Source organism: Saccostrea echinata, unplaced genomic scaffold (genome assembly GCF_033153115.1).
Source record: "Saccostrea echinata isolate AGI-Se365-2 ecotype Australia unplaced genomic scaffold, CSIRO_AGI_Sech_v1 ptg000033l, whole genome shotgun sequence".
NCBI classification, from domain to species: Eukaryota; Metazoa; Mollusca; class Bivalvia; order Ostreida; family Ostreidae; genus Saccostrea; species Saccostrea echinata.
Window position 1 is genome coordinate 9,191,864 of NW_026889782.1, and position 121,345 is coordinate 9,313,208.

At 32.4% G+C, this 121,345-nt stretch overlaps 6 protein-coding genes and 2 non-coding genes across 8 annotated transcripts; 6 read left to right on the plus strand and 2 right to left on the minus strand.

Moving 5' to 3' along the window:
- Positions 1-4,595: 4,595 nt before the first annotated feature.
- Positions 4,596-14,866, minus strand: LOC133198975 (uncharacterized). The gene is made up of 3 exons (XM_061334870.1): positions 14,797-14,866; positions 9,408-9,557; positions 4,596-7,596 (listed from the first exon to the last, which is right to left on the minus strand). Exons 2-3 carry the CDS (start codon positions 9,553-9,555, stop codon positions 4,661-4,663), a joined length of 3,084 nt encoding a protein of 1,027 aa, XP_061190854.1. The 5' UTR covers positions 9,556-9,557; positions 14,797-14,866; the 3' UTR covers positions 4,596-4,660.
- Positions 14,867-22,514: 7,648 nt separating this feature from the next.
- Positions 22,515-28,162, plus strand: LOC133198089 (uncharacterized). The gene is made up of 3 exons (XM_061334235.1): positions 22,515-22,541; positions 26,181-26,631; positions 26,892-28,162. Exons 1-3 carry the CDS (start codon positions 22,515-22,517, stop codon positions 28,160-28,162), a joined length of 1,749 nt encoding a protein of 582 aa, XP_061190219.1.
- A 7,242-nt stretch (positions 28,163-35,404) lies between these two features.
- LOC133198634 (peptidoglycan recognition protein 1-like) lies at positions 35,405-38,408 on the plus strand. Its single transcript, XM_061334678.1, has 5 exons — positions 35,405-35,636; positions 36,541-36,586; positions 36,769-36,987; positions 37,338-37,451; positions 38,164-38,408. The coding sequence occupies exons 1-5, from the start codon at positions 35,412-35,414 to the stop codon at positions 38,367-38,369; spliced, it is 810 nt and encodes a 269-aa protein (XP_061190662.1). The 5' UTR covers positions 35,405-35,411; the 3' UTR covers positions 38,370-38,408.
- Positions 38,409-39,815: 1,407 nt separating this feature from the next.
- On the plus strand, positions 39,816-42,029 carry LOC133198635 (peptidoglycan-recognition protein SC2-like). Its single transcript, XM_061334679.1, has 5 exons — positions 39,816-40,046; positions 40,202-40,247; positions 40,601-40,822; positions 41,124-41,237; positions 41,788-42,029. Exons 1-5 carry the CDS (start codon positions 39,816-39,818, stop codon positions 41,991-41,993), a joined length of 819 nt encoding a protein of 272 aa, XP_061190663.1. The 3' UTR covers positions 41,994-42,029.
- A 12,713-nt stretch (positions 42,030-54,742) lies between these two features.
- LOC133198637 (uncharacterized) lies at positions 54,743-56,199 on the plus strand. Its single transcript, XM_061334680.1, has 2 exons — positions 54,743-55,699; positions 56,155-56,199. The coding sequence occupies exon 1, from the start codon at positions 54,745-54,747 to the stop codon at positions 55,684-55,686; it is 942 nt and encodes a 313-aa protein (XP_061190664.1). The 5' UTR covers positions 54,743-54,744; the 3' UTR covers positions 55,687-55,699; positions 56,155-56,199.
- A 2,228-nt stretch (positions 56,200-58,427) lies between these two features.
- Positions 58,428-58,500, plus strand: Trnar-ucu (transfer RNA arginine (anticodon UCU)). Its single transcript has one exon. It is a non-coding gene; the product is annotated as a tRNA-Arg (tRNA).
- A 4,436-nt stretch (positions 58,501-62,936) lies between these two features.
- Positions 62,937-112,260, minus strand: LOC133198090 (pupal cuticle protein Edg-91-like). Its single transcript, XM_061334236.1, has 2 exons — positions 112,159-112,260; positions 62,937-63,276 (listed from the first exon to the last, which is right to left on the minus strand). The coding sequence occupies exons 1-2, from the start codon at positions 112,230-112,232 to the stop codon at positions 62,937-62,939; spliced, it is 414 nt and encodes a 137-aa protein (XP_061190220.1). The 5' UTR covers positions 112,233-112,260.
- Trnar-ucu (transfer RNA arginine (anticodon UCU)) lies at positions 72,990-73,062 on the plus strand. Its single transcript has one exon. It is a non-coding gene; the product is annotated as a tRNA-Arg (tRNA).
- Positions 112,261-121,345: the final 9,085 nt, after the last annotated feature.

A 121,345-nucleotide genomic window follows, 5' to 3' on the forward strand; every position in this document is an offset into this window, starting at 1 on the left:
AGTCATTATTTTTTTTTCACTATATACTTCACTGAAAAATGCCTTTTAAAAAACTATTGAAACGTTGTTTGTTGCTCATTTTTAATGAAAATATATGCAACATCATTGAATGCAGAATTTGTTACAGTTTGACCCACTAATGGCCATATATTGTATACAGCAGCCTTTGCAGTTGGTGAAATATTCTCGAAGGGACTTAAAACAAACAATCAACCAATTTGAAGGTTATACACATGTTTATCGGATCTAAGTCTGTTAAACTCATCTATAAATATGGTGTGTTGTAACCAATATTGAAAGTACATGAAAATCCAACGTTTCTACTCGTCAAGACATTAAAATTACCACTCGGGGAAACCAAGTATAAGCGTTTTAACAATAGAGGTTGTTATTGCAAAAGTGGTTAGAAGTGTAAATCGCTATTGAAATAATATCCACTATTGAAATAATTATTTCAGTAGTGAACGTTATTTCACTAATGGTTGCAACCTGTGTTCGGTTTTGAAATGCACTTTCAACCACTATTGAATGAAATATATGGAGATAACGAACAGTATTCAAGCTCAAAAGTCCATTAAACAATACAAAATAGTAGCAGAGCAAACAAGGACCTCCAAATCATCAGAGGTGGGATCAGATTCCATGGATGAGTGAGCCTTATTTCAATAATGGTTGCAACCTGTGTTTGATTTTGAAATGCACTTTCAACCGCTATTGAAATAATTATTTATTTCAATAGTGAACGTTATTTCAATAGTGGTTGCAACAATGGTGGCAGAGTTCTGTCACAAATGTCGGATAAATATGTCTACTTCTCAGATAATTATGTTGATTTGTCAGATAATTATGTCGACATGTCATTATATCTTTATTTTGACCCTTGTTAAAAAAAAAATCAACATAAAAATTTGTCCATGCCAATTTTGTGCCATCCAGTTGCAACATATTTTTTTCTGACAAGTCCACAATAGGACCTGACATTTGTCAAGTTGACAAATTATCTGACAAATCGACAATTATCTAACAAGTCAACAAGTTTCATACACTATAAAGTTTATAAAAGAAAAAATATCATCTATGACAGCAAGATTCCGAAGCATGCGCACTAATAGAACACTTTATATTTCCGGTGTTTTAACTTCACTTCCTCTCTCTCTCTCTGAACTGATAGAGAAAGAGAAAATAAATACAAAAATATTCTAGTTTCTTATAAAATTTTATTTTTTTGAGTAAGAATTGCACAAATGTAGAGTCTCATCGGACAGAAATCAACACGTTAATTTCTTACAGAACTTTTCTTTGGAATGAATGAATTTGTGGTTTGGAGCATAAGCTTACAAAATAAATATTTTTTTTTTTTTAAAATGTCATCAAAATCTTATTTTTCAGCATTAACTGCAAATGCCTATACATGTATATATGCTTACAAGTAAATGCAAATATCTTGTATAAATCTATTTTTAGTTTTTGAATTTCAATAAATACTTCGAAATACGGTCTGTATGAAAAATCAAGTATAAAATTTTGATTTCAATGGGTATACCCCAAAAATGTTTGAAATGATGTGATGAACAAATCTGCGCATCTCTATTAAAAAATGACTGTTTTGAACATCCTAATAAATGAACCTAAAGCTGATAATGATGAATGCATTGAAAATTAAGACAAGTTCTTGTGTATTAAGCACCTGCACTAAACATCGGTATAATCATACAAAATTATTCAGTAAATATTTTCAAAAAAATTACAAAAAATCAAATGTATAATGCCTGCGTATACACATTTTGAATTTTTTTAATTCCAAAACTGTAAGATGATATTAAAAAAGGGGAAAAAACTTTGCCAAAAGAAAAAAAACTAAACTAAAATCTACACTACTGACATCTAATCTACAAATTTATTAAAAACAAAACAAAAAAATCTTTGAGATTAAAAAAAAAAATAAATATGAGCATTTCAGAAGTAAGTTTTACGGTTAAGATACTACATGCATGTATAGTTTGCCAATCAAACATAAATATTTTTGAGACAGTTTACAAACTGAGAAAATATAGCATGATAAATCACCTTGTTGATATTAAATGTAAGAACATTTACTACTTAATTTACTTAATTATTTTAGCTAGATAACTATATGTCACCAAAAAAAAAAAAATCCCCCCAAAATATTGGAAAACTACCCATCCCCCTTTCTGTGAAAAAATATACTTAAAAAAGGCTTTATTCTTTTTTTCTAAAGTGAAATATTTGACCGTCCATTTTCAATGTGTACACTTTACACTCATTCAAATACATTCGGAACAATAAAATGTTTCAACCTTTGAGATCATAAAACGAATTACTAACTACAATATGAATATTTTGGTACAAAATATTATACATAGATACATTTTGATAAAAAAAAAATGCATATAAAACTCATTATGGAATGCAAAGGAAATGGCTAAACGTGGTTGATGAATGATGAATATGAAAAATGTGGTTCCGATTGGACGAAATCTTTACCCATTAATATTTTTACAAAGTCTAGACTGCGTACTTGGATTTATATTGAGATCAATTGATAAACGATGACACATGACACTCACTGGCTATTGGCACATATTCATTTGAGTCAGATTCAAAAAGAAGAGGGGCATAAAAATTTTAAAAAATAAATTTAAGCATTATAAATCAAATACATTATAAATCAAATACATATCATCAATTATTCAATCATCTCTGTATCACACTCAATTTATATATGAGAGTTGTTGAAAAATAAAAATATGCAATAAGCTTGGATATTTTAAGTTTTTTTTACCACTAAGACCACCTGTCAATTTCAAAATGGCAAAATGGATGTTCAAAAATATTTTTCAATTGCATTACAAGGTATATTTGCCTTTAAAAAGGGAGAAATTAAAAAAAAAATACAATTTTTATAAATGCAAATAAAAATTTGGTATTCAAAGGGCAAAATTTTATAATAATATATTTATAGCTTATATAAATCATTTCCAAAAATCTGCATGGACTGAAACTCCCACACTGTATGAACAGTTTAACACGGCTAGAGAACAAAAGGACAAAAAAATGTACTATCTCACAATGTTAAGTATTCATCACCTTCCCTTGCTTAATCAAGACAAAGTTTACAAAAAATTGGGGGGGGGGGGGAAGGGGACATTCACCATTAACAACTTCCTCACACTAAAATTAGCAATATTACTCAGCAGTTTAAAAACAACAAATGACAAACCATATACAACAAATACATGACACACTGCAGACAAACTATGGCAGGAAAAAAAAACATACCACCTGAGTAGTATAGGAAAAACATTTTCTTTTTACCTCCAAGATGAAGCTACACAAAAAGAGAGAGAGTCCCTTAAATATACATATATTATATAGTAAAAATCTTAAAAAATGTGTCTTAAAAATGATACAATTTCTTCCTTTATTGGCCAAAACTTCTATTTAAACCATGAAATATTGAGAAAAAAAAAATTAAAAATGAAAATTTTTGATGTTGTTTTACATATGGTGGTAAAATGTATAAACTATGAAAAGAGAAAAATGGCTATCATATGCAGAACAAAATGTGTGAATATGGCACACTCCTGACTAGGAAAAAAATTTTGGTTACAGTTATGGAAGTCATGCATCTTCCAACATGTCCAAGTGATTCTACTCTGAACACATTTGTAATTTTTCTTAAAAATTGTAGAGATAAAAAAAATTTGAAGATTGTGTAACTTGACACTTCCAATATGCTTGAGCTTTCAAAAGTGAAAGTAAAAGTAGCTGCAAACATTTACATACATGTACAACATGGGAAGAAAATACTTCAAATATAACACATACATAATTTTTTCCTCTAAATATTTCTACACATCTCACCTATAAACAATTTTTATAGGAATGTAAAGGCAAATATATTCTCCATTATGGCACACAGTGTTAAGAATAAAATATTGCTATAGTTCTGCTATTAAATATTTTTCTTTTAATAAAGAAAAGATGGTGTAAAAATCCTGAGTTTCAAAGCTTGCAAATGATTAATGAATGTGTGAAATAATTCAATGGAATGAACAGATTGATTTAAATCTTAACTACATACATTTTGACAATATGAAAGAATTGTCTTTGGAAGGCAATATGGCTGAACACACTTATACAATTTGCATATTAATAAGCATTTTGAGCAATGGCTGGTTTGTTTACAGGTAAAAATCAATGTTTTATTGAACACAGAATATTGAACAACCTACTTTTATAAATCTATTGGCAAAGTAATTGATAATCGCATTAAGATTTTTTCAAAAAAATTGTATAGATAATTCCTTAGTGGAAAAATAATAAAATGCAATTACATAAAATGCATGAACACGTCACTTAAACGAACCTGGCTGACCTGCAGTAGTAAGTAAAAATTAATAAATAATTATGTTTATCAGCTACATAATGGTGCACAGAGCAACAGCACAATAAAAATATTTGTCTATGTAATCCTAAATTTTGAGCAAACAATTTTCAATTGCTGAGGAGCAAAAAAAAAAACACTTTATTTTACCACAATGAAGTCCATGGGTCTGTTCGCCTCTACAGCAGTGTTGTGGAATCTTATATTCTGAGCAAGCAATTTTCAACTGCTGAGGGGTAAAAAAAAACAACACTATTTTTCCACACTTAAGTCCATGGGTCTATTCGTCTCTATGGTTGGGTTGAGGAATCCGCTCTGGGAAACAGGGGGAAACACCTGTGGCTGAGATGCCCGTGGGAACATGTTCATTGGATTTCCATATCCAAAGGTAGGGGGCAGCCCATTGGAAGTTGTAGCAGGAGTATTGTATTTGGCCCCCGTTGCATTTGGATATGTCTGATTTGCCATGGCGTTGGCAAACAATGCCATGTGCATGCCTTGTAGGTGTTGCATCTGTAGGAGATACATTTGCTGCATATCGGTAGGATTACTTGGCATCATGGAGGGCATGCTAGAAATCTGGTTGTCTGTAGCTGGTGCCTGACCATTGTTGATTGGAACACTTTCATTGTTCATCTCAACTTTCTTTCTCCTTCTTCTTCTCTTTTTGGGTTTTTCTTCTTTTTCTTCATGTTTTTCATCTTTGATTCTGTCAGGACTTAAAATGGCTGAAGGCGGGCTTGCTTGATCAGAAATTCCTACAGCTGAGTCAGATGACAAACTTGAGCAAGGTGATGAGGCAGACTTCAGGCTTGAATTCTTTGCACACATCTTTGAATCCTGGGAAACTTGGTCTGTGTCAGTTATTCGACCAACATCTAGAGAAATATCAAACTTCTCTGTTTTAAAACATGTACTTTTGATGTTATCTGGATTATATTTGGGGACATTCTGGCTTTCGTTTGTAATAAGCATATTATTTTTGCTTTGCATGGGATTTCCTGTGGAGTATTCCTGAGTGTTTGTATGAGACATTAGGTCCTTATTAACATCTTTTGCTGACTGGTCATCATAATGTGTTTCCATGGATTGAACACTTCCAGATTTTGAATGAACTTGAAGAAATTCATTGGTTGGCGTATGAGACCTTACTTCATTGTCACATTGACTAGATGCTGAAGATATGGGTGAATATTGAGGAGTTGATGAATATTCATGAGGAGGTGGAGTTTCTACAGAGATCTGACTCACATTAGATCTTGGCAGTGATATGGCTGAATCTGCTTGACTGACATTGGAGTCACTTCTCGGTCTCCCAACATTATCCATATTTCCACTATCAACGCTCGCAGATGACAAATTGGACGGACTTTGTATCTTGCAGAATAATTCTTCAATTTCTGCTGCAGATGGAATGCCTTTCTTTCCGTTCTTCAATTTGAGATCAACAGCTTTCCCGATTTCCTCTTCATGTTGTTTTTCAATGTGTTTATACAGGTGACTAGTTTGGGTAAATTCCCTGTGGCAAAACTTGCAAGTGTATGGCTTAGAAGTATTGTGCATGCGCATATGAATTGTTAAATGATGGCGATGAATGAAGGCTTTTTCACAAATATTACATTTGTATGGACGGATTCCCAAATGCATCTTCTTGTGCTGGCGAAGAACACAGGCTTTGCTGAAGGATTTTCCACAAACATCACAAGTATGAAGTTCATCCGCACTGTGAGTTTTTACATGTTTCTGAAGCTCTGCATTGTCTCTAAATGTCAGATTACAGACCCCACACTTGTATGTCCTCTCTCCTGTGTGAGAACCAATATGCATTTCCAAGTAAAAAACTTCGTTGAAGCTTCTTCCACAAATATGGCACTTGTACGACTTCCCGCTATGAACGCGGAGATGTCTTCTCAAGTTATTGTACTGGCTAAATTCTCGATCACACTCGTTACATTTATACGGCATGCTTCCAGTATGGGTGGTCCTCATGTGTCGCTGTAGTTCATAACTATCACTAAATTCAACCTTACAGATACCACAGCTACAGGATTTTTCATTATGGAGTTTCATATGGTTGTGAAAATTTCCAACTTGTGAAAATTTTCTACTGCAAACTTTACATTCATAAATCTCAACAACCTCACTCTTCTCATCTGATTGACTTTTATCATCTGATAAACTTCCCTTTCGTTCTACTTTCTGGTTTCGGCGGTTTGGTTTAGACTGGCGTGCTGTTTTAGGTTTCTCCGGCTTTGGAGACTCATGCCTTTTTGGTGACATCTTTGGGCTTGATACAGAATCAACTTTAGAAGGCAAAGGAGATGTTGGAATTGGATTTGCTTGTGGAATATAATTTGTAGGTTGACTTGAGGTCATTGGAGGCATGAACATCCCAGGGTTCATAAACATCATAGGGTGATGAGGAAAATTCATAGGCATGGCAAAGTTTCCATACATATTCATATTTATGGCTGGATACATTGACTGTTGGGTCCCTGGATTTGCTGGCACTGGTGGATAAGGCACCCTATTTTCTTGATGTGACATATTATATGCGCCACCAAACATGTGACCTGGTTGAATGGTATTCATCTGCTCAGGAGATGTATCAGTTTGGACATGTCCTGGAAACTTTGAAGTGGTGTACAGTAACTTAGACTTTTTTAATTTTTCCCGAATTTCATGATTTTCTTGGTCAATTTCCCTCTTGGCTCTGTTGATGATTTTCTCATACTCCTTTTCCAGCTCTTCCTCTTCTTTTTTCACCTCACCTTTTGTCTCAAAATAATCTTTCCTCTTCAACTTTTTATGTCTGTATGACATAAATTCCTCTACAGTTGAGGAATCATTGCTGGTGTTTTCTGGAGGTGGGGGTGAGGTGCTGATGACTAACCTATCTTCGTCTTCCTCATCATCGTCATCTTCATCATTACTCTGAAATCCATTCTCCAAATTCTTAACCCTACTCTCCTTGCCTTCCTGCGTACACTCCTGTGAAGCTTTCACAGCTTCTAAAATTTTGCGTTTCTTTGGATGGATTGCACTACCGTCATCCATGGGTCGTTGCCTCTTGCTCTGGTATTGGTTTAGCTCTGTCCTGAGTTCTTCGGTGTGATCACATACAATGTGTTGCTGTAAACTTAGCAAAGTCGAAAATTTTTCTTGGCAATGGCGACATCCATAGGATTCTGAAACACAAGGAAAACCTTGGTAAGAGATATGCATGGGAATGTGAAATATACATGATGTATTCCCCCCTTCTATATATATTTATATATATATATACTTGTGTTCCAACTATTGTGATTAGTTGATTAGTCCCCCCCCCCCCCCCCCCCGGCACAGTGGTTAGAGCATTTGCTTTGGAGTCCGGGGAGTAAGGAGTTGATCCTTTAGTTACATTGCAGGTTCAAATCCACTGTGACAGGGAGGTCAGTCTTTTGGATGAGACCATATAAACCGAAGTCCCATTGTCACAGTATGTATAGGTGCTGGCATGATAAAGATCTCTCACTGCTCAAAGGAATAAATTCATTTAGGTTATTTTGCTAATTTTTGATTTCAGTACAAAAAGTAACTCATTCTCATTATTTGGTCGATTTTCTGAAATGTGTAAATTTAATTAATTTTCTATCTTTAATAAGCAGCAGGTGATTCTATTGCATTGTGAGATATAGGAATTTTTACATACTCAAATTGACAATTGATCATAATTCAACAGTCTCATTTTGCTTTAATAACATGTATTAATTAATTCTCATATGATAAGAAAATCTATGTACATGTAAGGTTTGTTGCTGCTGTTGTTGTTTTTCTGTAATTCAATTTCTAATGATTTAACAACCAAGAGTTTATCAAATCTTAATTAATGCTGATTTCTTGTAAGGAATTATTGACTCGTACTTGCCATTTTTGCACATTAATCATCAAGAGCTATAAAAGTGAAATAAATGAGATTGCATGATTTAAAAAGAAATGTCCTATGAATCTTCCAAAAATCTTCCTCTAAAACATCCTGTCAGTCCACTTATTTAAAATGTTCAATGCCAAGGTTAAATCACAAAGGGATCTTAAATATATTCAGTAATTTGGACATTCACGCAGATCTGTTCGAGAAGAAAGAAGGTCTGGCATGTGCCTGATATGGGGGAAAGGCGAGGTTTGTCAAACTATGATGTATGTTAGACCTTGAGAATGTCAAATTTTTAAATCTTTGAAAACAAAATTATTTTTTCTGTGAATCTTAATATCCCTTTTTGAACTGTTTGCACTGTATCAAGGACATACATGTATACATATATGTCTATACCGGTATATAGAACAGTTACCCTACATTACAATTTATTTTAAACCAATATTCTATTGCCAAAAATTTTATATCGCTGTATATCACAATTTTCCCCCAAACTATCACAATAATATCATGATATTTTTACACACAATTTTTACAATAATTTTAAATGAATATCCATAATTCTTCCTATAAATATGCTGAAAAAACATAACTTCACTTTTTTTCAATTGTTATTTAATACATAATGTAAAGCATGTTTGGATGTTAGGATGCCGTTCATTTACCGTTTTCAACATTTTTTTTTTAACACTTCCTGCAATTATAATTTAAAAAGTTTGAACAAATAAATGAATAATTTCTGGAATTTATAACTATGTACTTAAATACTGGTATTTTATTCTCCGTATCATGATACATATCAAGCAATTAAAAATCACGATATACCGGTATACTAATAAAATCACACATCCCTACCATTCACGTCTTAAATGCTTTTTAAGTATGTTTTGATAAATTTTGATAGAAATTTTTTGACTGCATCACTAAACCTAAATTAATCCCATCCAGAAAAGAAGTATGTTTACTGTATATTTATAAATATTTCAAATAATGCTTGTCTTGTCATTTCTGGCTCAGCTGTTAACAGTTTAATAAAAATCTTTTGATATAAAGGCTTTCTGGAGTAGAAGCATTCTAAAAACATACCATTTTTACTGTTAGTTTCATTGCCCAGACTTCTCGTAAGGTTGTTTTCCGGAAGAGTTCTACCCTTGAGCTTGTCAATCATGTCTGTCACCATGGTTACTTCTTGTTTAAGCACGCCCATAGTCCCACCCAACACTGCATCCATCATCCCTGGAAATAGAAAAAAAAACATTGTTACTTTTCTTATATATCATGTGTATATTGGCACATTCTGCTGTTCTACTCCATTCTATTTATCATGAAATATTATCAAACTAAATGCAACACAATTTCCTTTGATATGAGTATTGAACTCTAGAATGCACAAAATAATGTTACAGTAAGAAAAAAAAATTACAAAATCAGATCAGGGGAAAGCATTATTTGCCAATATTTGGGGTTCATGATTTTCTATGAAATTTCTACAGGAAAGGGGCATAAGTCCTGCCAATTTAGTAGATTTTTTTTTTTACAGATGTTTAGATTCACTTCAAAGTCTATTTTTCATTTCCTTGCCTCATGTCAATTGATAAAGTTTCTGGGCAGAAATTATCAAAATTTAATATCTAGGTCAAATTTTGTGTCCAAATCTTTATCAGTATGTTTTCATTTATTATACAAGTCTTAGTATTGAATTTTACATACTATGATCAATGTATGCTAAATCTTAATTTAATGGAAATTTATTCATTTTTGTTCTGTTTTAAATGCTGTTTTCACTATCTTGTAAAGAAATGGTAATATTTTAAAACTATCAAAAAGTAACTATATGAAATATGACTAATATATACAGGTACTGTGAGCACTGAACTTGCAAAATGATACCCTACACTCTCATATCTCATCAGACCTGGGGTAATGGTAATGTGTAATGGTAATGCAGTGTACCCGGGTAATCATTACATTTTTTTAAAGTAATGGGATATAACGTGTAATGGATCCATCTTTCAATTAAAAGTAATTGTAATGTAATGTAATCTCATATGTTCATTTTTTGCTTTGGGAAACCCCAAATATCTGTCCAATCAGAACAAAAAATAGGTGATGCAAATTGACACTACGTAATAAAGATTCTGTTACAGTATCATTATATTTTATTCAGTGGTAAAAGAAGGAGTTGCAGATAAGAGATGGGTATCTCCAGTATCATAGAAAGAATGGCAGTGTCCTTGTTTTGCTAAGAGAAACACCAAATATCTGTCCAATCAGAATATAAAAAGGGTGCATAATGGCATTATGTATTAAATAATCTGTGAAAGTCTCACTGAAGTTTATTCAATGGTATAGAAGGAGTTGCAGATAAGAGATGGGTACCCCTAAATATTACAGAAAGAATGCCTTGTTTCTATGTTTTGCTATAACGGTAAACCCCAAATACATGTCTGATTAAAACATAAATTAAGAGATGCACAGTGGGGCTATGTAATGAAGATTCTGTAAAAGTCTCATTAAAATATTTTAGTAGTATAAGAGTTGTAGATAAGAGATGGGTATACCCGAAAGTTTTATAGGCTGAAGGAAGTACGGACAGAAGGACATACTACCCCTATATATCCCCCGCTTTTCAAACAGGTATAAATATCTATTTCAAATTACCCCTATATATCCCCCACTTTTCAAGCAGGGGTATAAATATCTATTTCAAATTTGATTATCTATGTTAAAAAATTTCCTATTAAACTGTATCATATAAGTAGAAATCAAATTACCCTTTCATGAAAAACAGGGATTTTCTTTTAAAGTCATTCCTGGCATGGTTTAATATTGATACTTTTTGTGACCATGTTACATGCAACATATATATGCTTCACTACTTGGATAGAAAAGAGAAAGTTGTGGAAATACTAGGAGAAGTTTTTAAATGTGAGGGTACACAAAGGAAAATGCTTTTTCATGTTCATAAAGATCATTCCGGTTATATTATCCTGTTAATATCTGCATGTAACATTGACAGAACAAGTAGAGAAAACTTTATTTTAAAAGAATTTCTGAAATAGAGAAATAGATGACAAATAAAGAGCAGTGATTCATTTTTAAAATGGTTATCATGGGTCCAAAGGACCCCTCTTAATGAAAATAATGAGTCCCATGCCAAAATCAATGCCTCCAAAACCAATGGTACGGCATATTATATACTACAGAGGAAATTCTGGTGAAATATAAAAGGGTATTGCACGAAAGCGCAAAAGTTTTATATCGTAGCTGTGAATGGTCTATACTTTGACTATTGAATTGGAAGTAAGAATACATGATTCTGTGGCATAATAATAATATATTGTAACTGTGCACCTTGTTTCTATTTTTAGATCATAAATACGATCTTCAATCGTCATACACAGAAACAGATCAGTAATGAGTTGTTCTATTATATGTAAATGAAGTAAAGAAAGTTTTTAATGAAAACTAGTCAGAGAGAAAAATTATCAAATTTTATAAATTTACTTTGCTTCTAAGGAAAAAATTAAAATACACAGGTTAATCTTAAATACAAAGGTATAGTATACTTTTCAGAAATGTTCCACAGTAGGCATAATTGAACTATGCTATCTTACTTCTAAATATTTTCTGATGTCTGCAATTTAACAGTGAATTGTGATATACCTGTAAACAGTTATAATCACTCATGCATATCGCTTAGCATGTTGAAAATATGCAATGGGTCAGTATATGGAAACAATCTAAAATAAAAAAATTTATTGCCTCCATTTGAATACACATTAATTGAAATAATGTGTCCTGAGCAAAATTTGTGCATAATTTACGCAGGACGCAGACCAAAATGAATCACTGAAAGAGTACACATTTTTTAAAAGTTGAGAGTACGTTGTTTTTTGATAAATATATCTCCTATTAAGATTTTTAATGAACTGAAGACGATTTGATGTCAATTCTAAAATATTGTCCATCTTACATGCTCCGAATTCATTAATTTCCTCTGCTTAAAAATGATAAATTCTGGTTAAAAATTGAAATATGATATATCATGTGTACACAGTTTTTTTTTTTTTTTTATCCAAATTCGAATGGCTACTATTATTTTATTTTTTTTCCTTGTAATGTCACACTTTAAGTTAATTGCATTAGAAAATTCTTACCATATTTAAATGTAATATGTATTTAAATGTTATATGTATCTTCAATCCGGAAAATTTTCATATCTAAAAGGGGAATTTTTGACATGTTTACCGTTTACCGGTAGTTAAGACATCATTGATAAATCCCTGATTAACTACCTAACTTAGATTGTACCACCACAAAATCTTGTTATTGTTAATTGATGACTTAAAATTCATTGATACTTCACCATTTTCACATAACAAAGAGCATTTCCTTCTAAAATCTCCCCCTCTAGTATTCAGTGTATTATGTTACATAAGGCAAAGAAAGCCTTTGTTTACATTGCTAATTGCCAAGACCTGAAAGTCTTTGTTTACAATAATAATTGCCAGACCTCTTTGCAGAAAAGTAAAGTACAAAAACCCCATATCCTCTATTAGGTAAAATTACATAACCCCCAAAATCAGTGGTACTACAAAATCAAGCCATGATGATGAAATACTCAAGTACACAAAGAGAATAGGGGAAAAGTGTTAATAAGCTTTAAGACATGTGTGTGTATACATGTGTTAGCAAATACAAGCAGGTGCTCCCTAGAAAAAGAAAAAAAGCACAGCTACATGCCTGAGCTGTGTGTTAAATACATTAATTGATGCAGCTCAATACATTGGTCTTTGTGAATGTATTGAACAACAACAATAGGTTTAATCAACAAGGGGGCCCCAGGCTGGGTACACACAATAGGGGGCCTAGTCTCTTTGTTTGTATGGAGATAATTGTTGTGTTGTTGTTTTTCTTTTTTTCTTGGGATTATTCTGAGTCAAAGGATTACAATAAGATTATCCCATTCTATGAAGGTTTTGAGTCATTCTGTGTATACTTGTTGGATTTGCTTGTTATATAATATGTTGACTTTTTTAATTGATAATTTTCCTTGTAGCTGTTTTTCGGAATTTTCAATTCAAACTGTAAAAAAAAAAATTGGGGTCAATTTTCGTTCACTTATATTTTTTGGACACATACAAGATAGTACAAGACAGTAATATATCTATTTCAAAGTGTAAAATTAAGAAAATAGTTTTTTTTTATAGTTAATACTGTCATTGTTATAAAATTAGTATAAACACCGGAAAACTAATTGGGTGATATTTTTCTCTCATATGCATTATTTATATAATAAAGAAATATTAACATGACTAACCCCATGCGAAATAACACCTTACTATTTTGTTTTTTGAGGGGAAAAATGTAACAGGTGCATGTACCCTAGCTTTCCCCATCATTCATATAATTAATATTAATGTATCAAAGAGAGCTTTAAAATATGTCACAGTTAGATATTGGTCCTGGGGTGTACATTAAGCACAGCATCAGGATTTTGATTAATGTATTCACCCTTTGAACATAAAACACCTGGGGTAAACATGACAAGAACATGTATCAGTCAGTATACTTGTGTACTTGATGCCTTTCTTAATCTGTTAAATAATACACAAAAGTAATAAAAAAATTTCATAATGACATGCAACTCTATTCTAAACCCCAACCATTACCAATATAATTTTTTTTTATATAATGATACTATATAACTGCTACCAAGTCACTTAGACAATGAGCATCAACTCATTTTTTCAAAAGTACTGCTGGTACATGTATTGCACTGCTTTGTCAATTGAGTATTTCCCAAAAAATAGTCCAACACTAGAAATAGAATTTTTCTAAGAAGAACTGTTTTCAGCAAATGTGTGGTTTTGTTGTGTATTAATAAAAAAAAATGTTTTAAGACTTTCTTTTAAGGAAAAGTTTAAATTGTCTTTGTGTATTCAATTCATTTGAAAAACCCACATAAAAAGGTTTAACTCAAAGTAAAATAAAAAATGTATATAATTGTAAATTCTCAGGTAACTTAATCAACTGTGCTGTAACTAGACTGAACACGCTGGATGAGTTTCAGTCTTTGTACCTTGACGTGGGGGTCCTTTGTTTATTTCTAGATCATCGACCTTTGTTCAACGATTACGATACACAAAACCGCAGATAATGGCCACGTCAATTAAAATAAAAATTCTCAAGAAAGCTAACTTCTAAAAATAAATAATGCATATAGGAATAGGAAGAGTCATCAATGACGCATCTATATAATCAATTTTTGTTTGTAACTAGTACACAAAATGCAGCCATGTGATTCACCTGAGCCTAGGAGAAATGTTTACATTCGATGACGCGTTGATCTCATTTATGGGACATACTCGGCATACTCTCCACAGAAAACAAATGTAGCTTAACAAACATGTGCAGTGAAAAGTTTTCCTAAATTTATGCTGCTTAGATTGAAAAATAAAAACCGATTTACCTGTCCGAAATCCTTCTGTTGTTCAGTACCGAAAGCCATTCTTCTTTCTTTTTTCCCTCCGTCAGCGTCAACCGTATGCTTGAAAAATGATATCAGTCAATGGTTCAATAAGCGCTTTGGGGAATAGGATTTTTCTTTGTGAACGATAAAGGAAAACCGACCAATCATTTTCAGTGTTGCATGTCAGCGGCGGGATAATTAAGTGGCACGGATCTAACGGGCTAAAAGGCTCTTTGTTGATCTATGAAACGATATTGTTTAACTTACTGTATATGATAAAAACCTTTTTAAGATATGGAGATAAGTTTGTTGAATATACGACGCTTTTAATAAATCAAAAAAAAAAAAAAAAAAAAAAAAAAAAAAAAATGGTAGCAATATTCAATTCGTTTATTGACCAATTAAGGGCCCTCATGGGACAAAAAGAAAGTACATTGTTAAAATGTATATAATGATTATGATCATACACACGAAATACAATATACATATACATAAGAGATATACATAACACAATATTTTCAAAGTGTTTTTAGAGCTAGATATTTTTTCACAAGCAAGTTTAACATGAATGAAAAATTTTGTAAGATTTTACATGCAGCTAAACTTGTTGGTTTTAGTCGTAAGTTCTTTTTTGAAACGAAATCCAGGACTCTATACATTGGATCCACTTGGGGACCTTAAGGCAGTCAACGTCATTCTTTCGGGTACCCTGCATGGATGCACTGTGCATGTGCTGGCATCATATACACAGATCTACAGGGAGATATCAAACATGTAGAGGGTCCTGGTAAAATGAGTCATATATAATATAATGAATATACAATACTACTTATATAATAGTGTTGTACTTCGCATGCACTATGCCTGAATAGTAGTCAGGGTTTGACACATGGTGCACGAGTCGGAGGCGAGTGCACTATGTGTCAAACCCTGACTACTATTTAGGCATATTGCATGCAAAGTGCAACACTATTGTTATTATTATGCTGACTGTTGTATAAAAACGACAATATTTTCTCCATTTCCAATGTTTCATCACCTCTTGCATTCATGTTAGTACACCCCTATTATGACGTCACGTTGTGCTACTTGTACGTTATAATCTTTTTTCTTTAATTTTGAATGTTCCATGTACAGATAGTTTCAGAGAATTTTAGTTGTGTGAAGGGTAAAAAATTGCAAGATATACTATTTTATAAAAATTATTTTGTTTATTTTTTTTTTCTTTTAGTGTAAAATATTTGAAACTAAGTTTATATATATTATAATACAGTGCTATAGATAACGGCGTCTGTGGCGTAATCGGTAGCGCGTCGGATTGACAATCTCCTGTGGCGTAATCGGTAGCGCGTCGGATTGACAATCTCGGGGTCGTGAGTTCGATCCCCGGCGTGGGCGCTATCGGTTTTTCTTCAGAAAAAGAAGCCGTGCTCTATTTCGGCATAGTATGCTTACGCTATATAAATCCTTAGACCACTATGCGAAAATAGTTGGGTATTGACTATATAGTGACAAACTGACAGGAAGCATAATAATACATATGAAAGAAATCGACTTGTCATACTACCCTCCCCCCTTTCCAATAAAAAAGTGAAAAAAGTTTTCGGATTAATTTGGACAGTACTTGTGCAAGATTATACTACCCCCTCCCCCTTTAAGGTACAGAATGTCTACAGTAGTTTATATATTACACACTCGACCAAAGAGGGAGTGGGGAGGGATTGGACAGTCGGGGAGTGGTACTGTTTACTGTTCAGGAAAGTGTGAGGAAGACATCAGACAAATCTCGGGATGTATTTACCACTTGGAATCAAATTTTAAAAAAAAGTGTGCGGAGGGAACACAAAGATACCCCAAATCTGAAATATTCCCCCAGATTCAAAAGTGGAGGGGGTAATTTAATTAGACTAATATTATTAATTATGCGAATTGTAAAAATTCGGTCTATTTCAATATTTTATAGGCAGACGCTTTTTCCTACATTCTGAAAAAATGGCATTCTATAGAATGTAGTGATATTTATCTGCTCTTTGTCTGTTATTAAGATATTACAAAGTCTAATATTTTACGGCATTCCACAACCACGTCATCTCCCAGTCATAACTGGGAGACGATGATTTGCTGAATTTAATTAAAATTGTTTGATTTTTCTTAGGTAGTACATGTATATTCAAATTATATTTTTCAAATCCGAATTCTGTTTTGAAGACTAAAGCAGTTGTCATTTTAATTGTCTCATTTTTTTTTAAAAAAAGAAGAATGGTTTTACAGATAAAAATAGCGATCCCCCATTTTCAAAAAAAAATTAATACACTTCACTGTCCGAGATCTAGACTGATGAAGAAAATTAAAAGAATTTCTGGGGACATCAATCCAAAGTGAAACACCCAAAACACCCAAGACTTTTTTGGTATAAATAATTTGATCGGTTGTTTGAAAAAAAAAAAAAAGAGTTAATGTAATAAGTAAAGAAAAAACAGCGCACATTTTTCTGCAGAAAAAATACCTTGCAAATGAAGCGCTCTGACCTGCCAACCATTTTTTTCAGGGAAAACACACAGAATGTTGTTAACATTGAAAAAGAAAGCAGTAGAAATTAACTTATATATTTATAAGATATATAGATAAGAATTATAAGTCCCTCCGTCTTTACACATGACGAAACGTAATACTATGTTTTGTAAAGGGAAAGCCCCCTCCACCCCACCCCACCAGACCCACCCTACCCACCCCCAAATCAAAGTTCAATAACCTGCCATGCCAATAATCAAAAAAGGATGAAAAAAAGGAAGAGATGTTTTGCATAAAGTAAATACTAAGGGGTCCCGGGTGTGGGGAATGGAGGCACCTTCACCTCCCTCTACTCCTACATGTATATGTACATATAGGCTAATTATAAATACACATTATGTTTATATTTTAACCTTAAAATTTCTAAAATTCAAGAGCTTATATGGGGGCTTGGACCCCGGACCCCCACTAGACATTCTGTGGTTCTCAATGCGGCCCCCGATCCCTGCTTCTGAAAAAAATACAAGCCACCTGATTCCTATACGTACATTCGCCCTAGTAAGGCCTACATGGATGAAGGGGATCGGGAGCTACATATTTAAGGGGTAAGACGTGGCAAGGATCAATATAATTCGATTTGTGTTGCATGCCAAGTACATGTTCTATACAGTAACATGCGCGGATGGGGGGTTTGGGGTTTGGGGGGATTCGGATCCACCCCTGGAATTTGCAGAGTTATTAAAAGTATATGTTACATCAAAGTTTTTGAGAACTGGATTGTATTTTTTTTTATTTTGCATGTCAAGAAATTTTTGGGTTGGACATTTTTTTGACTGGGGTGGACCCCCCCCCCCCCCCCGGAAAAAATCCTGGATCCACGCCTGGGTAAGTATAATTTAACACATGAAAAACATGCGTAACTCTTGTTCATATTGTCACGTTCTAAATTTGAAATTACCGGGTGGGAGCAACTACAAAATTTAGAACATTTTGTCATGTTGTAAATTTGTATTTACTCCCACCCATGCAGTAAATTCAAAATTTGCACTGTAGCACGTGACAATAAGATAGAGATTCCTGATCTCTTCACAGGTACAACGTGCATTTATTTTATTATATATTGTACAATTAAATGGCATAACAGTTTGATGTGGAAGGCAATTGAGGAATATAAGGAAGAAACTAACCAGATATCCCCCTTCCCCCCTCACCCGTCAAAATATGTAATGCGGAAGTAAGAGTCGGAGAAAAAGTTGTACAGGGGAAATATTTCAGATCTGTCTTCTTGATGAGGAATCAATGCTTGTTTACCATCGTCAACCCCTTTTTTGGATGAATTTTGATAGAATAAAAAAAAAGCAATTCTGGGTTATTCAAGCATTTTGTGGATTTCAGGGCTTAGTCATTTCTGAAGGGAGACATCTATGTATCTGAAAGCTGTGCACTCATTGAGGAAAATACATCCCCCATCCACCACCCCCCCCCCCCCCCCCAAAATATGCCAATTAAATTTAGGGGTATACAAACTTCAAGTATTGAGAGTTTTTGTTGTCATTAAATCCCCCCCCCCCCCGGACACACACACACACACAAGTACACAGCTGCAAATCTTTAATTTGACCGTGGAAGATCATCACGCTTTGAAATGATAAATTTGAAAAGAATTCTGAATAATTTTTAAACATACAATAAGAATTGCCTATTGATCTCTTTATTTACACTTTCCCATTCATAAAGCATCTTCATTTTATGCGTTCATGGTCAAAACACTGCCTTCGATCGTAAGAAGAAGCTCTAGAGAGTATATAGGGTGACACAACCAATAATCCCCCTCCCCCTCCCGGAATCTTAATAGACTGCATCTCTAAGAATGCAATGCACAGCAAACGAACACATGTTTTTTCATAGTATGTGTGAGTCTGAAATTACCCTGTTCTTAACGGCTTTACTTGTGTTGAATATTTACTCAGAAACTGAATCCAAAATAAAATTAAAAAAATTAAACATTATCTTTGATAGACACTTTAGTTTTAACCGTCCATTAATAAAATTGATATACTATATTGCTCAATTAATATCAATTTTTCATTTTATATAGGGGTTGCTTTTGATAATTTCGATGCTATAACATACTTAAGTACACACGACTGCTTGCGCTATAGTAAAAGGAATCCGTTGACCCTTAATTTTAAACTTAATTGTTAAAAAATGTAGCGTACGTGACAACTGCACATAAATGTAATTAGATAAATCTGGGTCAAAGACAATCTTGTAAGTGTATGTCCTCTGTCATTTTGAAAATTTAGAATTTACCGTCTGGTAGTAAATACAAAATTCATAACATGACAACTAACATGAATTTTTACTGCCACCCGGTAAATTCAATATTTACAATATGATACCTTTACAAAATTTAGAATTTGTACAATTTAAAGTATAATTGGACAATCACATACTAATTTAAATTGAACAAATTCTAAATTTGGTAAAAGACATAGATTTTTAAAGACTTGATGTTTTAACTTTTCCTATATTTCCTATAGTATAATATTAGCCCAAAATTTTTCGATCGATCAAATGCAAGTGTAATTTTACATAACCTGGAAAATTTAGTAGGGCCGTGCCCTCCTCCCCCCCCCCCCAATAATTTTGCCAATATATAGAATACAATAGAAAACAAAGCTACTATATGCTTGTGCCCCCTCAATAATTACGTCGGATGACCTTTTTTCTGGCTTGAATTTTTTGGTAGTTGATAGTGCCCCCCCCCCAACTGAAAATGTATGGTTGTGCTCCCTAGCTGAAATTGCTTCCTACCGGCCTGGTACTACCGTGTATCCTAATGCAACGTGGGGAGATTACACAATCCTTGCATTGCAAAAGATACCACTTAAATACTGGTAAATTTACTGAGGGGACACAACTTTAAGTAAGCGTATTTTTTTTTTTTTGTAGTAAAGTGGCAAAATAATTTGGGATAATCCCCTCCCCCGTGCCCCCTCCCCCCGGTCTACGGGCCTCTCAGGTGCTTAAGAGTGTTTTTTTCTCACGTCCTGCGCCCATTAATGATTGAGCTTTTTTTGGGGGGGGGGGAGGGCTTAACAAGAACTAAATAAAAATCATTAATTTTATTGACTGTATCTTGTCAGGGTCTAGTTGTTTCTGACAAAGTTTTTAATAAAGCGGTTTTTAAAAGCTCGGTATTTAATTTTCCATTGGCGGGTATGTCTGTACCCGGAAGAACTGCACCCGTAATGCGCGAATCTCTGCCACGGTCAGTCAAAACCGAAAGCAGGACTAATTTGTCTAACAATTTTATAACTCTGTACCCCAGGTAAGATTTTATATGAATATAAAGAGTACAAAAAGGGACAGATAGTAGTTACCAATATCTAAAGTGTGGAAAACATGTACTTAAAAACGCTGATTCATACGGTATGTGCTTGGCGGATTTCCCCGACTATAATAATTTCCCATTCTAACATTGGAATATTTACATAGCTCTAGAGCCTTGCAGGATATCGGGTATGTTTTATCACACTATCAGTTATTTAACGTTTTACTGTTTATAGGTATTATATAGGATATCAGTTTACTATTTTGATTATAAGTAAATATATTGAAAGAATATATATGTATATATAGAGATACACCTAGCATAAGTGGATCCAGATTCGGCGGGAAGGGGAGGGGGTGGTTGTTAAGGAGGGGGCAAAATTTTCAGTGAACTTAATTTTTGTGTAAAGTAACCCCCCCCCCCTAAAAAAATTTTCGGACCCTGGCAACACGGACCCCTCGTGATAAAGTGGTATGATTCATAGATAAGAGATAAATATCTACTAGTACATTGTTTACCAAGAGGACTCTTTCGTTAAGGTTATTGTCTTTTGATTGGAAAAAAAAAATCATTCTTCTGTTTTGTTTTGAGTGGGTATAAAACCCTCCTTTAATCCACCTACCCCTCAAGTTAGGAAAAACCCGTACAACCTCCCGATATGTGTGACCGAAAAATTCTCAGTTCCTATATATATGCAACGTCAGCTATTTCCTAAAGTACTATATAATAAAACGCAACAAATTTGTAAACACAATGATCAGTGGGTTGGATATATTAAATATTCGTTTATGTTTTATTTGTTTATTTATTTATTCTTTATTTATTCACTTATTGTTTGTTTGGTGCATGAAAGGGTGCGCTTTAATATATGGGAATATAGACAATTATTATACATGTACATCTCTATTAAAAAAAAAAATCTGTACATCTCGGCTTTGAAATTCATTCCACAGTGATTTGCTTGATTTTAAAGGAAGAATGAAAAGTGTCATTTGAACAATACTACTTTCGTTTTAATAGATATATATTTCTGTGAAACAAAATTGTTATGGGTTATGCATGGTAGAGGAAAGTTCCTGCAGATCTTCTTTCTAGCAACAAAACAATGCTGAAGACATCTAAATAAGAAATATTTATCTTGTCTGTGCAAAAACCTCTGCTGACGTAGATTAAGCACATAACGTACATATGTAGTAACGGTTGGAAGCCACGAAATACATTAACACGAGAGAGAGAGAGAGAGAGAGAGAGAGAGAGAGAGAATATATCAAATATATGGTGTCATATATAGGACGCATAGTGTAAAACAAATATTGTTTTTCAAATGAGAGAGAGAGAGAGAGAGAGAGAGAGAGAGAGATTAAAATCAAGCGAAACCCCGTTCCTAAGTGCATTTTCGATTCAGGGGCTTTATTTTCAAACAACGTCTCGGATTAAACGTGACATTCAGCAATATAAGATAGGAAATTTGATATTTTTCTAGACTTGTCAAGTTTTAAGATGTATATAAATTAATCATTTTTAATTTTCTGATGAACACCCTTCAGGAGAAACCCGGAGTAAAGAACTCGTTTCTTTACACCTACCTTGTTTGTTTTATATACACGTTCTTTATGTTTTTTTTAAATTGTGCTCGTTCCCATCCTTGAATCATTCACCCTGGGCTTCCCCCCACAACCCCAACTTGTTGTCCCCCTCCATTTAAAAATCTTGGATCCGCCACTGTGAAATAAAATAAATACGTGTGTATGTTGAATTTGTCACTTTGAAAACAAATTCTTTTTGTTAAATGTTTGGAATAATTTTTATTTCATTAAGTCAATGTAATTATCTTTCAGAAGAACTTGGATAATGTTTACTAGGAAGTGAAATGGCAGCTGGATATCCAGAGTATCAGGTATATTAGATATAGATAACATATTACAGAATTATTGACAATTTATTGGGGGTGGTTTGGGATGTGGGTGGGGGGGGGGGGTGTTGACAGCCATCTTCACTGAGTCTTATATATAATAGAAAAAAGGGTAATTAAAGCAGGATTAAGTATGTCCCCCCCGCCCCGTTTTTTAAAAAGTATTTCCAGTTGCTTATTTTTTGTAATGCATGTATTATGTTTTTATATATTTATTTTTTCAATTCTGATATTTTTTTTTGATCGATAAATAATTTTTTAAGGGCTAGTTTCTTTTTCCTATGTTTGTTGACCATTATTTTATCATAATTTCCACCTTCCCCTGTTCTTCGTAAAATTCCTTATACACATGTCTTGACATAATTTATATCTTTCAAGTATTTATTAAGATTGTAGGAAATATTAACCTCGCAGCTTTACTCATATAAATGTGCTTTTTACAGTGATAGAATATTTTACATTGTTTATACATAACATGTAAAATTTCATATTTTTAGCTCTATACGAAAACAGGCATACAGACATGAGAACATCTCTTTTATAGTGAAGTTAAAAATTCAAGAGTTAATTGACTTTTTTCCCCAGAATGATTCACTCGACCGTGCAGAATTTCACAGAAAAAAATACACACCTTATCTCTGAAATAAAAATAAATTACTAAGCTGCAAGAGACACGACCTCATTCGTTTTGTGGGGATATTCTGTGCCGGCACCCCCCCCCTTCTATTTTATTGTCAAACGATTTCTTCTTTGAAATTTGATTTAAAAAAAAGGAAGATTAGAGATATGTTTACTGAAATATATATTCATTATATTACATACTTGACACAAGTATTTCGGATGCACTGCAATATTCAATATGCAAAGAAAGATTACTCGAAAAAAAATACTGTGTACAAGTAGAATTAATACAGTAACACGTTCATATAGTGTATCGTAATGTTTAGAGTATCGGGTCTAGAGAATTCAGTTATCACTGGCAAATAAATCTCTACAGGAAGAAGAAAAAAAAAATAAAAGTGGTCATAACGACATTTCTTTTGGTCCTGCATGTTTGAAAACATAAATTTATAAGTCAATACAAGCATACAAGATGTGGTACCTTTTACATGTATGTGTACTTGGCCGTGCTCAGTTAATTGCATTTATTTGCGGTATCATTTAATTCTCAAAGCAGTTTGTATTTTTCATATAATACAAAAAGTGATTTTAAATTCCAAATACAAAGATCGTATTTCGGAGCACGGTTGGATTAAAGAAAAATATATAGGCGAGGAGTGGGCAAACACATTGAACATTTCCCAAATAAGTAAACAAATTAAAAAAAACAAGAATAGATAATTTATTTATTTAGTCTTTCAATCTATTGCCTTCTTCAACACACGTGATTTTGACAATTTCCTCCCATTCCACCCAACCTGTATTTATCTTTCTCTCAGACGTGATAAAACCAGCTTAATTATGTAATTTATTAGACTTTTTGCTTATTTTCATCAGAAGTTTGTTGTTGGGTTTTGAAAGTTCATAGCTGTAGTTTTTCTATTGTATTTAACAACCCGTCGCATTTCTGTAGATAGTCAAATTATTCTTTATCTATTATTTTTTGTATAAATCCAAAATTTTTAGAATGCATATATGAATTCATCCGAGGCAGAACACGTGCTTACAGGGACATATACATGTGCATCACATCTTATCCCGAGTTTCTGTAATTAAATTTTCAATTTAAAAGTACTAGTTACTGATAAAGTAAAAAAGAAATGTAAACCAAATGACGAGTGCATGATTCATGCCGGAAAACACAGCTACAAATTCGCAAACCTCTTAAGAACCGTTTTCTAATGAAAAAAGAAATCTTAAACATGTACGTTAGCAAAGAATACATTTAGGCAAGTCCAACAGAAGTACTTGATCAATCTTTGAAATTGGATTTCTTTTTGACAAAGGTAAAGGGAATGCACCCCTGTCCTACAGAAAAAAAAACTATGTCAAGTACACATCGCTTTCCTTTCTGCACTGGTACGAGAACTTTGGACGCATAAATCATTCTTCTACGTCAGAAACTTGGATTTAATTCCTAAATAACTAAAATTGAATATGGGCTTTCTACAAATATATCAGTACTCTTTTTATGTGAATCGAACGTGATATCAAACATTGACAAATACTGAAATATAGAAAAACAAGATGTGTTTGTCCTTGAGACAAGATATTTGATTTGCATTTGAGAAAGTTTAACCTTTGCTATACATGTAAGTTGCCATACGGGGGCATCAGTGTTTCACAAACACATCATGTTTTTTTTTAACTTTGCTTGTCAAAGAAATTTTTATGTCCCCGTATCGAAGATTCGGGGGTATATAGTTTTTGCCCTGTCCGTCCGTCTGTGTCTGTCTGTTTGTTTGTCCGCAAAAACTTTTAACATTCCTTGTGACAAGACCTTTCTTTTGATACCATCATATTTGACCTTTTGACCTTGGAGTTTGACCCAGTTTTACAAAATTTTTCCCAACTTTAACCTTGGCCATAACTTTTGAACGGTTAGAGCTAGGGCTTCCATACTTCACATGTGTAATCCTTGTGAAAAGAACTTTCTATGGATACCAACAACTTTGACCCTTTGACCTACGAGTTTGACCTACTTTTGAAAAACTTTAACATTGGCTATAACTTTTGAACGGCGAATGCTAGGGCTTTCATACATCACATGTGTAATTCTTGTGACAAGGCCTTTCTTTGGATACCAACAATTTTGACCCTTTTATCTTTGACCTACGAGTTTGACCTACTTTTGAAAAAAAAACTTTAACATTGGCCATATCTTTTGAAGGGCTGGTGCTAGGGTTTTCATTCTTCATATATGTAATCCTTGTGACAAGACCTTCCTTTGGATACCAACAACTTTGACCCTTTTACCTTGACCTTGGAGTTTAACCTACTTTTGGAAAACTTTAACATTGGCCATAACTTTTGAACAGTTGCTGCTTTGGCTTTCATTCTTCACATATGTAATCCTTGTAACAAGCCCTTTCTTTAGATACCACCAATTATAGCCCATTGACCTTGACCTTTGAGTTTGACCTACTTTTGAAAAACTTTAACCTTGGCCATACCTTTTAAACGGTTATTGCTGGGGCTTTCATATTTCACATGTGTATTTCTTGTGAGAAGGCCTTTTCTTGGGTGCCATTAATTTTGACCATTTGACCTTAATGTTTGAATTACTTTTGAAAAACTTTTAACTTTTCCATATCTTTTCAATGGTTGCTGCTAGGGCTTTCACATTTCACAGGTATATTCCTCGGTACAAGACCTTACTTTGGGTACCAGCATATTTGATTTGCATTTGAGAAAGTTTAACCTTTGCTATAAGTTGCCATACGGGGGCGTCAGTGTTTCACAAACACATCTTGTTTGTTCTGTTTTACCAAAAAACTGAAATCGTGTCCTATTCGCCTGATACTTCAAATTTTCTTTTCCTGTCAACTTATATGCTGTTGGAGCCTCACTTGTTTTTCGCATGCTTATAGAAAAAAGCAACGGAAATATTTCTTTAATATTACAAGTTATATGATCATTCATTACATGTAAATGGTACATTATTTTTTTCTCATTTAATTGTAGGGGGTGAAACCCCAGTTTTCAGAAAACCTTGGCGAGAATATCGCAATAGAAGAAGATGGTGCCCATAACTGTGTTAAAGCCAGATGGAAATTTTCAAAATCCGACGGATTTGCATTCTCTGATCTTCCGCTCAAAGACGACCGGAAGTATGAAGCCATCTTTCACGGAAGTGGCCATGCAAGCATTGGGCTTACACAGACGGAACCAAGCCACTTGAGTGATATACAGCAAGCTGTCAAGAATAATCAGATCGTGTTGGTAACCGACGTTCGGTTCCATAAACGAAAATGCACGGTAGATATTGTTAAGAAGGCAGATAGTAGAAGAACATTCGTGTTTGAGACGAAGTACAAGGATTCCCCTCCTCAAGGGAAGATTTTAATGCCCGGTGCTGAAGTATGGATAGTCATTTACCTAAAATTTGGAGAAGGCATGACAGCAGAAATCAAAGGTAAACAACCAAGAATTAGTTTTCGACAATGAAATCAGGAGTTTGTGCATTAGAAATTGTGTTAGTTCAGAAATTTAATGGGCTGATTTCAAAGTTAGTTAATTCAACAAAAGACCGAACAGCTATCAGTAGAAATATCTTTTTCGGATAAATTTCACAAAGTTTCCTTTCCTAAAATAAAAAGTCACACATGTACATTATTTTCAATGTTGCGTGTCTAATATATGCTCCAAAAATATTGCTTGTATTTATACTTTCAGATAAAGAAGACGGGTCAGCTTTGCGATTTCACGAAAAAGTTGACAGAAATATTGATTTACAAAAAGAAAGACTAAAAATATCTCTGCTGTCCCCGATTCCTCTGGCTTATGCAGTGCTAGAGAACAGCCTGGAAAAAAGTCATTCTGTTCATGTCAAAACGGAACACATTGACGACAAAGAAAAGCCCAGGCTTTATCATATCAAAATAGGAATCTCCAACAGCAATGCAAATTCGGCCAACTCTTTGGAATTTTGTCCAAGCATTGCTGTGAAATTAGAGAGAGACAATTGCATAGGGGACTTTTATGTCTGCATATCCATCAAAGGGAAGTTTCATGTTCATAAGGATAACAAATGTGTCTTCACAAAAACGATTTCTCCTGAAGTGGATATTAATTTGCCGGTGTACGTCTGGTTCGAAATTTTTCGCATCCGATTAGAGACGGTAGAATGTTTGCACTGCTTTCATGAATCAGAGGCAATTGAAAACACAGAGGGAAGTGTCAGAGACATCTCTTCGCCATATGCTAAAGTTGCAGTAAACCAATTATTGAAGACATTGAGAGGCGTAGATCAGGAGTTGGAATCGGGAAAATTTACGGTAGAAGTTCAAAAGACATTAACTGATGCTACAAATGATCTGGAAAAATATGTAAACCTTTACTCTCTTAATGCTTCCAAAGCAGACGATGAAATTTATGAGGAAAAAGAAGGATACCTTACACCAGTTGATATAATGAAACCTTCACCTAGTTCTGGAAGATTACCCATAGAGCATGATGTTGATTCATGTGACCAACCAACACTAAAAACTTTACAACAGATGTTAATACAAATTGAAAAAACCGCCAAAGCCCACCATTTTGAAAGACAAACTTCTCTTGATGAAGTGATGAAAGCACTGGAAACAAATCGAGCCAAAATTGAGAAAGTTCGGAGTTCCCTTGATAACGTTAGCATACAACAACCCTCTCGTAGAGTGACTAGGTTTGAGTCAGTTTCCTTCCAAACCCATTTGCAAAAAACTTGTGCTCAATTTATCCAAACTGTGGAAGTTTTCCCACTCTGTGATCACTTACTTCAGGACGATATCATTCATCAGGAACAATATAATAACATTTATGACGAACACAGACGCCAACGCATCGAAGCAAGTAGAACATTATTCCATCATCTCTCAAAAAAGCAGTACACAACTGACAAAATCGAAAAAATAAAGCAAGCATTTATCGAGACCAAGCAGGAATATTTGCTTCCAGACTGGAAGTAACCGAGAGGTTGCATTGTTATGATTTTTGTTAGTGTTCTTGACATGTTTTTATTGATAAATTGAAACTTAAAGCATAAATGAGTTTATTTCATTCTACTCAATTATCTGTAATACACAGGACGCGTTTCAAGAAAATCTTATTTAATTTGAACAATAAATAAGTACTTCAGATAATTACACACAGATTAAATGTTTCATTGTAGGAGAGGAGATTCTGCTCCCAATGTGTATTTCAACGATACCAGTATTATTTACGGAAAATACCGTCTAAAATATGTTCAAATATATTACATATGTAGTACATGGATGATACTCTAAAGATTTCTTATATATATTAGGGATCGCAGTCTGTAATTGGTTAACCGGTCTCTTGGTCGGAACGATGGAAATTGGTTAGAAAATCTGTCTGTGAGCGCTTTCTTATAAATTTGCAGGTAATTAAGTTGCTCCGCAGTGCGATGGCGGGGGTAAATGAATTGGGTAATTTCTGAAGTGTTAATCACTGTTTAATCACCGTGTCGTTACCAGCCTAAATTACATCACTGCTGTGAATATCTTAACCCGTGTTTCTTTTTCAGATAACTATCAAATTGTATGATTGAAAGAAAATTACCCTTATCAAAATGAAATCCATTTTAATACCATTTAAAAGACATTTCTTTTCTGACCATTTTAAAACCATTCGGGAGCCATTTTATATCGTCGACACTTTCAAGAATTCTCAACAGAAAGGATTATCATTTAAAAACCATTTTTCATTTTATTTCCATTCAAACCTCATTTAACATCCATTCAAGCTCCTTTTTTTTTTTGGGCCTTGTAACATGCAAATTAACCATTCCAAAACCATTTATGCAAACGAGAAGAAAAATGAAAAATAAATGGTTTTTGTTTTAACCATTTAATATCCATTTTAAAAACATTTTTACAATAATTGAATAATGAAAAAAGCTGGGTTCTCAATATCAACAGAATAAGCACTTTAAAAATCCATCTTCTTGGTAGTAGAGTCAGTCATGAAACAAAGGTCAAATGTTTTATTTTATCACAAACTTGGTTTTGCATTCCTAGAAATTTTGATGGATTCTCCAAACTCGATCTGAATAATGGTAGTCTGCATCTTTGACAATTTACAGTTTCCACGTTCCTTTTGGTTTCCATATGCAAGCAGTGCGTATTCTAAAAATAAAAGAAAATGCATAATGAGAAAAGAACAGAAAACTGCTTTGTCACATTTTTTTTCACTACTGCAGCTGATCATTACTCCTGTAGCATTAATCCAATAACTTTTACAAAGTTTGTCCTCATGAACAATTTAAGTAAACATGTACAAGTATTGCCCTGCCTGTATTCACTATTTCATCAGAAACAAATGACTTAATTAATAGGTTGAATAGATTGCAGAAGAAATTTAACCATTTACCTGAGAAAATTGAACAAGAAAATAGTTACAAAATAACTATAATAGAAGTTATTAAGAATTTACAATAGAGTCCCTCAGTCTATTAGTTTTAACTAGATTGGTTTATAAATTAATTATTGCATCAACATGATCAGTGGACACTCCTAATGTACATGTTTTCTTTGGAAAAAGCATTTTTCTGTTGTTGACATTAATAAAAATATGTACATATTTATACTTACTTCTCAAAAAGAATACCCTTTCAGTGATGGTAAATGTCTTGTATTTCTTCTGCACCACTCCCGATTATTAGAAACATTAAAACTGTCACATAATCATCCTCCAAGAAGTTAGTAATCTTATAATTCTGCTTTGACCATCAATGTACAGTTTTTTCAGCATCAAAAACACTAAAAAAACCCCAATCTTCCTTGAAGAATAATTCAGCCATCTAAGCTCCATCACTACCAGCTAGGTCGAAGTGCTCTTGTCCAATGTTTAAAATAACTGAAAAAGGCGGTCACCACAGAGCTGGGGAGGAAATCTGATAGCCACTGGCCCATTATACAAATTTGGCACCTGGCATCAATTAACTGCTGACAAATCTTAAGGGTTAAGAGTATGCCTAAAACTAACCATTTCTTCATTTTTCCATTTCTCAGAAAATAAATGGAAGAAAAATGGCAAGCTCAAGCAAGTTAGATCACCAAATTGGCATTTCTTTTCCATTTACTCAAGTAAATGGAGAGAAAATGGTGTGAATTTACCATTTAAAAAGCATTTTCTAACAAAAATGGTTTTGAAATGGTTCTGAAAAAATGGTTTTGGAAAATTGAAAGATCGAGAAATGTAGGAAAAATGTTTTTGAAATGAAAAATGGGTAGAAAATGCTGAATGAATGGAGATAAAATGGAAAAAATGCCATTTCTTTTTGCTATGGGATTTTATTAATTTAGTGATAGTTAAGACAGTTTTGATTTTGGTGACAATGCATCTAGTCTGAAAAGTTGTCACTGTCTCAAGTCGTACCTTTTAAAATAGGGATGTCCTGAAAATCTTTTAGACAACGGGATATTGAAAGCCAAAGGGCAAACAGAAAGTATTCCACTTCTGCATACCCACAACCGTAACCATTATTTGACTAATTTCTTCAGTTTCAATGTCGTGATTCTAATATTTCTCTAAAATGTTTTTTTTTTTGCATTCATACTTCCAGATAAAGAAAACAGAGAAGTTTTGCAATATCACAAAAAGTTAATATACGTTTTAAAAATCGGAACACAGAAAATATACCCCCGTCTACATTTCATTTCACTCATTTGTTCAAAGGGAACAGTCTGAGAATGGTTTTATGAATACATGTCAAAATGGAACACATTGACGACAAAGAAGAGCCATGACTATATCATATTAGAAAGGGATGGTCGTCTTGGTGACTTCTATATTTGCATTCCAACATTAGGAAAGTTTATATGTTCACAGGAATGATAGATGTATTAACATTACAGTGATTTCTCCTGACGTGGATATAAATTTGCCTGTATAGGTGAAATATATGGAGATAACGAAAAATATTCAAGATCAAAAGCCCATTTAAACAATACAAATCAGGAGCAGAGCAAACACGGACCTTTAAAACATCAGAGGTGGGATCAGGTGAGGAGTGAGCATCCCCTGCCGAGCGGTCACACCCACTGTGTACTTCTTGTCACGTTCGGGAAATAACGAGAAAATCCGTAGACAATTTAGTGTATAAATCATGGTTTAGCAATTTGTATAGAAAACGTCAGCCAGCTTTTGACTTAATGATATATTGTATTTGCCGACAAGGTCATTGTATCGACCATAGAACTTACGAAATGATGACTTTAAACGAGACGGCTGATATTCTTGTTTCATCAAGTTGTTTGTCAATAATTTACCTCTTTTTAGAAATTGTTCATACGTAGAGCATGCTCTGGCGTAATCAAATCAGCTGAGATATATATATCCTGTATGAAGGTTATAAGGGTATATTGCTGCATAAGTAAGGGAAGTTGACGATTGAAAAGCTAAAGTCATCATGTTTATCATAAAGTTTGGTTATTAAGTTACCATCAGTGTCTTTTTCTAGTAAAATATCCAAATGTGAAACAGATGTATCAGACTCTGTGGTATCTTTTATTTCAAAATCACTAGGATATATCGTGTCGACATATGAATGGAAATAACTATTGTTAATTGATAATAGGTCGTCGCTATATCTTTATGTCGAGTTGAAGGCCACAGTTTTGAAAACTTTCGTAACTGATTAGGGGCAGTAAATCCTCTGCGCTGTACTCATGCATTGATTTAATTCTCAAAGGGAAGTGTTAAAGAAGGTACTTCACTATATGTTAGGGTAATCTAATTATTAAAGACCTTGTATGTCATTGATCAGTACCTTGTAGCAGGAAAATTTACGATCGAAGTTCAAACGACTTTAACTGATGCTACAAATATAAGCGAATTTTTTCTCGATGCTTGAAGAGCAAGCGAGGAGACTGATGAGGAAAAAGGATGAAAACATCACACCAGCATATATAAAAAAAATTACATTAGTTCCGGTAGAGCGCCTTTGGACCAGAAGATAAATTATTTGACCAAACCCCACTTCTCGAAGGGACGTTAAACAAACAAACAAACAAACAAATAAAAAGCAAAGTGATAGTACACAAATGAACGAGTGGACAACTCGAAACAATAAAACGCTCATCTCTTAAAACCACGTAGGAGTATTTGCTACCATGGTGACCCAAAAGTTGCACACATTGAGATTTTTTAATAGATAAGTTTGGAATGTTCTTAAAAATATGTTGTTACATAAATAAATTGAATTGAAACTAATAATATTAACAACTGACATAAAAGTCTAACATGGTGTCTTCAACTTTTCTACCGTTAACTTCTCTTAATCGTATACATGTAATACTATTACCAGTATATGGTGTTCGTGTCTTCATAAACGTACAAATGATTCGATACACGAGAGCTTGTTGGAGAGACGATCAATGTTTTAATCGAGACAGGCTTTTGATAAGTTAGTTGATAGTACAGGGCTTGTTTCAATCTTGTCTAAAGTCAGCATTTCGCAAACGCCATTGTCGTTGCAATGACCCTGCTTGCAAATATTACCTTTCATTCTATTGTATTTTGTATGGTGAAATATTTCTGCCCCTACATGCAAGATAAATTATGTTAACATGCAAGAAAGCTATGTCAACATTCAAAATGATTATGTCTACATGCAAGATAATTATGTTGACATGCAAAGTACAAATCTTTCAAGAAAATCTGATTTTAATATCGGTAAATGTACTTACTAACGCCAGTCTCTGTTGACATCATTATGTGAATATGCGACTTATTTATGTTGACATGCAATTTATTTATGTCAACATGCGGGATAATTACGTTAACATGCTACTTATTTATGTCAACATGCAAAAAATAATTATATTGACTTGCGAGTTAATTATGTCAACATGCTACTTATTTTGTCAACATGCAAGATAATTATGTTTACATGCAAGATAATTATGTTTACATTCAAGATAATTATTTTCATATTAACTTTGTTGCATGTTGACATAAATAAGTCGCATGTCAACATAATTATTTTGCATGTTGACATAAAATAGTTGCATATGAGCATAATTATCTTGCACGTAAATTTAATTGACTCGCATGTTGACTTAAATAAGTCGCATGTTAGCATAATTAACTCGCATGTTGACATAAATAAGTCGCATGACAACATAGTTATGTTGCACCTTGCATATATGGTGTTAGATATTGGCGTTAAGAAATAAATTTAGTAAGTAAATAAATCAGATTCTCTACCTTGCATAATAAGATTATTTTCTTGCTTGCAGACATAATTATCTTAAATTGACATTCTTTTCTTGTATGCTTAGACAATTTATCATGCATGCAGGGAGGGGATATATGCCACCAAAATTTTGACGTTTTATACAAATTTTAAGGATATTGTTTTCCCATAATCTTTGACTAGTTACTTCTTTATTGAGAAATTCTGGAAGACAGCTTTGAAATTGATAAGTACTTAATTAAACAAACTTTAACGATATAAAGAAATGTACATCTTTATGAAAACAGAATTGTAGTGAGATCTTTCATGCAATGTATAATAACTTAACATAAATTTTTTGATGGTGTTTACTAATGCTATTACTTATCAAAAAAATTATGTTATAATTATATAAATAAAAATACATGTAAGTACACAAGGCCATCTTTAAAAAAAATGTTTGTTTGCCCTCTCCTGAACGACTGACTAAAACGGCCGGACTCAAAACTTTTTTTAACCCCCAGGAAACAATTTTTTAAACTTATTTCTCGCCTGTAAATAACTATTTTAACTTCAAATTTGCAATGTTTTGGAACATTTTTTTTTCTACCTATCAACACAATTTATTTATCCTCAGTCGGGAGGGGGCAAGCAACTATTTTTTTTAAAGATGCCCCAAAATCATTATAATATCGCATTATCCTATCTTTATAAACTGTATAACAAAATATAAAAGTGAAAACTTCTTCGTCTATGATTCTTTGTTTTTTTTTGCTCTTGATAATTTCTAAGTTCATCTTTTAACTCTTTAACAAACAAAACAATCTTATCGGAAGTAAAACAACATAACAAAAACTATAAGGGCACACTCAACTCATAAAACTTTTTTCTTGAGGTCTTATCTATAAGACGAGGAAGGAAAAGATATTTAATTTTTGTTCATAATTATCATCTAAATATGACCGATTATAAGCGCAATATCACATGATTTGATTCCGTATGATATACATTAAAATTTTTTATCTGAGAGCTAAACGGAAATATAACACGTGATAAGTAAGGTTGCACATTAATAGATCACAGTCACAGGGGTTTTACAAGCTGTGGAATTACAGCTGATTTGAGACTGGGGTAGGTAGAATATGCAATTAAAACTGTATTTTTATCGCTGTGTTAATTTCAATATTGAATGTTTTCAGATAAAATGACTATAAGAGAATATACAATTTTTATTACAAAGACAGAAAACGTGACACGAAACTTATCGTACACATACATGTACATTCTGTAAATGACGGTGGTATGAATATTGAGATATAACCAATTATATTTACATTTCCAATGTCTTTGTCCGAGATAAAATTACAAATTGTAAAAATACATTATTTCTACATAAATCTACTGGTTCATCGATAGGCGCGGTTAAAAAAAATCACGTGCGGGGCAGGACAAATAGAGACAGAAGCGGGGCTGTTAGCACGGGAATTTGCAGAATCAGGAGCATGTAAATATAAGGAATAACTGTCAGATTTTTTGGATTCATGACGATGATCAATCGATTGGCTTGCGTGATAATTTTATGCATAAACGCCTTCGGCGTTTATGCAAATTATCACGCAAGCCACTCGATTGATCACATTATGAATCCAAAAAATAAGACAGTTATTCCTTAAACCTAGTGAAGAAACCGTGCTATGATAACTGAATATGAGAGAGAGAGAGAGAGAGAGAGAGAGATTAAGTCCAATAAAGAAGTAAAAATGAATTGTATCTATAAAAGCTTTAAATAAACCTAAATCATATGAATGAGTTTATTTTGGGAAAAACAAGAAAGAGCTTAAAAATATCTGTTGATATATTATATTTAATACATTGTAGTTTGATGAAAAGAATAAAGAATCATATTACAGCATACAACTTTTTGGGTACTTTGTTTGATTAATTCTCTTGTTGCAGGAAGTGTCTCATTGATGATTTTATAGCGAGGGATCTCTAAAAAAAATTGTGACAGTTTCAAAATGAACGTTTTAGTCAGATTCTTCTTCCTCTTCTACATTTACCAAATTAACTACTCTAATGCCGAGGAATGCGCATGCGCAACAGGAAATGTTCATATCAGATCCGGTGCTGGCGTAAGCCATGCTATTCTGGGTACACTTCCTACAGATTCATGCCTTGCATTCAAAGGGCATCTTACAACTGTAAGCGGCACACATTGGGCTCATGTTGATTATCACGGTCAGGTAAGTAAGGCAGAACTATTGGATTGTGTATAAATTTAGTATAGTTTATGTTTTACTTACTTTTGATTCTTATAACTATCATATGTAAGAGATTATTTTAATGTTTTACTTGCCTCATTCTCTAATTTTTTCCCAGACATAACCTTATACTTTTGAAAATATTCATTGCCAGATTGACAGACGGGTTGTCCACCTTTTTTGTTGCTTTTCAGTAAAATCTTATCATGGTTATGTATTATAAGTTTATTTATGGAAAAAAGTTGCAATTTATCAGCCCACCTTCCCAACCCATTTTTGGGTTTGGGCAATTTCTGTCTTGCTTTTTATTTCTGCATTTGCTTCTCAAATACTTTTCAGGTATGTAGTCAAATATATTTTTGGGCTGCTTCTTCCCCCCTCCCCCTTTCCCCCGCTTTCAAAAAATACTACGTGCCAGAAAAGGAATCATATTTGAATAGCAGATGCTTTTGAAATCATTTATTGATTGATTGCATTGATTGTATGTTGTTTTACGTCCCGTTCGAGAATTTTTCACCCATATAGAGACAGGCTTCAAATTTAGACCTTTACTCGGCACTCAGAGCCATTGAACAGTGAGGATTATTATCGTGCCAACGCCTACCGTGACACTAGGCCTCGGTTTTTAAGGTCTCGCCCGAATGACCGGCAACTTTCACTTCAAATGGCGAGCGCTTGGCGAAGGAATTTTTACAATCAAAATTTGATCAATGGAAAGAGCTGCAATTTATTGGTTCATGTTCAGGTCAAGAAAATATGATAAACTTTGTTTTGTCTGCATAATATTATTCATTAGAAAGTTTATTTTTACAGCAGGGCTCACATCTGTCATCTACATGTTTTTACATGCCGAGCAACACATTTTAACCAATAGATATTTCTTCAGGATGGGTGGATATCAGCAACTTATTTGACGTTCAGAACCTGTTCATGTAAGTAAAATAAAGGCCAACTAAAAATTGAAAATGGCTTCACATTTTTCTATCGTTGTTGAACTTTTTCGCCCAGGTAATTTTCAGAAAGATTAATTTGTTTTATTTATTTTTACACCAAATGCATAAAAAATCCACTTATAATAATAATTACTTTCTGTGGCTATGTATTGAAATTGTAGTGTCAACCGCGCATACTCCAAGTTCTGGAACTTCCGGTTGTCCCTCAATTGTTAGCCGAAGTGAGTGGCATGCTCGCCCACCTAAGCATCCGATTGGTCCACTTCCGGCGGTGCCAGGAAATGTTTATATCCACCATGGCGCCACACCTGGGTGTCACAATAAGGCAGAGTGTATACGGCTAGTACAGTCGTACCAAAATTACCACATGGATACCCATGGTAAACATTCAAACAAACTAAAATTAACACTCTAGCAAGCCCTGATTAAACGTTGTAACAATCCATTAATTAAACATTCTAACAATTGATCAATGAAATATTCTAGAAAAGAAGTACAGTAATCCAAAAAGTTTTTAATTAATTTTATAGTTTATTTTGCGACCAATGCTGTTTAAAAAAACCCAGTGAAGCCAAGCATTTTGGCAACATAGCAATCTCTTTAACAAATTTTAAAGTTTGATGAGTATAAAAAAATAAGATTTCAGAATAGAATGTTTCACTATAATGCCAGAATTGGGGGTCATTGTATTGTACAAAAACTTGTCTTTGAAGTATGTCTCTTTTATCAGGTTGGCCCGACATCGGATACAGTTTCATTGTGGGGGAAGACGGAAATATTTACGAGGGACGTGGATGGAACGAGATCGGGGCCCATACATACGGTCATAATTACGACGGTCTAGGTATGTCATTTTGATCAGTGGTCAGATCGAAATGTTATTATATATGTTTTTTTAAAATTTTTCTTTAAAAAGGACTATATTAATAAAATGAAGTGAAAAGTAATCACTGCAACAAAAATCTTGTTCAAAACTAGCAGTAGGCAAATCGTGCTGCCTTGAGGATCATTGTTCACAAACTACATATACATTGTACTCACAATATCAGATTTCAGAGGCAAAGATTACGGAATCCGAATGGGACCACGAAGTTCACTATCGCACGGTCGAGCATCGACTTTTGGGTCGATGGCACAATGACGCGATAATGCGATGACCATGACGCCATGGTGCAATAACGATGATGCGATGCAGTGATAGCGTGATGATGCGATGGCACGATAATGCGATGTCGTCGGAGCAATAGAACACCGAAGCGAGAGCCAGTATCGCTTCTCGTCATCGCACCATCGCTCCATCGTAATCGCACCATCACGTAATCGCGCTATCGTTTCATCCTACCATCGCGCCATCGTCATCACACTGTGGCGCCATCGCATCAATGTCATCGTGCTATTGCACCATTGCTTTATTGTCATCTCATTATTGCTCCATGGCACTATCGAACGAAACGTCGATGGTGCGATGGTGAACTATTTATTTATATTGACCATTACCACTCACCTTACCTGTGATCATACAAAAACTAATTGGATTTTTCAAATAATGATTTTAGGATTCTGTGTGATGGGGGATTTTACTTCACACGTACCAAATGATCTTGCAATAAACGCTCTCAAGAGCTTGATAGCTTGCGGAGTAAACTCGGGAAGAATCACCCAGAACTACGTACTGAAGGGTCACCGTGATGTCGGACAGACCAGCTGCCCGGGGGACAAATTTTATGCCCTGATCCAGACCTGGCCACATTACCACCACTGACATTGACAAAGCATGTCACTTTTCAGATCAATGATAAAACAATGTATACATTTAATGTTTTTCGAGATATATTAATTATATAATAGAATAACATTTTCTTAATATAATAAAAGATTTTTTGTATCTTGGACTTAATATACTCAAATGTATAGTCGTACAGCTACATTTTTGCGATATCCAGCAGAAATGTATATGTTGGAGTTTTTTTATCAGCATAGTACTGTTTCACTAAACCAACACACATGTTGTGTGTCCTGCAGTTATGTAGATCTATTTAGAATCTCGGGCCACATTTACTGATAAGGTTACATACAGATAACTATTTTGTCCATAAACTGTTCCAAGAAGCTTCTGACATTTGATCCTGGCCTATGGTGAATATCTTAAATCTATATACAGTTTTCAAAAAGGAAAGAAAATGCAAAGAGAGAATCATTATTACTTGTTATATACATGATGTGTATAATGACCAAATTTTATATAAAGAGAGGGATTCCGTGAAAGTTAAATATTAAGGATTCCGTTTTTTTCGTATTAGGACTATGCTATCGCACGTAAGGTAACATTTTTGTTAAAGGGGCTGGAACACAGATTTGAAGCTCATATTTTCTAAAATTTTCTAAACAATATCATGACTTATATGTTGCCAGAGCATTTCATACCTAAATATGTTAAAAGTGTGTTTAGAAACTTCTTTAATCTGGAAATTGTTGAAATTAGAAATTCGGGACGCGTTTGATTGACAAATATCTTTGCACTTTCACAAAGTAAACTTTATCCGTAATACTTAAGAAAAGTAGAAATTTTGTTGTGTATTAATGAAAAAAATATGAAAAACTATAATCCAGAAAGTTCAGAGTAGAAATGCGAGAAAGCAAAACCAACTCACCAGTATTGACAGTCCGTGCTCAGTGATGTATGCAGACTAAACAAATTGAACACACCCGGTAAAACGTAAACACTTATAATTACAGAGCTTGTGTCCTGTTTACAAACACAGGTATTTGACATGATATATATAGAATGTCGTTGTCATTGAATTCTTAGAATATTCATGTAAGTTCAAATTATTAAACTGAAGTTATTTTTGAATAAAAATAGACGTTTAAAATTGTAAACTATGCAACTGTGTCCAGGCCCCTTTAATGCTAAAACTTAAGGTGAAACGTAATCATATGCCACCATGGTTAATATGGATGCATGGGGGAATGCATCAAACTCTAGGTGTCATGGAAACTAGCTATAGTTTACAGGTTGTTAAAGGATCAAAACTGTTATGTAAATATGTATTTTTCAAAGTATATAATTGCTCTTTTATATATAGAACCAAAAAGTGTTTACAAGTTTTGGACCATAGTTTTGGTGTCAGAAATTAGTTGAAGAAAACCTGCGTATCATAACACATTGATGTTTTGTGTAAAATTATATTTCTTATGTACGTGAGATATGGAGCTTGTTGTATTTCTCCGAATTTCCTCACTACTTCTCTGTTGCTACATTACAAACTCAATCGCAAGTGAGTGCGCATGTGCAACAGATGACGTACACGTCAGATCGGGGGCTGGTACAACTCATCACATACTGGGTACCTTGCCTACTGGAACATGTCTTGCATTCAAAGGACACTTGCACTCAGCCGGTGGCATGCACTGGGCCAATGTGGACTATCACGGTCAGGTACGATAAGATAGCACAAGAAGGACATAATAATTTCAGATAGTTCAAAATATTTTATGCATTGTGAATCAGTATTTGTTGAAACCTACCGCACCCTGTGTAGCGAGTGCTCTTTATGACGCGATATTATATCGTTTTTGATTTCTTTTTTACAGAATGGTTGGATATCATCAACATACCTTACATTCAAATCTTGTTCACGTAAGGCCAAGGCAAAGGCGATGTATTATTTGCATATAAGAAAAATTGATTTACTTTTAATTCATAATAAAGGGACCCTATTTTTAATTCTGACGTGTTTGTGGTATAGGTGGACAAAAGGAATAATTTCTCTAGCCCCCCTTTCCCATTCTTTTCTGCCATCCCTTTAGTCTACTTATTTCCCTTCCTATCGAACTCTTTATCTCCTTCTTCTTTATTCCTTATTTCCCCCTTTCTCCCTCCCTCAATTTTTATCTCTCATCCAATCTTTTCTCCCCCTTTATGGATTATGTAATAAAAATCTTGATTTTCACAACAAAGTAAATTATATTTTTTCTCTCTTGTTTCCTTAGTAACAACATCTCATAATACGGGCACTCATTCCACCTCTGGTTGCCCAACCATCATCAGTCGTAGCGAGTGGGGTGCGCGTGCTCCAACCCACCATAACGGAGCACTTCCGGCAACTCCTGGTCACGTTTATATTCATCATGGGGCCACCCCTGGCTGTCATACAAAAGCTGAATGCATTAAACGAGTCCAATCTTACCAGAACTATCACATGGATTCACACGGTACAATTGCATTGCATGGTTAAGACTATCAGATCCCTTTTTAATTATCTTAGTGGTGACGAGGTTATTATCATTTCTTTAATTTGATATCCGTAAAGTAGAGGTAGCGTTGTCCGAAAGTGAATTTGTCAATTCTATAATTTCTATACCTTATACGATTGCTTTATATAGTTAGCCTTATTTTTGGAATAATTGCCTGACAGGTGTTATCCACAACCAGAAAACATTCTACTTCGAGAAGTGTTCACGGACTGATTAAGTACTTTATACAATCGGAATCTAATGGTGAATTATTTTTCAGGATGGTCCGACATAGGCTACAGTTTCGTTATTGGGGAGGATGGAAACATTTATGAGGGTCGGGGATGGAACACAATTGGGGCCCACACCCTGCACCATAACACTGATGGACTAGGTGGGTTAAATGTTTGCTTTAGGAAATACTGACATTTATATCTGAGTAGATATAAAACTTTCTGCATAGTTTGTAAAAACAGAAGAGTACAATTTAAATTTTATTATATTATTATAATATTATGTTTATTTTGTTTGGTTGTTTAACGTCCCTTCGAGAATTTTTCACTTATATTGAGACACCAGCACTTGCCGATGGAGGACTGCGAATTTAGACCTGTACCCTGCACTTACTGCCTTTGAGCAGTGAGGGATCTTCTTCGTGCCAGCATCTACTACGACTGCGACTACTGGGATCTCGGTCTATACGGTCTTATCCGAAGAACCGGTCTCCAAGTCGCACAGCGGCTTCGAACCCGCCACGTTATGATCAACCCCTTATGCCGCGACTCTAAAGCGAATGCTCTTACCACTGCGCACCGTGGGCGCCTGTTAGATGATGAATATATCCCCCCCCCCCAAAAAAAAAAAAATGTGAACGGATTGCATTGTATTCATTTTAAATCATTAATAAATATCAACTGTCGTATTTTCTTTTCAACCATTTTAAGGATTTTGTGTCATGGGAGACTTCACTTCACATGCACCAAACAACCTGGCATTAAACGCAGTGAAGAGTCTGATTGATTGTGGCTTAAAAACCGGAAGAATTACTCACAACTATGTGTTAAAAGGTCACCGTGATGTCGGGCAGACGGCTTGCCCCGGAGATAAATTATACGCCTTAATAAAGACATGGCCACATTATCACCATTAGAACAGGCTTATTGTCCGATAATGATTTCATTCCAAAATAAAACATGGCATCTTGTTTATTTTTTACTGTATTAAAAATTTATTACATCTAAGTGCTAAATTGTCCCTGATGGATCGTCTAGACTTCAAATATATGTGTAAGTAATGAAAAGTTCGTCAACCCGATGTTTGTTATAAGCTGATTACAGATTTAAAACAAGATGTATTTGTGAAACACTGATGGCAGCTCATGACAAAGGATAAAGTTTCTCAAATGCAAGTCAAACTCCAGGTCAAGAGATAGAAATATAGGTACCCAAAGAAAATTCTTATCACAAGGAACATGCCTGGGAAATGTGAAAGCCCTAGGAAGTTTAGACCAAGGTTAATTTTTTCCCAAAGTAGGGCAAACTTCAAGGTCGGGGTCAAAGGGTCAAAATTGTTGGTACCCAAAGGAAAGTCTTGTCACAAGGAAAACACATGTCAAATATGAAAGCCCTTGCACTAACCAAACGATATGGACAGTGTCAATTTTTTTTCAAAAGTAGGTCAAACTCAAGGTCCAGATCGTTGGTACCCAAGGGTCTTATCTCAAGGAATATACCTGTGAAATATGAAAGCCCTAGACTTACTGTTCAAAAGTTATGTACAAGGTCAAAGCTTTTCAATAGTAGGTCAAACTCCAAGGTCAAGGTCAAAGAGCCAAAAACTGTTGGTACCCAAGGGAAGGTCTTGTCACAAGAAATACACATGTTTAATATGAAAGCCTTAGCTTAAACCATTCAAAAAGTATGTTCAAGGTTAAAGTTTTTTCAAAAGTGGGTCTAACTCAAAGGTCAAAAAATATTTGTACCCAAGGAAAGGTTTTATCACAAGGAATACACATGTATATGTGGAAAGCCCTAGCACCAACCGTTCACAAGTTATGACCCAGGCTGAAGTTTAGTAAAATTTTGCAAAAGTGGGTCACACTCCAAGGTCAAGGTCAAGAGGTAAAATGAGTTGGTACCAACGAAAGGTCTTGTCAAATGGAATATATAATCTGCTCAATAAAAAAGAAATATGAAAACAATAGCTCTAACCAAAGTTGTGAGCAAAGTTAAAGTTTTTTTATGGACAAACCGACAGACAGACAGACGGACAGAGAAAAACTACATGCATCTTTGATTACGGGGGCATAAGAAAATATCAATAATATATATACATGTATATATTTACAATACAAAAACAAAGCAAACGAGAGATAATAGTTATATTTCCAAGTTGAATTAAATGATCATAAAATCATTGAAAAATTATTGTTCCATGTGAAGTTGACAAATATATACTTCAGGCATAAACTGTTCTGTCATTTCACAGTGTGTGGTATGAATGGTACGGTTAATGACCTCTCTCCTGAAGATTGAAGAACTACATGTATAATTGATAATCATTTAGACTAGGTCAGTGAAGAGCGATGGGCTTACAGCAGAGCCGTCAAAGACACACATTTTTTTAAACCGATATTCTTCCCAAAATGTGGACGGATAGACCATGTCTATATATTTTGTTTAACATAAAAAAACGAGAATGTGAACGCATATAAATGGGAGGTGTGGGTTGGGGTGGGGTTGAGTTGGGGGATCATACATGTACCTTTGTCTTAAATTTTTACAAATCTTGTGTGGATTTTTCTTTCCCTAATAAACATCACAACTGCCTCCAGAAGGTTTGGTCAAAAATGAGGAAGTTCTATAACACATATTAACAAATGTTTTATTCGTCTTTGTCCTCATTAAATGAAATATTAAATATCCTTATGAGAGTCTCTCTCGTTATGAGAGTTTTTTTGTGTGTGAGTAATTTTGAAAGCTTTTAATACTTAAACGTTAACCAATAACATGTGTAAAGAAATTTTCTAAGAAAGAAGAAAGCCCTTTCTTTAAAATTTCAAATGATTGATGACATCTCTAACCATGGAAAACTAAATTGTCCAGTAGAAATACAATTATCTATTATTTTAGAGGCATTATATTTCGAAAGATTTACTTACTGAGAAACGTTTGGTCTCATACAATAACAAGATATTATTTTATCAATCGACTTTGGTAAAGATATTTTCAAAAAAGTACTAACAGGATGTATATGCCAAAATTTATATTTCAGAAAAAGAAAAGGGAAAAGAAATGACGTTAAATTCAATGACTCTTGATCAGTATACGTTTGAAATTAAGACATCTTCTTTAAGTGCACGTGATATTAATGAATTAAGACTACATTGTGGGTTAGGGAGTAGTAAAAATATATTAGGAACACACGAAATATTTTGTGATGACAGTAAATTTACGGAGCAGGCCCGTAGGAAGCAATTTCGATTTGTGTTTCGAATCAAACATTTTCATTTTTTTGGGGGGGGGGACTAACAAAAATTACCCCCTCCCCCTCCTGGTTCCTACAGCCATGTGAAAATGACCCCTGCCAAGAAAATGAAAATGAAGGCTTGTGTAAAGACTGTGTAAAAGACCGCAGTCAAACTAGTCGATCGAAATCTGTAGGGGCACCAAAAATATCGATGCTGTGAGCAACATGATATCTTAAAATGCCAAATGTACATTGATAGATATTGCTAAGGCACGAAGCATTTCATTGTAACAACATTTTATAGAGTTCTGACAAATGAAATGAACCTAACAATAATTCTATCAGATCGGTGCCTTATTTCCTTATAAATGCCTGAGAGAAAACACACGTTAAATGTACCCATAGCCTATTTAAAAATAAACATTTTTACAAAAAAGGATTTGATAAACTTGATTGATGGATGACGAAACATGGTTGTACGTTTTTTAGTCAAAAAGGAAGAATAAGAATAAAATATGGAATCAAAGAGAAAGATGTCGTCCTATTATTGTCCTATTATTGCAAAGAAGCAAGGGCTCCAAATATATTTTATTAGTTTTCTTTTTATTCAAAAGGTCAAGTAAAACATGTATATACACCCAAAGAAAGGGCCATCAATGGTAACTTTTATGTTAAAATTGCACTAAGGAAAGTTTAACAGATTTCCTGCAAATCAAGTCCAAATACCGATACCTTTTCTGTACATGACAACGTTGCAGCAAATAAGCATAGAAAAAACAAATAAAATTTTGAAGAAAGGAAAGTTTACAGAGCTTAGCCATCCCCCATATTCGCTAGAACCCAGCCATTGTGAGATTTTTTTCTTTCAAAAACACATGAAAGCAATCAATGGAAGACTTAACAGTTTTAGGTATATCATGGAAAGGGCATTCCTAAAGATGAGTATGCTGAGGTTTTCTGATCACGGGTACAAAAACTTTAGACATGTGCAGATGTTAACAGGGAATCGAATGCTTTGAAGGATTGAAGGTATTAAGAATCAGGCATACGTGTTTTTCCTATTTTTAGATGACCTTTCGTATTATTTATCGAACGACCCTCGTATGTTAAAGCTGTGTAATAATATAAAAAGTAGAATTATTTTAGTGACCAGTAGTAATCATTACTACTTTGTACAGCCCCTTTCTCTTCCTTTTCTGTCCATTCTTTTCCCTTCCCACCTCATTTCCTCGCTATTTTTCTGTTGTTTTCTACATTATACTTGTCTTTATACGTCAGTTTTCCCTGTGTTGCAGAGGTCAATCCTTGTTGTCTTTTGTCCAATTGTTTTGATAATTTTCAATAATAAAGATTAAATCAAGTCAACGCGATACAACATAAGACTATATGCATTTTTACAAATACAAATTGACAAAGTACATGTACATTGCAACAGTTATAGGTACTTATTACTCCATGTTATTATTGACAATTATTAATTTGAAATAAAATTGAATAAAAATAAAATTTATCAACAAGCACGGCCTTTCTTCAATTCCAAGGTAAGGTGCTCATGAGGGATTTATTTTGACAAAAAAATACCTAAATTAGATAAACCTGTTAGTCTTTTAAAAAATCACTCATAAATATGGATTTGATTGAAAGAAAGAAAAACAACATTAAAATGTGAACTAGAAAAAGAACTTGCTTGGTCAGGTGAATTATTCCGTTAAGACCATTATACCGTAAGTTCTGACTCAGAATGTTCCAAATTAAATCTTCAGAGTTGTTTGAAACTTGTAATACATACAAGTATCAGTAATGAAGATATTTACCTCTCCATCATGCAACCTTTCGATAAATATATTAAGCATTTTAAATGATCTTCTAATGACGTAAACTTTTTAAAATTTATCGTTTATATTTGCTCCTGCCCCCGCTACTGTAATTTACAGGTCATATAAGTTCAACAAACTCCGTCATTAGAAAGTTTAAATCAATGTTAACAATGATTTTCAGGAAATGTAGCTATAACATGGCTGTAACTTGTAGTGCAGTGATCATTGTTGAGGTTAAGATAATTAAATCTCTTGACTCATTAATATGTGAAGTCGAGAGTGGTTGCACCAAAGAAATAAAAAAGTCTAAACCATCTTACCACAATGATATATTATAAACATATAGTTCTCACTATGTAGAATACTACGGAAGCCCGTTGAGGCCAGTTCAGAGAAAGAATCATTGCGTTTAAACGCAAAAGATTGCGATTAATCGCAATAAACCCAAAACACTTTGCGTTTAAACGCAATACTTTTGCGATTAAACGCATTCTTTTGCGTTTAAACGCAATAATTTTTTGCGTTTAAACGCGATATTTTTGCGATTAAACGCAATAATTTTTGCTATTAAACGCAATAATCTTTGCGTTTAAACGCGATATTTTTGCGATTAAACGCAATAATTTTTGCTATTAAACGCAATAATCTTTGCGTTTAAACGCAATAATCCTTCCTTATAAGGATTTGTTTTGCATTTAAACACAATGATACTGTAGTTTCAAAATCAAACATGAATTAGTCAAAGCTTATAATTACATGTACATGTACTAGGATCCTGCACTTCAACTTTAAGAAGATCCGATTTGTTCTGTGTCTTTTTGCAGAATTTCCCAGTTTTTGAAAATTGTAGTAAAACAATGGCATCCTAACAACCTGAATGTCTTAAATGTATTAGAACCCAAAACTTTTAATGAAGTCTCTGATCAATTGCTTACGTATATCACAACTTATAGAGAATGTTTCAGTTGTATTAATAGCAACTTGTCAATTTGATACATGTAGTACATATCGATCAATCTGTTTTCATTTGATTTTGATTTTGATCTCATATAAATCCATCACATATGTTCTTGTGTTTACTGTATGCAACCATAGGAAGGGTTATGAATGTACGCAGCTATGTTAAGGCTTCCCGAAGCTTTAAAATGCGCTCAAAACATAATATGTCATTGCGAGGTCAGTTTTGGTTTTAATTTATAAGTATTGAAATTTAGTGGTTCCAATTTATATAAATGGTTTCCTCGGCTATATATTAACATATTTGTTATGATATCACATGACTTTGTTGATCACCTGACGGTCATTTATCATTTTTTGAAGTGTTTCATATAAATCGCTTCGGCGCAGCTGATTAACACAATAATTATTAAAATTTTGTTATATAAATAAACTCATCGTATCCTTGTGTATCCGAAATGTGCTTGGGAAAAGTCATGGTATTACTTGGGTACAAAATATTTCCCGAGAAATTCAACTTACCTACAAATTTGAGGGTATTTTCCACACAATATCGTAATCTGTATTAAAACAAAGCCAACACACATTTTTCCCAAGCAAGATTCAGTTGGGGAACAACCTCTTCTTACAGATTTCCACAAAAATTTTCAGATTAATCCTCATTAATCACCTGCGCCAGACTCTTTTTATACACACAAAATAAATTCTACCTCCAACCACGGGTATAAAACAGAGTACATTTCAAAAGTATATTTTTCATAAGCGTTTTGAACATGCTGAATTTCAATCAAGGGTAGGTAAGCAGTGTATTTTTAAAATATTCGGACATATAAGACTGTAAAAACCTTTAACGACCCGTGAATTTTCCAATAGCTATCTAGTATTTTACATGCAGTTTGAAATAAAGTGTAAAGTTCATGACACTCTCCCCGTCGTAACACCTCAAGTTTGCAGTGACTTGACGTCATTTTCCATTATGACGTCATATTTTGTAGTTCAGAGACGTGAAGGCAGAGAGTGCACTGTGATATTCAACGGGAAGCCTTAACCTACCTGCGTACATTTAAGTTTAAATACTTCATCATGTTGTACGTAATTCCAACATTTCCTCAGTCCTTTCCAAAAATCCCTTTATACGTGGGTTAAACTTGTGACCGCAACGTATTGGACAGTTATTTTTAACAGAGTAACTGACCAAACTTCATTAAGAATGTAGAGAATAATAAGCTTAAGACATGTCTCGTTCTAAGGTTGCCTTGTTTTTACAACCCGACATTTTTTTCTTCTCTATAAATTCTTATTAGTGATTTATCCTTTCAGAGAGCGTTTGCTCGGAGAAATCTGATTCTATAGAGCTAGACAATACACAATTTCCTAATAAGTAAAAAGAGAAAGAGATAAAAGATATAAGTATGCGTGGGTCCATTGTACTCAGCAAGGGTTTGATACAAATGACTGCCTTCAAACACAAAGATTATTGCCTTTAAACGCAAAGATTATTGCATTTAAACGCAAAACTTATTGCGTTTAATCGCAAAATTATTGCGTTTAAACGCAAAAACTATTTCGTTTAATCGAAAAAATATTATTGCGTTTAAACGCAAAAACTATTGCGTTTAATCGCAAAGTTATTGCGTTTAAACGCAAAAGATTGCGTTTAATCGCAATCTTTTGCGATTAAACGCAAAGTGTTTTGCGTTTAAACGCAATAAACATTGCGATTAAACGTAATCTTTTGCGTTTAAACGCAATGATTATTGCGATTAAACGCAATGTTTTGCGTTTAAACGCAATGTTTATTGCGTTTAAACGCAAAAAAAAAAATATATCTTTCTCTGAACTGGCCTCAACGGGCTTCCGTAGAATACATAGTGGGAACTACATTGTATATGTATTTTCAATACTCTAGGAACACCAAAATGTATATTGTTTTGGCTTAATTTAATTAAAAGCAATAACACTATAAAATTATTGTAAAGTTATAACTTTTGTACGTTTAATTTTTAAAAAAAAAAATTTTTCCCTCGCAATATTCCTTTGCGTTATTTAACTTTTTATATCACCACGGCTCTTACATCTATTAAGCACACCCGCAAACGCACGTTTTTCAATATTTGTCGGCAAGGCCAGGTGCTATTATAGGACCGACGGCATCCAAAAATAAGAATTCAATGCTTAGATAAATTTCACAGAATTGCCTGTGTAGGCTTATTTATTCTACAGAACAAAACTTGCAGAACCAATCATTGAACTTGGTAAAATTTTAACCTTCAGTGTATTACGAAATTTTGAAATTAATGTTTCAAATGTAAATATGTACAAATTTTACATTAAATTTCTTCAACTTAATATTTGTCCCTTTAGTATTATTTTTTTTTATCTATTGCCATTTTTTCACTTAGTCTCCAGTGAAATAAAAATTCGAGTATTGATGAACATCGCTCAAGTCATTACTACTGAGCCTCTATGTATTCTAAATACACAGTAGAGCATAATTAAATAAAAAAAATAAATTGATATACTTTGTTGCAACCGCTAATGATAAAACGCCGCTTAATGAAAGAATTACATCATTAAGCGGTTGAGAATGTCAATTATTAATGTCATAATTTATGACATTAAGCGTTGCATTGCTACGCTTAATGATATTTCTATCATTAGCTATAGGCGGCGTTTAATCATTAGCGGTTGCTACAATGCTAATGTTGCTAAATCTTATCACGAGATATTGCAATCTTTCTGACTTTATTTTTGATAAAAAAAAATCTTGCATAAATATGTAGTTTATACCAAGTTTCATATTATATCAACGAAGATTGTTATTCATCTATTACTTTCAGTTTAATATAGAAAAATTTTAACTTTGGGGATGTTAATTTACTTTGCCTAAAATGTATCCTCTTTGGTAACTGTTGCTAGTTTGTTAAAAAAGACCTCAATGAGTATGATATATTTTCAGAATAATGTCTGGGCCATATTCTCCAAAACAGTGAGATATAGAATTTTTTTTCCTACTAAAATTTACATTAAAAATTTTTTGGAGTAAAAGCAATCAGCTATTTCGTCAACCATTTATCAATATGTTCTAGAACTTTAGAAAGAAATTGTGCTACATTTGACTTTTCTTAACAAGAGTGAATGAGAATTGAATTACCTCAGGGATATTATTTGAAATTATTCTTCTTATAATACGATTCTAAAATATTACCTGATATATTTTTTCATGCCTTTTTCTTTCAAAACAATTGAACTTTGTTCTTTTGTTTTACTTGCAGGAACAAATGAAAAGAAAGCTATGAGGAATTATTTCAGTGCATTTTTTAAAAAAAATCGAAACATAGAATTCAACTGTTATTATTCAATACTGAATAAAGAAGCTTTCAAATTATGATTCCTTCATAATGCAGAGTTTTGCATGCTCTTTTAAACCTCCTTTGCATTTCAGTCACAATAATAAATACGTTTAAGAAATAAACATTTTCATTGAATTTCGTTTTTATACTAATCGTGCTTATATCGTGCGTACGTCATTTTCAATTTAATTCTCACAAAACTGAGAATTTATATATAATCATTTCCTAAATATTGTTTAACATTTTATATATAAAGTATTAAAATTCTTTGTGTAAAACATTGAATAAATGAAGAAATTTAAATGAAGCGGTTTTTTTTGGTTTCAGAATGCAATCTCTATTTATAACTTATTGGCCATGATCAGATAACAATGTATTCCGGATTCTGTTATGACTCGGAATAGAAATATCAAAGACCCCTTATTATCTCCTCGCAACAGAGTTAGAGGGGATATAGTTATTGAATTGTATGTGACTGTGTGTTTGTGGATGGGTTAGTTTGTCCTGTGCGAAACGGAAGTGACGTAATTTGCTACGGATTCGAATGTTGCCTTGATATATGTATATTTTTAATATATTCATCCATTGTCCGATCTTCTCATATTCCAATCACATAAATACAACTGAACGAGGGAATCATAAATATAACATACTGCATTTTGCTTCTCCTAGTGTACATTATAATTGAGTTGTTTGCAATCGGGTTTGAAATTCTTGTTAACATAATATTTAGCCAAGTACCCCGAATTATCTACATACAGAAGAGTCGCCAATTACAGGTTTACATATCCACGATTATTTTCGGTATTTTTAAAGCATGTAAACATTTACTTCTTAACAGCGCTAATCCAATCACTATATATTTAACTACATACACGTAGCTTGCCAACGTAAGTTTAGTGAAGACTCCAGTTACGAGTTGTTTCAGTTCCGATTCATTCGTATGTATTATATGCCATATTGTATAAATTGAAGCACAGAAAAACACACTAGTCAAGAAATAATTTTTTGTCTAAAATCTGTACCAAAATTACAAAAATCAACATTAACGTTTTTTTCACTGCAGCAAGGCAAAAGTTGTAGTTAAACAATAATAGCTTCAAAATATGGCACATGCATTCAGATATAACTCAGAAATGAATCATAATGATCACTGCTCAAATAAATTTAGACTGATTAATAAACCAAACTGTAGCAGCCTACCACATACCTCATGATATGGAACATTCTAGTATCAGAACTCAGGATTCTCTATATTCAAAACAATAGTGCCAACTTTTTATTTACTCAGAATTATAAAAGTATTCTTCGAGGAAAATACAAAAAGTAAAATTGTGTTTCCCTTGCAAAAATAAAATAAGATAAAATGAAATTATCCCCTTGCAACGAAGTTAGAGAGGATATAGAAACGTGTATGTGTGTGTGTGTGTGGGGGGGGGGGAAGGGGGGGTAGCGTAACAAAAGTAATAATTCATATAAGAATTGATATGCTCTTTTGCGAGGGGATGCTCCGCTTTGTGGTGCCCTTATTAAGTTTTATAGTAATCAATGACAAAAGTGAAAATAATTAACAGTGATCTATTTAATAAATCCTTAATTCTTGCAAACGATACAAAAGCGTGAACATGACAAATGTACCACTACCGCATAGTTAAGCATAGTGAGCATTGTGGTTTATTAATAATTATACCCATTTTGCAACTTTACAAAGAAAATTTGATTTCCAAGATCTTGAACTCTTTGGAATTTTATGAGCAACAATATTTCTATAATAAAATACATATAAATGTGAAATTTCAGAACGTTTTAAATAAAAAATGAAATATTATGCTTTTTTTCTTTCGTCCCCTCTTTTTTCTTTAAAATTTAATTTTTAACCACGCAACCCCTAGGACATAATTAAGCAATGTATTTAATGTTTTCAAAGAAGAAAAGATATAATTTAGGGCATAGTTTTCCTTAAAATACTAAAAAAGGAATATAAATCATTTCTGAATGACGAATACGACAGTCAATTGAATGCATAAATCAACTGCATGTAACTTAGTATGAGAGATTCTAATAAGGAATTCTTTAATTAACAACGCTCATTAATGACCCTAATTACGTTTTTATTAGACAGGTCGCCCAGGGTCTAGCCAAACGTTGATTTATTTACACATAAGCCTCTTTGAAAAGAAATTTAGACAGAATGAGTGATGGTTTTTTGTCGTGCTCCAGGTGAAATTAAACTTTACAGTTGTTTTAGATATACATAAAATACCAGACATGCTCTGCAAATGCTTTTAATGTTAAATGTTTGATCGGTGTCTGTAGATATTTGATTTAATACACAATCGTTTTGAATGATTACTGATTGTTTCAATTCTAGGAATAAAAATATGTATGGTGAACATTATTTAATTTCAATATTTTTCTTGCAAAGATTCGTTTTTTTTAATTAAATCCAATTTAAAAGATCACACAGAAAAATGAACTTTTTGTATAAATTTTTCAAAATCGTGATACATTGCATTACATATAAAAAATAGAAATTTGGTTTAGAAGTGTGTAATTGGTATTTGATAAAACTATATAAAAAATGTTTTGATAAAGATATGAGGTTTAAAATTATATTCCTATTTAATTCAGAAATATTTAGAATTTTCTGTTAGACATAGGAATATTATGACATTGAAATGATTGACATGATAAAAATCCTTGCAATGTTAATTTTAATTTAAAAATATATTAAAAAGAAAGACAATGAGTGAAATTTGAAACATTTATTTGTTAAAATATAATCTGACACAAAGAAAAAATATTATATATTTTTTTTTTCCTAAACAGGATACTAGTATATTATATAGCATATTTATAATAAAAATTTAATGAAGTTCTAGACCTCTTGGTATATTCTTACAATCTGCTCAAATCTGAACCACTAGATGGATAATTCAATTATGAATAAACTTCAATGCTGTTGCACCACCTTTTAATTCTAACAAAAAAAAAAAAAAAAAAAAAAAAAAAAAAAAAAAAAAAAATCAATAAATGCAAAGGCAATGATACGTAAATAAGTGTATGTATATAAGATTCATACATTTTTTTGTTATATAATTCATAACAGATTTTAGAAATTTTTGATGTTAACAATGAACATATGTCCAAATTCAGGAAGTTTTACTCAAATGGGTAAAAAATATCATGTAATTATTTGTTTTCAAAATTGTTTTTAATTTAGCATGTACGTAAAGTAAGTTAGAAAGTACATGCATGTTAGTCAGTAAGTAATGTGCAAGTAAGAAAGTAATTAACTAAGTAGATAAATTAATCATTAAAGTTTTTATTACAATTACATCAAATAATGTAATCCTATATTTTGATGATAGTATAAATATCATGTTTATTGTTTAATAAGTCACCGTTTAACCAGATTATTGATCAATTATCTAAGAATATATGATTTTAGAATACCCGTCTCGATCAGCATAGATTTAAAAATCAAATGAAGTAATGAAAGCAAAATGTTACAGAAAAACTTGATTTTTGTTTACAGAAAGTTTTTTAACGATGACGTCTCCAGACAAAAGTTTTACATCTGTGGTTTGCTAAAAGTAATTGATAACAATAATTTTCTAATCCATCAATTAATTATGTTTCGTGGTTTTTCCTTAAATTTTACTGGACATTAGTCGGGAAGGCCTAGATATATAAAGGGAGCTAGAAACGATGAATTTCACTCTGGAGTCAAAAGACAAAAAGTAAGTAAACGATCATCTAAAATCGATAAAGTAATGTCAAAGAAAAAAAAAAAACACCTCGCATCTACTTCATTGTCGATGCTTGATATCTTTACTAAATTTTCAAATTATTCAAATTTAGGATCCACCTATCAGAAACAAAAAATAAACTACACAATGTTTTTAAATAAACTATAACAATAAAAAATAAATTTTTATTTACTTTGACTTAGTTGATATTATATTCATTCTCTGGCGTCTGATAGTTTTATGAGATGCTTATCTAAAAAGTGCTTGTTAAACCATCAAAAATATTATTTATAAGGCCGGTTTGGATACGATAATGCGTTGGAATGATAGATGTTCTCTAGAAAAAATGCATATAAATTAATTTGATAAAAAGAAAAATCGCAGTGCTATACTTTGGTGTATTCTACCATTTAGAATTAAGATCTTTCTAGTTGGCAAAGAAAATATACTAGAACTCGCCAGTTAAATAAATTAGGAAAAAAAATAAAGATACCAATTTTATCAGGAAAGATTGTTGACATGATTACTATTATTGTTCAATTTTAGGTCATAACATGAAATTCGCAGCACTGATCCTAGTCCTTGCAATTGCCGCCGTTCAGGCTGGTACATACGGAAGCAAAGGCAAATCACATTCCGGTTATCCGTATTCAACCTACCCAGGATACAACCTGCAAGGAGGTCTCCTAGGACAAGGGACTCCCCTGTATAATGGATTAAATGATCCTTCATATTACAATCCATATGGTACTGGTCTAGGAAACCAGGGTCTCAATACCTTGTATCCTAATACAGGCTTACTTGGCAATAATTTGTTAGGCAACCCATATGGTAATTCTTATGGCTATCCCTACGGACTCAATGATCCATACAATGGTTTAGGATATGGTTTGAGTGGACTTGGAAGTGGCTACCCTGGTCTAAGTTCCGGTTTAACTGGACTAGGAGGTTATTATCCTGGACTAGGATCAGGATTGTCTGGATTGGGAGGAAGCTACCCAGGGTCAGGATATGGTTATCCAGGATTAGGAGGCAGTTACCTTGGACTAGGAAGTAGCTACCCTGGACTAGGATCTGGATCGGGAGGATATTATCCTGGACTAGGAGGTAGTTATCCTGGACTAAGAGGTAGCTACCCTGGATTAGGAGGTTATTATCCTGGACTAGGATCTGGCTTGTCTGGATTAGGAGGAAGTTATCCTGGACTAGGATATGGTTATCCAGGATTAGGAGGTGGTTACTCAGGACTAGGAGGTAGCTACCCTGGACAAGGAGGTTATTATCCCGGACTAGGATCTGGCTTGAGTGGATTGGGATTGAACGGGCTAGGATCAGGATTAAATGGGCTAGGATCAGGATTAAGCGGACTTGGGTCAGGTCTTGGGCCAGGCCTTGGGTCAGGCCTTCTCGGCAACCAATTGGGTGGACTTAATGACGGACTTCTTGGCGGATCACATGGTGGATTAGGTGGATACCCCAAAAAGAAGGTGTACTAGGATAAATACTTAGGTAAAAAGTAGAGGTTTTCCGGAAGCTTAAGTTGTTAATTATCAATAGACTAGAAATGTAAGTAGTTAATTATCAATAGATTTTTAAATGGAATTTATAGTTACATTTGTACGAGTACATGTAGTGTTTACATGTTACATATTCTTGCTTTAGAAGGATAAACTTTTATTGAAGCATTGAAATTTTATTTGACTCAAATAACGATAAGCAAACATTAGTTTAGTTTTTTTTAACTAATAAGACAAATGTAGATCTTTTCATGCGTCCGGGATTCACATTAAGGACAAACTTTAAAGATGATAATAAAAACAATTAGAAGCAAAGTGCAAGTGATTACTAAGATTATTCCACAAAGATTTGCTTAAGAATTTGGAAAAGCACTTCACAAAGTAGAATGAATTTTCAATTGAAAATTCAGTTGAAATGAAAATAAAGCTAATTTCCTTTAATTTCAGAAGGCTGGCTTTACCTCAACGACAACGGGAAATTGTGTAATATCTAAAATAATAAATTGTTTTGCATTTTTAAATTTATGATTTTGGTTTTCATTTCTGATTCCAAGAATTTGGTTAATGGGAGTATGAAATTTTGAAGTGCATATACATCTGATGACCAATCTGTTAAAATTTAATACCTCTCATAATTATTTCTTGCCTCCAGCCTAGCGAAGGATGTTCATCTTTCAACTAGAAACAGTAACTCTGTACTTCTTGAGGTACGTTTTTTGCTTTGCTCCCGATTTGTATTGTTTTAATGAACTTTGAGCTTGAATACTTTTCGTTTTCTCCATGTTTCATTTTATTCTAATATGTCTCAAAATGAAGCATATTAAGGTCAGATGATACGTTCCTCAAATATCTATTTTGCTTATCTTCGTATTGTATGAAAAATATTCAAAATTTTAAATACTTTTTGATTTCTAAACTGGTTTCTTGTTGTCTTTAAAAAATTGAAACACTAAAAAATGTGATGTTGACAAATTAAGTTTTTTCCAAAATGTTATTTGGAAACAACATCCTCCGGTATTTTGCACAAATGGCTGGTAAGGTACCTCATTTTTTGTGAATAAGCATATCAAAATAGCAATACTTCAATGACAAAATATTATAAAAAATATATTTTACTGAGGAACGTATCGTCTGTCCTTAACTGAAACCTTCTCAATAATCATCTCAAGCTTCTTTATGAAATTCTAGGCAGTTTGATGTCTGAAACAGTCTTGTAAATGGCTTTTTTGTGCTTACTGTGAAAACCCCCTTCCAAAAAGGTATTTTTCGAGAAATCTATTTGCTTTAAACAATGACATATACTAACAAACCACGTTATGAGCATGAAAAATGTACATTTTCTATATGCCTTGATACCTATCACCTTTTAATCAAAAGCATATTAAGGTGGGATTCTTCTCAGAATTATTGCATTTAAAATTTAATGAAATTTTCAAAGGTTAAAGAAGCATTTTAAGGCATATACCATTTCCTATTTCTAACGCAAAATCACGAATATACCGTTTCCCTGCAATCACGCATTTTTCACGCACTTTCAAAAGTACATTTAATCTTCCATTTAATGTCAGTTCCCTTCTATTTTATTCTTGCTAGAATCTCATAAAATAAGAAAAGTTATAATCCAATTAAAATATTACGTCTTAGTTATTAACGCTAAACTTTAGAGAAACTTGTACCGTGCTATAAAGTGCTTGCGAAGAAAAGGTAATGTCATATTTCTTTGACGTGAACATTAAGTGTATGTTGCGTCACAGTTCAGTTAGTTGTAAAGAATAACATATCTAGAGGTAGTCATAAGAAGATACAAAATGATACCAAAAAATGACCCTTTCGATTTAATGTTCAATTTAGTTCTTATGTTGGAAGCTTTCAAAATCTAACAAGATCTGAATTTGTTTGGAAGGTCATTTTTACCTGGTTATTTAAAAATTTTACTCCATAAATTATTCAGTTCTTCAGAAAATTTTCTTCTGCCTTTCATTGTTGAAACATGCTTTCTAAATGCATTATTCTGTGGTAAATTGAAAAAGCAGAAAGACATATTCGTACACCACTCTCCGCCAAATATATAGTCCCTGCTAGATGTCAAACTAAGATTACCCTTTCCATTTACGTAAAGTTGTACAATTATTAGATGGAAGGAAAAACGTGATCTACTAAAGTCCTAACATCAAAATATAATAGACAATTAAGCAAATTAATCTGAATATTTCATTTAGGAAAACCAGACAACAATTCCTCCTTTACTGACCAATATTCAACTAGAGAATGCATACAGTATTGAATTTAAAAAAAAAAATCACATTTCTTCAAAACATGGCATTTTGAAAGGAAACCGACTAATAATAATGATGAACTGAGTAAAATAGCATGAAATATAAGCATTACGTTCTGAATTCTGTGATATTTTTGTAGGCATTTTCATCCACTCTATTTGTGGTGTCTAGAGCCGCATGGTTGGAAAAGATTAAGTTATATCAAATACATAATCTTCTGTGAAATATTGTACAATACTTTGCTGAAAAATAAGCTAAAAAAAAACCCCGACAGATATAAGTAAAACAATAAAATTCTTCCAGCATAATTAAGACACTTCAAACGGATAAGACATATCACTTAATTTATCATCAAAATGCATCAAAACAGTTAAGTCTGATTCTATGCACATTTACATTAAGTATGTAATTTCAATCAATAATTTAAACCTTGACGAAATTGAAGTCCGCGTAGCGCAGCGGATAGCGCGCTGGACTTCTAATCCAGAGGTCGTGGGTTCGAATCCCACCGTGGATGTACTATTTTTCTTTTTGGTATAAGGCTTTTTTGGTTATTTATCAAGTAAAAATTAATGGTATAATGGACAATTTGAAGAAAAACACATTAAAAAATATTTTTTATGTAAAGTTTGTTATGTAGAGGCCAAGCAAAGAAAGAAAGATAGATTAGTATACTAGTAATTAGTTTTCCCCTTTACACAAGTAAAAAGATCTATAGAATTCTGATTAAAATTAAGAGGGGAAAATAGTTTAGGGTGCTAAACGACCCATCAAGAGAGTCAAATTTATAAAATTTTCAAAGTATGCAACAACAACAACTAAATTCACGATATTGTAGTTAGCAATGAATCTTGTTTTTAAAAACTTTTTTGTCTTTTGATATGGACTACGATGCCTTTCTGTAACGTAAAAAAAAGATTGTAAGGAAGTCTTTAGAGACTCAAATTCAATACATCCTAACCGCCTCATATCCAAACAAGGATTGTTACATGTAGATTAATTGTGTTTGAATGAGTTTTACTTTCTGATAAAATTTTTCATTCATATTACACAATTTTTACATTTTTTTTTTTAAAAATACGAAAAAAATATTCAAGATTGAAAAGTATTAAAAAAAAATTCTCATTCTTTTTCAGCACATTAATAAAGAAGACTATATTTGTTTTCCTAACGGAAATATCGACATGATGTTTCCTTCTCCGCACAATTATCAAAATTTATAAAAAGCGAGTATTATACAACAGTTTTTCACTAAAACACGCTTTATATATTCACTATTTATATTTGGATAGTTTACTGACCATAGTCAACAATGGCCAGCTAATAACTAATCTGTATGACAAACGGGATGACTTGAGTTTTTCCCATCGTCAGAAAATGGGTCATGTGTCATTGAGGATTAAAAAATGTTCTGTCGACTGATCAGACCACAGTGAGTTCTTTGTATTCAGGCAAACGGCGAAATCCTTAAACTACACAATATGAGAAAAATGACCTTACACTTTGCATGAAAGTCGTCAATATTTGGGAACAGATTGATGTAACTTGCATGAAATTATAAAGGTGTACCTGGGGCTAAAGGATAAACAATTTAATTTGAAAACGATACACATAACGATATGGACCACCGTTAATATTTCCCACCTGCAACAAAATAGTTTGCCTTAACTCTCATAATGTATCAGAATTTTTATTGGTTTGAGGTGAGAAGTATGTATTAGGTCAAAAAAAAAAATTTCGAGACATTTTTAGAAATGCAAGATTTTAATTTTGAATTCTGTTAATTTTATTTATCAGGACATTACATATTTTTACAGGAAAAGAAAAACAGATCATGTTTGCAAGCATATGTTTCCATGGCTGGCAGAGGTATTACCAATAAGTTACGTTGCCTATGCTGCAAAGATTAATGAGAGTAACATGTAACGATATTTACAACAAACGGCCTGAAATAAATCTATGACTCTTTAATAAACAATTTTCATTTTTATTCATACATCGACTAGATATTGCCCAGTGGATGGAAATAAAGACACGATAGAGTCTGTCACATCTGTTTCATATTTGTATGCTTTATTGACTATACATCAAGCGGGATTACTTTGACGTTTTATCATTTATTCACCTGTGTAGTTCTGTGCCAAATTCACCTGGATATTATAATCATGTCTTCCATCTAAATGACAATTATATAATATGTTGCCTTCCACATTATAAACATAACTACTTGTTTTTGCTCAAAAATACTTTATCATAAACAACATGAACCGGATTTCGGATTTGATAATTCGAATATGTGTTCAGATATGCAATTTATCACTAGCTGTATTACCTCATAATTCTGATCGCCTTTTCATTAATTTGCATTAACTCGCAACCGTTTTTGTGGATCATATGCTAGCTATGTCAATTAAATGCCTTTCTATGCCGATTCCTTGTTGGCATTGATAATTGTTGTACCATCTCGTATATTCTAATTTCTTATATTTGGTAAGTCTATTTATGTGCTATGGATTCTCGTGTTCCGCTTAAATTCTCTTTAAGCATTTTTTGAAGGAAAGTAGATGCGTCTTGGTTTATTTAAAAATAAAAAAAACAAAAAAATAATATGTTTGATCAAATTAATGACAGGCTGAAGAAGAAGCGTATTATGAAATGTTCAAAAGTAATTGAAAAATGTTTTAATCTGTTTTTCTCCGGTTGTAGACTTTTTCATTTTGTAAAGACTTATTTCTTATTTCGAATAAACAAAGACCTTTTGAGGAAGTTTAACTACAAGCTATTACTCCAACAAATTTGTTAAAGAGAACATATCTCAACAAAGGTGTATTTTTACGTAACCAGCGCTTACTTATTGTATTCTTTGAGGTTATACAATCTCCAACTGTGTTTTAGGATTTTTGGATCGGGGGGGGGGGGGGTTGCCAATATTTCATTTATTTTTTTTACCTAAAATACTAAAATATACCTGTTTTCTTTAAATTCAGGCCAATGATTGGTATGAGCACAGGGCCTTTTCATACACAGAGTGAAACTATATCTTTCCATTCATTGTCATGAAATAAAAAAAAATAATCATTTATCTGTTGAGAAATGGTCCAATATATGGAAATTTATTCCAAGAGATTTGTATTTGTTATGATAGACATGCAAATGTGTTTATACATGTACATGCATCACTACTGGATAACTGTCATTATCAGAATTATCATGGTTTTGCCAGTTCTTCATCTTAAGAATTTTTTCTCTGTTCCATTGTGATTACATGTATTTTAAATCTTCATAAGAATTCTTCTATCGTCGTGATGAATGTGCTTTGTTTATGAGAATTAAAAATATTGGACAAGTAAATGTACACTTATGGTATTAACTGAGAAATAAACTAAGAAGAAAAAAAAAAACAAAAAACAAAAACAAAACAAAAAAAACAAGCAAATTCATCGCAAATTTATCGGTGCCTATATACGGTGTTGTTGTGATTATTTTTTGAATTACATAAATAAAAATGCTAAAGCATGTGAATAAGTTAAAAGAACAAACTTTATTCAATTTAATTGAAGTTATCAGAACAAATCAGTAGAGCATTCCAAGGAAAAGGTGAAAATATTTACTCTTGACATTTCGCACGAAATGATTTTATCATTCCTTTCGTAGAAGACAAATTGACTGATCCAGTAGTATAGAAACGCAGAAAAAAGGTTACGAGGACATGTTCGTATAAACATTTGTATGCAAAAATTGTAATGGAAGTAAACACATCCATAATTGACATCAGTAATATTATTGTTTCTTCTGCTTACTGTTGTTTTTAAAACACAGTTAACAAATTCCGATGCAAATCGGCTTGAAAGAAAATTATCTGGCTAGCTGTCAATCATTATTTTTGCAACAAGGAAAAAAAATTGATTCTTAATCTGCTTGACACTCATGGCGTCAGACGACAACTCAAAAGTGTATATCAAATGTGGTTACTCTACTTGAAAGAAGTGTCTTCAACTTTACGAGATTCTTCGAAAATGGACAACCAAAACAGACCATATTTCTGCCTTTCAATTTCATTTGAAGTTCACTTTTTTATCGTCCTTACGTCGACCTTTCTTGCAACTTAACTTTTGTTCGGTCTAATGTGCACTGACGTTTCTATACAGATTGTAAAGTCATTTTTTCATTTAAATATGAGTATGGATTGCCCGGTTTACCCGATAAATACTGAGGACTCAAAGCGGATGTACAGGGGATGTTAACTCCTGCATGAAACCTTATCCCACTCTGTTGTTTGCACGGACTCTGTTTTCCCTATCTTCCTTTTATATTATTTGAATGGATTTTGCAATATTGTTTGTTATCTTAACACTTTCAATCCAGGTTTCTTTGACATACCCTAACAAACGCATAGTAGAGTGAAGCACTACACCAATTTTCATTCTCAACTCCCCAAAAATTCAAAAACGTTTAAACTTAGAAGTTTTTGAAGCATTTGCATGTTAATACTTTTTGTCAAGGTGCAAACAATTTGCATTGTACAATTCATTTTCTAGACTGCAAAGGGAAGAACTGGCTAGCGCAGAAATGATGTCTACAACAATTCTCAATACACTTTAAATAAAACTAAGCATAAAACAGAATTGATTATTGATTGTACCAGGTATAACAAACCAGTGAGGCTTTTTCACTCCCAATATTTTTAGCCCGTATTTGCAATTGAAAAAAGCAGCAGAGATATAAAATACTGCTTGAAATATTTATTTAGATAAGCAATAACAAAAATATGTTTATTGAGAATCAGTCGTTATGGATGAATCTGAAAGGAAAACAGTTTTTGATTAAAAAATCTTATCAGCATCATAGAATTTATTATAAAAGAAAGATAAAATTAATGATATCAGATGACATTAAGTATACAATAGGCAGAAAACACAAAAAGTACCTTCGTTTGTTGGGTGCAGAAAACATTTAGTAAACTCTTTTCACAGATGGGTAGGTGGTAAGGGTATTTCCGGGATACAGAACATTAGGTAAATTTTGTCCTGGATAATATCCTGGGAAATTAACTCCACCTGGATAGTATCCATTGCTGTATCCGTAGAATGAGTTAAAGTTGTTATAAGGTGAATATCCATAATAGTTGTTTCCTGGGTAGTAGTTGTTGCCGTAACCGCCGAAAAGGCCTGGATAGTATCCATATCCACCTAAAAGGTTTCTACCTGGATATCCATAGCCTTGATTGTATCCAACTTGATAGTAGCTTCCAAGCAGGTTTCTGTAAGGTCCGCTACCATAACCTAATGTCCATCTGTAAACAAATGACAATTCAGAGTCTGTATTTATCAAATAAAAATAAATAAATAAAGAAATAAATAAAAAAAATGAACGAAAGGTAAACAGGACAAAAAGGATTTGATGATAAATTAGAAAACAATGAATTCTAAAGTATATGGTATATGATAGAGAAAAAATTGCGAATTTTCTTTTGAAAATTTCAATAAAAATGCTTATTAGTTGTTGAAGCAGAATTTATGTTCCTAAGATTTTTACACCTAAGGGTTATTGCATGCAAAAAAAGAAGGAAAACAAAGTTTCAATATCAATTAATTCTTATTAATAATTCGCGATAATACTTTTTTGTATATAAAAATAAAGTTTATTTTTACAATACACAATAAATGTTTCTGCTACAAAGAATTCATTGATCAAGATGCAAGAATGAAATTATCAGTTAAAAAGATCAAACATTTTGATTTTAAATATAAATAAGGTAATATGTGCGGAAATTGAAAAAGAAATGGTTCTGACATAATTCAACTACAGTATTATTAGACTGTCGACGGATGTATCCGTTATTTCCCGATCATGACAAGGAGCACAGGGCGGGTGTAACCGTTTGGAAGGGGATGTTTACTCCTCCATGGCACCTGATCCCACCTCTGATGTGTTAGAAGTCGGATTTTGCTCTGCTCCAAAATTTGTATTGTTTAATGGACTTTTGGGCTTGAATACTGTTCCTTATCTCCATACATTTCATGAATAAGGGATTATAAGTACTTAATCATACTCAGCAATTTAAAAATACGTATTTAATTTTTTACTCACGGATTATGAACCTTCTTGTCGTAGTCGGCTATTGCCAAAGCAATGCACAATGATAAAACAAGGGCCTTGATCATGGCGGCAACTACTTGGATACCTGAAAAACAGGTGAGTAGGAAATAAAACATACAACATATTATTTTTTTTTTATTATTATGCTTACTACTGTTTGTAGAATTTTAACTTTCTTTTCTTCTTTTACCAACCAATCCCCTGTCTTAGTTCTTACAAAGATAATATATTTTTTCAAGATAAATCTTGATAAAAATTTCTCAAATTTTCGACAGATTAGGAATTTAAATGTAGCTTAAGTTAACATCATTAGATATGTGTTTTAACTCATGCATTGAAGACAGAAAGCCAAAGTAATGTTATCAATGCTTTTGTTTCTGATTCCTAATGATTATTTCTCAACATAATGATTTTCTTATATCAGGCTAATAATCATTTTCATCTGTAAAATAATAATCGATTTTGCTAAATGATAGCTATATTAATTGATTTTGTTATTAAAAAAAAAAATTAACAAACTTAATTAAAATGTATTTACTTAAATCTCCGATCATGAATATTGCATCAGCACTGCAAAAAATTATTTTGGTCCTGTGTTAAATTGAATACTTGAAAAAAGATATTATTAATAACAATAATGGTTTTATTATCTTTACGGTTAACTCAAAGACTAATATGTATCTTTTCAGGGATTTGGCATATTTGAAACGACTTTTAATGTTATTCTCATCTTAGCAATAAATAGTATTAAACATATTCAAAATCATCTTTGAATGACTAAATCGTATACATAATTTTGTTGTAAACTAGATGTTATATCTTGTAACTGAAAGAATTAAAAAAATATTAGAAAACAGTTCATTAATATTATATTGGTACTTACTAGTTAGAACCAGATGTGCGGACAACTTTTCAAATGAGACTGTCGCCTTTTATAGTTATTACCCAGCACAAATAACCAATAGAATAACATATAATTAAGGAAAGTTATCCGTAAATCATAAAGTGTCACCTCATAGATACTTTGACCAATGAATTAATTAAAATTGTTTATTAACTATTTTTATTTAAAGTACTGATATGTGATTTATGTTGTCGTGACGTGACATGTTAGAGACCTGACATTGAATACAAATATAAAGATTTATGTTCCGGACTATTACTTCGCTGAAAAGAAAATCAGTCAAGTATTGATTAAACAGTAGATTTCTTCCCCAACAATTAAAAAATTGGAGATTGTACAAAATGTGCACTTTATCATACTGACGTTATGTCATGATAAATCTCTTTAAAATGAACTTCACATCAAGGGTTTATACACACTTCTAACAGAAGAGACATATATCACTTATCAAAGTACACCAAAACAACCAACTGTTTAAACATTTACATGCATATGTTGTATTTAGTTTCAATCAATAATTTAAATTTTAAGTAAGCTTAAGTCCCCGTAGGACAGCGGAGTGCGAGCTAGACTCTTAATATAGAGGTCTTGGGTTCGAATCTCACCGTGGATGGTTTATTTTATTTTTATTTTTTATTTTTTTGGTTATAGTTTGTTTTGTTCTAAGTATTTGCCAAGGAAAAATAAAAGGTATGATTGGCAAATTTCAGAAGGAATCACATTACAATTTAATTATATGAAGTTTGCTAATGTTTAAGTAAGCCAGTAAAATAAAGAAAGGAAGTAAAATTAATGTCCCCTTCTACACAAGAAATAAAATATGAAGAGATATGATTTTAAATTAAGAGGGTAAATAGTAAAAAATGTAGAGCTATACTTTAAGAGAGTCAGTTTTATTAAATTTACTAAAGTATGCAACAATTAAGTAATAAGCAGTATAGCCTACATATACGTTGTTATGAAAAAATACAATTTTTGTCTCTATGAAGATAGAGAGTACGATACCTTCCTGCAGATATGTAAAACCAGCTCTAACTAAGAGGTTTCATATGTATATCTAAACCACACCAATCAAAATAAAAAAAATTAAAATTGCTAGAATAACAAGTGTGAATGTGTTGTACTTCTTGATAAAATTGTTCTTCATATCATACAATTATCACTGTTTTCAAGAAGACGAAATGAAAAAAAAAAAATTAAAAAAAAAAAAGATAAAAAAAAAAACAAAACAAACAAAATAAACAAAAATAAACAAAAAGAAAAAAAAAGAAAAAAAAAAGAAAGAAAAAAAAGAAAAAACCCAACAACAAACAAACAAACAAGCAAGAAAAAAACCCAACAACAAACAAACAAACAAACAAGCAAACAAACAAACAAAAAACTTGTGAATGTTGATGCGAAAATACAGCGACATCATTTTTTTCTTTCTTTTAAGCATAGTGTGTACTCGTTTTTTTTGCAATCATTGATATCAAGATGAGATATCTCCTTTTATCGAGTTAAGATATTTCCTTTTATGAAAAAAGAAATCTCCTTTTATGATAAAAAATATCTCCTTTTCTGTTAACTTATAAATTCGTAAAAAACGGGCATGATAAAACAGTTTATCACGGATGAATGATTTTGTGGTAAGAAATCATGTAATTAAATTATATTAAATGATATTGATATTTTGTAAATGAAACATTGTTAACATATATTGTAACAAATATCGTGAAACTTTGTTAAAATATATTGTAACGAACATCGTGCCCTTTGGTATGAACTTTATGACGTGTCTTTCTTTTTTTACGCATATCTAAAATGGACCAAAATAAAAATGTAAAAATGTAAACCACTATAATAGTTTAAACATATCCTCAATTAAGGATCTAAGTAAATTGGAAAATGTCATTTGTACACAAAAATTACTGTTACCTGAAAGATATGATTATATTTACATGCAATTTTTGATTTCTGATTTAAAATTTTCTTAAGGTTCTTTGATGTTTTTAGATTTAGAACCCAAGTATGGGTAGAACATTTACTACAACTCGCTTTGTATTTTTTAATTTTTCAGAATTTATACGAAAAATCATGTTCAACTTTGTTGTTTGGAATATGGAGAATATATAAAACTGACGTACGATTAAAAATCGTTTCCTTAGAAATGAAACTATGAGTATAAGTTGGATTACCAGATGTAGAATTAAAACCAAGTTCCACGAAAATGCAATTGCTATAATGAGCTTTACAACGAATACTTCGCTGTTACTAATTTGAAATTATAAAGATGCACCAAAGGACGAGATATAATCAGCTTAATAAAAAACAAAAAAACAAAAAAACGATACGGATATGGATCTGCCTTAATATTGTCTGCCTGCAACTTTCTGCCTTCTCTATCATAAAATATCAACATTTCTTAATTCTTATTATTTTTAAGCTAAAATGTGTGTTTTGTGTCAGTGATATTTGATTATTTTTTTGAAACATTACTTAAGGATCATTACTTATTTTTAATTCCGTAATTCTTTTAATCATGGAAATCCATATTTTTGCAGCAAAAGAAAAAAAAATATTCAAGCTAACATTCATAAGTTTCCAAGGCTGGCAGAGGTGTATGCTCTATGAATCCTGTATAATTTTTGTTCCGTCTGGAACTTAGATCAAAAGCAGTAACAGTAAATGATATTTTCGACAAAGTGGCCTTAATTAAAGCGACCGACTTAATAATAAACAATATTTATTTCCATTCATACATCTATTTAAAACCACTACAGAATCTATCACATCTGTTTCATATTTGGATGTTTTAAAACTTAACAATATGACAAGCGGGACGCAGAAATCTCTTCCTGTTATAACAGTAATTAAATGTCTAATTAACTGAGATAATTAATATCCAAAATAGCAGGTCGGTGAAATAGACATATAGAATTTCAGTATTACCTAATAAGCATTGTAATTCTTTCAAATTGTATACCTGTCCGTTAGGTTCACTCCTCAAAAATATTAAGAAGAATATAGGAGAAACTTCAGCAGTACTGCGATTAAATGTATATGTATCCAACAAATTGAAAATATTTATCAAACGAGGATACTCTACTTGAAAGAAGTATTAGGAACTTTTCAGACATTTCAGAAACCAGATGACCAAAACATCTTTTGCACCTAATCACTGTTGTTATGATCACATTTTCAATCAAGGTGATTTTAAATATGGGATGCTCTGTTCTTTAATCAAAATCTAGACATACCTAATAGAGTGAAGCACTACACCAATCCCCCAAACCCAACCCCTTGAAAAAAAAAACGTAGATATCCCTGCTATGCTTAGGCTGCCCAAGGAGTGAAATTAATTCTGAACACATCATTACATTTAGTGCTCGAATTTGTTTTAATATGAAGGCAATTGACGTAAGAACAGACAATTTTCACAAAGCTTTTCCTCAAGTAAATAATTTGGCATTTGTTGTGATATCACTAGCCTTGGTTGATCACCTGCCGGTCAATTATTTTCTATTCAAATGTTGCGCATAAATTGTGTTGGTGCAAGTGATTAACACAGTCATTAATTGCATTTTGTTATATAAATAAACGTACCATATCCTTTAGAGAAGACACTATATGAGTAGTTTACAAGATATAACAGTATTTTAATTTACTCATACATTTGAGCGTACTTTCCATTCATCATTGTAATTTATATCAGATCTTAACAATTTCACATAAACCCCAAGCAAGATTTATTAGGGTGTTTATGGTGTCCTTTTCATACGAGAATCAAAAGCATGTCCCGTTTTTAAACCGAGGAAGGCCGAAAATGTTGTTGTTACAAGGATATAAACAAACCAGTTTGAAGTTACTTTTCTCTAATTCTACAGTGGTAAGAATGATCTTGTTTGTAAGTACAATCTATTGTTGGGTCATATTTAGTCTGTCATATTTCATACTGTTTGTTAGGTCATTGCTTTTATATAAAATTTGACTACAGGGTACGCCTTCTACCTGATCAATATATACGTCAGGCGTGATCGGTCGACAGGGGATTCTTACTCCTCCTAGGCATCTAATTCCACCTCTGATAGTTCCAAGAATCCATGTTTTGACCCCTTTTCACAATACGTTTGGTTGACTAAATGTTTGAGATTGATCAAGGTTGTAATCTTCACCTTTTTCATTAGAGAGCGTGCACCTCTTATGGATTTTCTCAAAATACTTTATGTTAATCCTTGTTTATCACTTTCGACAGTTTCTTCAATACAAACATAAAAAACAAATTAACCTTTAACCGGATTATTTCAAAGTTATTTCGGTATTTTTGTATAAAACAAGCTAAATTTCAATCAAGAGAAACGAAAGAAGTAGTCTTTTTAAGGTTACTCAATAAAAAAAGGATCCTTAAGTATAGATCTACAGTCAAGACATATGAAATTTTAAAGAATGTTAAATTTTCTACCAAGCAGTTAACATTGAGGTTCAAACTTTGTGATACTGCTCATGCTTTCAGTGCATTGGCAACATAATCATATGGCTGGATATGAAATTAAAGCGTTAAATATTCCACCATGCAATTTGAAATGAGGTGTAAGCTTTGTGAAACATTTACTTATACCAGATATCTGGAGAATGTAATAAAAGGGTATCACCAAAAAAGGTCCCTGTGTTCAAAGTGCACTTTAACAATAATGAGACATCGTGTTCGCACAAAAACCTGCAGGAGAGGCGTTTTGATGCAGATGCAGCCAAACTATGGAATGATTTAACTGTGAACCTTCGGCTGTATGACTGTTCATAGTTTTAAAAAGATCATAGAACTTACCTGTTGAGTAAAACCTTTTACGGACAATTTATAAATTAAACTTTCTTTACCAATTGTTATCTTTAAACCTTTAATTTACTGCTATATTTTGCAGTAAATTATCCATAATTCTATATTTTATGCACTTAAGTAAAGCTATCTCAAGAGTAATTTACAAAAATAAGTAATTTAATGCGCTATATAATAGTTGTCTAATAGATAGATAAAACATACACGCAGTGCGTTCCTTACCCCCCTCGCAAAACCTCGGGTATAGTTTCAAAGAATATAAAACTACGGAAGCCCATTTAGGACCTATCATAATTATTTTTTAGGAATTCGATATAAAGAGTTGTCGAATTTGTTATAACGATCAAAACATTTTAGGTTATTATCCTGGATTAGGACCTGGCTTGTCTGGATTAGGAGGAAGTTATCCTGGACTAGGATATGGTAATCAAGGATTAAGAGGTGGTTATTCAGGACTAGGAGGTAGCTACAATGGACTAGGAGGTTATTATCCTGGACTAGGATCTGGCTTAAGTGGATTGGGATTGAACAGGCTAGGATCAGGATTAAATGGACTAGGATCTGGATGAAATGGGCTAGGATCCGGATTAAATGGGCTAGGCTCAGGATTAAGCGGACTTGAGTCAGGCCTGGGGTCAGGTCTTCTCGGCAACCAATTGGGTGGACTTAATGACCGACTTCTTGGTGGATCAATTGGTGGATTGGGTGGATACCCTAAAAAGAAGGTTTACTAGGATAAACGCTAAGGTAAAAAGTAGAGGAATTCCGGAAGATGAAGTTGTTAATTATCAATAGACTAGAAATCTAAGTAGTTGATTATAAATAGAATTGGAAATGGAATTCATAGCTACAGTTGTACGAGTACATATATTTGATTACATGTTACATATACTTGCTTTAGAAGGATAAACTTTTATTGAAGTATTGAATTTTTTTTTTACTCAAACAACGATAAGTAAACATTAGTTTACTTTTTTATACAATATGACAAATGTAGATCTTTTCATGTGTCCGGGATTTTGAAATTTAAAGGACAAACTTTAAGGATTGAAATAAAAACAACAAGAAACAAAGCAAGCGATAACTATGATTATTCCACAAAGATATAATTAAGATTTTGAAAAGCTCTTCATAGTGTAGAATTGATTTTCAATTGAAAATTCAGTTGAAATCAAAATAAAGCTAATTTCTTTTATTTTTAGAAGGCTGGCTTTACCTCAACGACAACGGGAAATTGTGTAATATCTGAAAAAATAAATTGTTTTGCATTTTTCAATTTATGATTTTGGTTTTCATTCCTGATTCAAAGAAATTGGTTAATGGGAGTATGAAATGTTGAAGTACATGTACATGTCTGATGACCAAACTCTTTATAATTCAATTCCTCTCATAATTATTTCTTGCCTCCAGCCTATCGAAGGATGTTCATCTTTCAACTAGAAACAGTAACTCTGTACATTTTGAGGAACGTGTGTGTTCTGCTCCCGATCTGTATTTTTTAAATGAACTTTGATCTTGAATACTTCGTTTTCTTCATGTTTCGTTTTATTTCAATATGTATTAAAATGAAGTATAAATTTGAAACGTTTTCAATAATCATCTCAAGCTTCTTTATATAATTCTAGGGGTTTCGATGTTTTTAAAAGTTTTGTGTATAGCTGTTTTGTGTTTACTATGGAAATCCCCTCCCCAAAATGGCGTATTTCGAGAAATTTCCTTTAAAATCTTACATTTACTAATATACTGCGTTATGAACTCAAAAAAGTATATGTTCTGTATGCCTGGATACCTATCAAATTTTAATAAAAAAAATAACATTAAAGTGAAATTCTTCTCATAATTATTGTATTTAAAAATAAATGAAATTTTCATAGACTCAAGAAGTCATCATTGTAAGATGTGAATTAAATTTTTTTTATCAATTTTAGGAGCAAGTTAAGGTCAGGTCATTATCTTTCCCCTTGATATTACGAATCAAGAATTACTGTTGCCAATCATCCTATTTCTACTTTTATTTCAAAGGAATAATTTTTTTGCATAAGAAACATATCACATAGGTTTTATCAGATGATACGTTGAGAGAAATCAAATAAATAAATATTTGCTAACCTCGATTTCCTCCATTTGTCTTAGAATTTTAGGGAATAACATATCTAGAGGTAGTCATATGAAGATACAAAATGATACCAAAATATGACCCTTTTGATTGAATGTTCAAATCAGTTCTTATGTTGGAAGCTTTCAAAATCTAACAAGATCTGAGTTTGTTTGGAAGGTCTTTTTTGGTTGATTATTTCAAAAATTTTACTCCATAAATTATTAATATCAGTTCTTCCGAAAAATTCCCATCCGCCTTTGATTGTTGAAACATGCTTATTAAATACATAATTCTGTGGTAAATTTAAAAAAGCAGAAAGACATATTCATACACCACTCTCCGCAAAATATATACTCCCTGTTAAATGTCAAACTAAGATTACCCTTTCTATTTACGTTAAGATGTACAATTATTAGAAAAAAATGTGATTTATTAAAGTCCTAACATCAAAATATTATAAACAATAAAGCAAATTAATCTGAATTCTTCATTTAGGAAAACCAGACAACAATCCCTTCTTCACTGATCAATATTCAACTAGAGAATGCATACAGTAATCAATTTTTGAATTAAAATCATACTTCTTTAAAACATGACTTTTTGAAAGGAAACCGGCTAATAATAATGCTAAAGAGAGGAAAATAGCATGAAATATAAGCATTACGTTCTGAATTCAATGATATTTTTGTAGGCATTTTCAGCCACTCTATTTGTGGTGTCTAGAGCAGCCTGGTTGAAAAAAAATTAAGTTATATATAATTAAATTAAGTTATATCAAATACATGATATATTTCTATGAAATATTTTACATTTCTTTGCTGAAAAATAAGCTAAAGAAAAACGAGCAAATATCAGTAAAAGTAGTATTCTTCCAGCATAATTGGAGAAATAAAGAGGATATTATATAACCTGCACAGTATCATACGGACATTTTGTCATGATTGTGTTTTAAATTTACTCCATATCAAAGCTTCAAAGACACTTCAAACGGATAAGACATATCACTTAATTTATCATCAAAATACATCAAAACAGTTAAGTCTATACACATTTACATTAAGTTTGTAATTTCAATCAATAATTTAAATTCAAGTCCGCGTAGCGCAGCGGATAGCGCGCTGGACTTCTAATCCAGAGGTCGTGGGTTCGAATCCCACCGTGGATGTACTGTTTTTTTCTTTTTGGTTTAAAGCTTTTATTTTTGGTTATTTATCAAGTAGAAATAAATGGTATAAATGACAATTTGAAAAAAAAAAATGAAATATTTTTTATATAAAGTTTGTTATGTTGAGGTATACCAAGCAAAGAAAGAAATATAGTATAATTAGTTTTCCCCTTTACACAAGAAAAAAGATCTATAGAATTCTGCTTTAAATTTAGAGGAGAAAATAGTTTAGGATGCTAAACGATCCATGAAGAGAGTCAAATTTATAAAATTTTCAAGGTGTGCAACAGCAACAACTAAAATCACAATATTGTACAGTAGTTATTAGCAATAATCCTTGTTTTTAAAAACCTTTTCTGTCTTTTGAAATGGAGTACGATGCCTTTCTGTTATGTAAAACAAGATTGTAGGGAAGTCTTTAGAGACTCAAATTCAATACATCCTAATCGCCTCATATCCAAAGAAAGAATCACTAGATAATTCCCAGTTCACACGGAGAGTTTAATTCGCAGTAAATTAATGCGAAGTAAACTAATGCTAATTAAACTAATGCGAATTAAATTGCGTTCACACGACAACTGATGTGAAGTAAACTAATACGAATTAAAATTTTATTTTTATAGTAGGGCTATTCAGTAAGGCTATTATGACGTCACTTGCAAATCACATCATCTTATGCAGGGCAGATCCATCTGAGATAATGTCATATAGTGTCTGCACACATTTTAGTGATTAACTTAATTTTCCTATAGATTTTCACTCAAAAATGAAACAAGTAGTTGTATCTGACCACCGACATGTGGCATGTGACTTCCTTCTCCATTACGCATGCATCAGAATCTAATTCGAATTAACTTCGCTTAGCGTTCACACGGAGCTAATGCGAAGTAATTTAATATGCAGTAAACTAATGCGAATTAAACAAATTCGCAATAAATTCTCCGTGTGAACGCGGTTCAAATTTAATTCGCGGTAACTTACGTTTAATTCGAATTAAACTCTCCCTGTGAACAGGGCATAATTGTATGTGAATGAGTTTTAGTTTCTGATAAAACTTTCTTTCATATTACACAATTTTTACATTTTTTTTTTACAAAATACGAAAAAATATTCATGACTGAAAAGTATTTATAAAAATTATCATTCTTTTTCAGCACATTAATGAAGAAGACTATATTACTATTTTTCCCAATCAAAATATCGACATGATGTCTCCTTCTTTGTAAAATTATCAAAATTTGTAAAAAGCGACTATTATACAACAGTTTTTCACTTAAACACGCTTTATATATTCACTATTTATTTTTGGATATTTTACTGACCATAGTCGACAATGGCCAGCTAATAAATAAACTGGATGACAAACGGGATGACTTGAACCTTTTCCATCGTCAGAATTGGGGTCATGTGTCATGGAGGTGTGAAAAAATGTTCTGTCAACTGATCAGACCCGCAGTGAGTCCTCTGTTTTCAGGTTAACGTCGAAATCCTTAGACTACACAGTATGAGAAAACTGGCCTTACACTTTGTATGAAAGTCGTCAATATTTTGAGACAGATGATCATCTGCAAACAGGGTTTATATCTCTCAGTTGATTCGATACGCAAGAGCATGCTATAAGTTTGTACAATTTCTAAAACGAGGTAAATTATTGATAAATAAGTTGGTGAAACAAGAATATCAGCAGTCTCGTTTAAAGTCATCATTTCGTAAGTTCTATGGTTAATGCAATGACCTTGTAAGGAAATACAATTTTTCATTGAGCCAAATGCTGACTGACGTTTTTCATACTAATTGTTAGGCCATTATTTACACACTGAATTGTCGACGGTTTTCCCGTTATTTTCCCGATCATGACAAGGAGTACACTGCGGGTGTGACCGGTCGGCAGGGGATGCTCACTCCTCCATGGCACCTGATCCTACCTCTGATGTTTTGGAGGTCCGTGTTTGCTCTGCTCCTATTTTGTAATGTTTAATGGACTTTTGAGCTTGAATTCTGTTCGTTTTCGCCATATATTTCATTGATGTTACTTACATGAAATTATAAATGTGTACCTGGGAATAAGGGATTAACAATTTAACTTGAAAACGAAGCACATATATAGGATGTGGACCACCGTTACTTTTTTCCGCCTGCAACAAAATATGTTGCCTTATCTCTCATAATGTATCAAAATTTTTATTGGTTTGAAGTGAAGAAAATGTGTATTTTTTTTACGAAACATTTTTAAAAATGCAATTTTTTTAATTTCCAATTCTGTTAATTTTTCAATCCGGACATTTCATATTTTTACAGGAAAAGAAAAAACAGTTCATGTTTGCAAGCATATGTTTCCATGGCTGGCGGAGATATTCCCAATAATTTTTGTTGCCTATGCTGCAAAGCTCAATGACAGTAACATGTAATGATATTTACAACAAACGGCCTGAAATAAATCGATGACTCCATAATAAACAATTTTCATTTTTATTCATACATCGACTAGATACATGTATTGCCCAGTGAATGGAAATAAAGAAACAATAGAGTCTGTCACATCTGTTTCATATTTGTATGTTTTATTGATTATACATCAAGCAGGATTACTTTGGTGTTCTATCATTTATTCACCTGTGTAGTTCTGTGCCAAAATCACCTGGATATTGTAATCATGTCTTCCAACTGATTCTTCATACAATAACACATTCTCAGTAATGATAATTTCTAAATGAGACAGAAAACTGTCAAATAAGGTGATTTTTCGGGGAACTGTACAGTTTCTTTTGAAAATCAGAATTTTGCAAATTCCTTGATCCCTATAATTATCTTGTTTGCAAAAAGTACAACTCATCGTTAAGTAGAATTACGATTGACTACCAATTTCCATGGCATTGTTCTTGTCATAAATTCCACTACTATTCCTTACTTGATCAATACAGAGGTATTATATATATGAACACTTATTCAATGTCTGTCAGTGGGATAGCTCTTTTATCAAACCCCCGACAGAAACTATTCCCCGAGGCCTTGACGAAATTTTAATTATTACTCAATAATGTCAATATAATAGGGCTATCATTGACGCTGGTATTAGCCTGGTAATGCCAGAGAAATTTCCTATCGCCATTGAAGCATTTTAATCTTTTAAATTGGATAACGTTTATATTAAAGGGCAATTATATTATATGTTGCCTTCCACATTATAAACTACTTGTTGTGGCTTAAAAATTCTTTATCATAAACAACATTAACTGAATTTCGGATTTCATTTAAAGTTCACTTTTTTATCGTCCTTACGTTGACCTTTCTTGCAACATAACTTTTGTTCGGTCTTATGTGCACTGACGTTTCTATATTGAAGATTCAGATTGTAAAGTAATTTTTGTCTTTTAAATTTGAGTATGGATTGTCCGGTTTACCCGATAAATATCATATCATAACAATCGCGTAGTAGAGTGAAGCACTACACCAATTTCCATTCCCAACCCCCAAAAATTTCAAAAACGTTTAAACTTAGATATCTGTCTTTGAAGCATTTGCATGCTAATACTTTTTGTCACGGTGCAAACAATTTGCATTGTACATTTGATTTTCTGGGCTGCGAAATGAAGAACTTGCTATCGCAGAAATAATGTCTACAACAATACCTAATACACATGAAATAAAACTAAGCATAAAACAGAATTGATTATTGATTGTACCAGGTGTAACATAACAGTGAGACCTTTTCACTCCCAATATTTTTAGCCCGAATTTGCAGTTGAAAAAAGGCAATAGAGATATAAAATACTGCTTGAAATATTTATTTAGATAAACAATAACAAAAATATGTTTATTGAGAATCAGTCGTTATGGATAAATCTGAAAGAAAAAGAACATTTTTTGATTAAAAATCTTATCAATATCACAGAATATATTATAGAAGAAAGATAAAACTAATGGGATTACATGACATTTAGTATTCAATGGGCAGAAAACACAAAAAGTACCTTCGTTTGCCGGGTGCAGAAAGCATTTTAGTAAACTCTTTTCACAGATGGGTAGGTGGTAAGGGTATTTCCGGGATACAGGACATTAGGAAAATTTCGTCCTGGATAATATCCTGGGAAATTAACTCCACCGGGAAAGTATCCATTGTTGTATCCGTAGAATGAGTTAAAGTTGTTATAAGGCAAATATCCATAATAGTTGTTTCCTGGGTAGTAGTTGTTGCCGTAACCGCCGAAAAGGCCTGGATAGTATCCATATCCAGCTGGATATCCATAGCCTTGATTGTATCCAACTTGATAGTAGCTTCCTAGCAGATTGTTGTAAGGTCCGTTACCATAACCTAATTTCCATCTGTAAACAAATGACAGTTCCAAGTCTGTTATTATCAAATAGAACAATAAAATAAAAAAAAATAAAATTATAAATAAAAGAATGAATAAAAGGTAAACAGAACAGAAAGGATTTTATGATAAATTAGAAAGCAATTAATATTAAAGCAGAATGTTATATGATAGATAAAAATTTGCAAATTTTCTTTTGAAATTTTCAATAAAAAAGATTTTTAATTGCTGTAGCAGAATTTATGTCCCTAAGGTTTTTATACCTAAGGGTTACTGCATACAAAAAAAAAAAAAAAAAAAAAAAAAAAAAAAAAAAAAAAAAAAAATTGTTTCAATATCCATGACCTCTAATTAAAGTCGCGATAATAATTTTTTTATATACGTAAAATAAAGTTTATTTTTACAAATTACAATAAATGTTTTTGCCAGCAAGAAATCATTATTCAAGATACAGGAATGAAATTATCAGTTTAAAAGATCAGGCATTTTGATTTTAAATTATGAATAGGGTAATATTTCCGAAACTTGAAAAAAATGTTTCTGACATTATTCAACTACAGTATAGTATTAGATGAATAAGGGATTATAGGTAATTCATCATACTCAGCAATATGGAAATATATGGAGATAACGAACAGTATTCAAGCTCAAATGTCCATTAAACAATATAAATTTTGGAGCAGAGCGGACACCTACCTCTAAGACATCAGAGGTGGGATCCTGTGCCTTGGAGGAGTAATTCCGTCGATAATTAAGTGTGTAAATAATGGCCTAACGATTTGAATGAAAAACTAAAAATACGTATTTAATTTTTTACTCACGGATTATGAACCTTTTTTCCGTAGTCGGCTATTGCCAAAGCAATGCACAACGACAAAACAAGGGCCTTGATCATGGCGGCAACTACGTGGATACCTGAAAAACAGGTGAGTAGGAAATAAAACATACAACATATTATATTTTTAAAATTATGTTTACTACCGTTTTTAGAATTATAACTTCCTTTTCTTTTTTACCAACGTATCCCGTGTCTTAGTTTTACAAAGATAAGTTATTTTTTCTACTAGATTTATCTTAATAACAGTTTCCCAAATTTTGGACAGATTAAGAATTTAAAGCTTACGTTAAACTTATCGGTAGATATGTATTTTAACTCGTGCAATAAAAAAAGAAAGCCAAAGAATTGCTAATGATTTTTTGTTTCTGAATCCTATGGATTATTTTTCAATATAATGATTTTCATATATCAAGCTAATAATCATTTACATCTGTAAAATAATAATCGAATTTGCTAAATGATAGCTATATTAATTCATTTTGTTTAAAAAAAAAAGAAGAAAAAAAGAAGAAAAAAAATTAACAAACTAAATTAAAATATATTTACTTTAATATCTAATCATGTATCTTTATTATGGCATATTTTAAACAAGAATGTTATTCTCATCTTAGCAATTAATAGTATTAAACAAGTTCAAAATCATCCTTGAATTACTAAATCGTGAACATATCTTTGTTGTAAACGAACTGTAATATCTAATTAAAAAATTTGAGAAAACAGTTCATTAATGGTATAATTGGTACTTACTCGTTAGAACCAGATGTGCGGACAACTTTTCAAATGAGACTGTCGCCTTTTATAGTTATTACCAAACGCAAATAACCAATAGAATAACATATAATTAAGGAAAGTAATCCTTAAATCATAAGGTGTCACCTCATAGACACTTTGACCAATGAATTAATTAAAATTGTTTATTAACTATTTTTATTTAAAGTACTAATATATGATTTATGTTGTCGTAACGTGACATGTTAGAGAGCTTGATTTTGAATACAAATAAAAAGAATTTATGTTCCGGACTATTACTTCGCTGAAAAGAAAATCAGTCAAATATTGATTAAACAATAGATTTCTTCCCCAACAATCCAAAAATTGGAAATAATAGAAAATGTGCACTTTATCATACTCGCGTAATATTATGATAATTCTCTTTAAAATGTACTCAGCATCAAGGGTTTATACACACTTTCAACAGATGAGACGCTTATTAAAGTACATCAAAATTGCCAACTGTTTAAACTTTACATTTATATGCTGTATTTAATTTCAATCAATAATTTAAATTTACGAGCTAGACATCTAATATAGAGGTCTTGGGTTCGAATCTTACCGTTGATGGTTGAATTTTTTTAGTTTGTAGATTTTTTTTATATTTACCAAGAAACAATAAATGATATGATTGTCAATTTTCAGAAAAAAAATCACATTACAATTTAATTATATGAAGTTTGTAATGTTTAGGTACATTTAGGCCAGATAAATAAAGAAAGGAAGTAAAATTAGTGTCCCCTTTCTACACAAGAAAAAAAAATATGAAGAGATATGATTTTAAATTAAAAGGGTAAATACTAAAGGATGTAAAGCTATCCTCCAAGTTATTCAGTTTTATAAAATTTACTAAACTATGCAACAATTAAGTAATTAGCAGTATAGCCTACATGTGCGTTGTTATGAAAAAAAAAAAACAAAAACAAAAACAAACAATTTTTGTCTCTATGAAGATAGAGAGTACGATACCTTCCTGCAGATATGTAAAACCAGCTCTAAATAAGAGGTTTCATATGTATTTCCAAACATCTAAACCACACAAATCAAAGTAAAAAAAAATTAAAATTGCTAGAATAAAAAGTGTGAATGAGTTGTACTTCTCGAAAAATTGTTCTTCATATCATACAATTCTCACTGTTTTCAAGAGGACGTAAATAAAACTTGTGAATGTTGATGAAAAAACACAGTGACATCATTTTTTCTTTCTTTTCAGCATATTAAAAGACGATGTGTTTACTCGTTTTTTTTTTCATCATAAATATCAACATGAGATATCTCCTTTTATCAACTTAAGATATCTCCTTTTATGATAAAAGTTATCTCCTTTTATGATAAAAGATACTAGTATCTCCTAATCTGTTGACTGATAAATTCGTAAAGAAGCGGCCATAGCAAAACAGTTTATCACTGATGAATGGTTTTATTCTTCACGAAAAATAATATAATTAAATTATATTAAAAAAAAGTTGATATTTTATAAATGAAACATTGTTGATATATATTGTAACAAATATCGTGAAACTTTGTTGATAAATATTGTAACGAACATCGTATCCTTTGGTATGAACTTTATGACGTGTCTTTTTTTTACGCATGTATAACTAAAATAGACCAAAATAAAAATGTAAAAAGTAAACCATCATTTTAATAGTTTAAACATATCCTCAAATAAGGATCTGCGTATACATTTAATCGCAATACTGCTGAAGTTTCTCCTATATTCTTCTTAATAGGTTTGAGGAGTGAACATAAGTGACAGGTATACAAATTAAAAGAAATATAATGCTTATAAGATAATACTGAAATTCTATATGTCTATTTCATCGACATTACTAGTGTCAATGCTATTTTGGATTTTATATCAGTTATTTAGACATTTAAATACTGCTATAACAGGAACAGATTTTCTGCGTTTAGTTTAGTTTTGGCAGTAAAAAAAGAAACGCATCCGAACTATAAGCCAAGATTTCAGAGACGGCGATTTCATTGGGTAATCGAAAGGTCGCTCTGACGTGACCCCGAATGGGATGTTGTTAGATGTTTGAGAAGCGGTAGCGGATTCGGAACATCTAATTTTAATTAGTTCGGATGTGTTTCTTTTTTTACTGCCAAAACTAAACGCCCGAGGGGTTTCGTAGTAAACAAAATATGCATGGTAAAGACCGTGCTAAATATGAATGTGACGTGCGGGATATATAGACGTATACATGTAGTTTGTGCATTTTCGTTTGCATTATTTACATGTAGGTAAGAATGCCAGATTGGCGGACTATACGTTCAATTTATACCAAAATTACTTTAATTCGACGTAAGACAATCTACCGAGCATCAATAATGTTAAGATGTAGCCGTGAAACTAATTTTAGAATTGTATACAGAAGGTTGAATCTGATTGGCCAAAATTTTTATGTTTATTCATAATCGAAAGGTCGCTCTGACGTGACCGCTAATGGGATGTTGTTAGATGTTTGAGAAGCGGTAGCGGATTCGGAACATCTAATTTTAATTAGATTGACGTATGATTAAAAATCGTTTCCTTAGAAACAAAATTAACGCGGATCCATATCTGTATCGTTTTCTATTAAGCTGATTATCTTTCGTCCTTAGATTGATCCGAACTATAAGACAAGATTTCAGAGACGGCGATTTCATTGGGTAATCGAAAGGTCGCTCTGACGTGACCCCGAATGGGATGTTGTTAGATGTTTGAGAAGCGGTAGCGGATTCGGAACATCTAATTTTAATTAGATTGTCGAATAATTATTCTTTAATTGTTTACTAAATGTTTAGAAAATGTGCCTATAATTATTCTTAGTTTTTTTTTATTTGATAAACAAACTTTACATGGGTGCAATCGACAACACATTCATTATTGTTCTCTCACTTTACCTTCCCTTAAAATGTACATCGCACACTACCCCGTCTTAACAGAACATATTAGGAAGAAAAGCCTGATATCCATATTTTTGCAAAATTTTAGGATTCCCCCTGTTAATCAATTTAATTTTGTTGTTTTAAATTGCAGCTAAATCTGAAAAGTTTGTGTCTTTCCCGAATTGAATTTTCACATTCTATATTTAATTAATCATTCATTTAATTTATATAATATAAATCTAGTATATATATATATATATATATATATATATATATATATTTAGAATATTCTATTTTATTTTAAATAGAGGGTGAGAGATTGTAGATTGCGTATGTATTTGTTGAATTGCTCAAAATTGTGTTGAAGAACAGAGAAGTCTACCTGTTTCCGTAATGTTGCGTAACTAACTTCCTGTGTTAACCGGCGAGTGCCCCTCCGTATAATTCAGCAGTGACACCTATTGTCTTATTTCCGCTACCGTACACACTCGGATCGCCTCAGGCGATTTCTTCTACACGCGGGTGCTTCACAGAGTTTCCGATTGTGTGTTCAATAATTCTGTAATTCTGCCGGTTATCAGCTAACACACTTTAATCATTTTGGACGAATAATTAGCACAGTATTACTGTAACATCAGATTTGTTTATATACTGAACAAAGTTCCCGACAACGCTATGGAACGATTTATTTATTTATTTATTTTTTGATGAATTGGCGTTGAGATTGATAAAACCTTTGCTGGTAATTCATTAAATAAATCTACGGAAAATAAAATTTTAAATTACTACAATAGATAAAGGAAATTAATTTCTAATACAGTAACTTAAAAAAAAAATTATACAGATAGAGGGTATGAAGATCATCAGTTACACATGTAAATACGATTTGATTTAAACATTTTGTCATTTAATATACAATATCTAATTAGAGACATAAATATTTATATGTTTGCATGATCTAATGCACCATGCATCTTTGTGTAAACTAACAAAATGTGCACACCTCAGTGCGACATCCAAACCTTACCATTCAATCAAGCGAGAACGTGTCAAAATAATGCTATAATAATAATAATAATAATGCTTTATTTAGAGAAGGTAACCCGATTAGTACAAGGTACTATTCTTCCCCGGGGCCTTCTAAATAACAAACAATATATTACATAAAATGATACAATCAAAGATAAAACATGTAATGATAAGTTCATTAATTCATGAATAATTAAATGTAATATTCAACTTAATGAAATATAGGCTCAAAATAAATAAGTCAATATTTATAGTTCAGGAGACATAGTTTAAAAACAATAGTAATAATCATACAACATGTACAAAGGAAATATACAAACATATATTTACAGACGTTGGCTAATAATAATTTTTTCCACATTTCTTCTAAAAATATGTAAAGATGGTGACAATTTTACATTTAATGGTAGGTTATTCCATAAATGTACACCTGAATATTGAATCGAATTTGTAAATAGAATTGTTCGATGTTTTGGTAAACGAAGATTATAATTTAATTCTGAACGCAGGGAATATGAGTCATGACTATGAAAAACAAAAAGGTCCTGGAGGTATTCAGGGCTCATACCATAAAAAGTTTTGTACAATAAAATACACTTATGTAACGTGACTAATTCAAACACATTTAGCCATCCCAGTTTTTCAAACAATGGTTTTGATGGTTCGTCAGGTGCTGCATCAAGAATAATTCTAGCAGCCTGTTTCTGAAGTTTAAGGACTCTTTCAATGTTAGTTTTAGATGCATTACCCCAAACCGTAAGACAATAGTTTATTGAAGGCAAAATGTATGCATTATAGAAAAGTTTTCTGGTACTTAATGGAAGAAATTTCGTAATTTTACGAAGTGTAAATAACTTGTATGATAAGGATTTACAAACTGTATCTACATGATAATTATACTGAAGAGTTTGATCTATCTGAACACCTAAGAGTTTTTCAACTTCAACATTTTCCAGTTTTTCTCCAGAAATTTCTGTATGAAGTTCTGGAATATCTAATTTTGACCTCTTTTGAGGATAATGGTCAGACATTGCTATCGATTTTATTGACATATCAATCGTTCGCACAAAATAAAAAAATACATACTATGATTGTTTCTGGCTCAAAATTTTCACAGAGCTCGAAAATTTAAGTACTAATTAAACCCAACAGTATTATTTTAACATTCAAGCATGTTTGCTATTATATTAGGAAATCGGCTACCTTTATATTATAATACGTCTTTATTAAAGATCGCACGTGTCGTTCCCCCCCCCCTCCCCCCACCTATTTAAATTTGATAGGAAAATGGGTATGAAGTTCTAGCAACGTTCTATTTGATAAGAGAATGTATATGGATTTCTAGCAACATTCTATTTCAAGATGCCGCATCAACAAATAAACTTTTGAAAATATAAAATTAGCAATTCGAGGAGTATTTTACTTAACTTGAAAGCAAGAATTGTTAATACATATGTATCATTTTGAATCCAAATTAAGTTAAAATATACGAACTAACGATATTTTGTCTCAAACCGCTGAATTTGTTTTTTATAGCTCATTTATTTATTTATTTATTTTTTATCACTTAATATCAAATGAATTGCCGTGCATTACAAATCATTACAGTAATAATTAACCCTAAAAAATACTCTCATGTAGGGATCTAGTAATCCCAGATATGGAAATCAACTAAAAGATGTAGAATGGACAGTAACTAACTAATCAAAGAATATCAAGGATAGAAGAATATCAATACAACCCCGTATATAATCAGGAGGAAAATATCTCTGTAAAACGCCATTTTTTCCTTAATAACGCCTCTAAAAATAACTTATAAATTGCTTATCTGCTGAAAGATTCTGAAGTTTTACATGTTTTCCTTATGAAATATTTTCAAATAATTCTTCTATAAATTGATCGTAGGAGCTTTTAAAATATCATTGGGGCATAGTTATAAAAATTATTTTTAAAAAATCACATAAACCCACTTTAAGATTTAAAAAAAAAATCAATTCCATACCACTGCACCTCCCCGAGAGCGAGAACAATAGGGACAGTGATTATCAGTAAAAGTCAGCACTTGTCTAAGTTTTTCAGCAGGGACAGTAAAACGGGTCAGTAATTGTCTAAGTTTATCAGCACCGACTAAGATTGTCAGCACTTTTCTAAGTTTATCAGCACCGGCAGTAAAAAGGTCAGTAATTGTCTAAGTTTTGCAGTAAAGGCAGCACATTGTCAGTAATTATCTAAGTTTGTCAGTAAAAAATGGGAATGTCAGTACGTTTCTGACTTACTAGTGATTAAAATTTGTTCGGTCTCATGTTGATTGGCATTTTCCATACAAATCGTGAAGCCATTGTACTCTGCGTAAGGATTATCCGGATTACATGACTAAGGACTCTTGGTGGCTATGTCTGGTCGACACGTACAGGGGATGATTAATCCTCGACGACACCTGATCCTACTCTGAGTTTGCATGGAGTCTGTGTTCTACCTACCCTCGGTTTTATATTGTTAGATTAGATTTTGCACCTTATCACTCTTATTATATTCACATTTTCTATCAAGGTGATTTTAAATATCGGATGCTATGTTTTTGAATCAAAATCTAGACATACCCAATAGAGTGAATCATTACACCAATCCCCCCCCCCCCCTTAAAAAAGTAGATACCCCCGCTATGCTTAGGCTGCCCGAAGAATAAAAAATCAATTCTGAATACACCATTACATTTAGTGTTCAGATTTGTTTTAATATGAAGGCTATTGACATCGGATCAGACAATTTGCACAAAGTACATAATTCGGCATTTGTTTTGATATCACATGACTTAGTTGATCACCTGCCGGTCAATTTTTTTTTCTTTCAAATGTTGCACATAACTTGCGTAGGCCCAAGTGATTAACACAGTCATTAATTGCATTTTGTTATGTAAATAAACGTATCGTATCCTTGAGAGAAGACAATATATGTGTAGTTACAAAATATAACATAGTATTTTAAATTACCCATACATTTGAGCGTACCTTCCATTCTTCATTGTAATTTATACCAGAGCTTAACAATTTCACATAAATCCCAAGAATGATTTATGCTGCCCTAATGGACATTTTCAGTTGGGTGAACATTTACAAAATAGCGACTACGGATCTTTAGTATGGAGTATTTAATTCATCAAGCATGTATTTAATTCGTTATAACAATGTCTTTGAATTCGTTGGAATGCTTTCAATCTATTATAACAAATTTGTTGAATTCGTAATAACAAACTAAAAAATTCGTTATAATGAATTAAATTCGTTATAACGAATTCTTAAACTTGTTAAAACTTACAATAAAATTCGTTAAAACAAACTCTTTAATTTGTTATAACGAATTAAATTCGTAAAACGAATTAGTAAAATCGTTATATCGAATTCATATATATTTTTCTATTGTTGAATTTGATTAAACGAATTCAATTCGTTATAATAAATTAGTGAAATTAGTGAAGTGAACTTTGACTTAGAGAAATTAAGATTACAGCATAAAACAGAACCGTCATATGTCAGGTCTGAATTCGACACAGCAAAGAATATCTACGGAAGCCCATTTGTGACCTATCAAAATTATTTTTGAATTCGATATAACGAATTGTTGAATTTGTTATAACGAATTTAATTCATTATAACAATTTCTTTGAATTCGTTATAATAAATTTAATTTGTTATAATAATTTTTATTGAATTCGTTATAAGGAATTTTAAATTTTTTATAACAAATTAAATTCGTTATACAAATTCAAAGAAATTTTTGTATCGAATTAAATTCGTTAAAACGAATTCGACAAATCGTTATAACGAATTCTTATATATTTTTCTATAGACCCTGATTGTTGAATTTGATTATAAGAATTTAAATTGCTATAACAAATTTTACATATTATTAAAACGAATTTAATTCGTTAAAACAAATTTTAGAATTCGTTTAAACGAATTAAATTCGTTGTAACAAATTCGACAATACGTTATAAGGAAATCAACAAATCGTTGCATCGAATTCAAAGAAATTGTTATAACGAAGTAAATTCATTATAAAAAAAATTCGACAATTCGTTATATCGAATTTAAATATATTTTTGATAGGTCCTAAATGGGCTTCCGTAAAAGATCAGATTAGTTCCAAAATTTCGAGAAAAATCTGTGGACAAATATTTCCCACAATTCGAAAAAGTTGCAGACGATCTTAAATGGCCACGAAATGTTTGGTCAACTATTATACAGAGTGTACTGATTGGCAAAGCGGCTGAAGTGTGGTCTGCATAGGGGTATATGAGAGTCCAGATTTTGACAAGGTCAAGGCAGCGATATTAAAAGCATACGAATTAGTACTCGAAGCGTATAGACAAAAAAATCAGAAAAAATATAGAAAGTTTGATAATCAAACATTTGTTGAATTTTCAAGAGAGAAAGAAGATTTATTTGATCACTGGCTTAGATCCAAGAAACTTGATAAAACTTTTGCTAATTTAGGTCAAGTCATCCTGGTAGAAGAGTTTAAGGAATGTGTTCCTCAAGATTTGAAAACACACCTAGAAGATAAGAATGTGAAAACTCTTGAAGAGGCAGCAGTCATATCTAATACTTATACTCTGTCTCATAAAAAGAATTTTCTTACAAGATCTCACACTAGCAATAATTCTGCAACTTCAAACACATATGCAAAGAGTGGTTTAGGGTCTCAGTCTTTCACAAGTCTCCAGTCTCCATTGCCAGGCGGTTCTAAGTCCAATCCATGACGTTTTGAAGGTTTCCATGGAATAGGGTCGCTTCCTACTTGTAGATAATTTAAGAGAAAAGGTCATCTGATCAGCGAATGCTTTAAACTTAAGAGAAAAATGACCTTGACAAAACTCAGCCATATGCTTGTGCGGCAGTTCGAGGTGTTAGGAGAGCCTTAGTTTCGATTTGTTCTGACACTCCTGATGTTGAGTGTTCAAAGTCCAGTTCTGTTGATTCTATGGAGGATTATAAGCCCTTTTTGTCTTAAGGATTTGTTTCACTCGGTGACTCTAGCGAAATTAAACCTGTTTAGATTTTGAGAGATACTGGTGCTGCACAGACTTTGTTATTAGACGGCATGATTCCTTTGTCTGAACAGACTTCTACCGGCGGGTCAGTTTTATTATAGGGTGTGGAGCTAACTGTCATTGATGTTCCCCTGCATAGAATTTGTTTGAAGTCAGATTTAGTTACTGGACCTGTTACTAAATGTTTTCGACCTATTCTTCCCGTTCCAGGCATTTATTCGTTGCTAGGCAACGATTTAGGTGGTGGAAAAGTTGTACCAGATCCTGTAGTTTGTCAGTAAATTTGACCTGTTGAAAAGCTACTGGCAAGTGCCGTTAACCGAAAGAGCAAAAGAAATATCTGGTTTTCCTTCAACAGATGGAATTTACCAGTATAAAGTAATGCCTTTTGGCATGAAAAACGCACCAGCTACATTTCAAGGATGATTAACTCCCTTCTTCAAAACCTCGAGGGATGTGAGGCCTACATCTATGACGTCATCATAAACAGCAACACATGGGACGAGCATCTCCGAATCATGCATGCATTATTCGACAATCTAGCTAAAGCAAACTTAACTGTAAACCTTGAAAAGAGCGAATTTTGTAATGCTTATGTAGAGTGTTTAAGTCTTTAAAAAGGTCAAGGTCATGTTATACCCATTATGGCTAAAGTGGAAGGTATTGCAAAGTTCCCGATTCATACAAACAAGAAAGAGTTAACGAGATTTTTGGGCATGGCTGGGTTTTACAGAAAATTTTGTCCAAATATTTCTCAGTAGTTAGTCCACTTACAAATCTTTTACAAAAGATGGTTAACTTTGAATGGACTAGGGTCGGAGTACAAAGAGACTTGAGTACAAAGAGACTGCAATAAGATAGGTGTTGGTTACTTTCACTTTGACATTGTGTGTAAAACAACGGTCACTCTATTGAATATATGTTTGGATTCTTGCTGTAAGTATGTACTTTCTGACTTTTTGATATTATTGTAAAAAAATTAATGTTAAGTTTAAACTGTGTGATTGATTTTTGCTGGCATTTCGGGTTATTCTGACCCTTAACACCTAACATATATTAAAAACTATAATCTGATTAATCTGTTTTTTCTATCTTTTCTGTTTTCGAGGGTTATTCGGTTTTAATTGAATCTTTATATCTCTTGAATGCCAATCTTACATCGAACTCGTAGCATAATTTATATTCCCGAAATACATGAACCAGTTTTAACTTTAAGTCTCAGACAAATTTGGTCAACAATATGAGTTTTCTATTTCCTTCATAAATTCAACACAGTTGACGTCAAATTAACGATTAAAGAGATGCGTAAATCCGGCGTTTATAATTTGCGAGAATATTTTACCTATTAAAGCACATCTATCGCTCGTGTAATGGCGTTTTAATGGTGGCTTAAAGATGGTTTAATAGCAACTTAAAGGAGTTTGGACACTAAACACCTAAAGTCTGGCTGAATGGTGACTCCAATATTGATTATTGACCGAAATCAAATGAGATTTTGGTCAATTGTTGAAAAAAAGATTTGTTTCAATGTTGAATAACAGATTGGAAAAATAACTTTAAATCTCCTAAAATATTTCCTTCGGTGTAAACAACCTTAACTTGTTTCGTTGATGTGCATTTGGTATACCACATTCATTTGATACAATAAATTTTGGATATGTTAAAATTGAAAATGTATGAATATAATGTTAAATTATAATAAATTATAATAATTGTTGATTATAAATTATCGATGGGGTCTTTATAGTCTTGGGCCAAATGTTGAGTAAAGAAGTGGGATCAAGTTGACAGCACAGTTTCTATGAAAAAGATTCATGTTGTATCATATACCAGCTTGTTGGGTGAAGGAAGTATAAAACTAGAAGTACTGTGAGCACTGAACTCAAAACATGATCCACTTTCCATATGAGTATAAAGATAAAGTCAATGTTTTGTATCATAGGATCGTATAATAAGAGGTCACAATGACACAGTGAAATAAAGATACTGGAAAAGTGTCAGTAAATTTTATTCAGTGGTATAGTTGGAGTTGTTGCAGATAGGAGATGGGTACCCCAGTTTTTATAGAATGAACGGCGCTGTCCATTTTCAGCTATAGGAAACCTCAAATATACGTCTGATTAAAACGTAAAATAGGAGGTACACAATGCACTATGTTATAAAGATTTTATGAAAATCTCATTAAATTTTATTCAGTGGTATAATTGGAGTTGCTGAGAAGAGACTGGTAAACCCTCCTTCCCCCTAACTATAAAGAACGGATCGGCGAACCTTCGCATAGACAGAAGAACGCCCAAACACTTTAAATAAACCAGTAATTTATCAAAATGCTTAACCTTATTTCATATTTATGACGGATCTTCTGTTGACGTAAAACCAAGTACCGCTGGAGTGCGAGATAAAAATAAAAATATTCGTTCGGAGGAATGAGATATTTGTTCGGACAAATTAGATATATTTCTTTCCGACAAATAAGATATATTTCTTTCCGACAAATTAGATATTTGTCCAGATAAACAAGTAAACTGTTTCGGATGAACATTTGGTGTGTGGTGGGATTTTATCAGCATAATTAATTGTTACTTTACCAACTCCATTCTCTAGGACTGCTGGGGTTTCATTGAAATTACAGTTAAGAATTGCTTTGTTAATCCATTTTTTTTTTTGCAATATATACAGTGAATAGTAAATAAGTGTTCTGTCATATAAATAATAATAATAAAAAAATACTGAAAGTGTTTAAAATAGTAGGTAGATACAATCGAACTTATTCAAAATATTTTCATTTCGTCCGGTTTCAAGGTCCATCCTGTGCCCTTATGTATTATATAATTGTATAATACTCAGGTCTGCCTAATAATCGATGAATCTTTTCACTTTGATTTAAGAGTTGGTTTTTTTCAAGAATTCTTTTAATGTGACATAAAACTACGTAAAATCAATAGCATAAAAATTACAGTTCTAAGGGACTTGATCCATACGTAATCCCCCTTTTTCACTTTTCAAAAAAGTCGAGAACCAACCCGACCTCTCTCTCTCTCTCTCTCTCTCTCTTAGCGGTCTAACTAATTACTTCTACAAAATGAAAGAAATATTGGGAAAAATAGAGTAAACAAAATATTTATTTCTTCGAACAAATTTGTTTTTCGTTCGAAGGAATAACTGACTCGTTCGGACAAATAAATATCTTCTTGAATAAATACCTAATTTGTCTCAACGGGTTTCTAATTTGTTCGAAAGAATTTCTATAGTTTGTCCGAACAAATATTTTATTCGTCCGAACAGATTTCTAATTCGTCCGAAGGAAAAAAAGTATTTTTCTACCTGGTGCTTCAGCCTCGCCATGCATATAAAACACTTTTAACTGACAAGAAAGAAAAAAAAAAGGAAAAACAAAGGGAAAAAAATTAAAATGCATTTAAAACATATATCACAGGCGCTAGCATATTATACCAACTTCCGTTGATTGTGTCCATTACAAAATTCTCCTGTATACTTATTAGGCGCTCAATGGATAAGATTAAAACACTAAGAGAGTAAATTTAAAATCCCTTCGTAGTATTAAAACCATAGCAACCATTGCCAACCTAAGAAATATCATATTTCGTCCTTGGTATATGTTACAAGGATCTTTTGTCTATTATTTGCTTGTATTTCAACCTATAATTATTTTTATTCTTAAGTGTATGACTTCAAAAAATTAAATGAACAAAATTATTACTTCTGAGTATTGTTTCCATAGTAACATATGTAAAAGTTGTTTTACCAAACATGTTTATCATGCATTTAATACGCCAGGCCTTCAACTTTCAGAAACAGTCATTGCTACCTGTTTGCTTTGCTGCAAACGTTAACTGTGGGACTCTGAACAAGTTGAAAAATGCAATTTTTCAAACTTTAGGACATGTTGCTATGGTAACCATGACACGTTGCAACCAACTTTTGCCTGATTTGAATTTACGGAATCAAAGACTTTTATCATAGAGAGTTTGGAGAAATTCTGAGACTATGCATGCCACAGCTCCTATATGAATGTTCAAGTCATTACAGAGAATGACTCTTTCAAATAATTATACCTTGATCAAGAGGCATCGTGGCATAATTTTAAATTTAATAAAACTGTTTTAATTTTCAACTTCAATGTAAATACGGTATGCGTACTTAATAATACAATAATATCTAGGTGATTTAATCATTAGATCAAAACCAAAATCAAATGAAGTTCAAAGAGATAGATTGATTTGTGCATAAGGTTGACCCCTGCACTACTGTAACTAAAAAGCACTGAGAATCTAACAAAACCCTGAGGAAGTACTGAGTTGTACTGAGAAAACCCTGAGTGGTACTGAGCCTGGTACTGAGTAAACTGAGGTAGTCCTGAGGAGCACTGAGGTTTTCACTGTGGACACTGAGGACATACTGAGAGGCACTGAGGTTTACTCTGTTGGTACTGAGGGGGTACTGAGGGATACTGAGGTGGCTCTGAGGGCACTGAGCTGATACTGAGTAGCCCTGAGGTTTAATACGGTGGCTACTGAGGTAATCCTGAGACACTTTTTTTTTTTTTTAAGATTGTGTTGTAGTATTATTTCAATTTAGATTTAAGTAGACTATTGAAAACAATAATTTCCTTAAATAAAAACCTCAATTATTAAGAATCAAGTGATCTAACCATGTCTAGGTTTTGCATTTATATGCAGAAATAAGTAGAGCTTATTAAAAGTAGAGGAATTGTATTACATGTGATTTGAATATCTATTCTTCAGAAGAGCCAGTAGTATCTGAAAATTTAAAGTGAAAAAATGGAATGAATCCTCTAAAATATTAATGGTTTCATTTCCGACATTTTAAAGTTAATTTCTACGACTTTAATTATAAAGTACTTTCCTGGCAATAAAAGCAGATTAAAAGACTTTATAGAATAAATCATCAATATCCAAAATAATTTTGACATGTACATGTTATTCGGTTGACATTGAGTTTAGTTGGGGAAAAACGCGTTTTTATTTAACTCAAGCAAAACCTTTAATTAGGCTCCATTTATATACAGTGTATTGTAATACTTTTATTCGGAAAACATGGTTTAAAATAAGTGTAAAATTATTTTTTTAAGTAATATTTACTTTTGTTAAAGTTTATTCCGACATAAATTTCTGGAAAGGTACAAAATAACAATTGCCGTAAAAGCAGTGTAAAATCCCGGAAATAAAATGCAGCGAACAAATATTCAAGAAAATGTAGAGGATTATTATTGTGAAATTTTAAATAAAATCTGAAATTGTGAAAAGGGATTTAATGTCAAAAAATAAAAGAAGTAAGCAGCTACCAAAAAACTAATGCACTTTTGTGCACACTTAAAAAAAATATTTTAACATGGCTTCTATTTTGAGTGGCAAGTGTTACAAAATATCTAAAGTGCTGGGTTTGTGAATGGTAATAACATGGCATCTACATATCACAATTATAGCATGAAAATTGTTTAACACTATCCAATATCATGTTTCAGTTAAGTTTTAATTTAAAAAATCTTTTTCAGTAAGATTAATATATAGTAAAAGGCCTCGGGGGGGGGGGATGTAAGTTATCGTAATTACAACAAATCTGATTTACTTGATAATTTGCATTCAAAGTTTGCGTAAAATTAAAATGTTTCTTCGGCATAAAATTATACAAATGATTTAAAAATACTTCTACTAAAATTCCTTTTTATAATGAAAACAATGATTTAAGCAGCTTCATTATAAGGGCGCTGAAAGTTGGGAACAAAGATTAAAGTAAAGTAATGAGTTAACTAAAGTAGTTTAATTCTTTACGGGTGCCGAACGCAGCCGGAAATAAGCTAACGGACACTCAGTGATGCACGGTAGCAGGGAAAGGGCTATATAGGTGTCGCCTAAAATACACAAAGACAGAGGTTATTTACATGTAATTACGCAACATAGAAATTCAGAGTGTACACAGAATTTACAAGTTGACTTCCGAGGTAGCCATTTCTCTGAATTGATCCTACCTGTCAATTTTAGGCGATTTGAGGCATTGTGAAGTTCATAGTCGTTTTTAATTTTTCTACAATGATATTTTATAAGATGACTGCAATATTCAATAATTAAAAGATTAAATAGAGAAAACAATCCACAATTAAATGAAATATTTGTGGGTAGATGTATATAGAATTAGAATGCTTAGGAAGATTTTTTTAAAATAAAAATTACGCATGCAGACACGTTCTTTAAATGTACAAAACTGAAGTCAGGTGAAAGTGAAACTACCCAAGAAAAAACAATCACACAGATAGCAAGGATCAATGCCCTGACAGAATATTTATAAATGATCAGTAAGTTTAAAATCAGTCTGATGGAATTATATTTGAATTCATCAATTCTTTTATTTAGTATAAATTAAAATGATTTATCTCATGAGAGAAAGACGGGTGTGTGTGTGTGTAGGGGGGGGGGGGTTGCATGACTTAACTTGCAACTACGTCTGTGATCTTTGCCAAAATGTATTTAATCTATGCTTTTTTTATTTCTCACATCTTGTATGCAATTGTTCTCACCTTTGCATGAAAAAGAAATACTGGAAATTAAAGCGTTGAATAGCTTTAGTAAAACTTATTATAGCATCTCTATCATAAGAGGCATGAAATATATACATGTACATCAACGTAAAAATGATAATTCCAGCATGATAAACAAAAAAAATGAACAAATGTAAATTGACAGATACATGCACAGTGTACATCGCAATTCCGTACATGCAAGATTTAATTCCTTCATCACAGTTAAGAAAATGGGTTTCCAGTTTATGAACATTATCAGGAAAATACCCCCCCCCCTTCCCCCTCCTTAGCACTACGTACACATTGGCTTGCATTAGATTGTCAGCATTATACATGTAGTTAATTAATTGAAGGGTAGACACTTGAATTAATGGCAAACTCCCATCGTCGTTAGTATTTCTGTGACAATTATGCATAAATCGGATAGAGACAGATTTTTTTTTAAAGCATTCGCCAATTAAAGGAGCCTGTAAATATATGACAGCGCGATGACCAAAAAGGCTCTACATGTATTAAAGTCGGGCTGTGCATGTGAATGTACATGATAATTCGTCACTGTTTCTCCTCGACTGTTACACATGTTAAAATTGATACGTGTAACGTAAATTTTCTGTGAATAAGAAATATCTCTGTGCATTAAACTTTTATTAGGCCGCGCATGTTATACACTGTATGCAGACCCGTCAATCATGCAGTGCCCCCCCCCCCAACCCCACCCCACCCCCGTTCACTGTATAATACCGGTAGTCATTTAATCATGTTTTATGTGATATAATAAACAGCTAATACAACTTACATGTAAATGTATGCGCGTTACTTCTTACGGTCAATTAATTCATTTGTTACTTTGTAGAGATGTCACAGAATTTGAATATTTTCCTTCTACCACTCAATGTACAATGTAAAAATTGAAAGTGATACGGAAATCAAATATAACAGTGTGGTTTCTAGATACCTGTTAATAAGGCCAGTTACAGTGTAGGTAATAGGGAGCTGTCAAAAATAAAACAATATATTTATGCTTTACATACATGTACATGATTTTCTTTACTTATTTCATCGGCATGAATTAGAACAGTCATGTCAAGGTCACATGCATACCTGGCTTTAACATGTTTAACACGTGGTTGTCTGCAAGCATGGAATTAGGTGCTTGTTTACTTACTAACTGAAATATACAGATGTACAGGGACATTTTTATTTTAAGGTATGTCACTCGTCAGCTTTTTAGAAAAGTTCAGGCAGAACCTCTTACTTCAAAACTATTTATTAAAATTCAATTTTTATAACATATTTAAATGAAACAATGTAAATTGTTCAACATTCAATGAAAAAACTGCTCAAAAATTCATAAAGAAGTAAGATTTATGAGGGACTATTTCTTGTGGTGGAGGGATATTTAGCAGAACATTCTGCAAATCTGCACATTTATTTAACTTACTATCTTGGAACTTTAGCCTCACATACTTTTATTCAGAGAATATTTTCCGTTATGATATGGCTAGGAATATTAAATATAGGTCTCAATTTATATTTTTATAACAAATTTTACACCTTCGCTCAACAAACTTTGCCGAGAAATGAAGATATATTAAAGAAGTCAAGATAAAATTTACACCGTTTTTTGCTTGAAAATCGCATATTTTGACCGATATTTCCAAATTTACATCACTGACCCCAACTTTTTCTTTCATTATTTTAAATTACTCGATACTTTAGACTGATCAGCACTTAAGTCGTAAAAAGTTTGATACAAGAAAATATTTTATTGCCTATTTAGATTTTTAATACCCCAAATATGTTACTTTTTTAGTGCAAAAAGGTCACACAATAATTTATGCGTATTAATTTGCAAGATTTGTTCAATGATACATATTAATCGAACTATTATACGTAAAATAAGATTATAATTATTGCCATGGTTACATCTGATAAAATATGATAAAGGTTAAAGTGATTAACCAAAGAGTTAAAATTTAAGTGCAAAAAGGTCAACTTTATTGTACTGTAGCTCAGTAAAATGCACACTGACCCCCTGTTTTCTCTGCGATTTTGAGTCATACTATATGAGTACTTATCCAAAATATACTTCTCAAAAAATCCTTGATATAAGAAATTTCACGAGTGACATACCTTAAATTACCACTTATTATTCATTTGTTTTCGAGAACCATTTTATCTAAATAAATAAATACTATTTTAAAAAGCAGCAATATTTGCTTGTCAATAACCTGGCCATAAAAAAAAATACTTTTACGGTGACATGCTTATTTCCTGTCCAGTCTTTCAGTGAAAAGTGTCGTGAATCCCAGGTGGTTATACGTGTAGGACTGCATGAAACTACTATGTAATTTGTATTTTCTGATTGTTTTGTCATTCTTATACTACATGGTTTTCTATTTCCACTAAACTGTCCATATACCGATATTACATACCAGTTCAAGAATAAGTACTACTATCTGTGACAGTAACCACTTGGAAAGAAAAAGTTGATGTGCCATTAACTGTCGCCTGTTAACATTCTAAACAAAACCATTGCTGAAAATAAAGTATTTTGATGCTCGTTCCCGATGTCTGAAATTTACGGAGACATCCGACCGTATAGAACAGCGAATCACACGACCTTTCCTGAATGGAGAGAAAATAAATTTACTAAAATTTTGCCGTATTTTTTAAGTACATCGTACATGTAAACGATGTTGAAGAGAAATTCATAAATACAACACATTAATTCCAAACACTTAATTATACTGTATACTTGATTTAACATGAAAGGCAATACAAGCCTCGTGTTCTTTTCTTTTCTTTATGGTAACATGTTTATTATTATGACTATTGCAATAACAGGATATTTAGAAAGTTCTGTTAAGAAAACGGAAACATTGCAGCTGTCATATTAACAAAAGTGTAAAGTATGTATAGAAATTATTGCAGATCAGATCAGAAGACATTGAATTTTACATATTATCTGACTAAGAAAACTGGTACTTAATTCTTGCTTTATGGAAATCAAAGTTAAACATCAAATATTCTCCATTTTCATCAAAATGAATTTTCAAATATATTTAGTTTTTCTTTCTTTTTCAGTTAATTTCTTTATTCTGAAAGGGGACCCTGAGAGGGTTGGATAATATGTATCGCTTACTCAAAACTTCTAATTAATCAAGCACACTGTATTTTAGATATTTGTTTATAACTGATCGGATTAGTAGAGATAAACCTAAACTAAACCAGTAGTTCAAAAAATAAATAAATAAATAAATAAATAAATAAATAAATAAATAAATAAATAAATAAAATAAAATAAATTAGATTTTATCTTGAAACTCCCAACTTGAATTATCAAGAAAAAAAAATTATTAATGTATCGCAAATTTAATTTAGATTTTTTGTATTTTAAATGATATTCTGTAATGTGTGAGGGAAAATTTAAAAAGAGGGGGTTGTTCTGAGTCTACCTGTCACGTCAACGTTGCGTAACTGACTGCTTGTGATATCCGGCAAGTGCTCTTCTGTATATATACAGCAGTGACACCTATTGTCTTATTTTCTCGCTACCGCATTGTGTAATTCACAGCGCTTCCGTTTGTATAATGCTTCACGGCGCTTCCGTTTGTCAGCGTCTGCGTAGAACTTCAGTGGGCTTCCGTTTGTGTACAATATCCATATTCATGTTATTTAAATACGCTGCTGTGTTAAATAAAAATCATCTTTTAAAGGAACACTTTTAATTGTACACAATTATACATTAAACAATATTTCCGATAAAGCTATATTTTTTAATAGCGTTCATAGTATGGCTTGAGTTTTTTTTAATCCGAAGGTATTAGTTATTTTTCAAAATGAAAGGATATAAGATTCTAAAGCTTAGAACGTCTACTGAATCATTCGTGATTATTATATGTACTGTACAGTATTATAACAGATGGGCAGTAAGACCTAATTACAGTTGAAAAAATACTGTAGGATAATTAGAACTAGTCAAAATAAAACAAAAATTGGATTTTAAACAGAGTAATAATTTATTTTCATTTACTGTATTTAATGTCTTATTTTTGCGTTATCACCAAGAAAACATGTATACGCAGCTATGACAATGATAAGTTCCTGGTAAATCAAGCGAGGGTTATATAATTTAAGTATACTTGCCATCAGTCTGATTAACAGATCAATTGTTTTCCAAACATCGAAGATTGCATGATTTGATATTATATAACTACATGTTATTACAATTTTAGCGCATTGTGTTTTACATATAGATCCCAAACTTTAAACTTTGAATATCTTAATTCCTTTAACGATTCTAACTACTTTCTTCTACTTTCATTTGCGTGTGTGCTGAAATAATCGGCAAACTTTTTCTTACAAAATATCACCTGAGCATAAAACAAAACCTACCGGTATTATTTACTGCTGTCGGTGTTCATTTTAATTAATAACAAGCACATATAACAAAACTTTCAGTTATCCCCCATTTTCATTTTCAAAATAATTTTCATAATTCGCGATAGGTAAAAAAAAAAACTTTTTTCAAATGCTTTCATGCATGTTGTAAAATTTTGAATTAACCGAGTGACAGTAAATACAAAATTTACAAAGTGACACCTACTTTTACTTATTGACCCGGTAAATTTACAACATGACAATGCAATGAGATACGGGATATGATTTTGAAATTCGAAATATTTCTTTTTAAGATGTCGCACCAACAGCTTAAATATTGATAATAGTAATAGCATTAAAAATATGCAATAAATGATAATATCAGTCAAAATACATCTATTTCATATAATTTTAATATACAGTAAAATTTATTTTAATAAGTTGTTAAGTTGTGACACATCACCGCTTTATTTTTCTATATATATCTCAATAAAAGATCATCTAAAAAGTTTTTGCTTTAATTATTTATTTATTCATTAAATAATATTTTATCTATTTATTATTTATTTTTATGATATTGATCATCAGAAACTTTCAAGTAAAAGATGTTTCAGAATCGTTGTAACTTTTAACTGATATTATGTTTTACAGGGAAAGGTTGCAACATGTTCATCAAAATTTTTATGTGTGCCGTGCAATCGAATATGTTTGAAACATTGCCATTATCCTGACATTAAGGACTCCTGTATTTGCACAGAAGAATCGTAACTCACTCTAAACATTCAGGTGAGGATCGAGAATTATTGGACAATATAAACTATTTATCATGATGTTTAATATTGGTTAAATAAATTAAAAAAAAAAAAAAAAAAAGAAATTTCACAAATAATTAACTAATTGGTTGATATCAAAGACAAATAAATCAGATATCATATTTCAAAAAATATATGCGTAGAACACTTAATTAAATATCCCTTTAAAATTCCAAATGCAAATAATTTATTTAACGCAGTTATGTTAAGGCTGTCCGAAGGCTTAATATGCATTAGATATATACTATTTTTATTTTGAGCTATGTTTTGATTTCAATTTGTAATCTATGTATACATACACAGTTAAGTTGTAAAGAGAGTTGAATAAGGTATTATAAAAAAGCATTTCTGTGATGTCACATGACTGTGTTGATCACGTGATGGACTCTTACAAATTTTCTTAAATGTTGCACAAAAATCGCTTCGGCACAAGTGAAAAACAAAATTATTGTGAACGGCTTGTTACATAAATCAATTAATCGTAATCTTGGGTATATAAAAAGTGCTGGGGGCAAGTCTGAATTTTATTTCTTAAGAAAATATTTCACGAGAAATTCAACTTACCCACATACAAGGGGTCATTTTCCACACTTCATCTCAATTTATACAGAATGGGATAAATTACATACAATCCCCCAGCAAAATTCAGTTAGAGGACACATTTCTCTAGTAGATTCACACAGAATATCTTCAATTAATCCTTATTATTCACTTGTGCCAGTCTAATATATACACGATTTATAAATTCTCACTCTGTCTATAGACGCGTAATGGGGAGCGTTTCACATTCTTTTTTGTAATTGTTTGAATACGTACAGGTTAGACAAGAAATAGGGCTAATGGTATCATACTGCAAATATTCACCATCATAACAGCCTTAAAACAACAATCCAGACACATGAATAAAACATCAACGTAAAATAAATTCTACATGTGATGTGAAAGGAATGTAAAAGTTATGACACTTTCCCCGTCATGTCTGCTCAAATTTGCAGTGACTTGACGTCATATGCCATTATGACGTCATATCTAGGTAGTTCAGAGAAGTTACTGCGGCTGGTACACTATGACATTTTTCGGACAGCCTTATCCTAGCCGCGAATTCAATGAATGAGAAGCAAAAACAATTCCAGTTTAATTTGTTGATGTTAGGTTTCAAAATACTTGTACCTACACATTTTGATTTGAGGAGAGTTTAAAATAAAGAAATTTAACCATTATATTACAATAAAACTCAAAAGAAAATAGTAATTTTTGAAACAAATAGCCTCAGTGTCACTCAGGATTACCTCAGTAGCCACGGTTTTAAACCTCAGGGCTACTCAGTATCAGCTCAGTTCCCTCAGAGCCACCTCAGTATCCCTCAGTACCCCCTCAGTACCAACAGAGTAAACCTCAGTGCCTCTCAGTATGTCCTCAGTTTCCACAGTGAAAACCTCAGTGCTCCTCAGGACTACCTCAGTTTACTCAGTACCAGGCTCAGTACCACTCAGGGTTTTCTCAGTACAACTCAGTACTTCCTCAGTGTTTTGTTAGATTCTCAGTGCTTTTTAGTTACAGTAGTGCTGATGAGGCCTTATTACATAATTTGAATTGACAGGTGCTATCAATACTGCCAAAACACTATTAATTAATTGTGAAATGCAAGCAAATAACCAAATGCTTCATTGAGAGTGTAGGGTTCTAATAAGTTTAAGAGATGTCTGGTTGTTAAGATGCCGTCGATTTAATACACTCGTCAACCAAATGTTATGATTACCAAATACAACCCATATATTAAGGGTTAAAAAAACGCATTCTCAAACACTGTTATATATTGCAAACAGACACAATTTGCAAAAAGAGAGTTTAACGATGAACGAATATCCTACAGTAAACGCAAGAATATAGGCGAAATAATAGTTGAGTCAGACTTACAATACTTTAAGACACATAAATAAGATGGACTTCGGATGATGGCGGGCCTTAAAAGCCAAAAAAAAAAAAAAAAAAAAAAAAAAAAAATCAATCATATGTAAAACCAACAAACAATTTTCAGTATTTACACAGAGAAAGCGCCCACAGTCCTTCAGTATTTAAAGGATTTATAAAAGGTGAATGCATCAGACATGCAAGAAATACAAGTGATTCATCTATCCTAACAACGATTCTACCAAACTTTACGACACACTTGTCCAAGAGGGGTTACTCTGATAAGGAAGTTGATCCTATTATCACTGTAATGGGCAAAACAAACAGAAAAAAGGTACTTGCATAAAAAAATCTTGAAAGAAAAGAAGCGTCAACCAAATGTTATGATTACCAAATACAATCCATATATTAAGGGTTAAAAAAAACGCATTCCTATGGTTGCAAACAGTAAACACAATAATATAGGTGATCTGGTCATAGGATCAAAACTAAAATCAAATGAAGTTCAAAGAGGTTGATTGATTTGTGCATAAAGTGGACCCCTGATGAGGCGAACCTTATTACATATTTTGAATGGACATTGTGCTATTAATACCGCCGAAACACTCTGAAGGATACATATTACAAACAAAAATTCAATGCATGGATTGATAGATATTTTTGGCTGAATTTGATTAGAAATGATGTAAATAATAAATCCCTAAAATATAAAGAAATCATAAATTTTCTTTGGTACTTAGATATATGACTTTGTGTCGTTTTCCATGTAATTCTCTACAAAATTTTGCACACATTTTAACATTATGACAAAATTTTACACGTTACCTATTTGAATATAAATCTATGAGAAATATTGCTGATTTGTGAAAAACGTTTGTGTTATTTATCCTTAATTAATTGTGAAATGTAAGCAAATGACCGAATGCTTCATTGAGAGTGTAGGGTTCTAATAAGTTTAAGACATGTCTGCTTGTTAAGATGCCGCCGTTTTATTACATGGGACTCCGCGTTTTATGCCTTGTTCACAGATTTGTATTGTTTGTTGATTTTTTTGAGATCGATCACTAATTGTTATCTTTTTCACTTCAATGTAAATTAAGAAAACTAATTAAAAATTTAGTAATTTTCAAATTTATTATGACTTCAGAATGGATCTAGCACCAAATAAGACTGTATAAGCTCATTTTACTAAATCTCTTTTTTGAGGCGAGTTTGCTCTAGAAACAAGTTAAAGATACTAATATTTCACTACCTGATAAACAATTATTTTTAAATATTTATATTTAGACATTTAAAAGCAAGAAAATCTATTCAAATGCATGCAATGAGGTTCGGTACGTATATGAAAAACTCTTGCTCATAAAAATAAATATTTTTGCTTTCATAATCGTTTAAAAAGTTTCAATGTTTTTTTTTTAAATTTAGACTTATTTTCCAAGAAATTATTCACAGTGAAAGAGCAGGTTTCCTTCCTTTGCATTAGAATGCACTGCACGTGGACACTTTGATTTATAAATTAAGACGTGTTTTCCAAGAAATTATAAACAGTGAAAAGCAAGTTTCCTTCCTTTGAATTAGAATGCACTGCACGTGAACAGTTTGATTTATAAATTATTGCATACGATAAATGGGTAAAAAAATCTAGCAGGGAATCTATAAGATAGTTCAGACAGCTTTTGTATGTTCGCGTAGTGCGCTCTCTCTGTGTAATGACTGTAGTTAATTTGCGGTTTCTGACACTGTTTTTTTTTAACTCACGTTGCCTAAAATTATACTTCTGTTCTCTTTCAAGTCAATTTTTGTAGTGATATTCCAACTGCCAATTTCTATTTTCATTTAAATACATGTGTTATAAATCATTTCTTAGCAAAAATCCTTTATATGCTTTTTGCTTTAGACTGATATAAAGCCTGCAGTTTATAATAAATAAGCATTGAATTAATGGTTTGCCGATAGGAGATGGGTACCCCAGATTTTATAAAAAGAATAGCGCTGTATATTTTTCGTTATGGAAACCTCAAATATATGTCTATTTAAGAAGGAAAATATGAGGTGCACAATGGTACAATGTTATAAAGATTTTGTAAAAATCTCATTAAATTCTATTCAGTTGTGTAATTGGAGTTGCGGAAAAGAGATGTGAAACCCCCCCCCCCCCCCCCCACACACACACACACTCCCCATCCCTCAACTATAAAGGACGGGTCGGCTAACGCACGGATAGACAGACGCTATAAATATTACAGTAAATTATTTAGATGATTAACTTTAATTCTTTTTATGAACGATATTCAGTTGACATAGAACTGCAGTGCCGCTGGAGTGCCAGTTCAAAAAAGATTATTCGTTCGGATAAATGAGTTATTTGTTTGTAACAATTAAATATTCCTTATAACAAATTACATGTAGAAATTCTTTCGAACAAATTAGAAATTCATTCGGACAAATTAGATAATAATTCGGACGATTGATTGATTGATTATATGTTGATTAACGTCCCATTCGAGAATTTTTCACTCATATAGAAACGTCACCATATACCGGTGAAGGGCTTCAAATTTTGACCTTTTTCTCGGCACTCAGGGCCACTGAACAGTGAGGAATCTTTATCGTGCTAACGCCCGCCGTGACACGGGGCTTCGGTTTTTAAGGTCTCATCCGAAGGACCCGCAAATTTCAATTCAAAGTGCCGAGCGCATGGCGAAAGAACAGTTGCTAACCATTTTTTTATCGACTTATGTCAGTCGCGGTCGAGATTCGAACTCACGACCTCCCGATCACGGAGCGAGCGCTTATTCGGACGAATGAAAATATTTATTCAGACTGATTAGAATTTCTTGCGGACTAATTAGATATGTGTTCGGACAAATTAGATATATATGTAAGACTCCAAAGTGCGATGGGACTCCAAAGTCCGATGGTCACGCCAAAGTCCCATGGTCTGCGCCAAACGGTGAAACCCTGATGGTTTGACACGCCAAAGTCCGATGGTGTAGAAAAAAATTAACGTTTATGACGTCATAGTACTACTGCGGCAAACTGCAATGCTGCGCCATGCCAAGGTCTGATTGCTTTCCAAAATAATTACAAATAAATATTTAATGCAAGGAATAACACTGTTATTTTTGATAGATGCGAGATTGAAATGATTGTAACAACTATAAACTAGATATCTTGGGTGGGTGCTAGACTAACCCTAATCAGTCGAATAGTGTGCGAGGACTAACCCTAAGTCTCTCAGGTGGGTTCAAAGTTACTCATTGTTACTCAAATAATGTGCAAAGATTAACCCTTATCAGCTGAGAAGTGTGCGAGGACTAGCCCTAATATCTCTGGTGGGTGCAATAAGCAAAATTAGTGAAATTGTAAGGTAGGGCGAATACTGAATTGATAGCTTTTGAATGCAGGACAACGGCGTCAAGGATTAACGTCGGAATATTGTGGCGTCATCAACGTTAATTGTTTCTCCTCACCATCGGACCTTGGCGTATCAGACCATCGCACTTTAGCGATGCCATCGGACTTTGGCGTGACCATCGGACTTTGGCGTCCGTACCGACATCAAACCATCGGGGTTCGGTGCAGACCATCAGACTTTGGCGAGACCATCGGACTTTGGCGTGACCATCGGACTTTGGAGTCTTACATATATATATTCGTTCGGACAGTCAAGATATGTGTCCGGAAATACATGTCATATGTATCGAATGCACATTGGGTGTGTGGTGGGGTTATATCAGTACACTTAATTTGTTATTACACCGACTCCATTCTCTTAGGACTGCTGGAGTGTCATTGAAGTTATGACCGCTCAATTTGTTAAGAACTGGTTTTTATATCAATTTTTTGGCCATATATGCAGTAAATAGTTGATAATTAATATCTCGTATAAATAAAAAAAAAACAAAAAATCAAAATCTTTAAAATAATATGTAGATACAACCGACCTTTTTTTTTAACATATTTTCTTTTCGTCTGGTTTTTAAGTTCAAGCTTTGCACTCAAAAATTTTATAAATTTATGACTCAGATCTCAGATTTTTTTTTCATTCTAATTGTTAGGCCATTATTTACACACTGAGTTGTCGACGGATTTTTGCGTTATTTCTCGATCATGACAAGGAACACACGGCGGATGTGACCGGTCGGCAGGGATGTTCACTCCTCCATGGCACCTGATCCCACCTCTGATGTCTTAGAGGTCCGTGTTTGCTCTGCTCCAATTTTGTAATATTTAATGGACTTTTGAGATGGAATACTGTTCGTTATCTCCATATATTTTATCTCCCTAATTACCAATTAATCTTTTCTTTGATTAAAGAGTTGGTTATTATCAAGTCAAGAATTCAATTAATATGACATAAAACTGCGTAAAATATCAAAATGAATACCATAAAAATTGCAGTTTTAGGGGACCTGATCTACACGTTATCCCCCCTTTAACTTTTTCAAGCAAGTCGAGAACCAACCCGACCTTTTTTTTACTAACATTAACAATGATAAAGTAAAATATAAACAATTTTGAGCTCTCTAGAGTATTTAAAAAATGTAATGCACTATATATAAAAAAAACTGTCAAGTAAATAAATAAATAAAACGTTGTGCGTTTCCTACCCCTTTGCAAAATCTCGGGTGTAGCCTCGAAGATTGAAAATACACAACACATTTGATTAAATATGAAGGAATACAACAGATGCTATTAAATGCTGCATGCTTATTTAATGATTTTAACAATAACTCAGTTTTTAAGTATAAGGCTGTCCTGTCATCGGTCTGTCTACAAGAGAACAAAATGAAAAATCCTGATGATTGTCAAATAAATAAATCTTCCTTTTTATTAACATGATTATGCTTATATGCTCATGATAATATGCTTAAATATTTACCTTTTTCATACTGGGAAGGTCTTAGTATACCCTCTTTGTATATCGTCGTCTATCAGGATAATACCCGTGATATTGAGAACCTAGCAGAGGGGATCTGTCGCTTTACCCGATATATCCCCAAACTGGAAAACCTACATTGTATCCACCTCTAAATGGATAGTTTCTACCGTACGAACCCAACTCCGCCAAATCCGCCATATCCGTCATATCCACCATATCCGCTGCCAAACCCACCGCCATATCCACCGCCATTTATGATTAAATATTCATTGTATTTAGACATTTAAAGACAAACAAATCTACACAAATGTGTACAATGAGACTGATCTAAGTGTATAGACAGTCTTGTTGAGTATGTCCCAAACTTCATTTCATTACAAGGTAATTGTCCAGACAAGATAGGATATCGTTTATGCACCATCTGTGAATAAATGTAACAAATTTAATTACTCATAAATACAAGGAATGTAAGACTCTAGTCTTTTATGATAAACCGAATAAGGAAACAAAAATAACATAAAAATAAGGTTGAAGTTAAAGTCTTCCTAATCATCATGTAGCATTGAAAATACATGTACTATTTTATCTGAATTATTTTAACCAAATGCACGAGGGGAGTCTAATGCTTTGAAATCCAAAAGAATTTTTGTCCTGTAGCCACATTATCATAAATTAAAACATGAGAATTAGGTAAATCTAAAATCAAGTGGAAACCTATCTAAGGATTTGTATTGATGCTTGAAAGCATTTGATGATTTGTATGTGCTTATAGAAAAGATAATTCATTCAAATGTGGTTGTGTCAAGTTAACAATTTTTTTTGTGTTTTTATCTACGTCTTAAATGTTTCTATGATTATATAATTCAGACATCATGTCAATGAAGAAAATCTAGACAGTGAAAGAGTGGATTTCCTTCCTTTGTATTAGAATGCACTGCACGTGAACACTGTGATTTGCATGACGTTACATCGGATGAATGGACCAAATCAAGCAGGAATTCTATAAGATAGTTCAGAAGTTTAAACAGCACATGAGTGTTTGCGTGGTACGCCCTCATTTCTTAATGGTAGTGATTAATCTACAGTTTCTGATACTTAGTTTTGCTCACATTATTTATATCGACCTTTGTTGTCTTTCCTGACATAATCATAAGCCAATCAAGTAAGTTTTTGCAGAAGTAATCAATATCTATTTTACTTCTTATACGTTTTGTTATACAATTTCTGGCAAAAAAACATTATATGTCCTTTGCTGAAGATTTATTTAAGAAGTCTGCACTGTTCAATAACGAAGAATTTAATTAATGGTCTGTCACGAATTACCATAAATATTTAAGTTGTATTTACATTATAAGTCATTTTGCACACTTTGGAAACCCAGTGCATGTAGAACCAGATAAGATGTCCCATAATGTTATATAATCTCACTAGGTGACGGTTTTTGCATTGTAACTGCGAAGTTGTTTATATGGAACCCTAAATCTTTTTTTGACATCGTTTTTACGAGTACATAATTGGTAAATTATATTCATTCTTATCACTTATTTATCTTTATCAAAATAAAGAAAAAGTTGTCCTCGTAAACTTTATAATGAAGTTAAATGATTTACTGCCAAAAAAAAAAAAAATCGCGACAATAAACACTGCAGCAATGTTAGTTAAATTAGTATTACTTACCTAGTGTAAAGTATATATTAAATTTTCATATTCGTTGTAAAACTATCATTACCTTCGGTAAAGGACTCTCAGTTTTTATTCATGTACATGTATACATGTACTTTACGGAAAGTAAGTAATACTTATTTTTGTTATAATTTCTCTCAATGCTTACTTTTCAATGCAAGTTTTGAAGCTCAAGTTGGTGATTTAAACATCTTAATTCTGATTAATTTTACAGATAATGGCCATTTGTGACTTTTATTGACTAAAGGAAAACTTGGAAATAGAAAGCAGAAATTCCAAATCTGTCTGTTGTTTGTTATAGTTATGCCATATAGAGAAATGGTGTTCATTCTGCCCATTTGCTTATTGACCATATTGCAGCTATAATTTCATAATTCCGTAAAGGTTTATACAGAGAAAATACAAAAATTCGGAAAATTTTATATACTTACCATTTCGGCTAAAATTCTTCCCTCGATGGTTTGATTTTTCTTAATATCTTCTACCGGAAATGGCAAGATTGTTGATACCCAAGTGAAAGTTGCGACCGCCTTTTTGATTTGAAAATTTGAGGAGAGACTATATTGTTTTATTGGAGGAAAGAGCACAGAGTTGGTGTTTTTGTCATTTGTTATGATGAAATAAAAAAGGGATGCTTACTCCTCCTATGCACCTAATCCCACCTCTGATGTTTCCAGAGATCCGTGTTCCTGTTCATGATATGTTTTGTTTAATGAATGTTTGAGATTGATCAAGGTAGTTATCTCCCCCTTTTCATTAGAGAGCATACACCTCTTGTGGATTTTCACGAAATATCTCATGTTAATCCTTGTTAATCACTTTCGACAGTCTCTTCACTTCAAACATAATAAACTCTTCCTCTATCCTCAAACCGGATCATTTCAAAGTCGTTTCGCTATTTCGTATAAAACACGCTAAAGAACAAGTGCACTTATGGGCCACGGTTAAAAGATGAAAAAATGAAGATTCAAATTAAGCATAGTTTTTCATCTCATATCATCAGTTGATATCTAAACTATAAGATTCAACAAATTTTAGCTCTAAAATATATGTTTATGTGAAGAGCAAGACCATACAATGTGGTAGGGGTCAGCCGACATTTGTGATTTTCTATAGTAAATCGAGGACGGGCATTCATTTGAAAGCCTTTGTTTATTGCCAGCCTAACCTTGCTCAAATTTGTGCCAAAGACAAATTTGTTTTATTTGTTTGTTGTTTAATGTCCCTCTCGAGAATTTTTCACTCATATGGAGACGCCAGCGCTTGCTGGTGGAGAGCTGCAAATTTTGACCTATACCTGCACTCAAGGCCATTGAGCGGTGAGGGGTCTTTTTTGTGCCAGCACCTACTGCGACACGGGACCTCGGTTGAAACGGTCTCATCCGATGGACCGATCTCCACGTCCCACAATGGGATTCGAACCCGCGACATAAGGAGCCAAAGACAGAAGACACACTATACATTTATAAAACTTGTGTGAAAGTAGGAGATTTGTACAGCATTAGGCTGGTACTTAAAATATTAAAAATGCATGAAAAGTTCAGTGTTTTTACTATATCAAGCGAGAGCAGTTAACCTGTGTGACCTTTATTGAACCCACCTGTTGAATAAATTATTTTAAGTAGTCACGTGAGCTCTACCCGGTAAACATTTCTCAAAAGTGCTCATCGTAAAACACAGCCACGTTTTATATCGTTCGCCAAAGTCGTACCGCTTTAGAGATGTTTAGTGTCGTTTAAAATGGCATCATACATAAGAATGTCGAACATTTTTAACATTAATGAAAGACGATTGTACCGGTATTGAAAGCCATAAGAATACACAGTTATAAATAAATACAATAAAATACATGCATGACTGTACATATATCTGATATCAGGATAACCTATTGTAGGTCTGCAGTCAAACATGGAATTTTAAGGAACGTCAAATTTTCTACCAAGTAGTTTATAATGAGGTGCAAACTTTGTGATACTATTCTTATAACAGCTCATGCTTCCAGTGAATTTACAATGTAATCATATCTTGGTAGTTCAGAGAAATTGCTGCATATGATATTTGAAAGAGCGTTAAATATTCCACCGTGCAATTTAAAGTGAGATGTAAACTTTGGGAGACTTTTACTGGCATTACAACTCATGTTTGCAGTTAATCAAACATCATATCTTGGTAGTTCAGAGCAATGACTGCATTTGCCTTTGCGTACAGTATACATTGTAAGTTTTGTTTTCTGGGCTGCTAAAGTACAGAACTAACTGTCGCAGAAAAAGTGCTATGTCGAGGTCATCTCTGAACACACTTGAAATGTGGGAATCTTTTTTTTACTGAGTGAGATCTTTTTTATTTCTGCTTTATAAGCTCGTCTTTACATTGAAAAGGCAATATAAATAAAAAAAAAATGATGCTGAAAATTTATTAAGATAAACAATAACTAAGATATTTCTGTTGAGAATCAGTCGTTTTGGTACAATCTGAAAGGAAAAGCAGATAATAAGTAACAATCGTTGATTGTAATTCTCACATCAATGTAAAATCCATTGTAAAAGAAAGACTGAACTAATGGTATTATATGTTATAAAGTATACAAGAGACAAATAGCACAAGAAAAGTGCCTTTTTGTCAGGGAAAAAAACATCTTAGTAAATTCTTTTCACAGTTGGGTAGATGGTAAGGGTATTGCCGGGATACAAGACATTTAGTAAATTTTGTCTTGGATAGTATCCTGGAAAATTAACTCCACCGAGATAGTATCCATAATTGTATCTGTAGAGCGAGTTAAAGTTGCTATACGGTGAATATCCATAATACTTGTAACCTAGATAGTTGTTGTTGCTGTAACCGCCGAATCCCGGATAGTATCCAAAGCCTGGATAGTATCCATATCCACCAAAAAAGTTTCTACCTGGATATATATAGCCTTGAATGTATAGTTGAGAGTAGCTTCCAAGAAGATTACTGTAAGGTCCGTTACCATAACCTAATGTCCATCTGTAAACAAATGACATTTCAATCGCTAAGTTAAAAGAAATTACAAATATAAATGATGGATTTGATTTGGTAATAGATGAAAGGTCGATATAATAGAAAGGATTTGATTGTAAATTCCAAAAGAAAACAATTCGTACTTCGGCAGAATGTTATATTATATAGAAAAAATGGGGAAATTTCTTTTGAAAGAAGAAAGAACGTTTTTAACATTAGTACGCCCAAGAAATTTGAGTTTTCAAAAATGGTTTGAACATTGGTTGAATATGAGTTTAATATATATGAATATGACGTTAAGGAGGACCATTCTGGAAATAGGCCATAATTTATATAAGGGATTAGTTTCCTTTTGAAAATAGTGTCTATAACTGTCGCAATATTAATTTTTTGGATATTTGTGTAAAATCATATGACAATTCTTAAAATCGTTTAGGGTGAAGCATGTGGTGTATATTGTCTGAAAGAAAAAAAATCCACTTAAAATTGATGTCTTTTGAAACTTTTTAAAGAAAATAAGGAAAATGCAAAAAATTTAGGACTTCAGAAATATCAAAATGATTTTATGATCTTACTGCATGGGATTAAAAGCTTCATTACATTTAGTTTCTATCATCAATTTCATATCTATAAAAATACAAAGCTAGATTTGTATCTAAAACGTATTTTCTTTCCCATAAAAATGCTTATTAATAGATGTTGCATTTTTTTCTCAGAATTTTTGTAGCAAAGAGTGCTTGTATACAAATAAGAAAGGAAGACATAATTTAGATATCAAAAAATTCTCATTCAATTCCATATATGAATGATTCATAATGACAAAGCTTATGTAAGTTTAAAAATCTTACATAATAAATTATGAAAAGGTTAATTTGAACGGAACATGCAAAATAAAGCATTAATGATATAATTTATCTGCAACTTCAGTTGAATTATAGATGATAACAAGTAATTCATCATACCCAGAAATCTAAATCACGTACACGTATTTAATGGTTTTACTCACGGTGTGTGAACCTTCTTGTCGTAACCGGCTATTGCCAGAGCAATGGACAATGACAAAACAAGGGCCTTTAACATGGTGGCAACAACGCGGATACCTGGCGGCAACTACTTGGATACCTAGAGAATAGAAAAGTATAAAATAAAAACAAACGAAATATAATTTTGGAATTTATATTGATTACTTTGAAGAGTGTAGATTTTTTGAATTATGACCTTGATCATCTTCTTCCTTCACCATCAAATCCCTTTTCCAGTTCTTACAAAAATAATATGTACTGCACATATTTACCTCAATAACAATTTCTAAAATTTTCGACATAATTGAGATTGCAAATGTACCTTATGTTAACATCGCTAGATCTGTATTTTTACTTATATAGTAAAGTATGATGGCCAAAGTAATTCAATTTCTCAATTTTTATTGATTTTTTTTTCAAACAAATAATGATTTTCATGTATCAAGCAAATAATGTTTTATACATCACGTAACAATTGTTTTCATTTGTCATGCAGTAAATAGTTCTATATAGTGGAAAGTCCAATATTTTATTTTCCCTTACCGAAGGAAATATAAATATTTATCAAATAGGGGACTTTAGATAATATCACACATAAAAAAAAACCCAATGAAAAATGTACCACAATACTGATGCAAAAATTTATACATGATATAGAAAGAATTTCGCAAATAAAAACAGTTATTGATGAAAAGTACATATTTTTCAGAAATCTACAATATGTATTATTTAGAGAACTCGACAGGTACTGTATCGTAGATACAAATTTGGGGTGGACGAGTGCGTAGCACGAGTCTCCACCCCAAATTTGTATCTAAGATACAGAACCTGTCGAGTTCTCTAAATGATTTGTGACAAGATCATTAAAAAAAAAAAAAGCACCGCCCACTTCCTACCTGTGCAGCATCCAAACTTCCGCCAGAGTTCGTTTGTTCTTTCTGTAGATGAGGCCTCGACGGGGAGTATACATCCGCGGTATATATATATTTTCACGGACAATGTAAGATTTAGTCAGATTAGTTTTGACAACGGGGTAGACGTAACAGACTCGAACTCAATCTTAATTGATAAGGTGGACGATTTAACCTTGTTGTAAATGGAGATTGATCCGAATTTATTTCAGGGGTCTTAAAATCTCAGTTAACTATAGATACACATACAGACAGTTTTTCGATGGACTTTGATGTTACGGATTTTTATTTTCTTATTGAAATGCGACATTAAAAACGAAGTGAAAGAGATGTGCGGCAGTCGCCAGCGATAAGGATTTAAGATGAAATTAAAAAAAAAAAATCCTGAAAAATAGACTTGATTGAGTGTACACGAGAAGAGTGGAAAATGGGGGGAGGGGGAGTGCGAATTTCACGTAATGTATGCTGCATCCGCGAACCCATTGGCTTTACTATTTTGAAGGGGACACAAAAAGCAGGGAAAGCAAACAGGTTTTCAGGAATTTCTCCAACATAGGATGTTTTCCATAATTGCGACTTTTCCTTTTCGTTTGGATCGAAATAACGTGTAGATTCTGTGTGGAATAATTTTTTAAAAGTGATTGAGAAATTTTGACATTTTACATTCCTAAGGAAATATTTCTTCAAATTTATAATAGGAAAAAAATCAGCATTTACTATTTATACGTGCTTTTGATAAATTGAATCAGATTTATTTTTAGATCGTGCTGTATTTTAGATACAGAACAGTTGGCTAATACAAGAAAGTATACAGAGCTAATACAGAACGGAAAGTAACTCCGCCCACTGTATTTCCGTTCTGTATTGCTAATACAGAACAGCAAACTTCAAAGAAAAACACAGCAATCGTGTCACAGTCTTATGTACAGTTTCGGAAAGAAACGTAACTTCGTTATGATATATTTTAAATATTGCTGGTGTATTTTTAATGGTCATCAATTTTATTTCTTTATAGGCTTAATAGGCTTTATTAGGCTATTATATTTGAAATATAATAATCAACAACATAAATGTATCTTCTGAAATCATAGTCCACTTCTTGTTGTATAAATTGTTGGAGGTTTGGAAAATTTGATATATGTGGAGTGACAACATTTGGTTTGCAAGGGACAAAGGAAATACTGGAGAAAGCAATGAGAATAATTCACAAGAACAACTTTTTTGTAATGTAGGTACGATAGACAGATAATATATGATATCTTACAGTCAAATATGTTTGGGAAGTCAAGAAAACTACGTACGGTTTATTTTGTATTTACTCATCAGCATTTCCTATGTGAAAACCGTTTATGATTTTATTGTAAGTGATGGATACTTGTACCCAAAGGTTGATATAGATTAACCCTAAGTTAAACATACATACATACCGAAAGTTAAACTACATGGATACCATTAGTCAAACATACGTAAATCAATTTCTATACAAGTACACTTGGATTACATCAAACGCATATCTAATTTAAAAATTATTTTAAAAGGCAAGATAAATATTACCTATTGTAATTCATATTTCAAAATTTGATATGAGATGAGTTTACACCGTAGTTGACACATACTTGGATGTACCTTTTATGTGTTAATAAAGGCTAATTGGAAAATATGAGGGTGGTATTTGTAAATCAATGTTTTGAATGTGAGGTACATGAGGGACGAACTTTATTCTGCCTAGTAATTAAATATGCACTGTACACTAATATCTTAAAATATAATGTGTCGCTTCTGCACCTCATATCCAAAATTACATAAAATTTACATATCTAATATTAAAAGTACCTGCTCACATGATCTATCTTCTAATCTCAAGGAAGGTGAGAAAGCCCATGTTATACCTAAGCGTCTGTGTCGGAATCGGCATCCCAGTAAAGGTTTTTGGAGAAAAATATCTCACCAAGCAGTCTTGACCCTAATTTAGTTAAAATTGCCAGATCTAATACGTTTTATTGACACAAGTTATGTTTCAGATTCTTCTTTTCAGCCACAAATGTCCAAATTAATAGTTTTTTAAAGACGGTAAAAGTATTTGGAGCAAAGTAACTCCTTTGTTGACCAAACTTGCATGAATGATGGGATTCACACTACCAGACTTGCTTCAGATACTGGTCTGACCTACTTTTTCTGGATGAGTAATCAGTTTATTTTGGCTCTAAGTCTCTTTTTTATGTAGCTATAAGCCCTATCTTGACCAAACTTTCACAGATGATATATTTAGGGTTGCACACTACCAGACATGGTTCAGATGCTGAATCATATTTACATTTCCCTGACTATTGTCCAAAAATGTTTAGGAGCAAGCCATTTTAAGTCTTTCTTTAGGATAGAAATCCTCAATCCAACTTGATAGAAAGGCACTCACATATATCTCCGTCTGAGTGATACATGTATAGGGAAAGGTGTATTGTTTAAAGAATTTTGATGAAAATTGTCTGCAGGATTTAGGATTCAACAAATATCTTTGGTGTTTATACATGTATTAACTACGGATCTGGTTAAGCACAATCTATGCTTGCTGAAACCATACTCTCTAGATGAGAGGTAAATAAAGCTGTAGAAGCATTATAAGTTTTTGAGGAGAGCCGGGAAGCCGCTTGAAATAAGTCCTGGCTGGGATTGTCTCAGTTGAACTGAGAACATTACAAGAAACTGTATCTGGGCAAATCCTCTAGCTCTCACAATGTATTTTTGGTTTTCCATCATTTGGAAATACATATAATCATGATAATAATATTTTGACTGTGATTAATATTATTGATATAGGAAATACATTACAATATGTTGCTTTTAAGTAAACATCTTATTATTTATTTATATTTAAATTCATACTGTTCGTTTTCTTAATTTCATTGTTTTTTTTTTTAAATCAATTAAATTAATGTTATTAGAGTTTATTTCTATAATACCTTTTTTTAACTGCAATTGATAAAAAAATATTCTTATATAACATATGATCATTTTGACTTTTACCTTTCTGATGTCTTAATATAATTTCAATTGAATTTTTTCGTATGGAATAATACTAAACCTTGAATTCATAATTTATATATGATGTGTCGATCAATGCTCATTTTTAAACCTTTTGTATAATACGAACTATTTTATAATTCAAATCAATCCTCTTTAAAAGAAATCAAGCATTTAATTCACAATAAAAATATCTCATCTTGAAATTGGTTAATTTGTCTTTATTCAAATATTTACTTTTTATTTATGGTTTTTTCGTTGAAAAGTTTCATTTTCCGCTTTAAAAATGTGTACTTAAAAAATATAGGTAAGGCTAATTTTCCAAAAAGGCCAATTATCACAAGACCAGAAAATACGCAACATGAATTATTTTTATATTTTTAGAAGATAAGAAATTTATTTACAACATATCAAAATTTCTGAAGACATGTATTTGGTACTTATGGCCATTGAGAAGTGAGGGATACTTTCCTGGCAACCTTTACTGCCACCTTTGTTTGTACGGTCTAATCTGAATGACCCGATCCACACCCTGCTGCAGTTTTCGAACCAATGCGATTAAAAGATAACGAAATTATCCGAACATTTACTAAGTTTAAGAACGGCAATATGAAGAGGTTTATTGCCAAATTCAAAAGAGCAGGTAGATATCTTTTATGAAACAGAGTGTGGTCCCGACAAATAACTTTTAAACAATATGCCAATTATGCTGAAATGTTTTGTTTACTTTATAAATTAAATAAATGTGTTCAATTTGGTCAAACTGCGAGAAAGAACATCATCTATCATTTATATCGATACATAGGTCATTTCGCATGTGCGTTAAGGCTAGGTATAGGCGTTTCTATGCAAATGAGCTAATAAAAACGCATAAGAAGTATATAAATTATTCGGAGAAAGTTTTGAATTATTTTCTTTTACATAATTAGTACCCTCGATATGTTATACCCAGTACACATTATGACGTCATATTATGACGTCATTGTTCTTACATACTGGAGGTAATAAAACACATCAACAAAACAGCTTCGGTGCAAGGGATTACCAATTTTAATTTTAAATAAAAATAGTATAATGGTAAGAAGAATATTCTATAGATTAATAAAACTGCTGCACAAATCCTAGGCATTTTCTAACTTGATTGGAATTTGAGGAAACTTATAATGGACTGCACATTTTAAACCTGATTCAACTTAAAACGGTACAAATAGTAATTAAATAACTGAGCTGCTGATATTTGTGCAGCAAAACCAGCAATCCTTGCATTGATTTGCTTCTAAATATACCTTGTTTCATTTAAATATATAAAATAGAGCATGCCCTTGCGCCGAAGCATTTTTGTTGACGTCCTATATAATTTTGTGTAGTAAAGAACAATGACGTCATAATATGACGTCATAATGTGTAATGGTTATATCATGTCGTGGGTACCAAGTATGTATTAGACAATAAGTTTTAACTTTCGCTTTATAATTGATATAGTCCATAGACATTTTAATGTCTTTCATAGACATTTTAATTAGTTTATTTGCATAGAATTGCCTATGCCTTGCCTTAACTTACTTGCGTTCTTAAATTTGAACAGGTTAGAAGCACTTTCTGAATATGATTTAAACATATTTTATTGATGATTCAATAAATAATTGGAAAAAGGCAAAGCCCATGTATACTCTTTCCTTCTGTAATAGGTCAAAACAAAGATGATAAGTAATAATATTTGACGTACACATGATAATAAAATATGCTGATAATAAAAAAAATAAACATTCAAAATTAAGTATCATTCATCAGTAATATAATTTTTTCACTTCTTGTTCCAGCTTAAATATAAATATTGTACAGAGTAGTTAATATTACAGTATATTTAGTCTCTTATACATTTAATAATTTCATGTACAAATGAAAATATTTTACAGTTTATTTGATATGAAAATTGACATTCCCTCTAAACAGAGTGTCGAGTTAAAAAAACAACTAGATGTCATAGGAGAAAAGTATACAATAATGTATATGATACATAAAAGATAAGAAATAGATGGTTTTTGTAGAAATCCTATGGTGAAAAATTATGTAGGTCTCTTTTATCAACATTTTGCATAGAAAATGCATTGAAAATTGTAAATTCATTGATTTCACGAAATCTAAAAAAAAAAAAAAATTAAAAAAAAAATGGGCTGGGTGGGTTAAACTAACCAAAATATAACCTGTTTAATACCATTAAACCCTACTCAAGAGTTCTTGAAAAATTCTATACGATATATCCAGGAACCTTGCCAATGTCCTTAACATTTCCCTATCAAACGTTCATCATATACTGTTGAAAGACATTTACTGGTAAAAAAAGAAATTAAATTGATGAAATTTTGGATGAAAATGTATATACAGAAACAAGACACAGATATACCGGCACCGTTACTTCCCTTAACTTCCACCCCGTTCTTTCAACTGGCGTCATGATTTTATATATATTATGAATTCTGTGGAAGATTACGCCAGGCGATGGGCCAAACACGAAAAAGTAAACTTTGACACTTTGTCAGAATGGATTAAAAGCATCAGATGGATGTTGAAAAATCACATTAACCGATTGAGGGGCTGTATGAAAACTATTTATCCTTCTGTCTTTAATAATTCAGAAGTGAAAAAGGAATTAGATACATTGCACGATCAGTATGTACTGGTCCCAGCTGACAAAGCTGGTAACAACATAGTCTTTGTTCGTTAGGCTCATTATTTAAATTGTATTTTAGAGGAACCTGGATTTAATTCTACCGGTGGAAATCCAACTTACACCCATACCTCCGTTTCTAAGGAGGAATTCTTCAAAATCATATGTCCGTTTTAGGTAATTTTACTATTCCAAACAATCAAAATGAATTTAAATTACCATACCTTTACTGGATTCCTAAGCTTCATAAAAATCCTTACAAACAAATGTACATAGAGGGTTCCAGTAAATGTTCTACCAAGCCTCTTTCTTTACTACTCCTCACTAAAATATTTATTGTAATGAAGCAGAAACTTCAGGAGTACTGTTCAACAGTATATTCGAGAAGTGGTGTAAATCAGATGTGGATACTTAAAAACTCCAAAGAACTTTTGCAAAAATTTGAAATCACAAAATTTTACTAAAATCAATAGCAATCATTAGAGTCCCACACTAACACTAGAACTTCTGACCATTAAATTCACAATTTTAGAAGAGCCCCCCCCCCCCCTCCAAAAAAACGTGGTTTTTGGAGATCAGATCTTCCAACAATCTGTTGGAATTCATATGGGTAACAATTGTGCCCCTTATTAGCAGACCTAGTTTTGTATTCATATGAAGCAGAATTTATTCAAAAACTTCTACATGAGAAGAGGAAAACACTTGTTGTGGCCTTCAACTCGACATTTCGGTATATCAATGACGTATTATCAATTAACGATAGTTACTGTCATTCATATGTCGACTCGATATATCCCAGTGAGCTTGAAATAAAAGATAACACAGATTCTGACACATCTGTTTCATAGTTAGATATTTTACTAGAAAAAGGCGTAAATGGTAATCTAACAACAAAGCTTCAACTTTTAAATCGTCAACTTCCCTTACTTATGTAGCAATACACCCCCTATCACCAGCATATTAGGTTTATGTTTCTCAGTTGATTTGATTCGCAAGAGCATGCTCTACGTATGAACAGTTTCTAAAACGAGGCAATCTATTGACAAACAAGTTGACGAAAGAAGGATATCAACAGTCTCGTTTGAAGTCATCTTTTCGCAAGTTTTTCGGTCGATATAATGACCTTGTCATCACATACAACCTATCATTGAGTCAAATGCTGACTGACGTTTTTCATTTTAATTGTTAGGCCATTATTTATACACTAACCTGTCTACGGATTTTCCGGTTTTTGTTTCCTGATCATGACAAGGAGCACACGGGGGGTGTGACCGGTCGGCAGAGGACGTTCACTCCTCCATGGCACCTGATCCTACCTCTAAATTTTGAGGTCCGTGTTTGCTCTGCTCCAAATTTGTATAGTTTCATTGGACGTTCGAGATTGAATACTGTTCGTTATCTTCATATTTCATCTATATGGTTATTATTCATCGTGGTCAAGAGACTGTTGACTGTTTCTATTACATGCATGTAATTTATTTCATAAGAAACACATTGTCGTAAAAATATTGTTATGGATTTGTTTTTAATTTTTAATTGTAGTTACTAAATGGTGCCTCCTCCACACGATCGAAGAACTACCTTTCAGCATATGTCACATCTTTGCTCTTCCCAGCATAGCTATGGTAATGGCAATCTGTTGGCTCTCTGTCCCCTGATCACAATGTACAACAAAGACGTCACTACTTTTCTCTCTTGCCTTATACTTCATTCTACCGTTAAAGGAAGCACACGTGCTTTTGTTTACCTCTTTAACATACTCTTTATTGGTTTTCACACGGAATTCTACACAGAAGATCACTCTCAATCACTATTTGATAAGTGAAAAAACCCATGTATTAAAACCCATCTAATAAACCTTTTTTTCTCCGGAAAACCTTGCCTTGCCAATGTCCTTAAGTATCCTAAGTATAAAATTCACACTTTTGACATGATTGAACACCTGATAAAAATTATGCATTTCTGAACATCTTACAACCGTTAATTTTAAATTGGATGGACGATTTCCTAATACATTCCGTTCAATACCAAGTAAAAAATGAGCCAACTTACCGATCATATGTTCCTTGATCTTTCATGAAATCATTGCATTTTTTCTAACAATTTTTGTATAGATATTTTTTAAAAATTACGAATGAATTAAAAAAAATCATAAATTAATATTAATTCATAAATCCCATCATATCTTATTGCATTCAAAAGTTATTTCACTTCGGTGGCGGCAAAAAGATGTGGGTCATTGAAGGATTTTAATGAGCAGTTGGATATCCCATCACATTCAATTGCATTCAAAAATTATCAATTAATAGTTTAAAAAGTAAATATAAAAAAATCATTTCAAAATACGTACAGCTCCTAAAAACCATCTTTAAAACACTAGTTATTTACGATACACAGTGCCGCTGTCGATGCACTAATCATTTCTCTCCATTTTAAGAGTTTTAACAAAATTTATTGATTGACTGACTGATTGATTGTTGTTTAACGTCCTTTTCGAAAATCTTTCACTAACGAGTATATACAGACGTCATAAATACCAGTGAATGGCTTCAAATTTTTACCCATACTCTGCAC

Bases quoted from the DNA above. Each gene is read 5' to 3' on its own strand.
- LOC133198975 (XM_061334870.1), bottom strand. From the start codon at position 9,555: ATGATGGATGCAGTGTTGGGTGGGACTATGGGCGTGCTTAAACAAGAA. The intron at 7,597-9,407 runs GTATGTTTTTAG...CTTGTGTTTCAG, and splicing joins TGAAACTAACAGTAAAAATG to AATCCTATGGATGTCGCCAT.
- LOC133198089 (XM_061334235.1), top strand. From the start codon at position 22,515: ATGGCAGCTGGATATCCAGAGTATCAG. The intron at 22,542-26,180 runs GTATATTAGATA...ATTTAATTGTAG, and splicing joins CTGGATATCCAGAGTATCAG to GGGGTGAAACCCCAGTTTTC. The intron at 26,632-26,891 runs GTAAACAACCAA...TTATACTTTCAG, and splicing joins CATGACAGCAGAAATCAAAG to ATAAAGAAGACGGGTCAGCT.
- LOC133198634 (XM_061334678.1), top strand. From the start codon at position 35,412: ATGAACGTTTTAGTCAGATTCTTCTTCCTCTTCTACATTTACCAAATT. The intron at 36,988-37,337 runs GTAAACATTCAA...CTCTTTTATCAG, and splicing joins TTACCACATGGATACCCATG to GTTGGCCCGACATCGGATAC. The intron at 37,452-38,163 runs GTATGTCATTTT...TAATGATTTTAG, and splicing joins TCATAATTACGACGGTCTAG to GATTCTGTGTGATGGGGGAT.
- LOC133198635 (XM_061334679.1), top strand. From the start codon at position 39,816: ATGGAGCTTGTTGTATTTCTCCGAATTTCCTCACTACTTCTCTGTTGC. The intron at 40,047-40,201 runs GTACGATAAGAT...TCTTTTTTACAG, and splicing joins ATGTGGACTATCACGGTCAG to AATGGTTGGATATCATCAAC. The intron at 40,823-41,123 runs GTACAATTGCAT...ATTATTTTTCAG, and splicing joins CTATCACATGGATTCACACG to GATGGTCCGACATAGGCTAC.
- LOC133198637 (XM_061334680.1), top strand. From the start codon at position 54,745: ATGAAATTCGCAGCACTGATCCTAGTCCTTGCAATTGCCGCCGTTCAG.
- LOC133198090 (XM_061334236.1), bottom strand. From the start codon at position 112,232: ATGTTAAAGGCCCTTGTTTTGTCATTGTCCATTGCTCTGGCAATAGCC. The intron at 63,277-112,158 runs GTGAGTAAAACC...ATTTGTTTACAG, and splicing joins GACAAGAAGGTTCACACACC to ATGGACATTAGGTTATGGTA.